This window comes from Clavelina lepadiformis, chromosome 3, assembly GCF_947623445.1.
Source record: "Clavelina lepadiformis chromosome 3, kaClaLepa1.1, whole genome shotgun sequence".
In the NCBI taxonomy this organism is placed as follows: Eukaryota; Metazoa; Chordata; class Ascidiacea; order Aplousobranchia; family Clavelinidae; genus Clavelina; species Clavelina lepadiformis.
The window spans coordinates 6,396,675-6,500,557 of record NC_135242.1 but is presented as its reverse complement, the minus strand read 5'-3'; the positions used below and the strand labels follow the sequence as shown (position 1 = coordinate 6,500,557).

The 103,883-nt window shown below is 36.1% G+C and overlaps 13 protein-coding genes across 17 annotated transcripts; 8 read left to right on the top strand and 5 right to left on the bottom strand.

The window, feature by feature from the left end:
* Positions 1-5,063: 5,063 nt before the first annotated feature.
* On the top strand, positions 5,064-9,652 carry LOC143449450 (uncharacterized). Its single transcript, XM_076949660.1, has 11 exons — positions 5,064-6,382; positions 6,582-6,789; positions 6,995-7,080; positions 7,266-7,321; positions 7,478-7,517; positions 7,594-7,795; positions 7,871-8,220; positions 8,775-8,900; positions 8,981-9,073; positions 9,143-9,196; positions 9,263-9,652. The coding sequence occupies exons 1-11, from the start codon at positions 6,197-6,199 to the stop codon at positions 9,359-9,361; spliced, it is 1,500 nt and encodes a 499-aa protein (XP_076805775.1). The 5' UTR covers positions 5,064-6,196; the 3' UTR covers positions 9,362-9,652.
* Positions 9,467-15,924, bottom strand: LOC143449451 (protein LTV1 homolog). The gene is made up of 11 exons (XM_076949661.1): positions 15,775-15,924; positions 14,224-14,288; positions 14,040-14,136; positions 13,822-13,963; positions 13,305-13,753; positions 12,852-12,979; positions 12,599-12,774; positions 9,974-10,026; positions 9,839-9,904; positions 9,646-9,762; positions 9,467-9,585 (listed from the first exon to the last, which is right to left on the bottom strand). Exons 1-11 carry the CDS (start codon positions 15,775-15,777, stop codon positions 9,472-9,474), a joined length of 1,410 nt encoding a protein of 469 aa, XP_076805776.1. The 5' UTR covers positions 15,778-15,924; the 3' UTR covers positions 9,467-9,471.
* Positions 15,925-17,818: 1,894 nt separating this feature from the next.
* On the bottom strand, positions 17,819-24,924 carry LOC143450548 (uncharacterized). Its single transcript, XM_076951148.1, has 20 exons — positions 24,637-24,924; positions 24,314-24,392; positions 23,579-23,707; positions 22,673-22,737; positions 22,436-22,586; positions 22,011-22,161; positions 21,700-21,778; positions 21,455-21,588; positions 21,113-21,362; positions 20,845-20,981; positions 20,618-20,748; positions 20,109-20,161; positions 19,910-20,018; positions 19,684-19,799; positions 19,465-19,578; positions 19,218-19,363; positions 19,048-19,133; positions 18,710-18,836; positions 18,356-18,557; positions 17,819-18,212 (listed from the first exon to the last, which is right to left on the bottom strand). The coding sequence occupies exons 1-20, from the start codon at positions 24,772-24,774 to the stop codon at positions 18,072-18,074; spliced, it is 2,538 nt and encodes an 845-aa protein (XP_076807263.1). The 5' UTR covers positions 24,775-24,924; the 3' UTR covers positions 17,819-18,071.
* Positions 24,925-29,553: 4,629 nt separating this feature from the next.
* On the top strand, positions 29,554-31,972 carry LOC143450423 (folylpolyglutamate synthase, mitochondrial-like). The gene has a single exon (XM_076950959.1). It carries the CDS (start codon positions 29,717-29,719, stop codon positions 31,292-31,294), a length of 1,578 nt encoding a protein of 525 aa, XP_076807074.1. The 5' UTR covers positions 29,554-29,716; the 3' UTR covers positions 31,295-31,972.
* Positions 31,973-33,675: 1,703 nt separating this feature from the next.
* Positions 33,676-43,092, bottom strand: LOC143450525 (solute carrier family 22 member 4-like). Of its 2 annotated transcripts, XM_076951101.1 has the most exons (14): positions 40,379-43,092; positions 39,574-40,118; positions 39,389-39,468; positions 37,514-37,681; positions 37,292-37,395; positions 37,031-37,185; positions 36,759-36,927; positions 36,341-36,485; positions 35,830-35,969; positions 35,454-35,586; positions 35,172-35,253; positions 34,634-34,816; positions 34,418-34,550; positions 33,676-34,310 (listed from the first exon to the last, which is right to left on the bottom strand). In XM_076951101.1, exons 2-14 carry the CDS (start codon positions 39,737-39,739, stop codon positions 34,238-34,240), a joined length of 1,731 nt encoding a protein of 576 aa, XP_076807216.1. In that variant the 5' UTR covers positions 39,740-40,118; positions 40,379-43,092; the 3' UTR covers positions 33,676-34,237. The 2 variants fall into 2 exon arrangements, with proteins under 2 accessions (XP_076807216.1, XP_076807215.1); XM_076951100.1 differs by having other exon boundaries at positions 39,574-43,092.
* A 4,331-nt stretch (positions 43,093-47,423) lies between these two features.
* On the top strand, positions 47,424-50,517 carry LOC143450517 (uncharacterized). The gene is made up of 4 exons (XM_076951094.1): positions 47,424-48,722; positions 48,807-48,951; positions 49,161-49,270; positions 49,387-50,517. Exons 1-4 carry the CDS (start codon positions 48,471-48,473, stop codon positions 49,690-49,692), a joined length of 813 nt encoding a protein of 270 aa, XP_076807209.1. The 5' UTR covers positions 47,424-48,470; the 3' UTR covers positions 49,693-50,517.
* Positions 50,518-52,326: 1,809 nt separating this feature from the next.
* On the top strand, positions 52,327-53,971 carry LOC143450516 (uncharacterized). Its single transcript, XM_076951093.1, has 4 exons — positions 52,327-52,635; positions 52,720-52,864; positions 53,069-53,178; positions 53,296-53,971. Exons 1-4 carry the CDS (start codon positions 52,384-52,386, stop codon positions 53,545-53,547), a joined length of 759 nt encoding a protein of 252 aa, XP_076807208.1. The 5' UTR covers positions 52,327-52,383; the 3' UTR covers positions 53,548-53,971.
* Positions 53,972-57,332: 3,361 nt separating this feature from the next.
* On the top strand, positions 57,333-59,696 carry LOC143450653 (uncharacterized). The gene is made up of 4 exons (XM_076951288.1): positions 57,333-57,662; positions 57,746-57,890; positions 58,099-58,208; positions 58,332-59,696. The coding sequence occupies exons 1-4, from the start codon at positions 57,411-57,413 to the stop codon at positions 58,635-58,637; spliced, it is 813 nt and encodes a 270-aa protein (XP_076807403.1). The 5' UTR covers positions 57,333-57,410; the 3' UTR covers positions 58,638-59,696.
* A 1,900-nt stretch (positions 59,697-61,596) lies between these two features.
* LOC143450106 (uncharacterized) lies at positions 61,597-62,767 on the top strand. Its single transcript, XM_076950517.1, has 3 exons — positions 61,597-61,895; positions 61,979-62,123; positions 62,441-62,767. Exons 1-3 carry the CDS (start codon positions 61,644-61,646, stop codon positions 62,719-62,721), a joined length of 678 nt encoding a protein of 225 aa, XP_076806632.1. The 5' UTR covers positions 61,597-61,643; the 3' UTR covers positions 62,722-62,767.
* A 3,284-nt stretch (positions 62,768-66,051) lies between these two features.
* Positions 66,052-69,774, top strand: LOC143449940 (eukaryotic translation initiation factor 3 subunit I-like). The gene is made up of 9 exons (XM_076950288.1): positions 66,052-66,203; positions 66,885-67,012; positions 67,246-67,364; positions 67,540-67,680; positions 67,782-67,918; positions 68,573-68,683; positions 68,851-68,940; positions 69,226-69,392; positions 69,527-69,774. The coding sequence occupies exons 1-9, from the start codon at positions 66,201-66,203 to the stop codon at positions 69,606-69,608; spliced, it is 978 nt and encodes a 325-aa protein (XP_076806403.1). The 5' UTR covers positions 66,052-66,200; the 3' UTR covers positions 69,609-69,774.
* A 194-nt stretch (positions 69,775-69,968) lies between these two features.
* On the bottom strand, positions 69,969-73,083 carry LOC143449939 (uncharacterized). The gene is made up of 8 exons (XM_076950287.1): positions 72,453-73,083; positions 72,213-72,384; positions 71,811-71,977; positions 71,521-71,689; positions 71,128-71,358; positions 70,854-70,946; positions 70,485-70,581; positions 69,969-70,404 (listed from the first exon to the last, which is right to left on the bottom strand). The coding sequence occupies exons 1-8, from the start codon at positions 72,557-72,559 to the stop codon at positions 70,121-70,123; spliced, it is 1,320 nt and encodes a 439-aa protein (XP_076806402.1). The 5' UTR covers positions 72,560-73,083; the 3' UTR covers positions 69,969-70,120.
* Positions 73,084-77,132: 4,049 nt separating this feature from the next.
* LOC143450669 (oxysterol-binding protein-related protein 1-like) lies at positions 77,133-97,697 on the top strand. Of its 3 annotated transcripts, XM_076951303.1 has the most exons (24): positions 77,175-77,191; positions 77,261-77,410; positions 80,594-80,754; positions 80,832-80,943; positions 81,106-81,191; positions 81,289-81,430; positions 81,631-81,743; positions 81,845-81,982; positions 82,413-82,514; positions 83,693-83,824; positions 85,359-85,461; positions 85,724-85,836; positions 89,829-90,013; positions 91,652-91,755; positions 91,980-92,251; positions 92,551-92,685; positions 93,464-93,561; positions 94,697-94,885; positions 95,374-95,481; positions 95,579-95,668; positions 96,479-96,728; positions 96,852-96,972; positions 97,069-97,159; positions 97,242-97,697. In XM_076951303.1, the coding sequence occupies exons 2-24, from the start codon at positions 77,290-77,292 to the stop codon at positions 97,342-97,344; spliced, it is 3,069 nt and encodes a 1,022-aa protein (XP_076807418.1). In that variant the 5' UTR covers positions 77,175-77,191; positions 77,261-77,289; the 3' UTR covers positions 97,345-97,697. The 3 variants fall into 3 exon arrangements, with proteins under 3 accessions (XP_076807420.1, XP_076807418.1, XP_076807419.1); XM_076951304.1 differs by lacking the exon at positions 77,175-77,191 and having other exon boundaries at positions 77,265-77,410; positions 80,599-80,754; XM_076951305.1 differs by lacking the exons at positions 96,479-96,728; positions 96,852-96,972; positions 97,069-97,159; positions 97,242-97,697 and adding an exon at positions 95,732-96,472 and having other exon boundaries at positions 77,133-77,410.
* Positions 97,698-98,734: 1,037 nt separating this feature from the next.
* Positions 98,735-103,484, bottom strand: LOC143450671 (transcription factor AP-2-alpha-like). 2 transcript variants are annotated; one of them, XM_076951310.1, is made up of 9 exons: positions 101,942-103,484; positions 101,444-101,599; positions 100,772-101,075; positions 100,468-100,560; positions 100,087-100,249; positions 99,843-99,961; positions 99,574-99,715; positions 99,260-99,431; positions 98,735-98,971 (listed from the first exon to the last, which is right to left on the bottom strand). In XM_076951310.1, the coding sequence occupies exons 1-9, from the start codon at positions 102,203-102,205 to the stop codon at positions 98,792-98,794; spliced, it is 1,593 nt and encodes a 530-aa protein (XP_076807425.1). In that variant the 5' UTR covers positions 102,206-103,484; the 3' UTR covers positions 98,735-98,791. The 2 variants fall into 2 exon arrangements, with proteins under 2 accessions (XP_076807425.1, XP_076807424.1); XM_076951309.1 differs by having other exon boundaries at positions 101,444-101,677; positions 101,942-103,477.
* Between the last annotated feature and the right edge of the window lie 399 nt (positions 103,485-103,883).

Below are 103,883 nucleotides of genomic sequence, written 5' to 3'. Positions count from 1 at the left end.
GTAATAAAATTTGATACATTTTCCCAGAACAGTATCGCTTATTTTTAACTGATAAACTTCAAATAATAAATGTAAGATAATTCTGCCAAGTGTGTCTGTGAAGATTAGACAGCGGCAAATGTTGCCATAAATCGATGTTAAAAAATAAGCTCGTAATCAAAATATTTTAACATGTCAATAAAAGTAATTTTATGGCACTATAGAGAGGCTTGCCCAACATTGACGTAAATGCATAACACAAGTAGTCAAAAAGCATATAGGGGTTAGTCCAATGGTTCTCAACCTTTCATTATTAGTGGCCCCCTGTTTATCAATAAAAAATGTAGGTTGTTGATGTTGATGCAAAACACATTTTACTTCACTACTGTGCGTCCAGTAGTCTTTGCGCCGCTATAATTTAGTACAACAAGCACAAAAAAATGAATGCGTGTTTATGCTAAAGATAAAATTTTTCCTATTTCTTCCGAGATTCGAAATACTTTGCGCAAACGAAATCTCTTGTTGTAAGAATTAAAATGAAGTTGTAGAAATGCTGTAAATTAAAACTTCAGCTATATGACTACGTCAAACGTTCTAATAACTTAAATCTATCATTGTTAGTTGACGATGCTGTCTACAATAGTTTGCATATTTGTATAAATATTCCAGTTAGCTGATGGTAATAACAAAAGAACCATATCAAGATTATACCTTCCAAACTCCCAACATCCTTGTAATCTATAGTCTAGACTCTAGACTCTAGAGCAAGGTTGTCCAAACATTTTTCACTGAGGGCCATGTGCTAAAAAGTCAACCTGTGTCCGGGCCACTCACTTTGTGTGAAGATCGCTGCTTTACCTACAGCGTAACAAATATCGAAAAGACCATGAAAAAGGCATTGAAAGAAAAATTTATTTTCTAATTGAAAATGTTAAATAGAAGGCTGAGAAAAATATCACCCAAAGCAATAAAAAGTGAAACAACTCGCTTGCCCTACAACTGTAACAGGTACCACAAAAGCAAAGTTTACGCCGCCCAGCGCTATATAAAATAAAAAACCATAGAAGAATTAATCTAATTATTTCATTGCAAAATGGACAAAGAAAGGATGGGAATATTTCAACGTTCTTCGTGGGAGCATTGATGCGATGATATTTTGGTTCTCAGAAAATTTTGATTAAGAATTATATAACCGTGAAGATTTTTGCTTTATTTACGTGCATTCGAAAAGTTCCTTTGGTTATGCCATCATTGGTGTAACACATAACAGCACTTAACAGTTAACTGCAGTGCACCGGCACTGCAGGGTCTCGTTATACAGGTGGGACCATAAGAAATTACAATACGGTATTTTAAAGTTCTTGGGATACTTAATTTTCAGATTTCTACGCAATATCTGCTCAATAACGTACTGTAACTTAGGTCACCTTACAATTATTAATGAATGAAAGTTAAGTTACGTGTGAGCTCGATGATGGACGCGGGCCAATAATAAACAGGTGCCGGGCAGTTACTTTGGATATCCGTGTCTAGAGGCTAGACACTAGATATCTTGCAGACTTATTTTGAACAACCCACCTTAAGATTAAGGCAGGTTTAGCTGCGATAGTTGCAAATTGAAGATACACGTAATGACGGAGGTCGGAGGCTATATCTGACTTCCTTGTGGTTGAAGGTTGCGAGTACATCTCGGCATTGCAAGTGCACTCAGCGGAACCACCGGATAAAACAATAAAAAAACATATTTGGCAGAGTAATGTGAACTCAATCAAAATGTAAAAAGTACCATATGGTTAAAAACGCAAACGATTATAAAGGAAGGTTATCAACGAAAAATTAAAAAAGATGAAAGTTTAAAGCAAAATTGTTTAATGAAGTGGCCTAGCTGCCACATCAGTCTTCCCCGTAGATGAAGCTTGGGAAGAAACAAAAATAAGCTGAAATAGAAAAAAAAAAACAGTTTAATCCGGCAAGTAGATAAAGGCTTGCCAACGAAGTCCGGAGAATACAAAGCGAGTCCATGTGGGACCGCGGCGATACCGGCAAAGCAGAAGGCAAGTCCATGTCGGACTGCAATTATACCGGCGAAGCAGGAAGCATTCCTTCATCCATGTCCAAACAGAAAACCGAGCTTTGTCGGGCCACCAATATGGCCGTCTGATGGCCAACAAATCAAAAACTTATAAAATTCAATTAGCAAAACTACTGTAAACAATGTAAACTCAATCGAACTGATGATAATAATCGAAATGCCATGTTGTTAAAAATGCAAGCGTTTATAAAGAAAAGTAATCAATGAAAGAATTTAAATTAAACAAAGAAAACGAAATTTTAAAGTAAAATTGTTCAATGAGGTTTCCAACAGCCGCCACACAGGCATTTGCTTGCGTGAATAAATCCAAAACAGGCTATCCTTGAAATTTAAACGCAAGACACAAAAGCGCTGTGCGGTCGATTGGTCGCGGCCTATTAAAGCTGTGTGCAGTTGGTATATACTATATAGCCTACGGCCCATAACCGGAACAACACCTTTTGCTATAGTTGCAAATATTTTTAATTCTTTATCAATTAACTATAATCAAAATCACCGGGTTAAACTACCAAATTGATAGTGGCCTACTTTTGCATTGCGCAAATTTCCTTACTTGCACGTTACAATCATTGGTCTCTATAAAAACAAAACGGGTTTATAGAGATAAGTGGTTAGGTTAAAGTCTTATGACATCACATGCCGTTCATGCGCGCCAAAAGACATTATTTATAAAGTAGGGTAAGTGCTTTAATGTAAGCGCTGCTGCCATTCCGGGTTTCCCACGCTCTTTATCGCCACCACTTTTGTTGCGGCGCAACCTGCGGACCAGTGCATGGGAGGATTATTAATTTAATCTAATTTTGGCTTCTATAGTTGGAACATTTTTGGGTGTCTTCTTTTCCTTTGTGAAGTGATAAAGTAAAGCTTAATATGTGTTATTGTAATATTTATTAGTCTTGCCGTCACTTCATTTATTCATCTTGACCTTTCGTTACTCGACTAAACACGATGCTCATCACCGTCAGCTGTTGTTGTGTCATAACTTCTTAATCCATCACTGTTTTGCGCTCACAAGCATCATAAGTTTTCAACTTTCCCACGTCTTTCTTAAATGATAAACTAGCAATTTTCCGTTCAAATTTTTTTATTCCAAAACTCTTCACTTTCTGGCATTGCATTACTCTTTACTATTGTCACCAAGAAGACCGATAATTCACTTACACAACAAAAGTATTGTCTCAAAAGCTGTTTAAATAAATAATAAATTAGTTTCTTCAAAAAAATACCAATCACCAAAACGTCTTGGCCCTTATAGGTACCGATTGTGGTTAGATTAAAATATAAACCTGTTATCGGTACTAAAATAGGTACCAATATAACTTTGCTTACTGTTGTTACCGGCACTCTTGTTGACAGTCATGCCAATGCACAGCAAATGTCTTTAATGACGATCTGATTCCATGACAGGTTCACTTCAATGACAATTTGGCACAAAAACACGCATGCTAGCAGTTAGTGAGTCAGATAAAGATTAAACCAGCAGATAGAAAAGCAAACACGAAACATGAAATAATCTGTACAAAATAAACCGTTTTACAAAATAAAAGAACAATCTTCCGTCATTAAGCATGACGTCCCAGTTACAGACTACAGCACGGTAGATGAGTCTGCTTTTATGGTTGTTTTAGTTACAGGCTATGTTCAGAGGTAAGCTTTCCCAATACGTTTTTAACTATGATGATGACCATATTATAATAACTTTTCCCGTTTTTAGCACATCTGACCACAACCACCTAGATTTCTACAACATGTAGCCTGTCCTAATCCTACCATGCACCAGTCCCCAGGTTACGCCGCAACAGAAGTGGTGGCGATAAAGAGCGTGGGAAACCCAGAATGGCTGCAACGCTTGCATTAAAGCACTTACCATAATATAGCTGTATAGCGGTTTGTATTGGAGAGTTGGTATGACCAAAGAGATTTAAACATGGTTGACATTTAAACACAAACTTTGGTATGACGCACCAGAGAAATCTAAAATAATGAGAAAGTTGACTTTTGCACCAACTTTTTGCCGTTGAACCATGGTTCATCTGCTGTTTTGTTTTTTATGCTAATGATATAGGCCTATTAAAATTTATAAGCCTGTAAGTGTTGCTTTCCATGCAGGCGGGGCTCAAATTTTGGCATAATATTTATTGGTGCATCAACACACTGAAAGCAAACTTTGCAATAGAAGTACACCTTGATTTAAGTTTTATATCCTCAGATTCATTTAGGGGTAAGATAGCCAGTGATCTAGGGCTAAGTTACTGTTGTGTATTGTGGTCACTGTAAAATGGAAAAACGTTTATCATTCATAACTTTGTTAAAATCTTAAGTCAAACTTAATGCTAAGTCTAAATCATTGTCACATTACTTGAATTGTCCTATTGTTGTCAGCTTTCGAATTTATTAACCTTATCCAATTATTGATCGCTTATGATGTGTAGCCTACATAATTGTGAAGTTTTTACAAAGAGTCGTTATGTTCGACGGTATCTTGTATAGTCTGTCATGGAAGGATGCATTCATTTTTAAAAGCTTATAAATGTGGGCGTGCCAATTTATGTCCCGTTTCATATCAGCATCCCATCCCATTATTGTTATGAATCTTTTGCTGAGTAAGCTCATATATAGCTCAGAGACTTTTGTCAGATAGATGAATGCAGTGGTGGGATTCAGCCGGTTCGTACGAACCGATTCTTGTAATTTTAATGACCTCCACGGACCAGTTGTTAACAAGCTTATGTATAGGCCTATATATATCCGCCCAGGGTCAACATGGCATGCTGCTTGTAAGAGGATGCTAGTCACTGGATGAATGCAATAAAGACTGGTTGGTTAAAACACTTTTTCCGTATCAAATGTAAGGTATAAATCATTGGGATAGTGGCAACCAAATTTTCATGGAATAAAACACCTGTTAGTCTTTAACCTATCAATCTATTTTTTTATTTCATTCCTAATAATGCCACACTGCAGAGTATGGTAGTTTTTGCCAATATCTCTGATGTCCAAGGAAGCAGTTGGTGTGCACTGCAACTCGTGGCCCAAGGCTACCCGGCGTTTGTGCAGGCAAGGTGCTACTCTATACAATAGAAATCGGGAAACAATTCCCATCATTTTTTAGAGGTATCGGTTTGTCCTGGTGTGGAATGCCATTTTAGAAAAAAATCTCGCGTGCTCTTGAAATACTCTGCATTCTAGTAATAATGTATATGATGACTTCATTTTCTTGGTGGTAGTGGAGCCAGAAGTTTTCTTTAGGTTTTCATTAATATCGTGAGCATTACCGTTATAATTATGCACTTGATCTTCAAAGCATAAGCCAATTTAGCCATTAGCACCATGTCTGTTAGTTTTCTGAATTCTAAGTGTTGCTTCCAGTGGTTTTAGTACTGTATGCAGATACAACAATTTGTTCAAAAGAGAAAATTTCTAAAACTGCACACTTGGCTTGTCATTAGGCTTTAGTAGCAAGTTTAAACTCAGATATTTCAGCTTGACATTGGTCAGAATTTTACCTACTTTTGCCAAATGAACTAGCCTAAGAGCTATATTGTAGCTGGCTTCACAACGAAAATTCCACACAGCTATAGATCCATATGATAGTAGTTTCTGAGACATTCCTGAAGTGCTTGTTTGTAGACTCTCTAAATTGCTCACATTAATTCCCGTGTGCCAGTTAACGACCCTTATAAAAGCTTAAAATACCTTAGAGGTGTGTTATTATACACGGATGCATTCCTTAAACCTGACCTTTCAAACAAAAATTGCCTGGAAAATACAAACCAACCGGACATAAAGCGAAGTTGGAAATATGTCAGTTTTTGGCAGGAAATTGTGCAAGCAGAGGCAAAAGTTTTGGCGTTACAATGTGACATTATGGGATTCTGCTTCAGATTTTTAAAACATTACAATGTTTTTAAATACTATGTTATATTTTAATGTTATTTTGATTATATAATTTTTTCTATATATATACTGTATTAACCAGTTTGGTATTAACTGTTTGTGAGTTCAGTCATTATGGCCAATTTATACGGTTTATTATACACTAAACCATAGTATATAAAATTTACTCATATTATTTTAAGTTGTCAATTTAACAATGGTTGTGGTCATGTTTTACTGATGATATAGATGGCTATGCAGTCGTTAGTACATCCAGTTAGAACGCTAGAGCAGTTAAATAGACAAAGGCAGGAAAAATTGTTTACTGATGTTACAATTATAGTGGCTGGTGAAAAGTTCTCGGCTCATCGAGCTTTGCTGGCTGCCCATAGCCCAGTGTTCAAATCAGTTTTGGAAGACTCATCTCTTAGTCTAGTAAGTATCACAAAAACTTTTTTTTTTAATTACCAATTTTTTTTCTAAAGTTTTGTTTTGTAGCAAATGTTTGGTTAGCAGGTTAAAATGTATCTTTATTTGATAGAAAAGTGTGTGTTCTGATAAAATAGATATATATGTGGTATATTTTAGATACTAGTTCAGAGATTCTTTTTAAAGGTTTCATAATTTTGTGCAGGAAGGTATCCCAAACATTAACCTCGATGGTGTTGAATCTTCATACTTTGCAGTCTTATTGGAATTCTTATACACATCCAAGCTCGATATTAATCTAGACAATGTTGACCAAGTTTGTGCAACGTCTGCATTTTTGCAAGTTGCTTGTGTGGTTGATCTTTGCAATCGATTCAAAGAAATGAATGCTAGTATAAATGGAAACCTACAAGGTGAAATTTTAGACCTTCAATAACATTTTAGGATAAAGGTTTGATTCACTTGAATGAAATTAGTTCGTAGATATGTCTTTCATTTTTAGAAAATCATTGGTATATGTATTTTTTGCTGATATTTTGCTACGATTTTCTTCAAAATTATACTTTTTCGTGGTGTGTATGGTCAGACACAGAATTTTACTTGTATTATGTTCTCCAGTTCCAAGTTCCGATGCAGATGACAGTTCCGGTAAAAGAAATTTACTCACGCCTTCTGGCAAAGGAGTTGTTGAAGATCAAGCTCAAGTAATTTAACTAAATTTTTGATTAATTTTTTTAAAAGGAATACCAAGCACTTGTTGTAGTAGGTTTGTGTACTGCAAATTGTAAATATATTTGCATTATGCAAAGCAATTAATAACTTATTGTCATCATTATGAAATGTGCTTGTACAGTTGTCCTTTTTCAGAAGTAAAAATTGATTGTTTTAGATAAAAATTGAAGTAACTGAAGAAGAATATCCTCCATCACTTAACGAAGAAGAAAGGTGTGTTCGCTACAATTATATTTGTGGTAATTCATATAATTGAACAAAAACTATACTACTAAAATAAACGTAAGGGATCTATTGTACTGTTTTGTAAATAGCAAAATCAAAAAATACCCATCACAACCTTTGAGCATGACATGTATATTCTAATAGGACAATGGCACTTTTGACCCAAATCCCTCCAAAGCCAAAGGTGAGTTTGCACTGATGAAGCTGCAATTTACACATAAAACAGAAACACGCATGAAACGATGAACTGCGATGCTTAGGAAGTTGACAGTGGTGGCAGTAGACGTGGTCGAAAAGCAGCAGTCCGAGTGTCTTGTCCCGTCTGCCAGAAAGTAATGACCCAAGTGCGACTCGAGGCACATATGCGAACCCATACTGGAGAGAAACCTGTTTCATGTGATATCTGTGGCAATTCATTTGCAAATGTTTACAATCTAAAAATACATGAAAGAAAACACACAGGTAGATTGTATACGTTATTTAGATTGTTAGAAATTATTGTTGACATTTTTTTCAAATAGTGTTTTATCTTTTCAGGTGAAAAACCATACAAGTGCAGTTTGTGTAATCGTGAGTATTCTGACCCCTCAAGCTTAAGCAAACATAAACTTTGGCATGCCGGTATAAAGAAAAAGGAATGCCTAGTTTGTGGTAGAATGTTTTCAACTAAATCACAAGTGACTGAACACATGAGAACTCATACTCGTGAAAGACCATTTGCCTGCCAGCAATGTGGAAAGTCTTTTTCGTATCGATGTGATCTAAAGCGCCATGTCCGGGAACATACTGGAGATTTATTCGGACCATGTAGGTTTTGTGGAAGATATTTTAATCATCGTGGAAACTACAATGTTCACCTTAAAAATCATCAAAAACATCTGGGCCAGGTAACTCGTGCAACAGAAATTCTATGTTTGTCGGACTGATTTTTAAATATGATGAAATTTGTTTCTATAAAGGCTTGATTTATAACGTCAATTCGCCTAATCACCCCTGTAAAGTCTCATTTCATTTGTTTTGGAATTTCTGTCATTTGTGTACATTTAAGTTTGCCTATAATGTCACCCTTGTGTTGTCTCCAGACGTACTTTGTTCGTTTATAACCCACTATAGGCCATGATGTCTGCCACAAACGGTCATTCTGTCTATTACGTTGCAAGCAGTAATGCACTAATTACATTTCCCACCAGATTATTGCAACAAAATTTTCTTTATGTACGGTATTTTCATGCTTGAGTTTCACCAATGCAAAGTTTTTTTTATTACACTGACAAGCCTGACTGGATAACACAATACACTTCTTTATTAAATCAAAAAACAGTTTGAAATGAGTTATGGTAAGTCATCTATGACGACAATATTTTGTAACCTCATAGAGATGAATTCTACAGTATATTCAATTTATAATTATAAATATTTCGTCATTGCAATTTGATTTAAGAATAAGAACAAAGCGAAGATTGAATCAAATATGAAGTTGTTCCTTGCTGACAGTGACCCTTCAGAAGATGATGCTGTTACGTTGTGTGCGCAACCTGTTGCAGATTCTGAAGAAACCATTTTGAAGGTGCAGTTAAAGTCTACCGTTTTTGATTGAAAATTTTACATTCCCCAAATAATTAAAAGTAAATTGTTGGACTTGAATAGGTAGATGAGCTGGCTCATCTTGTATCGCAAGGACATGAGATAGAGGTCGTTATAAACGATGGAAAACTAGTTGTTAATCAGACTCTGAAACAGGTACAAAACTTGGTATGCACTGTTTTCGAATCAGTTTTACTTGGTTTCAATAAGAGTTTTTGTATTTAGGGAAACTTAACACCAACAGATGTTGCCAGTGACATTGTAATATCACCACATGAGGTAAAAAAATGCAACTAACGTAACTGCTCTTATACAAAAACCACAAAAAATACATAAACATTACAGGAAGCAACGGCTGCTGCTCTCGCCCTGCAACAAACTATGGACCATGATTTAATCAACCTACACAATGATATCATTCCTGGTGATCACAAAGACTCTTAGTTATTGCTGACCAAATTATGGACAATGGCTAAAAACCAGCTTCCTGGGTTTTTCTGAAATGATGCTATTTGAAATATTTCTCACTTGATATGACAGACCCAGCTATATGATCAAGATATTTTTATTCCACTTAAATTCTTTTGAACATTTAATAATTGTTTATTTTGACGGGTCTTTTCTTGTGTGAAAGCTTTCTTAGTTGCCTTTTTCTCTTGTCGACGCTCCTGAAACAGTTTTTGCACATAAGATATTTGATGTGTCAAAAATATAATAAACGAACTTACCCTTCGAGTCGCTTTTATTGCTTGCTTTCTGAAAGCTTTTTCCTCCTTCGTCTCATCTTTTCTACGAGCAGGAAGTGTTTTTTGGGCTGGGGCATCTGCGCTGTCAAGCTGCTGTAGCTATTGTCAAGAAAATGGCAATTTTTATTGTGTAAGTTGTTTTCAGATGTTTTTGCAATCAGATATCGTGACTCACCTGCTTCTTGGTCAGTCGTGGTGCAGCGTTAAGGGGTATTCCAGTATATTCTGAGACCTTTACCTTCTGTACAAAAGTAGGTGGATTTATTAAACTGAGTCTTGCACAGTTAACAAAACAGACCAGAATTGGTACCTTTGGAGGGTCTTGTATTAGCTTCGGGTGATTGTATATATTGGAATATGTACCTGCAACGAAGTACACATAATTAATTTAATCAAATACAGATTTATCCTACAATTTTGGGTCATTAAAGCATACAGTTAAACGACTTCCATTACAATACCACATAGTGCAGCAATTGTAAGTATTATACTTATTAGGATGTTTCATTTTTTCACCATTTTGGAAATTAAAAAAGCTTGGGGTCTCCCTAGGCGGTATTTTGGGCACAATGAAAGAATCTGAACTTTTTTTTGATTTATGACGTCATTTTGAGGTTGCACCCCCTTGCTGAAGTTTCGGTGGGGGTGCATTTTTATGAATTGGCGATATCTTGGTAACCGATTGAGCTAGAGCTATGATCAAGGTGTCAAAAGATGCAGAATAGCTGGTTTCCTATAACTACTCAATACATTTTAACTGTATTTTTGCTCTAGAAAAAAAGTTATTTGAGAAAAATCAAAATTTTGACAAATTTTGTATGCAAATCACCATATAGTTCCCAATTGGACCTTTATTTTCCTTGGTGATGATTGTAAATTTTTACCTTGGCCTTCGTCATGAAAAGCAAAAGGTTTTATAGGTAAGCTATACAAAAATACATCTAAAATAAACTTAAAATTACCGCAGTTCGTGTAAAAAACTGTTATATCGGTATTTCGGGAAGGATTGAATAAACAATTGTGTTAACTACGACTTTGATTTTAACTTATGCGTTACTCTACTGTGTAAGAACAGTCCTGTAATCCAATTAACAAACGGTATTTATTATTCAAATTTATTCTTATTCTTTAAACTAACAACCGACACAAACAACAGTTCATGTTGACACAAAAAACCACTGTCCTAATTGTTATCCCTATTGCACAGGTATGCTTGCAAACGAAAATCAGTACGCCTGAGAGTAGATTTGTTTTGACGAATTTTGTCCGGCAGAATATATTTCAACTATCCAATTTTCCTTTCATTGTACCTATTATTGTTTTCAATGGCTTTCTAAAATTCTGGATCAACGTCATTTGAAGCAATGCAAGGTGCTTGTTTGCTGTTCAATGTGAAAAATTGCTTTAAACCAGCATTACATTCATACAAACAAGTTATGTACATCGATGGATAGCAGCATGAAAGTGGATAATTTAACAGCCTCGATTGGATATGGTGGCACCTCAGAATAAACACTTAAAGCCACATTTTCGTGGTTAGGCCATTGTACCGCATGATCCAAGTAATACTTCATTACCATATCAGCACCATCTGGCTGGATTTCTCTATAAGCAAGAAGAAGGTTGCGTGGAAAAAGAGTAAGAAAAGGACCATCACAAGCTTTTATATGCAAATGTATCATTACAAAGGAGGGTACATAGACTGAAACAATGTAAGAAAATGAGAAGCTAACCCTAACAAGCACAATTTGTCACTGCGGAAACTGTTGTCTACCACTTTTCCTTTTTTTTGTACTTCCCCTGTAACTGATGTTCCAGTAACTGAGGACATGATCATTTTCTTGTGGTTTGCTGATCTTTGAGGAAATCAATCTCTTCTGAAGGTATCTGGTCTTCAAAAACACAACTGCAAGCAAGATTTTTATTTTTCAGTGATGGATCTTCCTCAATACTACACTTGCACTTACAAATGTCAAATAAATTTGTTAACTAATCTTCTTTAAAAATATAACATTTTTTTATCTTTTTTGCTCTTTTTTCGTGTAAGATTAAACTTCTTAATCAGTTGTTTTAGCTTGGTAACAATCCTTATCAAGCTTACTGTTGAGAAGCTTGCTTTCATCCAAAGATCAGCAACATCTTGGACAATTTTCTTTTTAACATCATTGAAAGCTGGTGCTTTCCGGATGAACTTTCGATTTGTTTCACTTAAGCGCTTACTTTCAAAATAATAGTGATTCAAAACATCCATGTTGGTAGGCAAAACATTGCCAGCAAGCTTTTAATATTTAATAAAAGCATTGGATAAAGCTGATCTGGTGAGTGCCATCCTCAAACCAACTGTAAGACAAAAGCACTAACCACCAAGTTGACTAGTATGGCTACCACTTGAGCGTCCCAGTATACTAAGTATTATTAAACTTTTAAATTACTTTTAAAATAATCGCATTGTTTTTTTATACTAGTTAAAATTGTTGTTGCATCACAAATGTTTTTATTCTTTTATTTTGAAATATTTCCATCAGTAATTTACTTAAATAATTAATAGTTAATCTGACATGTTGACTTGTAGGCAAAATATGTCAAAATTTTGGTTTTTCTAAAATAACTTTTTTTCTAGAGAAAAAATACAGTGAAAATATATTGAGTAGTTATAGGAAACCAGCTGTTCTGCATCTTTTGAGACCTTGATCATAGCTCTAGCTCTATCGTTTACCAAGGTACCGCCAATTCAGAAAAATGCACCCCTATTGAAACTTCAACAACAGGGTTCAACCTCAAAATGACGTCATAAATTAAAAAAAAGTTCAGATTCTTTCATTGTGCCCAAAATACCGCCTAGATAGACCCCAAGCTTTTTTAAATTCCAAAATGGTGAAAAAATGAAACATCCTATAACTTACACCTTGTACATGAGACAAATCACAAGTCTTACTAAGAATTGATTCACAATCCCATTTTTCCTGATATACATCCTTTTGTATTGGAACCATGACCTCCTCATCGTCTGACATTTCACCACTGTCGCTGCTGATCACAGCATCTGCAAACAGCACTTCTTTCTTTTTCCTAATCGGTGTATCTGTAGGGGTGTCGTCCAGTTCAGCTTCACTAAACAGAAAAGATGTTCGTGAAACAATACCACTTGTCAAATATAGCAGATTTCTTGTAATGAAAAAATGAAAAACCTTTCTTCCTTGATGCCAAGCAACATTCTAAGACCTTTCATGTCATCAACGTTTTCCACAGGCATCACGCCTTCAATTTCTTCTTGACATAGATCTCCTATCTTTGTGTCATGGTATGTATCATAAAACTGTGGAGAAAAAAATAACTGTACAAAAAAGGCTAAGAGCCTTAAAAGGCTAGAGTTATAAAATGTAAAGTTGGGTGTATAGATGTACTGTAATCAATTGATCGAATCGAAGTCATACTTGTATGTATTCGGTATCTTATATATATTATATTTATATAGTGGAACTAAATCACAACGCTAAGCTATTATTCACACAGTTTTGAATTTGTTCCAGCATATGTCCTTGCTGGAATCAGTTCTAGGTACGTTAATTTGAGTTTAGCAAAATTCAATGTCACTACACGGTGTTGAGTTAACGAACTTACACTATGCCTATCATGATTACCTTTTCAAATTTGTCATCCAAAAGTGTTAATTGCTCGTTACGTCTTATAACAGACGAAGTCATGGAGTAAGATGTAAATCGCGAGCGTGTTTCTTCAAAATCATCTTCATCCGAAAAATAAGATCCATTCATATCTGAATCATAATCTTCATATCCATCACCATCTTCGTTGTCATTCTCATAATCTTCAGGTACACACGCTTGTGCCATAAAGTCATCCTCCAGCAAATTATCTGGATTATCGTAATCAAAATCTTCGTCCAGTCCTTCCACAATGTCAGGATCCCACGTTGGCTGTGGTCCAACGGGTGGTATAGCTCGATGAAGCATCCCAACTTCTTCTTCTACTTTTGATCCAAAAACCTCCGATGGTAACCGCAAAACAGGCTGATCCTCCATAATAACTTCAGCTATCCCACTTTCCTCATCAGCAGTTATCTCAATTTGAGCTGCAAAGTCAAAAAAATACGGTTGCACCATCATACGCTTTTGTAAAATGCAATAACGTTGAAACTACCTCTCATACTCTCTTTTGGTACCAAAATAGCTCGATCTCCTTTCGATGGCTGCTTGAGATGTTGCAGGTAGTCATAATCATCTTCATAGTGAATACCAAATGTTTTAAGCATGCTCACCCGCGATTCATTTTCTTCTGCAGTCTGTAAACAAAAACCCAAACTGCCATTAAACAACTGTCCAGATCCAAAAGAGACGGAAATATCAGCATAATACTACCTCCGAAATGTCATGTGAAACTCTATGTTTTTCATCCACTGGAAACAAAACTCTTTGTGGTGCATCTTCATCGGCAGCTAATGGATCTTTTTGACTCCTAAAACACCAATGTATGATGGGATAAAATGCAGCTTATCATGGATAACCTGTTGTGAAATCAGTTTATCTGTTGCCAGTTCTTTACCTGTGTACCAGTTGAAACGTGACTGATTTCTTTTTGTCTATGAACTGTCTTTTAGGGCGATGTGGCTATGAAAAAACATATTGACAAGTAACAGATTTGACAGTTGAATCATACCATTTCAGTTTGCATGTAAAAACTCAATAATATATATGAAATGAGTAGATTGGTTCTCTTTGAAGAGCACCCTTGCCAAATTTAAACCCATCCTAAATTGAAAAAAACTTATTTTGACCACAAATTATTCCCATGGGCAGGTTTTTTTTTAAGGTTTGGTTTGGGTGACCGCTAAGTAGTTTTAAGAGACCGCAAGTGTTTCATTTAAATACCACAAGTACCACAGTAGTTGCAAGTCCAAATTTTGGGAAACCGCTGGAGAAATTTGGGGGACTGTTTCGGTCGCCCAAAACACCTTTATTTATTATTATTATTATTTACAAATATATTATTTATAATATATTATATAATATATTATATAATATAATATATTTATTATATTATCTACAAATGGTTTCAAGTACTGAGGTTAAAGACCAGTGATCCCCAACTTTTTCTATGCTGTGGACCAGTTTCATGCACAGAAACTGTGGCACATACAAAGATGGTTCCAACATACAACAATGAGACAATCTACGCATTTTGGCACAATGACGTTTTATGCCAGGAGATATGCTCATATATGTTCATACTTTACTAGTTCATATATCTGTATAACTGATCACTTTTATTAAAGGAAAAGAAACTTGACAACGAAAGAACAATTTTTTGCTGTGTTTTAATTATTGCGACTAGAACATTGGGAGTGAGTTAGAACTAGACACATCTTTTTGGGGGGTTGTTAGCTGATAGCATGCAAGTCCAATGTCAAGGCCAACTCCATCTGTTCCAATTTCAATCTCTTCAGATACTTGGTTCAAACAGCGTCAAAAGCCTGGCAACATCTATTGCTTGTTTTTGTTTGTTTGTTGGTCGTTTTAAAGTGTTATAGAGAATGAAATTACGCTTCTAATCAAGTAATCATGCAGAAGTGTTTGTTGTGCGATCTGTAAAACTTTTTTCCTGCAAGTTTTGGTCGAAATTTTTTTCCGACTGGCTAGTCTACCCTATATAAATTTTTTTGCTATGATCTTTGCCAATTTATCAAATTTACTCATCAATATGATACAAACATATATTATGTCTATATTTTTATATTACACTCTACATTCTTTATAGTACATCTATGGATTTACACGGTTGCTGACATAAAAAAACTGTCTGTAAACTGTTGGAGACTTTAGTCGCATATGAGGTTTAGCCAGACCGCAAAAGGCAGAGATAGACGGTTGCATGTAAGTGCAAAGTTAAATGCATAAAAATATACCGGCGCAATGTTGAATAAATTTGCAACAAATCAGTGAAAAAAATTTTCATTTTGACCCATTCAAATGGTTTTTATTGGCGCTTGAAGACAAAGGGGTTCAAAATGATAAATGACCGCAAACCGACCGACGAACCGTATAGTCTACCCTAGGCCTACATGAATGCTAAATAAGAAAAAAAATCAAAACTTACCATCTTTAATGGCTAGATTTATGGTTGTCTTTCTTTATTTTAATCATTCATGAAACAGTTCAACTATAGCTGGCAGACTTGTCCGGTCTTATGTCAACGTGCCTTCAACAATCTTTGCTTTTAGTTATTCGTTTGCTCCCATAGATATCCTATAGAACACAAGTGTTTTATAGAATATCTATGTTTTCTCCCCGAGAGCATACAAATCATCATAGCAAGTCTGCCCATAGAAATCACAGAAGTTCCAGCAACTTTGTTTGAACTCGCAACTCGCAACCATGTTGTTTTCTGTTTAAGGCTAAGCCCAGTGTTGACTTGGAAGTCGTATGTAAATATAACCAAGTCGTTTTTTGAATGGAGTCAGTTGTACTTGTAACTTAAATCAAACCAAAACTTTTAAATTTAAAAAAATGCTGACGTTACACTACTTACTTCGTAAATTAACCAGTTACGGTTACGATGTCATGCCTTTCTCTATTAAGTCTGGCTAGTATCTTTCTTTCATAGAATTACAAATTTCTAGGAAAGGATTTGCAGCGTTCGGAAAGGTTATGACTCCGTGATGACGAGTGAAAAAGGTCGCGTCTGCCCGAACCACAAGTACGCAAATACAGTGGTATATTGGAGGGGGATCGCCCCTCCACTTTTTTGACGAGGAATGGCGATGGAGAGTTGAGCAAAACGAAGCCTGAAGTCGTTAAACCATGACGGTGAACAACCTTGAAGCAAGTCGATTGCATCTGATGCAGCAAAATCAAATTCCCCATTTGTATAGTGGACATTGTGGTGCTTCAGAGTTTGTGGTTACAGCGGCTTACTCGGACAAGTTTCTTTCATGTTTGATGGCGTCACGTCCCTTAGCCGTGTGGGGATGGCGATGCGGATTGCTTTGTGATGGCCTAAAGCCAAAGGTTTTAGTCTTTCTTTTAGAACTCCTAGGCTGTTTTGTCTTTGACTCCGTTGCGTATGCTATCTCTGCTTGTTTCTTTAAGTCAGCACAACATTCATATAGTCTAAATTGTTATATTGTCCCAAATATAGTCGTAGTCACATCAGAAACCATTTTACAGCTGAGTGGAAGGGGGGAAAGACTTTGACATGACTTTGGGACAAAGACGTAGCCTATGCCACCACTGTTGAAATCTTCGAGGAGTAATTTACTACTTATTTTAGTCGTGGGGACAAACGCCGGTACTTGGACTGGTAGCCTCTTTTTTGCAGTTGACGGCATGTTTACCAAATTTCTTGTGGTAATACCATAGTCTCCTTGCTGGTTTGGAGTAATTCAACGAAACAGCGTTGAACAGCCTACCCAGTCTGATTTTCCGCAAAAGTTTTAAGCATAGCCTATGCCGAGCATAATAGCAAGCCATGTTGATTCACAAGTGATAAGTATATCCAATTATGCAAAAAGGGTTTGCCAATTATTTTCGAATTCTCTTCGGTAATTAATCTTGTTGTATTCTTATATATTTTTATTTTCTTTGTTCATTTGATAATTTGGCAATGTTAGGTTAAGCATAGCTAGAGCCTCAAGCTCGCAAATCGTTGAGCAAAACCCGGCATCTACTTAACTTATAAATTTCATATGTAGGCTAAATACAAGAAAATTATGTCGATTTATGGAAAGCACCTAACTTAATTTCGGCTTTATTGTGTCAATTATACTTACAATTTCAGAACGCCGGTTCTTACAGGATTCGGAAGAAATGCGATCTGTGGATTCATATCTTTTGAAACTTGGGTTATTCCTAAACATTCGGTAACGTTTATAGTGTATATAAGTTGCTCAATTCAGCCCATTATGACAATAAAATATGCGATAAAAATCTCTACCGAGTATAGTCTACGGACTAATTTGTGACTGCGATTCATTTGGCGATATTTTTGAAAAATTAGTATCGGTTTAGTGTTCGCCTTTGTCAACTTTCTTTACAGTTGATCATTAGGCTATGAATAGCTATAATAATTGAACCTTCTGTTGGCTGTGTTTCTTCAAATCTATTCTTACCAATAGCTGCTTCTTATAGTTTACGCTAAGGACTACATAAGAAACGTTTTTGCCATTTAAACTAATCTCACGTCGTACTCATTCAAACGCAATTATCTTTAGGGCTTTCGTTAAACTCACACGAAGTTATTTCAAGCAATGTATACCTCAAACAGTTCTAGGTTTGCTTGCGTTACTTTCTACGACAAAGAAGTGTTGTAAGGTAAAAAGAGACAAACAAAAACTGAAGAAACGGTAAACTCTAAAAGTAATAAAATGTTTGTCATGTTTTGTAAACACGAAGTAATTATGCATTAAGCCAGTTCATCGCCGCTTGATGAACGCGATCTACAGCAGTACCGTCTATTTGGGACCTCAAAAATAAGGATATATTGTCCAGGGCTAAGTCAAGGCCATGTTGAACGTTTACCATCAAATCTGTGTTGTCCTGAAATGACAAACATAAATGCAGTTAGGCTTTACCGGTGCCAACAAACAAGCTTATACCATGCAAATTATAAACTGAATTTGAAATGTGGATTGCTGGGTAAGCTAAGCCATAAACTTAAGGATAAAGAAATTTAAACTTACATGCGATCGCACATGGAATTTTGTAAGGCCTGCTTTATTAAATTCCGCCCTATCGTGATAATACTGTTTCAGTGCATGATTTAGTTTTTCTTGAAGGGTCAAGAGTTGTTTGTGATCCTTGATGCTGATCTCCAGCTTCACTTTGGTATCATAAAGTGTCATCAATCGATTTTTTAAATCGATATGTTCGCTTTGAAGTTGCCTGTAAAGAAAGTTGCAATCTATGTATGTTAAAAAATGCAGGTTAGCAAGCAAACGCAAAATTTTCTAAAAAAAAGTAATGTTTAAAATTGAAGCGTATAATTCGATCAAAAGCAATATATTGACTGGGTTTGGTTTATAGATCAAGGTGACCTGTATTTCTGTGCAAGTTCATGGTTACTGGCATGTTCAGCTTTCATACTTTCTTCAAGTTGTTGTTTTACTGCTTCCCTTTCCTTCATCAGTTCTTTGTGTTGCTTTTCCCTTTCCGCCACGCGACCTAAAGCATAAATTCACCATCAATATTGTGAAGACGAAAAATGCTGATTGCATTCATTACTATAAAGTGTCCCCGGTCATACTGAAGAGTTAATGCTGGTCTAGGCAACAATGAGCAAATGCATTCATATACTTAATATATATACATACGACATATACAAATTTAGTATTTTAAGTGTGCATTATCTTTATTTTAGCAGAACAGTTCACACGTTTTGTTTCTTCGAGTTGACTTTCCAAATTAGCATTCGATTTTTCACCGCATGAAAGTTGGATCTGCAGTTCATCAAACTCTTCCCTGATACAATGAACAAAAAGAAATTCATAAGAACTAAAATTTTACATAGGCGTTGGAACTAGTTTCAGATTAGTTCAGTCTTACTTGAGTTTTGCAATACTGGTCTCGGTTGCATTCTTGCGCTTTTGCATTGCGGCTTGAGAAATTTTCATGTCTTTTAGTTTTTGCGTCATCTGTGATTCTTCAAACTCCATTTCCTTGATCTTTTCCTTTAAACTCATTTGTTCCTCCTGATAAAAAAACAACAGGCGAATGTTACTTCACCACAGCAATTGATGATAAAAAAATACCAGACGATGTTCAAGTTTTATGTCAGCTCTTCCACACTGACTTGAAGTTTGTGTTCCACGGGTTCAATTTCCTTTTTCTCAGCAGAAAGAACTTTTTCGGTCATTTCGTGTTCTCTATTCACTTCTGTTAGTTGACCTTCCAAACCATTGATCATCTAAACATGAAAGAAACAAACTCATAAAATAAAATTAGTGAGGTCTGTAGTAAAAATATGGAATTTTGCTTACAAAACGACTTTTTAATCAGATTTCATACATACCTCTACTGTTTTTTCATGTTCGCGTTGAAGTTTCTGAACTTCAGTGGCCACTTTGTTAACTGCTTGTTTTGAATTTTCCAAATTCTTTTCAATTTTCGCTTTCTTTTTGACGTTTTCTTTAAATATTAAGGCAACAACTAAGTCAAGTTAGGTAGTTCACAAACAACAGAAAAGTCTCCTAAAGTCTACTCCGTGAAGTTAAGGTGATGAGCATTAATACACTCACCAGTTTTTCCTTTCAGTAATGCTTTGGAGTTTTGTTGTCTTCTTACCTCCAAAGCAGTTCTCTGCCTCATTTCGTCATTAACTTGCTTTCGTAAATTTTCAGATGTCGACTGAAAAAACATAAATGTACTACTGTTCAGAACCTTACAGATTGGAAATGAAACGTAAATATTTTATTTTCTATAGATATCACACAATACCTTCAAAGCATCTTCAACTGATTGTGATTTAATTTCTTCTTTCTCTAACTGGTCTAAATAACAAAAATGCTAGTGTAGAATGTTGATTTAAGCTATATCATACCAAGGCCAGGGCAAATATACATACAACATCGACCGATCTAATCCCAGCCAAGACCTCCTAGCACAGTGGTTCTCAAACTGGGGTCCGCAAGACAATTTTCTGGGACCGCGAAGCACCTTCCAAAAAAAAGGCACTTCTTGCCATCAAGCCAAAAGCTCGAAACCGGTTGAATGTGATTCACGATATTAGGGTTGCGTTGTCCAAAACGGAACCAAACATTGCTGAACTGGTTGCAAAGAAGCAGGTACACCCGTCACATTGATACCATAAAAACCAACATGTTGTTTTGTGTTCATTTGTGTTGATTTTTTAAGGGGCCGTGAGGCATTTAAAAAATTGCTAGGAGACCGTTGCGTACTTTCTTTTAAAAAAGTTTGAGAACCACTGTCCTAGCATATTTTATTACTTTTCAGTTCCATGTTAATCATGGCAATATTGGTCACTTCCTCGTTGGCTAGTTTCAGTTGCTTTTCACATCTTTCCCGCTCTTTGCGATATCTATCAATTTCACGTTCAGATTTCATCATGGCCTTGTCACTGTGCAATATAAGTTTGGAAAGATCATCATAAATTAATGGTAGGACTTACACCTTGTATCTCTGGAATCAAGAATTAGTTATTTTCAAGCCATACCATGTTTTTATTTCTTCACTCATGTCTTCAATGTCATACTTCATGTCACGATTGACTTCTTGCAGTTCCCGCAAGGTCCTTAAGGCACCTTTGTACTCTACTTCAAGGTCATATATTTTTGATCTCTTATCTTTATGCTGAAATGTTTTAAGAATCGTGAATTAGTAATTTCTTAGGTAACTTGAAGGTAACCAAATACTATTTACACTACTATCCCAGCAATGTGTAAAAATTATGATGACAGCTATTGGAAAAAACACAACAGTACCAGTTTTTCGAGGCCATCTTCAAGAATTGTCTTTTGCTTTGTTATCTCCCCAGTCTCGAATTCAACTTGCTTTACAATGTCTCTTAATTCTTCGATGCGATATACTTCATTTTGTTCTGCTTCACGAACTTCTTCTGCTTTCTTTTCCAATTCACTGAGCTCTGTGCCCTGATTTTCAAGCTTTTCCCGACTTTGCTCTGCTTTCTTCACGTAGGCTTGATACATTGCCTTAGAGTGGGTTAGATCTTTTCTGTCATCATTAAAAAGTTAATGAAGCACACTAACTATATACTTTGTTGTCAATAGTGGCTGTCTTCCAGTCTTAACTACTTTTTGCTTTACTTGAGCAATGTCAGTTGTCCATGAACGGTGTCAAGATCTTCCTTGGTCGATTTTCTCTCTATCTCAGCTTTTTCCACAGCTTTCTGATAAGTGGCTTCTGCTTTATCTAGCACAATTTGAGCATCGGTAAGCTCCTATAAAAAAGGTCTTTGAGAGAATTGAGCAGTAACAAAAAACATGGCAGTCCATGAAAACATCATTACTGAAGTAAAGAAACCTATAGTTTATTTGAATAAATCACTTACGTCATCTGTGTTTTTTTGCATAGTTTTAATCTTTTTCATTGCTTCCTTCTCAATAGTCAGTTTTTCCTCAACTAATGGGCTGAAATATATTAAAATGACTTTAACTAAATCATAAAACAGAACTTCACATTTTATAATTGGATAAAAATATTACTTTTCATCATTACTTATGCTGAGATATATTGCTCCATCCAGCACAAAGTCATAAACAACAAAACTTTTCAATAAAATATTTCAGACGTAGAATAAAGTGACACAGCTACTGACCTTTTGAAATTAGAGATTTAAATCAAATCAACCTATCAACTTACCAGTGCTTCTTGACAAAATTAATATCTTCCTTTAGGGAGTCATTCAAGACCTGCGCAACTTCTACATTTTCTTTGCTGCGTTCCAGTTGTCGCTCAGTGTACGAAACGTGCCACTGTAGCTCACTGATGTCAAAAGCACAAGCGTCATGTTCTGAAACATAAATTTATTGTATCCAATTAGCACATTTACATAAAAGTATATTGCATACCATAAACATGAATTTATTTTCCCTGTAAAAAAATGTGTTTAGTGTGTAATTTGGAAATGATTTCAAAAAGCATCATGATGAAAAGCTGTAACAAATCATAAAAAGAAATTTGTGTTGATGTGAAAACGATACAATCTTTACAACAAAGTAAAATATCACATAGCATCAACTGCAGATATAAATTATGAAATAGAATATTTATAAATTGCTACAAACCTTTTTGCACCGCTTGGGGAAGCTGAATCATTCGCCGGCGAGTCACTGCATCAATCTTTGCAGATAAATTTTTAACTCTATTTCTTTCACGTGCAAGAGCTGCTTCAATGGATGATCGATCATTTTCAAGTCTCAGTATGAGTTCAGCAACCTGGATTTTAGTGGAAACAGTCGTCTGATTAGATTAAAAATGCTCAAGCTACATGACATACTTATAACCAAGAAAATTGTTAAAACCTGTGAGAAAACTTCTTTTGGAGTAAGCTGTATTCTTTTTAATAACCCTGCTATTTCATCTCCATCTGCATAAAAACAGAAATATTTACTATCTAGTAAGAGCATATACAAATGTCATGACAATGGTTTTTACATGATATTATATACAGTGGACATCGTATAGATTAGATAAGTCAAATACAATGATATTTATTCGTCAAATGTGAATAGGAATTTAGGCACATCATGCATGCTCAATAGGCAGCTTGTTTTTTTTTATCACACTGTACAGCTAATTTCAGGACATTTTCTAGTTAGACAAAAATGTACTTTATTGTTGTACTGTTTTCGAAAGCATTACGGTAAACATTATTATTGAAGCTGCTTTTTGGGAAATTGAGTATGGTTGTAACATCATTGTTTGATGTGGGAATACTTTTGTATAAAGCAACCAGTAGCATAATTGGATGAATGGATCAAAAAGCAAGAAACGCAAATAACAGATCACAATAAGATTTCACTCTGTGCAATAAGAATCATAGTTATCTTGTTTCTTTTTTCTGCACCTACTGAACATGCTAATAAAAAGAATGTAACATGTTGGTTATCCCTGCATAACACCATTACTGGTATTTGTTGAAGTGTGTTATAAGAAATAGTTCCAAAAAACAGGTGTACTTTTAACAACTATTATTTTGCGATGATGAGTCATCCATTATTATAGATCTATTTTGCACTGTAAATTACCAAAGGGACCATCTGGAACAAACTTTTTATTTCTTATATATTGTTTTTTATGTCATACACATCCATCCAATACATCATATCTGCAAAGTCTACTGCATGCCAGAAAATCCTAGATTATTAGTAATATAGTGTTGTAATAAAAATGCTGCTGGTAACTGGATCAATAAACAACAAGTATACCTAGCTGAACAAGTGCACCAATGCCTTGCACTGACATTTCCCCTTGGCTCAAGACTGAATCATTGTCACTTGATGGTGTGTCAGCGATTGCTGGTGTTAGAAAACGAAGCTGCTTTCTTATTGGTCTATCTTTAAAACAAAAGTTTTTCGTTCAAACTTTTTGTTGTAATATTAACTAAACTATGATAGCATTACGCTGCCATAGACATGAAATGTCAAACTTTTAAAGCTTTTCTCTGTTTTAAAAATACTTCTTCAGGTGCGCAAAACAACAAAACTTCTAAATTATGAAATGAAACATACATCAGCAAACAGATACTGGAACTGTATACAGTCGGAGAGCTCATGAGGCATTTTGATTGTGTGCTTGATGATAAATATTGTTAGGCTAAGATTGCGGCAATGCAGGCAGAAAATTTTACTTTTATTCAACAAATTTATTGATAAACTACAAAACTAATTAACTATTACAACGAGCGGTTCAATGGTGTATTGATTAGAGTACCAGATTTGCAATGAAGCAAACCCGTGTTCAATTACGTTGATGTTATTATTCTTATGTCAATGAGAAGGGCAACTTAAAAAACAAACAAAAACTCAGCAATCGGAAAAACAAACAAACAATCCTAGTAACTAGGGTTTACACAATGCAGAAACATCACTAAATTTAAGTCGCACAAATATTTTCCTCAATTGGAGGGAAAATATTCTGAAATCATCACCACAACCTATTACCATTTTCGGGGTTTTCAATGTGCTCATGATATGATACAATTTGCTCTGGTTCACCGCTTCCAGCATTTCTCATGAGTCCCTATAAGCAGAAGACAAATATGTTAAAAATGCCAACTAATGAAGTACCTCAGATCAGCATTGAAAATGTTCCTAGATTGAAACAAAACGGCAGCTCACCATGTTTATAATCATTCTGGCTGCTTACTTCATATCTCAGTTAAATTTTATCATTTTAGAACTTAAAATTAATTCGGTATGTACCACTTATCAATCAAATTCTTAAAAATTTTTTACTCTTTATTGCAGCATAAAAGTTATTTTACCTTCAATCTTTCCAAATGAAAAAGAGCCTTCTTTACACATGGTGAGGGTGTGTTGACCAGTTCACAACTTCTTCTTTTTAAAAGAGGTTGCGATTCATACTTCACAACATCAGTAACATGTCCTTGCCCATCAGGCATTTTTGGTAAATATTACTTCGGAATAGATGGAAACAAACCCTTTTGGAAAGACTTTCAAGAAAAATGACCATGAAAGGGACACATTTTGCTTGGCCTTTTAGTTACACCAGATAATTTTTCTACTGAGCTTTGTAAGTAGCTTGTAATCTCAAACCTGCAAGAATATTAATAATGATTTTTAAAACCTTCGGTTTTACATGGGCGTCATCCACGCCTGTTTCACTGGCAAAAATTGTGGGTTAAATAGCTGAGGTACAGACCTAAGGTGCAAGGTGTAGGCCAATACTTTACAGTGATGCAGCCACTAGAGTGAATGGTTACAGTGCCTAACTGTGTGATTATGAAGGAAATGACCCGTAACAACAAGTAACAGTATATGTAGGCTACTTTTTAGACTAGAGGGCTTAAAAGAAAAAGTTAAAAAAGCAATATCCCAAATCAAACCTTTTATCTGATGTTTAAATGTGATAGCTCATTTAAAATAAACTTATACAAAGCATATTTTCTATACCCATTGCTTAATACTTTGTTATGCTTTGATGCTGCGAATTAAATATAATATGAATTTTTTTATTTATGAGACCGACTGGAAAGTAGAGCCGTTTTTAAAGAGTAAAAAGACACAAATTTTAGCGTGATGGTTTGCACTGAAGCTTCAATTCTTTTTTTATTCATTATAAATCAGCGTATAGACAAAAAAGTTTGGTGTGCACTTGATGAACCTCGTGTGTGCAGGTGCCACACTTACCACTATGTTTATGAATGGTAAATTTGTCAAGTGCTATGTGTCATGATAAACTTGGGTATATGTGCGAGGTATGGGTCAGTCCAATACTTTTCAAGGTCTAACCTTTCTGTCCTTTCATGAATGCATGACCATGACCTTGAAAAAAGTATGGCAGTTTTGGATAAAGGAATTGCGCGGTCAGAGACAAGAACTTTGGCATGATGACATGCAGTTTTCCACATGCAAGCAAAATTAATTTTTTTTATGAATTGTCGTATAAACAACCAAGTTTTTCTTTCAAGTAAAATCAGTACATCGGCGTAGATGCGTTCATGAGTTTCGTGCATGCCAGCATGCGCACACCACAGCAATTCTACTGTGGAGCCTGAATAATTAGTAAACAACTAAAAGCCAACTTCATTAAACTGTAATCAGCCAATGAATTTATGTGGAAGTAAGTTAGTTTTTAATTCTCTAAGTCGAAATAAACTAGCCTACTTAAGACAGCAAAACTAAAATTTCCACATTTGCCTAAAAAAACAATCCAAAACAGCTAGAAACAGTTGTACAAACATAGCAACATCATTGTCTTTGATGCTCCAAGTGGCCAAATTTTTGCATGCTTTTAGAAGAAAGAAAAAGTTTTTCGTTTTTCTAACCAAATTGGCATACAACGAAAAAAATAATAATGCTGCAAGTAAACTTTTCTTTATCACTGATAAAAATACACACATGACCAAGTAAACTTTCACAAATAAAAACTATTGATGAGTTTCAACTGAACAAAAAGATGAAGTGTAGTGTACAACAAATGAAATAGAAATGTCAGCCAGAAAATTGTGGGATAAATTTGGAGGCGGGGTCCTAACCGAAAGAGCGGGTGCTGCAGCCTGCTGTTTTCCACTAGCGCCCTGCTATTGGTTGCTGCTCAATGATTGACAGGCTGCTGTTGGTGACGTAGCACCCAGGCTGCTGACCGTGACGTTATGGCGAAGGTTAAAGCTGGTGCGTTCGGTTGCTGACTCCTGACTCAGAAGGCTGCTGCTTCAGTTGTCTGTTAGCTTCGCTCATTTATTGAAAGAAAAGAACATGACCTTCTTAGTTCAACGCTTTAATCGAACTGCTGTCTTGTGCGCAAGCAGTGCAGAGAAGAATGGGATGGAAAAACGGACGCGCAGTGAGAAAATTAACACGTGCGGGGAGTATTCTGAGGGCGCCAGCCAGCGACAAACCAAGAAGAACCCAACGGCCGCTACAACGTAACCGACAGCAGCCCTCCCATTGTTCGAGTAGTAGTACTCTGCTACTCTTATTAGAAAAAATGTGCACAAAAGAATTTATTATATTCATTTAAGTACTCAAAGTGTAATTTATATTCACAAAGTAGCCTACGGATACTGCAGCACACTTTGATTGGCTGATAGTATCTTTATTTTGTAGTATTGTTTTTTTTGCTCCTTGACTGTAGGACATGTGCAGGTACGACGGTAGGCCCAACTTGAAAGTAGCCTATGACAGTTTTTGACTACAAATCGTGCGTGCATGGAAGCCTTTAATCTTTGTTTGTTTATTATAACTTGCACCAGCTTTTCTTTTTATTTATTGTAAATCGGGGTTCCCTTTGATGAACCTCGTGCTTGCGTATCTATTCTTAGAATGATTTGGAGTAAAATTCTTGAAGGTTTAGCATCAGCTGTGGAACATTTTATTTTTGCTACAAAAACCGGCAATATAACCGCTCACCCCGTCAGTGGCTGATAAACGCAGCACAATTAAATGGAAGTGATTCATTGGGCAAAAGTTTACAAGTTTCTGGATTGTTTACTGCTTTTGTCGAACTGTAATGTTTTGAAATGTACCAAGTTTGTTTGCAGTCTTCCAATGAAACAATTATTTGTCAATTATGCAATCTCATTTTAAAGCATTTTTCCGTTCGGTACAATATTGTGCTCTTGTTTTGCCTACTGTGTATCCTATTTACAATCACAAATGGTATTTAAGCAGTTTTTCCTCCGATGCATGTAAAATATTTGAACTTTGTTTTCTGTTTGCTTCGTTTATAAACTGTTTATCTTAGGTTTCTGTGGATGGCGTTTATTGAAAGTGATTGCGAAAAATAATACAATCAATGAAATGTGCATATATGAATCAACTTTTCCGTCAGAGATGCTGAAATGTAAATGTGGTCTTCAGACAGCAACCTTTCAGACAAATCTCATGGCACCACCTCCTACATTCTTCACAGGACACCTAAGAAAACAGTAGCCTACATAGGATTACTTTTTTGCAATCACATCTCTCAATGTATTTATCCTCAAAAACCTTGAAATGCAAGCACTTTAACCTTTGCAGTAATTAATGTTCATAGCAAAATTGATCGCTCTTACAATTTACATGACATGATTAATTAATTAATTGAATTTCACACTTTTATTAGCTTAGTGGATTATTATCACTGTCACATTACACAACTTGTTCAAAAAAGAATGCACCACTAGGTAATGTATTAAACAAACTCCTTTACTTTTTGTCCGTCATTGAGGGTATGACCCATCCATGTTGGTCATAATATATGTCAGGGAAAGATGTCTTAATTTTTTTATGTAATTTGCATTGAATGAATGAATGGATAATCGGCTAATAAACATAAAATTAACCATATCCATGCCACAGAACCAATACCTTAAAAGAAAGGATCACACCTATTGCACCCCACCATTACAAACCTAATTATAAACATGACTAATTTTTGCCATGTTTCTCAAAAAGTATTGTACTAAGTACTGTATTGTACTGTACTGTATTGTACTATGTACTAAGTATTGTAAGTACTAACTAAATGTGTCTCTGCACAGCTACATACCGGATAATCCGAAATTTGCAGCGTCAGCAGCAGCATAGCTGTATAGGCAGCTTCTAACAACTTCTTCATTTCAGCCTAGGCTTATATAAGAAACCATATTTTTCGCTCCCAACAGTCAACGGCGAAAAACAAACAATATAAAAAATAAAGGCTGCCGCACTCTTTCCTATTGGGCACAAACCAATAGCTGGGTATTATTTGAAAACGAATTGTTCTTTTCATTACGACCCTGCCTCTCTAAAGTCTAAACCAGTGGTTCCCAACCTTTTTTGGTGTCGGGGCCGAATTTCAAACTACATAGTAGGCTACGTATGGAGCCGCATGAAAACACTCAAGTAATTATAACGAAAATTTTAAAGCATGAAATCATGTACCAACGAATAGCAACACTAACAAGAAAAATAACACAAATCAATTTAATGTCCAACTTGGCATTGGCTTTGAGCTTTAACAACTTTGTCAAAGCGAGGCGCAATTGTGGTTTAGGATTCAGGAGGCGGTTTATGATTCACAATAAGTAGACAATGGACCATTCACAACAGTATAAAGTAGGCTACAAGGTGTAACTGTAAGATGTAAAATGAAAAATTTGTAAACAATTTTGACCAATTTTTGACTTTTTTTGACAAGTCAAAAAATAATCGCCCTAATTATTACAATTAGATTTTTTTTTTTTTTTGTGGGATTTTCAGGGGTCATTGAGAGCCGCAAGAAAGCTACCTTGGAGCCGCATGCGGCTCTAAGAGCCGCGGTTGGGAACCACTGGTCTAAACTATTAACCACCAACTTCCTGACGTCACCAACAGCAAGGTAGTATACCGATCGGCAACCACGTGACGTCACTGATAGCAGGGTGCTGATGAAAAACAGCAGGCTGCCATTCGTGACGTCACAAAGACATTCAGCATGTGCTCAGTTAGAACTCCTGTTGCAAATTTGAGTAAAATAGAAAAATAATTATTAATTCAACGTTAACGAGCTATTACTGTTGTCATGCATATAACAAACAAAATCCGTGTTTATTACAAACATTATTACAACTTTTGGTTACATTGTAAGAAATTTGATACTTCCACCGTTCCTTCGGAAGTGATGCGACGAATTAGTTTTACTGCAATAAAAACAATTTATTGACACCATGCGGGAAAAATGAGAAAAAGGGCATCAGGCTCGACATGGTTGTAGACATTTCCTTGATTTTAGAGTGCACACAGAGACCGTATAAACAAATGTGCTAGCGAGTCCAGACGTACTTAAACGAAAATTCGCGCGCACGGATGAATGATCCAAAATCAACATTTATTTTGTTCTATTATTACGTAGGACGGTGCCAACCTATTTAAACGAGAGAGATGGCTGTAAGGTTCTCAGTTCGTTGCATGGTTGGGCGATGTAAGTTGGGTTGGAGAAGCTTGCACAAGATGGCAGTTTATGACTACAAATATGAACAAGCGGTTAAGGAATTAAATCAGCTTCAATGCAATAAAATGTTGTCAAGACAAGAAAAACTAGACGGTTTGGGTCTAACGGTAATGAGACAGTTTTTACAACGAGTGGAAGTTTCTCAAACTGATCTTAAAAAATTGAATGTGATACATGTCAGTGGTACCAAAGGGAAGGGTTCGACATGTGCATTTGTTGAAAGTATTTTAAGGCATCATGGCATGCGCACTGGATTTTACAGTTCACCACATCTTCTTGAAGTAAGGGAGAGAATTCGAATAAACGGAAAACCAATATCAACTCAGCTATTCACAAAGTATTTCTGGGAGGTATATGAACATTTGGATAGAACCAAAGACTCCTACGAAGTAAAAATTCCATCCTATTTTTACTTCTTAACAGTTATGGCTTATTATGTATTCAAACATGAAAATATCACTGCCACTATTATGGAGGTTGGAATCGGTGGAGCGTTTGACTGCACCAATGTTATAGAAAATCCAGTTGTATGTGGTGTTTCCTCGCTTGGTATTGATCACACTACAATGTTAGGAAACACCCTTTCTTCAATTGCTTGGCAGAAGGCTGGAATTTTTAAGAAAGGTGTGCCAGCTTTTACAGTGCCACAGCCAAAAGAAGGCATGGATGTTCTAGTTCAAAGGGCCCAAGAATTAGGAACTAAGTTAAATGTTACTCCTGATTTTACTGACTACGTTTGTGCAGATATACCGAAACTTGGATTGTCTGGCGAACACCAAAAATTGAACGCATCGCTGGCATTACAACTTGCAAACGCATGGTTAAATTCATTTAAAAATGTAAGTTCAGGAATGTGTCAACCATTTTCCTTAAACACAGCCTTCATCCAAGGACTAGCCAGTTGTCAGTGGAACGGTAGGGCTCAAATTTTAAAATTTAATAATATTACATTTTACATGGATGGAGCACACACAATGAGAAGTCTAGGTTGTGCGGTGAAATGGTTCACAGAAGCTTCCACAAATGAGCAAATGGAATTAAACAAAACATGCGATAGAGTTCTCGCTTTTAATGTTACAAATGAAAGAGATGCCTACAATCTTCTTTCTGTATTGCTGCCATGTAACTTCAAGCATGCCATCTTCACATCCAACATAGCGACATTGATCTCTTCTGATTTTAATGATCAAACAAACTTCAAGAATCCTGTAGAAGATCGGCTTATTAGAGTTTTAGCTAACCGCGATGATTGGTTAGAGCTCTGTTCTGCACAGAATTACCCCATGGAAAGGTGTTGCACTAACACATTTCCAGCTATTGCTGATGCTGTCTGCTGGTTGGCAGAGAAACGTGATGATAAACTTTTCAGACGTTCTCTAGAAATGATGGTTGAATACCCAACGTCTTCGCTTGGGTGTGCTCAGACACATTTGCAAGTACTAGTCACTGGTAGTTTACATTTAATTGGAGGATACTTACGAATCCTTCAACCTGATATTAATAACTAAACAAAACGTTTGTGTAAATTCTAAACTTCTCATTTCTATGCAATTTGTTTTATTCACTATTTTTCCTAAATTGTACTCCAAATCAATGTAGAAAATTTTCTGATAGATTGGCTTACTTTCATACACTTGCGACTGGAGCATATTGGCTGTTATTTATGTTGTTATGTGGTATAGATTGTACATATTTGTTACATTTTGGCTATCATGAATGATATGTTTGATATTTACAAATTCTAGTAAACAACTTAGCTGAAAGAAATTGTCCAAGATATGGAATTTTTATGAAGACGCATTTTTAGTAGTCAGTGGAATTTAAACCACAATACCTAAGTATTTACTCTTGTTAATGTTACTAAGTTTTTTCTGCTGCATTTGGTGTCACTATCAGACATATCCATCCATCATCTTTTTAGAATAAATTCTGTTGATTAGTTTTATTTTTCCAACTTTTTAAGAACTGCACTAACTAACTGGCTCAGCCCAAAGTTGGACAATATTGCGCTGGGATTGATGATTTGAAATTAATTTAAGATTCATTGTTTGAGAAGTGTAGCGCAACTTAATAAGCTTAGATGTAGTTTGCATCGCTGTTCAGCTTTAACAACTGTATTTTGCCTTTCTTATTCATGTATTACATGCCACTTGTTATTGCGATCTAATATACCAACAACTGAATGACGTGGTTTCACGAAATTATCTTAAACAGTTCTGATATTGTGATCCAAATTACAGCTTAGTGACTCGATCGATCGGTAATCACAAATTTGGTATTGTTAGAGATCTGACATGTCAACAGCTAAAGCAACTGTAACAATGTGGAATTTTATTATTATGCTATCGCATTGCATACCCATAATGAAACAGAGCTTTACGTTGCAAAGTGCAAGAAAACAGATGGCAAATATTTGAGGGGCAAAATGTAACTTGGTGGCTCAGTTAAAATGACTTAAAGACCTAAAAGACTTGACTTGCAGTATTTGAAAAATTTGAGTTGGTCCTCAATTTGAGATGACTCAGAGATTTAAGAAAAGTTCAAACGAATTTTAAATGGGAATGGTAGTCCATAACTTGGATTACAAAGATCATGCACAAAGTAAAATAGATGCATTAAAAATGGGACAAGCGCTGTTATGATGAACTCTGCAGACCACAGCCCAATGGGCTTCTAACAAAGTTTCTCCACCGCTGGCTACACTATTAGTCAATTATTACCCACTAAATCAGTGCTTCTCAACCTTTTTTGGCGCGACCCAAATATTAAACGTAAATTAATAGCGATGCTGGCGCGACCCAATTTCTTTACCCAAAAATTGGGTATTTACAAATATTTAGCCTTGACTCGAACGTAGCTAATCTAAAGTCTCACAGCAAATTATAATCATCACCATGCTTCTTCACTTGTGTTTCCGCAGCAATGCATGATGACGTCAACAAACAGTCAATATGCAATGAATATAGTAAGGTTCTCAGTTACCGAACGGCTTTGTGGACTAGTTTAATTGGCGACGGCGACCCTGGGGTTGAGAAGCACTGCACTAAATCATCACAGTAGCGTTCGCTACAAAGCGGCAGGGCACCAAAGCTTATTTGCGAAAAAAGTCATTGCGTTTTTCTTTTAGCCTTAGCCCGGGAGGAGCTAACTTAAATACGTGGACATGCTAGTGTTTAATTTGAAACTTAATCCCGCCCACAATTTGGAAAAATAAGTTTATTTTTTTATTATAGGACACCGTGCTTTTATGACAGAACTAAAAGATTTATTATTTTGTAGATTAAAAGTTTGTAAATTATGCAAATAATTTACAATTGCTCCAAACTACAGGTACTTCTTTACAAACTTTTGTTTTAAACTAAACCAAAAAAGTTGGCGCTAAACGGCGTAGTGGCCATTGTGACGGTTACGTCACGAGTCAAGGGTTGTTTTGTAAATGCTGGAATTTTATTTTGGGATCTTGCAATTCGATTGTTGACCAAACTTAAATTCTCCTTAATGACGTTCAGATAAATAACCTCGCTTGAACTGGTGTGCCACATATAAATACTGCTGTAATGTTTGCAATTTTTCCTTTTTCACTTGTTGCGAAGCGTAATGTAACATTCAGTATCCTTTCCCCGAAGGTGAAAGCGTTTGTGTCTGATAAATAATAATTAATAAAAATGGGAATTTTATTATTTAATAATATCACTAATATGTATAGACAGAATCAAGCAACTAAACAGCATAGTCACGCCGTTTGAGAAATGAGAACTCATATCATCGAAGCAGAAGCAAAAGAAGTTATCAACCATCAATCGTCCTCACTCCTAATGTAACAACAGCCGGTCTTTATGACAGATATGTTTGTTGTGTAATACTTCACACAAGTAATACCCAAACGAAATAATATATCATACCATCTGTATTAACATGCATAGCGACTCGCTTGCTGCTATAACTTTGAAAATTAACACAAAAGCAAAGGCTACTCAGCTCACCAATATAGAACGAAAAGCTATTAAGACCTATAGCAACACTGCACCTTTAGGTAGTACTGTATTAGCAAGTGACGGGCAAGCCCAATCGCAACGACTGGATCTAAGCATTTAAAAATGTACAAGGGCGAAAGCTACCATAATTAACTACGGTAGCCAGGATAGGTTTTACAAAGCGGTAAGAGTGGCATTGCCATATGTCCCGCTTAAGTAATTTTTTTGCTTCATTTATCTGAGAAGCTTTTTTCATTTTATGGTACTTTTGCATCGCTTTTATATACGGCATATGATTAGTACAAATGCATAGGATTTATGTGACTTATAGCCGTATGTGTCAGTTACAGCTTCCACCTTTAGTAAAAGCCTTATTGATGAAACACATCTAAACTTCAAACAATAGATGTCAACACATTCATAATTTTGGCTAATAGATAGCCTATACCAAAAATAAGGTAGTTGGCAAGTCCATACTTATATCACAGCTGAAATTCGATCTTTCTTATTTGCTCGCAATTTTTTCACTTTCATCCATGATAGACGTGGCCTGCAAAATATGCATATTATATGAGTAAATAGTTAAAAAATCATGATTCATTCATGGCCGTGTAAGGTAAGTATGGTGCTAAAAAAGGCCTGGGTTTCTATGCTCACTTATATCTTTCGAGATCTTCGTAGGTTTCAGGTAGAGGTTTCTGTCCAGTTTCAGGCAAAAAGACTGTGAGCAACGCGCTTGTTACGCTGAGGATCAACATTATCGTGTATGGAAGCACAGCGTTGGTTTGCTCTGTTAGCGAAACGTTTTGAATAGTTAATTGCAATGAAGGCTTTACTATAGCGTTCATGTGACATATTCCATTTCTTTCTCACCCAAGTAAATAAGGTAAGGTGCAACTGCTGCCCCAATCCGAGCTGAAGTTGAACCAAAACCGACTGACGTGTTCCGAATAACTGTTGGAAAGAGTTCAGCACAGTAGATGTAGACAACATCAAAGCTTGCTGCAACGCCAAATTTACCCACCATCGCCATCGCTATGGATAGAGGAACGCTGACTGTAAATACAACAGTGAGGAATGCATTTACATAGACAACTTACCACAGTAGGCTATAGCCTACACTGAGCGCGTCCTAGCACTCAACCGTAGCCTTTTTGCCAATGGCCGTAAGCTGAAGTCAAAACCATGCTGACGTCTGAGGCAATCTATGTACTACAGTACTACACCAAGGTGTATAACAGCATGTAGTAGCCTATAAACCATTTTTACACAAACTGTTGCTGTTGTTACAACTATGTGTTGGTGATAGGATCGGTGCCAAAAGCGGGTCTGAGTAGTTCTATAGTATAGGCTACAGGCAAATTTGAGTCCGATTAAACCTGCTTTACGGAGCGTTCGAACATGGAGTTACCTTCACGTAAAAACGGCACCAACCCACAGGCCACACCGGAAACCAGAATGGTACCGATAACTAGTTGCTTTCTGCCAATTTTCTGCGTAAGAAATTATTTTTAAAGTCCAAGGTATAAGACTATGATAGATTTCATTATGTTAAACTTATATACTGTAGTTATGCAGTGCATAGGGCATAGGCTATAGTAGGCTCACAAGACATTTTGACAATGTTTTCGGCGGATATTGGCTTCATACTTTGAACGTCGATCTTCGGTAAACAGATGCGGAAGTAGCTTACCTTTAACGACAAAATTACAATGACATAAGCAGGGATTTCCACAGCAGCAGCAATGAAGCAATTAAAATAGGGGCTTCCTCCCAAGTTGGAAGTGTTGAGTGAAATGCCATAGTAGATCACAGCGTTGGAAAACCTGCGATGTTAAAGTTGGCATTTGTTAACGTTTAATCTTGCCATTAACATGTGTGGAAGAGTATAGGCTCAGTCAGGTAGGACTGCGTATACGATAAAAGAGAAGGTAGCTTGGTACACAGCAGTCTTACTGCCAGTTACAGAATCTAAGATAGGTAGAAGTGCTGTGCAATTATGTTATTGCATTATAGTCGTGTGATCTAGTCCTAGGTCAATCATTATAGATTTATTTATCAAAACTAACCAGGTAAAGCAAATATTGAAAAACCGAAAACGAGTTATTGAGTTCCTTATCATTTCACAGTAAGGGGGATGAGACTTTTCTTCTACAGGGTACCAGATATGTTTGTCTGTAGTAGGCTGCAAACCTTCATCTGCATCAGGCTGAAAATATTTGTTCATTTACTTAAATACTCATTGCTCTGTGTGAAGATTATTATGGCTTAGTCTTCTTTGCAGTTTATAGCCTACACAGCTAAAGATTATATCCTACATTAAGTTAGGTTCTCTCAACCAGCTTAATTGACTTTGTAGCTTACATATAATTTCAGTTTAGTAAATTAAACTCGAAATCACACCAGACAACGTTATCACCCAGTGCGTAAAACGGTAAGCCCCTAATATAAAAATGGGTCATATATTTTTAGCTTTCATTCAACATCATTCTGGATCCTGCACTTTTTGGAAACAGCATAAAAGTTTGGATAAACTGTGGAGTTATTTGAGCTCCAAACAGCAAATCTATTGCTAACTACCTGTCCTTCAAATTGACCATCCTGAAACAAATTTTTAACTTCCACTTTGCTGAGTCCGTTTGCATGTCCTATTTTTGCCATAAGTGACTTAAACTCGACATATCTTTCCTTCGTATAAAGCCATCGAGGAGATTCCGGAATTAACCTGAAAACAATGAATTGATTAAGTTTCGTTTGTTCGACCAGGCCAAAAAACTTTCAACCTGTCTATTTCCCCTAAGTAGGTCATGCAGTCCATTGTTAAAGATAGGCGGTTAGGTTAGGGAAATTGGTATGAAAAAGTCGATTTAAGCTACTCAGGGTTTGATTGAAATTAGAAATAGCTGAAACGTGAAAAATACCATGAAAAATAGCTTTGAACGTATGATTTTTCCGGTATACAGAACAGTAACAGCCAAAAACCTTCTGAAACAGTTACCAGAAATAAGGCAAGAAAGCAACTCCACTCAGTCCGGTGGCGATGTATATCATTTTCCAGTCAGTAATGAAATATGCTACCAATGGTATAAGCATGTAACCCACAGCAAATCCGCCCACTGTGATGGTGCCAATGGCTACTCTTTTCGTTGTGTCGACTATTTCTGATGCTACGAACACCAAGCAGTAAAAGTTACAAGTACGAATAAACAGTAAGCACAACACATTCTAGATTAGAGTAAACGCAGGTAAATTTATCTTCAACGGCCCCACCTAATACGAAAGCTGTAGCGTAGTTTATCAGGTTGCTGGCCCCTGAGAAGAACATCATAACAGAGAAAACTGTAGGAGATGGAGCAAGTCCACAGACTCCAAAAAAGATAAACATGAGTACTGTGCCAGCCAGGAACATTGGCCTTCGACCGACTCTAGGACGAGAAGATATAGCAAGCCATGAGGCTAAAAACGGGAATAAATCTGCCATTATTTACAGTATTATGCTGAGTGAGGCGAATGAGATGTTCATGAGCCTACTTGTCTGCAAGTATTCCACACAACGCGGATCCAACCATAACGCCGATCATAAAGATAGAGGTTATGATAGGTGGTATTGTTGAACGCGAACATACCAAATTCCACTGTTGAAAAAGGTTAAAAATTACTTATTTTTAAACTAACAAGATTGCCGAAAACCTAGCATTTATTTTGTCTATTTCTTTAATGTATACAAATTTAGGTTACAGGCTATGCATCTACTTCGGTCACAAACGTAGTCCTTCCGTTGTCGATGTCGTATTTCCAACCGTGCTGACATACAACTATTTGCGAGGAAGAATTCGTCACATTTGAAGATACAGTGCCATTGAACATGTGACACTTATTGTAATTACCATCATTGTCCCGCGGAATGAAAACATCCAACATCTGAAAAGAACATTTAGTGTAAAGCACAAATCTCGAAATGCCTTGAGCTATCTCTTTAGTCGTTGCTTTCAGAAAACGGGCCTTCTGGACTTTACATTTTGTCGGCTCTGTTTCGCAGAAGTTAGACTCGTAAAAAATGTGACCTAAGTTTGAGCGATGAGAAACCATCGCTAAGTTGCGTTGCGCTAACATTGCAAAACCTATCATCATTAGTTAACCAGCTAACACCAGTTGTGCCAACATGGTATTACCCTTGAGCAAAATATGAACAAAATTTGCTTCTGTTTAGTGAACCTGGGGAGCAGTCCCAAATTCGGGCAATATAACCAAAAAACTGAATAAAAAGTATGTATCCATCGGAACTTGCACAAAAGCAAAGCTTGGTATCTGAGGCTGGAACGGTGATGAATCACTTAAGTGGTGCATAAACTTTCCTGAGTCCCACAAGAAAAACTATGACTCGAGATCATCCACCCCTTCCGTTTTAAGCAACCTTTAGTTCATAGGATACAGTTGTCTATTGTTCACGATCACTGTATGTGAAAATCAGACTATTGCAAAACTAAATTCAAGAAAGTGTGTAAGCCTGTAAGGTGATTGTCTTGTTGCGATTGTTACAAATTAAGCCGTTTAATATGATCTGCAGTAGTTTTGCTTTGTGTAAGAGTATCGCATGCAGTAACATCCGTTTTCTTATATGCCATGAGTAGTGCAGTTTGAAGCGCATTTAATACATCTATTTTAAACGTACAGGTTACTCATATGGGCTATCGTTATTGTGTGTTTTTACTTCATAACATCCAGCTTCCTAAAGAAATTAGTATCAATGAGGTTCATCCCCACAATTACACAAGTTATGTGCTATTTACTAAACGACAATGCGTTTGGGTAATACGTCTGTTGGATGATTGTCCGACGGTCTCCCTTAAATTCAGTAGTGTGTGAACTTTGTTTTCGTTACCCCACAGACATTGCCGAAAAATTTATGATACGACAATATGAGTCCTCATCATCATTATCATATGTGACATATGAGTCACTATCTTAGACTTGCGAGGTCAACCTGGCGCAAAGTAACTGTTGCAGCAGGATTCCATGAGCTTGGTGCAGTGCTTAGTGTCTAGCATGCGTGTTAGTGTGCCACAGCAGTTTATATTCTTTCTCTTTTGCGCTGATTGCAATTGCTTGTACTGCACTGTATGTAAAAGTCAACGAGAGTTCTCTTTCATACCACATGTTGCGGTATGGTGCCCACAGAAGTAATTGGTTGCTGTGATACCTGTCAAGAAACAGCACTAACTTTTGTTTAAGGATGGAAGGGTTCGGCAAACGAGCCCAGGCTTTGCCTAGAAATTCAGTGAGTTTGAAAAGGTCGGAATCATAAAATGCCTTCAGCCTGTCAGTATAAATATTCAAACAAGCGTAAGGGTGTAGAGCTCAATGTAGCTTGTCGCCCAACGTCTACTGCACATCGTAAAGTGGGGGGTGATAGTGAAATTGCCAAATTGGGGAAACTTAGCAATATATCTGCATAGAAGTAAACCCACCGCACAAGAGAGATCAGACTAAAATAGAAACTTGACGATTCTGATTGGATGAGTATGAATCAGTTAGAAATACTATTGAAAAAAATTGCTGAATAATTTAGGTAGGGAACCAAAATTGTCTGCAAGTAGCAAGGTGGTAGGATACCTCTACACCTCTCACCTCATTGAGCGATTCTCTGTTGTATTTTTCGCTTGAATTTGAAGCAGTGTTAACGGTTGAATAATGAGAAGAATTTGTACCTGCGAAAACATAAAAATATTTTAAATTCAATTAGCTTTAAAATCGGTTGATTGAAAATCAACAACTCTTGTTTTCATTGAAAGCTAAAAAAACATAAACCATACCGTCCAATTCGGGCACGTAACAACGGTGCGGCGGAGTTAACCCAGCAAATACGATGGATAATACCAAATAGCCATTTGGAACACTGCTCAAAAAAAGATAAAAGCAAAGCCATTTCTGGTAACGACCAAAGCTGCCAACCTTTTTCAAAATCTTTTCATACGTCATATTGTAGTCAAGTTAAAAATTAACTTAAATCTATGAAGAAATTAATCGAAACTATAAGTTTGGATGATAAAACCGACCGCTGCTGCAAAACGGCTTTCTACCAATACAAAACAAGCTACTTGTTTGTTTTGTTGCAAGTTCTTCGGAATCATTGGCTTGATTCTTTATGCACTGATGCAAACGCGTGGTCATGTATAAACTAATATTAGACGAGGAGGAAGCAAAACCGATTAATGAAAAAAGAAAATGGTGGGATTGATTTCGATAAGTTCTGCTGGTAATCCCACAAAGTAAATATTTGGAAACAAAACCACTTCTTCTGCGATATTTCGAACCGTAGAAGCTCAGGTAGAATAAAACAAAGCGAGTTCCATATGACCTGTTTGTACAAAACATTAATTTTTTAAATATCTATAACTGCAGTCTAGCAAAATGTTAAATTCCCAGAAAAATGTCTGTTTTATCATTATTTTTACAACAGTAAATTTTTTTCGTCAACAGAATTTCTTCAATTGATAATAATTTAATCTCATTCTACGTTTCCGTAGAAAGGGCAAACGTAGTTTTTGAGTTTTCTCTGTTCGTTCATTTAATTCAGTTTCAAACGGTGAACAAACATTTTTCTTTCAAAAGCTTTACCTGCTAATTAAACAGTTAGGTTTTTCAGAAAGAATACAACTTGTACTCGGCCTCAGATATAACCGATGTCACAATACTTAGTAAAACACTCACAGCTCATCAAAAATGTTTTTAGTTACGTAGTGGCTATTTCAACGAATGTAGGTCACGCCGCCTGCTGTTAAAGATAGGTGACTAGGTTAATTAGCAGAATGCGTATAAAAAAAGTTGCTTTTAGCTATTTAAAGTTTTATTGGAGTTAAATTTAGATTAGACGGTAGATTTACGTAACTATGTTATAAAATTTAAGTTAGGTTAACAAAGAACTGTGAAAAAATAGCTTCGAACGCACGATTTTCTCGGTGAAATAGTGGTATAGTCTATTAGTTATTGTAAAAAACAGTAACTTATTAGTCGATGTTTACTAAAATCCACGACTCTGTATGGTAAAATTCATAAGTCACTATCTACTCTGCCTTTTGCTTAAGCTTATTGACTGGTGACCAACATCCCATGTTTATTAGCCTTATTTCCTAGAGCCGGTTCATGTTTCAGCTTCACTGATTGATAGCTAATCAGAGAAGTGAAGCGCCAACAGAAAAGGCTTTCTCTGAAAAGGAGGGTGCAACGATATTTGGAAATCTAACAAACTATATACTTGAATAAGCTTTAAAAGAAATCCTTTCGTTCAAACTCATTCAAAGCAGAAGTATCTGTAATGGAAAGTGGGTATATGTCACCTGCACTTGGGAAGTTGACCCACTTCACTACAATATGTACTTATTGAAATGTTTATTGCGGGTGATGATATATGAGTATCATGAGGTCGTCGACTGCTTTTCTCACCCTCAGATTTAATTGTTCACCTTGAAGGCTTATTGTCTGAAGACTAGCTTCAATTAGCAGTGATCAATACTATAATGAGTCTTAATGACTTGTTTTACACTGCTATAATACATGATCAAAGTCCTTGTTGGCTTGTAAAGATGACAATAAAGTTGTCTATCTTAAGACTGAACTTCTTCAAATTGAATTCAATAATGATTACACAGTAATCACAACTGTATATACTATATACTGATTATATTGAAATTTTCGTTTGAACAATTACATTTAGACAAATCATTGGCACAGCAACAGCAAAAAGACGTCAACGTTGCAGGGATGATTTTAGTAAACTCAATGCATTGAACAACTGTGAATAATAATACACCCAGGATAGGCAGGCATGACAATTATGTTACGATTTAAAACGGAAAACAGGAAGTCATCGGCACACAATGCCATACTTCAAAAAGCAGACGTCTCGAAACAAGAATTCTAAAATGTATTCGATCTGTATACTACAGTATCCCCTTATTATCAGTCACATATCCATTGTTGTGAAGTAATTCCCATGGCATCATTATGCTAACAGATCGCGGCAAAAATGAATGTGAGTCTGCCCTTGCTGCGAATGAATTAACTTAGACGGCACGCAGCATCACTTTACATTTATGTGTATGAGAGTACACTACAAACCTTGCCAGATTAAGCAACAGTGATGACCGAGCTAGACCACAAATACTCCTTTTAAAAGATTTGTATTTCTTTTTTTTAAATAAAAGACAAGATTCGTTTTGGAGGACATTCAAAGACGCCTATACAGTAGGCCTACCATATTTTCATCGCCAAAAAAGAAGGCAATTTTGCCAGCAAGTACAATGCAAATAAAGTTTTACGTTTAAAGAATCTATCACATGTTTTTGGATAATTATACGCATATGCCCAAGTAATGTATTCAGCTTCAAAATCATTAGGCTACGTCCTTTTCTGAAACAAGGATACTTCTGCCGCAGTTCATCAGAAAACACAGTATTCCTCTTTGGCATTATTGCTTAGCTTTATTTAGATTTTTTGTTTGTCTACATTAAAACAATGATAAGAAAAATGATTAGACCTCGTGCTCTCGCTGAAAAGTCATTTGACTTGACTTAGGCCTCAAGCCGAAAAGTCACATAAACATATAATTCTGTTGAAAATTTAAGCAAGAAAGCGCAAAATGCAAAAAAGAGGACATTTGGGCATTTTTCAGTGTCCTCGGAGGACAATTCATTTTTCTTTAGAAAAGAGGACAAATCCTCCTAAAAGAGGACATATGGTAGCCCTACTATACAGTCGTATTTGGATATAACTTGCGATTCGGCTCTGTGGTCGAGTGGTTTAGAAGAGAGCTGGGCTCGCAATAATGCGACCCTTATTTCATATTCAATATAATCAATGAGGCTACCGTTGTAATACCTTTGGGCAAAGCATTAACGACGCTTGCTCCTGTTCACCTGGGTTAGTTCAAGATCCGGCAATACGATATAAAAAGCCAAAATAAATAATGTTTGACTGTCGGAACTTGCACAATGCTTAGTTCGATAACCGGACCTCGAGCGATGGGGAATCATTACTGGGTTTTGTCTAGCAAAGACTTTCTTAAGTCCGAGGAAAAACCATTGTCATACAATACCAAAAACTGGCAAGTCTTACTGTCATTTATTTCCTTGAAAACAAACGATAGCGCGCATTCCCGAAAATTGATGCAGCAAGCGGTTAGCACCCAAGCGCGTCCTCGTGTGAACGATGAAAACATGGCAATTCTAATTAAATAGGCATTTTTGGTGTAACATGACACATTTTTTTCAACATGTCGAGTGTTATAGGAAAATATAAAGCGGTTAAGGTCATATACACGTTTTTTAAAGCTCTTATTACTAGCTCAAAGTTTATAGGTGTGCACTGGAATCAACTCTCATACATTTGCGGGATATTATTACAAATACATTAGGCCAACATATACCGCATTTTTACGTTATGCTAAAGGCCTATTATTGTTGCTGAGTACCTCAAAGCAGTTTTGAACACCTGGTGGGACGATCGAAGTCCATTAACATATTAACTTACAATAATGAAAATATATATAAACATGAAATTTACAACAAGCCTGTAGACCTATGCGGTATTACACCATAAAAAAATTACTAGAATAACGAAGCACCTCAAAGGTTAATTTTAATTTATTTCTATCAAGCTTTTGTTTATGTGTTATTATAACGACATATGCAGCTGTGGGGAACTTTCGCATCTCGTAATCGTATTTTTGTGTTAAAAGAGGTTATTGTTTTTTCATAGTTATTTACATTAAATGTTTTTTCAATTGATTTTTTTCTCGCACCCATACAGGAAGTTGTTCCGTAAACTTGGAGTACAACTAAGTTAGTAGTACAACTAAGTTAGTAGTACAACAAACAACTTTTTAAATGATTATTACAAATAAAATTCAAAACAGTGTCTTGATATATCTAAAGTATAACTTTTCAAAAACCTTTTCCCCCAAGCAATAATGGATAATTGTTTGCTGAATGCTTTGATTCCTCATATACTGTAGCTTCCTTTGAGTTAACTCACTTATTCTGTTACAATCCTAGGTCTGCAACGGTTACGTTAACTTAATTGTCAAACGTTTGCTGAGTAAAGAAACCACAATTTTGTAAGCTATAGACCAGTTTTTCTCAACCATTTTAGCCCACGGAATATTTTCCATTAGCATAAGTATTCGCGGACTCCGGTAATAGGAATAAAAAATAAGTTAGTTCAACACTTAAAGAGTACGATAAAAAAGCAGAAGCGGTTTTTTTATTGGGCACATTTGCAATGTAAATCTCAATGAGACCCTTGAAAATTACGACCTTTGCTCAACCTATCTCAGTGAGAACATTGTCCCTGAACTTGTTTCAAAAGTTTGTCGGAATCAGGAATTATGGTCGTCAACGCACATCTGATATCGTCTTCTGGTTAAAGTTGATTCCGGTACTTGATTTTAACCATAGCTACTGTTGAAAATCCAGCTTCAGACAAGTATATGTTACATTGTTTTACGCTTGATTTGCATTTGCATGCAGTCTTGTCTGCCTCCAGGCGGAAGCGCTTGTCGATTTCTCGAGAAATTATCCAAGCAGCAGAGAAAGAAGCGCGCACTGCTTTGTTGTGAGAGTAAACTAACCTTCCCCAAGCGGTTGGGTGATCAAAGCGACTTCTTTTTACCTGATATTCTTTTTCTTTAAACACATCAAGAGGTTTGTTGACGGATGTTTCATGGTTTGCTTCTAGGTGTCGACGAAGTTTTGCTTCAGCTGTGTGCTAAGACTTTTAAGCACAACACACACTGTGGCCTAACTTCACTATTTACCTCGACCGAAGTAAATCCAAGCGTCAATTAATCATCATTACATGCAAACACCTGTTTTCGTTTTGCCATGACTAGATATAACAATAAGTTTTTAAATATTTTATCTTTTCGCCACCAACAATGCCTAATCTGGCTTACTATGCACAGACATTTGCGAGCATAACCTGGTGTGCCGTGTGCAGGCGAAATCGCATTACGGGAGAAGGAAAGAAACAAAAAAGGCGCTGACACTTGGGAACTCTTTTTAAAAATGAGAAATAAGAGGGTGATTCGCGCGCCAGGAGTTGGAAGAAGGAGAAGAAAAGAAAAGAACAAAAGAATTAAGGAATTGGATTGCCACCAGCGTAACAAGAAAAATAAGCAAGGCTCTTTATCAGACTATTCTAAATCACCGACAAACGGATGTTGTAATTACCAAAATTATCCAACACACCAAGGTATCTCTTGCGACCCCTACTTTTTGAGGCAAAAAGCCGTCGCGAACATTATGACCTATGCCTAATTATGCTATATATGGTAAATCAATGGGCTTGCGGACTCACAAAAGTCTTACACGTAGTCAAATGAGTCCGTGGACTCGGGGTTGAGAAACACTGCAGTATAGACATTAATTTCGTAATCTCATGAAAAATATCATGTCATGTGTATCGCCTATATACTAAACTTAGTTTGACTTGCATTTGTTAAACTGCGTATTTGCAAAACTGTCTTTATTTGGATCTTAAAGTTGATCTTATATGAAAGAATACTACTCACTGAATTTTCTGGTAAAATGTTTTTGAATCTTTAAAAATCACTTGTTTTTTGTCAAACCAAACTTAGCTCGTGGGCGTGGTTTTCATCTGTAGAGCTTCGGTGAAGCAGGTTAAGCTACCTTGCTCCATATTCGATTTATAGAATTTACGCATATAAACGCTCTGTAGAATGCTGAGTAGCATTCGGAAATTTTAGCATACAAACTACCTTAGTTTATAAAAAGAACTTAGGTCGTCGAACAATATAATTTAAGGATTCTAATTAATGAAAAGTCAATAAATATTGCGTTTACAGGTAATTCCCCTAATGTAAAACCGTAGTTCAATTTCCTGAACTAATGATAGCCAATATAAATACTTTCTTTTTTAAACAACCAAATTTTTAAATATGATTTATAGAGAAGGAATGTGCTGATTGAATATTTAAGAAAAACAGAATTTTTATTACACGTTTGGAGAAATACTGAATGAACATTCTCTCCGCATTTTGTTTCATATTAAATGGGAAACACAAAATTCCGTACAGGTCCCTGGATATCTTTCAGCCTCAAGCCCACCACAGTATTAATACGGCTCTGTATGTATCAAGTATTAATAGATCAAACCAACATATTTCCGTTGCACATAACTCACATATAAAAGAGTGGCTTTTCTCAAACAAATGTTTGAACTTTGTGGTAGTATTGGTCGAAATACTCGCTCTTTTGTCTGTCTGTACCTTTAACAGTTTTATTTCTCGTGTACCTGCATCAGTGTTTCGTACCATCACGTTACACTTCAACTGACCAGAAGCGTTCCCTGCGTTTGAACAATGTCATTTTTGTAAAATCAACTGACATTGCTGCTGCAAATTACTATCCGCGACGGTCATTCAATACGGCTTGTACGACTTGCTTTAGGATGTTCTTATGACGGCGAGCAATTAATCAAAGACTATGAGGCATTAGGCTAACAAAGGTAGTGGAAAAAGTCGTCCCTAATCAGTCACCACAATGGTCGAGAGTGAAAGGGTAAAAAAAATAAATTTCTTTTGCATTTGGATATGTCTAACGAAGTAACTGAAAAATTTAAGTGAAGTTTCCATCTTTTTGGTTTCCCGAAAGTTCTCGGCACTTGCTTCAGTTCTGCAAAATCTTCATCCACTCATCGTAATGATACCAAAAGTGATCCAGAAGATAATAAACTTGATAACAAAGTTGTCGAAAAAACAGCACCAATAAACTGAGATCCATGCAGGCTCGAATAACTAGCCAATATCAATTGTCGTGGTACGGAAATCGTAAGGAAAAAAAGATAAGCAGGTTTTTGAAACCAACGCGATTTCCTCAAATAACGTAGATATTTCATTGTGTCTCAAATAGTTTGCTATTCAAAATACGTTTAGTTTTTCTTAGTTTAGTTGCTCTTTTCTCGTGTCGTGTTAACTTCCGCAGCCATAGTTTTGATATTATTACACTAGTTTTCATCTCCACAAGATTGTTTCACATAAATGTTCATTTTGACATCATAATTTATTCCAATTCCAATAATAAAACCTTGAACAACATCACCACACAGCAACTTGTACACCAGACTGTGCAGTAATTACTGAAAGCGCAATCATAAGCGCGCTCTTTTCTACGAGTTATCCACTCGTCACTCAGTTTTTTTTTTTGCACAAACAACGCCGCTAACGCCCGAAATGGATAAAAATGGTTTAATAAAAACAAATTTTTAACTTTTTGACTTCGTTTGGAACTGATTTTATTCGTTACGAAGATTTATTACACATTTTATTAGCGCTGGTCATTTTCTTCACGTTGCCACTATTTGTATAATTTAACCGATATATGTTTTGAAAGTGAAGAATATTAAATTAATCAGCGTCGGAATTTACAATTCTAGACGTTTCTACTGCGCTCGTCTACTAATTGAGTGATGAACTATACCAAGGGTATAAGCGACTCTTTTAATAAAGCGCTTTCTCAACTCTTGCCCATGTCAGTATAGGCTAAATTTTACAAATTGTAAACACGACACTGAAGCACCGGAAGTAAGTGATAGTTCAGAATTTCCTCTCTTGAAGAACCATATGTGTGTAAGGCAATCACTGAAGGATAATGTTCACGATTTTATAAAAGTCTTCAAAATTCAATTTTTCAAATATAACATATATTTTAAATGATACTTAATAATAATAATCAATATAATACTTACTGTCAAATAACATTCAGATCTTGTTTGAACAAGGTGACTTATTGCAAAGGTGTAGATTTAAGGAGCAGAAGTTAAAACTATAATTCTTTATAAGCAAGAGCTTAGAATTAGGCCATTAGTACAGCAAACGGTAGCGGTGTCTCTATGATAACGTAAGAAACTCATTGCTATGAAGGTAACGGACAAAGAAAAGTTTGAAGACCGTGATAAAATGGCAGAAATAGTATAGTACACGATACAATCGCAGAAATGTGTAATAACAACTATGGCAGTCGACTTTTCATCATGCACTTATCCGAAAATAGCTTTGTCAACTTTTCCTCTTCTACTTAGGCAACTAAATTAACCTTTTATTTAATTTACGTATTACAGGAAAAAACCTGACTCAGTACATCTAACTCTCTATATATCATAATAAATGTGTTTTAGAAGCTAGAGTGAAGGAATTAAACAAAAGTTGGATTTATCCAAGAAATAATCCGATTTTAGGTAATTTGTTCCCTAATTACGTGAAAATGAGGAATTAATCATTAACTTGGCATTAGAGGTATGAAGAAGGTTAAGTGATGCGTGTTCTGCACATGCAATATATCTGCGACAATTATCAGATTTTGCTGAAACTTATTTACGGTATAACTTTGTGTGAACACTTTTGTAAATCAGGTTGAGTTAACTTGCCAGAGACTGACAGGACATGTTTTAACTATAAAATACAAGATACTTATCTGTATGCTGTATAGTCACTGTCCGACAGCAAATAAAAATGTAACTATTAGCTAAAATGTAATTTGGTGGTACAACAAACTAACTGAATTGGTTATGTTTACTAAAACCTTGCCAAAATAGATTATCTCGCTAATCTAAATTATAGCAAATCTTACGTAGGATAAACTAAACCTGTATCTATATATTTGTTGGGTCAATACCACATGTACAGTGCTTTACCATGAAAGTAATATTGGCTGGATATTCAAAAACTGGCACCAAGTCTATTGCAGCTGCTTTGCGACAACTTGGTTACCAAGTTTATGATTTTATGGATCACTTTTGGTATCACTATGATGACTGGATAAAGATTATGCAGAAAGGAGCAAGTACCGAGGATTTTCAGAGGATGTATAAAGATGTGGATGCATTAACTGGCGCCCCAATTTACATTTTCTGGGAGGAAATTCACAAGGCATTTCCAGATGCAAAAGTGAATCATTGAAACAATTAAAATGAATTTTGTTTATTTCACTTTTAAATTGACTCAACAACTTATACTGTGCTTCTGTGTTAGATTATTTTGTCAGTTCGTGACGAGGATGAATGGTATCAAAGCTACACTGGACACGGAGACAAGCTCAGAGCTTACTACAAGTATCCGATGACACAAATCCTTACTCCAACTGGCAGAAAGTATTTCAAATTTTATCGGGGCTTGGGTGAGAAAACTACTTACACCCCAACTCTTCATGCTTCACCTAATATATTGGTCGATTCGGAAATATAACTAATTAGTTATCTTCAATTTTGAAACAAGTTAAACTTTCAGAATTCATTCGGATTCGGAAATTACTATGTTACATGTTTCGAGTGTTATGTTTCTGGCATCTCATGGATTTCCATTTTTACTTTACGTTTTATGTTTTAGTGAGATTAAACTTTGGAGCTGATATGTGCAGCCCGTTTGATTTTTCTCATCATAACAGTGAAAGTATGATCAGGATGAGGTATCGTCAAAACAATATGTATTGTGCTCAGGTAGACTTATATTAATCACAGTCATTAATATTGTAGTCTAATTATTGCTTAACACACATACTGTAGTATGAGAATATTTTCGCTTGTGATCGCAAAAGTTACATAAATATGTTTAGAGAGCTCCGAAGGACAAACTCTTGGTTTACAACGTGAAGGAAGGATGGGAACCGTTGTGTGCTTTCCTAGGCAAAGAGGTTCCAAGGGAGCCTTTTCCACATCGCAATATCGGAGCAGTTTTCATTGAAGATTTGAAGGATGTTCATCCAGCCATGAACAGAATAGAACTGGAATGGAAAATTGTTATTTCCATTTTGATTGGCGTGGGAATCTACACAAGTTATAAGACCTACAGAAGCGGTTGTCTATGGAACGCTGCCAATTTTTTCTCAAGTTCTTTCCAGGGTCGATTTAGTTTCGTTTGAAATTTAATTGCTAACGAAGAGCATATGACTAAAATGTAGGAGTGAACTTCCGGACAGCTTTGTTAAAGTATGATGTGGTACACGATTTGCATACCAATTTTTTGCTACTACTGAGGAACATGTGCAAGTATATAGCTTAAATGTTGTTATTTCTATTGTATATACTAGCTGGATTAGGTTTTAGCACAAACCTATTCAGTGAACATAAACCCACATGTGAATTGGTCGCTGTTAGATTGGAAAAAGCATTTTTTTTAATTGTTTCGATTACGTGATTCATATTTTTATTTTTATCGTTCAATGTAATGTGTCAAGTAATTTAAACAAATTCCCTGCAGCTAATAAAGCTCACTTGTTTTAAGTTACGTAACGCAAAAACACCGTTTCTATCAACAAGAAATGATTCAAATGTTTGAAAATTTGCTTCGTTTTGCAGCCACCAACGCCTTGCTTTATTTGCTATCCACTTTCGAACTTGATAGATTCTTAAATTTAAAACACTACTTCTAAACATAACGGAAGTGAACATTTGGTAATTGTATGTTTGTCATTCATCGATTACCGTCACGAGTGTGTTCTGTCTAGGGGTAAGGGACCCAACTTTTACGGGCTTTAAGCCTTTTTTTATTTGTACTGTATGCTTTTGTGTTTATCGCATTTCTTTGTTTGCCACTATACTTATCAGATATAACTTATTGGAAAACATGTGTAATAGGTATACGGCATTACAAAAACCGTTGTACACGTGGTGTTTCTAAAGTGCACACCATATCAATTGGCAGCTATATTGTACGTATAAGTATCAAAATATATATTCCATTTCAAGGGCTTCTAAGTTTTATAGCATTTTTTTCGAATGAAAACTCTATGTTTTTGCGTTATGCACATTTTGGGCTGGTGAAACAACACGAGAAATTTAAATCTAGCTTTTGAGATTCGCCTCAATGCAATCCTGAATACAACACTAATGATACCGTTACACAATTTCAACAGCATGGGAATGACTTTATCTGTTCTGCTCATCTATGATGACTAATCACAATCAATTTACATTTACAATCAATTGAACCAACTTTTTCGGATTGTAGAAAGAAAAACTACATGCAATGGGATACTGTCAGCACTATACCCTAGACCGTTTTGCAAAGGCATCATCGGCGAAACATTTTTTTTTATTAATTAAATTCAACTGCGACAATTCCCATGATAAACTCTACATCCTGAATAAAGAGAAGTTACATGTGTTAACATAGTTTTAATACTTTTTTGCTAGTGACGGAAGTTTGTTCCAGAAAAGTGATTTCGTGGTTTAGAATTTGTTAGTTAGATCTGATACGAAAATCATATATATTTAATGAAATCAAAAATATTCTTAACTACAAAAGATCTGGCAATATAGCACAGTTGGAATAAACTAATATAAAGTGACTTGGTTTTATCACTAATATTACAACTAATCCACACCGGTGGTGAGAAAGATCAACACATTAGTTACTGACCCGATCACATCGAATCAATTAATAATATTAGCTACGTATTTCTACATAGATCGTCGCCAAATCTATGGCAGTCATTATGTGATAAATTGCTTGGGTTCTTCGGGATGAGTTTTGATATGGGCATTGGGCGAGACCAAACTGCATGCCTAATTGTTCTTATAGTAAAGATATGGCTGTAGGTATTGCATCGATTGACTTTGCCATCGACTGAACATTTACAAGAGCTTGAGTATACCGTTAAGTGAACGAGGTTCGAGTGCTCTTCAAAGCTCTATTAAACAACGTGAATTGTTGCAAAACTTTAGGTACGAGGCCCAGAAAGTGGCATTTCAAACTATATTTTTTCAAATTATAACCAAAAGTGACGTTTTATAGGCAATAACTTTTGCCTATGTAGTACGTCCGTTGTTGTAGGAAACCGTAGTGATGTCTTTGCGGTGAACTAAGGAACACTGTGAAAAAATACATCGAACCACATAAGGGTTCAATATCTTGATGAAATTGCAGAAAATGATAATAAAAGCTTTGGCAGTGAAACTTATTTTTGCCTTGGCAATATTTTCAGAAAATAGCGTAGTCGGCTTTTCACCTTCTACTGGGGAAATTGTTTTTGATAAATTACATGAAACCAACAAAATATAAACTTTGGCAGTGTCGTTGTGCTTTGCAAATTACAGTAAAAAGGGTACTATAGAGTTACCACAGTTGTTATCCGACCAATCCTTAGTTTTAAAACTTGGTACAGTTGTGCTCAATTAATTATTAACTAAGCAAAAAGCGCGTTTGCCAGGCACAAAAGGTAAGGAGACGTTAAGTTCAGTGATGCGTGACCTGCATGTTTATGAAACCTGCAGTGTTTGTCATATTCTGTCTAAGTTACTGTGCTGCTTAATGTTATTTGACGTTTCCCATGATATGCTAAAGTATTTTGTTAGAGAGCGACAGGACATATTTTAGTTATACAGTACAATATATCATACTTATCGCAGTCTGTGTATTTTGTAGATAAAGTAAGACAGAAAAAATGTGTAAGCATTTCGATTACACACAAAACTATTTAAACGCTTTTACTTTATTGAAACCTTGCCAAAATAGAATATCTCGCTTTCTAATATTGCACGTATTATTCAGGATATAGGCTTAATCTATACGTACTCTTGTTGGTTCAGTGGCACATATAAAGTGCATAACCATGAAAGTAATATTGGCTGGACGTTCAAAAACTGGCACCAAGTCTATTGCAGCTGCTCTGCGACAACTTGGTTACCAAGTTTATGATTTTATGGATCACTTTTGGTATCACTACGATGACTGGATAAGGATTATGCAGAAAGGACCAAATGTGGAGGATTTTCAGAGGATGTATAAAGATGTGGATGCATTAACTGGCGCACCGATTTACATTTTCTGGGAGGAAATTCACAAGGCATTTCCAGATGCTAAAGTGAATCATTTAAATACTTCAAGTAAATTTCATTTATTTCACTTTTAAATTTACTCAACAATTTGTACTGTGCTTCTTTTTTAGATTATCTTGTCAGTTCGTGACGAGGATGAATGGCATCGGAGCGTACGCGGACACGGGGACAAGTTCAGGACTTACTACAAGTATCCGATGACACAAATCCTTACTCCAACTGGCAGAAAGTATTTCAAATTTTATCGGGGCTTGGGTGAGAAAACTATTTACACCTAACTTCACTTTACCCAACTCTTCATGCTTCACTTAATATATTGGTCGATTCGGAAATATAATTAATTAGTTATCTTCAATTTTGAAACAAGTTAAACTTTCAGAATTCATTCGGATTCGGAAATTACTATGTTACATGTTTGGAATGTTATGTTTCTGGCATCTCATGGATTTCAATTTTTAGTAAGATTAAACTTTGGAGCTGACATGTGCAGCCCGTTTGATTTTTCTCATCATAACAATGAAAGTATGATCAGGATGAGGTATCGTCAAAACAACATGTATTGTGCGCAGGTAGCATCATATTAATCACAGTCACTTAATATTGTAGTCTAATTATTGCTTAACACACATACTGTAGCATGAGAATATTTTCGCTTGTGATCGCAAAAGTTACATAAATATGTTTAGAGAGCTCCGAAGGACAAACTCTTGGTCTACAACGTGAAGGAAGGATGGGAACCGTTGTGTGCTTTCCTAGGCAAAGAGGTTCCAAGGGAGCCTTTTCCACATCGCAATATCGGAGCAGTTTTCATTGAAGATTTGAAGGATGTTCATCCAGCCATGAACAGAATAGAACTGGAATGGAAAATTGTTATTTCAATTTTGATTGGCGTGGGAATCTACACAAGTTATAAAACCTACAGAAGCGGATGTCTATGAAACGCTGCCAATTTTTTCACAAGTTCTTTCCGGGGTCGATTTAGTTTCGTTTGAAATTTAATTTCTAACGAAAAGTCAATGAATAAAATGTGGGAGTGAACTTCTGGACAATTATATTAAAGTATGATGTGGCACACGATTTGCATAGCAATTTTTTGCTACTACTGAGAAACATGTGCGAGTATATAGTTTAAATGTTGTTATTTCTATTGTATATACTAGCTGGATTATGTTTTAGCACAAACATATTCAGCGAACATAAACCCACATATATATTGCTATAGGAGTTTGGAAAAAGTGTTTTTAAAAATTGTTTCGATTACGTGATTCATATTTTTATTTTTACCGTTCAAAAGGGTAACAAGAAATGTATCAGGTAATTTAGACAAATTCCCTGCAGCTAATAAAGGTCACTTAGTTTTAAGTTTGCTCAATCCTGTGAATGTTGAGTATATTCAACTCTTCTTTGGCCGTCTGATATGGTTCACGACTACCAGAGTCATAACCAAATCATCAAACTCGAGTCGCAAATCAAGTCATTTATCGTTTAAGATTCAAGTCGAGTCTTTTGTAAGATGAGATTCGAGTCAAGTCAATTCGTTTTACTAATAAGATTCGAGTCAAGTCAAGTCCATTCAATCGTTATCTGAAGCTAAACCATATACGTAACGCAAAAACACCGTTTCTGTCAACAAGAAATGATTCAAATGAATTTGAAAATTTGCTTCGTTTTGCAGCCACCATCGTGTTTCTACACAAACGATCTTTAAATCAAGTTTCACTTTAATGGTTTATGAGAAAGAAAGAAAACACCGTTTTACTTAATACTGAAATCTAATAAATAAAGATAGATTTGAGTCTTTTCGAATATCTACTCGAGTCAAGTCAAGTCAAGTCAAGTCAAGTCAAGTCAAGTCAAGTCAAGTCAAGTCAAGTCAAGTCAAGTCAAGTCAAGTCAAGTCAAGTCAAGTCAAGTCAAGTCAAGTCAAGTCAAGTCAAGTCAAGTCAAGTCAAGTCAAGTCAAGTCAAGTCAAGTCAAGTCAAGTCAAGTCAAGTCAAGTGTTTTAAATTATTTTCTACAAAAAGAGAGAAAGTCAAGTTAATTTATTTGCAAAAAAGTGGTCGACTCGAGTCATTACGAATTTGATGTCTATGGGTCCACAGGCCTATAACGTATATCTTATTTTCAGTTTGATTAGTAAAACAGATTTTTAAAAAAACTAAAATATGATAAACAATTTTTGGCCTTCTTACCTGGATATGCCGCTAATAAAACCTGATATAGAATTAAATGTTAATACTTTTCAATTTGAAAGTGTGAAAAATATTCCTCAAAGGTATAGGCAACCAGCAATTATGAGTGATTAAATACAGTCAGTTAAGTAGTAAAGCAGGTTACAGCTTACCCATCGTAAAAAGTAAGCATTACGCATACTAACGTGTAAAATAAGGTGCGACAAAAAATGGAATCACGCATTGATGATAGATTTTTCATGATAGCCAAACACATATGTAATCTTTTGGCAAGTTTTAACTCGGTCTAGTTTGAATACTAATCCAAGCGTGAGCATCTCGTACTTGCAGATGAAGCAATGGTCACATTCAAACGTGATATTTCATCCGAACGACAAATGATTGGAATTACTGGATCAATCTATTTCAGATCGCTTTGCTTTATTTGCTATCCACTTTCGAACTTGATAGATTTTTAAATATAAAACGCTACTTCTACAAATAGCGGAAGTGAACATTTAGTTATTGTTTGTTTGTCATTCATCTATTACTGTCACCAGCGTATTCTGTTTAGGGGAGGGCGACCCAACTTTTACGGGCTTTAGGCCTTTTTACATCTATATACTCTTTCTGTTTATCACATTTCTTTGTTTGCCGCTATACATATTAGCTATAACCTATTGAAAAACATATTTAATAGGTATACGTCATTACAAAAACTGTTGCACACGCGGCGTTTCTAAAGTGTACACCATATCATTTGGCAGCTATATTGTGCGTAGAAATATGAAAATATACATTCCATTTCAAGGGCTTTTAAAGTATTTCTTTTTTGACTGAAAACCCAAAGTTTTTCCGTTTTGGACATTTTGGGCTGGTGAAAGAAAACAAGAATTCTAAATCTAGCTTCTGAAATTCGCCTCAATGCAATCCTATATAGGCCTACGACACGAATGAAACCGTTACATAATTTTAACAGCATGGGAATGACTTGATCTGTTCTGCTCATCTATGATAAATTGCCCATTTACATCCAATCGAACCAACTTGTAACCAATTCTGAGAAGAAAAACTACATGCAATGGAGAACTGCTAGTAGAGCCTATAGGTCCTAAGTCGCTCTGCAAAGACATTTTAGCCAAATTTTTTTCTAAATTTAGTTCAAAATCGCGAAAATTCCCATGATAAACTCCGTATCATGAATAAAGAGAAGTTACATGTGCTAACATAGTGTTAATACTTTTTTACTGGTTACGGAAGTTTGTTTCAGAAAAGTGATTCCGTGGTTTAGAATCTGTTAGTCAGGCCGGGTACGAAAATCATGTATAGTTAAAGAAATCAAAAATATTCTTAACTACAAAATATTTGGCAATATAGCACAGTCGGAATGAACTAAAATAAAGTGACTTGGTTTTCTCACTAATATTACATCTTATCCACACTGGTGGTGAAAAAGATTACCACATTTGTTACTGACCCGATCACGTCAAATTATAGATCGTCGCCAAATCTATGGCAGTCATTCTGTGATAAATTGCTTGTGTTGTTTGGGATGAGGTTTTCTATGGGCATTGGGCGAGACCAAACTGCATGTCTAATTGTTTTTATAGTAAAGATATGGCTGTAGGTATTGCATCGATTGACTTTGCCATCGACTGAACATTTGCAAGAGCTTGAGTATACTGTTCAGTCAACGAGGTTCGAGTGCTCTTCAAAGCTCTATTAAACAACGTGAATTGTTGCAAAACGTCAGATACGAAGCCGAAAAAGTGGCATTTCAAACTATATTTTTTCTCATTATAAGCAAAAGTGACGTTTTATAGGCAATAGATTTTGCCTGTATAGTATATCGTTGCTGTAGGAAATCGTATTGATGTCTTTGCGGTGAACTAAGGAACTCTGTGGAAAACGACATCGAACCACGTAAGTGTTGAATACCTTGATTAAATTACAGAAAATGATAACAAAAACTATTGCAGTGAATCTTATTTTTGCCTTTGCGTTATCAGAAAATAGCGTAGTCGGCTTTTTATCTTCTACTTTGGCAACAGTGTTTGGATAAATTACATGAAACCAACACAATATTAACTTTGGCAGTGTCATTGTGTCTCGCAAATTACAGTAAAAACGGTATTATAGAGTTACCACAGTTGTCATCCGACCAAAACTTTGCTTGGTACTTGGTACAGGTATGCTCAATTAATTATTAACTAAGCAAAAAGCGCGTTTGCCAGGCACAAAAGGTAAGGCGAAGTTAAGTTCAGTGATGCGTGACCTGCTTGTTATTGAAACCTGCAGTGTTTGTCATATTCTGTCTAAGTTACTGTGCTGCTTAATTTTGTTTGACGTTTCCCATGATATTCTAAAGTATTTTACTAAAGAGCGACTGGACATGTTTTAGTTATACATTATACTTATAGCAGACTGTGTTTTGTATCGATGAAGTTAGACAGAAAAAACAAAAGGGTAAGCATTTGGATTGCACACCAAACTATTTAAACGCTTTTAGTTTGTTGAAACCTTGCCAAAATAGAATATCTCGCTTTCTAATATTGCACATACTATGCAGGATATAGGCTAAATCTATACGTACTCTTGTTGGTTTAGTTGCAAATATACAGTGCATAACCATGAAAGTAATATTGGCTGGATATTCAAAAACTGGCACCAAGTCTATTGCAGCTGCTCTGCGACAACTTGGTTACCAAGTTTATGATTTTATGGATCACTTTTGGTATCACTACGATGACTGGATAAGGATTATGCAGAAAGGACCAAATGTGGAGGATTTTCAGAGGATGTATAAAGATGTGGATGCACTAACTGGGGCACCGATTTACATTTTCTGGGAGGAAATTCACAAGGCATTTCCAGATGCTAAAGTGAATCATTTTAATATTTAAAATTAACTATGTTTATTTAATTTAAAACTGACTCAACAAGTTATACTGTGCTTCTGTTTTAGATTATCTTGTCAGTTCGTGACGAGGATGAATGGCATCGGAGCTTACGCGGACACGGAGACAAGTTCAGGACTTACTACAAGTATCCGATGACACAAATCCTTACTCCAACTGGCAGAAAGTATTTCAACTTTTATCGGGCCACAGGTGAAAAAGCTGTTGACAAATTAAAACTTATCTGCTAATGCTTTTTCCCTGATGTTTTACCCATACTGGAAATTACATTTTGGCTCAACTTGAGCTTTGGAAATCAAATCAGATTTGTAAGTTATTTTGTTCAGCTTATAAGTGTTTTGGTTGTTAGGTTTCTAGCATCTCATGGATTTCAATTTTTATTTTATGTCTGATGTTTTAGTGAGAGTAAATTTGGGAATTGACATGCGCAGTCCGTTTGATTTTTCTTATCATAACAATGAAAGTATGGTCAGAATGAGATATCGTCAAAACAATATGTATTGTGTTCAGGTAACCTTACGACGGTCATTTAACACTATAATTATTGCTAAACGCACATAACTTGTACTGTAGCGTCAGATTGTCTTTGTTTGTTACCACAATAAATCAATATCTTACATAACATGTTTACAGAGAGCTCCGAAAGACAAACTCTTGGTCTACAACGTGAAGGAAGGATGGGAACCGTTGTGTGCTTTCCTAGGCAAAGAGGTTCCAAGGGAGCCTTTTCCACATCGCAATATCGGAGCAGTTTTCATTGAAGATTTGAAGGATGTTCATCCAGCCATGAACAGAATAGAACTGGAATGGAAAATTGTTATTTCAATTTTGATTGGCGTGGGAATCTACACAAGTTATAAGACGTACAGAAGCGGTTGTCTATGGAACGCTGCCAAGTTTTTCACAAGTTTTTTCCAGGGTCGATTTAGTTTCGTTTGAAATTTAATTGCTAACGAAGAGCATATGAGTAAAATGTAGGAGTGAACTTCTGGATAGCTTAGTTAAAGTATGATGTTGCACACGATTTGCATAGCAATTTTTTTGTTACTACTAAGGAACATGTGCAAGTATATAGTTTAAATGTTGTTATTTCTATTGCATATACTAGCTGGATTATGTTTTAGCACAAACCTATTCAGTGAACAAAAACCCACATATATTTTGCTATAGGAGTTCGGAAAAAGTATTTTTTTAGATTGTTTCGATTACGTGATTTGTCTTTTTGTTTTTACCGTTCAAATGGATAACAAAAAAATGCATCAGGTAATTTAGACAAATTTCCTGCAGCTAGTAAAGCTCACTTATTTTTAAGTTCGATCAATCTTTTGATAGTTCAGTATATTCAACTCTTCTTTGGCCGTTTGATATGGTTTACGACTACCAGAGTCATAACCAAATCATCAAACTCGAGTCGCAAATCAAGTCATTTTTCGCTTAAGATTTAACTAGACTCTTCTGTAAAATGAGACTCCAGTCAAGTCAAGTCGTTTTACTAATAAGATTCGAGTCAAGTCAAGTCAATTGTTGTCTCAAGCCAAACCACAAACGTAACGCAAAAACACTGTTTCTGTCAACAAGAAATGACTCAAATGTTTGAAAATTTACTTCGTTTTGCAGTCACCAACGCGTTTGTAGACAAACAAACTTTACTTCAAGTTCCACTTTAATGGTTTATGAAAAAGAAAGAAAACACCGTCTTACTTGATACTGAAATCTAATCAATAAGGATGTACTTGAACATTTTCGAATATTAACTCCATTCGAATCAAGTCAAGTGTTCAAAATTATTTTCTAGAACGAAAGACAAAGTCAAGTCAAGTTTTTGCAAAAAGGTGGCCGACTCGAGTCATTACGAAGCTGATGTCTATGGGCCTACAACGTATATCTTATTTTCAGTTTGATTAGTAAAACAGATTTAAAAAAAACTAAAATATGATAAATAATTTTTGGCTTTCTTATCTGGATATGCCGCTAATAAAACCTGATATAGAATTGCAACTTAATGCTTTTCAATTTGAAAGTGTGAAAAATATTCCTCAAAGGTATAGGCAACCAGCAATTATGAGTGATTAAATACAGTCAGTTAAGTAGTAGAGCAGGTTACAGCTTACCCATCGTAAAAAGTAAGCATTACGCATACTAACGTGTAAAATAAGGTGCGACAAAAAGTGCAATCACGCATTGATGATAGATTTTTCATGATAGCCAAATACATATGCAATCTCTTGGCAAGTTTCAACTCGGTCTAGTTTGAATACTAATCCATGCGTGAGCATCTCGTACTTGCAGATGAAGCAATTGTCACGTTCAACCGTGATATTTCATCCGAACGACAAATGATTGGAATTACTGGATCAATCTATTTCAGATCGCTTTGCTTTATTTGCTATCCACTTTCGAACTTGATAGATTTTTAAATTTAAAACGCTACTTCTACAAATAGCGGAAGAGAACATTTGGTAATTGTATGTTTGTCATTCATCTATTACTGTCACCAGCTTATTCTGTCTAGGAGAGGGCGACCCAACTTTTACGGGCTTTAGGCCTTTTTACATCTATATACTCTTTCTGTTTATCACATTTCTTTGTTTGCCGCTATACATATTAGCTATAACCTATTGAAAAACATATTTAATAGGTATACGGCATTACAAAAACTGTTGCACACGCGGTGTTTCTAAAGTGTACACCATATCAATTGGCAGCTGTATTGTGCGTAGAAGTATGAAAATATACATTCCATTTCAAGGGCTTTTAAAGTATTACTTTTTTGACTGAAAACCCAAAGTTTTTCCGTTTTGGGCATTTTGGGCTGGTGAAAGATCACGAGAATTTTAAATCTAGTTTCTAATATTCGCCTCAATGCAATCCTAAATACGACACGAATTATACCGTTACATTATTTCAACAGCATGGGAATGACTTTATCTGTTCTGCTCATGTATGATGACTTACCCATTTACAACCAATCGAACCAACTTTTTCCAATTCTAAAAAGAAAAACTACATGCAATGGGGTACTGCCAGTAGAGCCTATAGGTCCTTAGCCGCTCTGCAAAGACATTTCAGCCAAATTTTTTTTTTTCTAAATTTAGTTCAAAATCGCGTAAATTCCCATGATAAACTCTATATCATGAATAAAGAGAAGTTACATGTGTTAACATAGTGTTAATACTTTTTTACTGGTGACAGAGGTTTGTTTCCGAAAACTGATTCCGTGGTTTAGAATTTGTTAGTCAGGCCGGGTACGAAAATCATATATATTTAATGAAATCAAAAATATTCTTAACTACAAAATATTTGGCAATATAGCACAGTTGGAATGAACTAAAATAAAGTGACTTGGTTTCCTCACTAATATTACATCTTATCCACACTGGTGGTGAAAAAGATCACCACATTTGTTTCTGACCCGATCACGTCAAATTAATTAATAATATTAGCTACGTATTTGTCATCGACTGAACATTTACAAGAACTTGAGTATACAGTTAAGTGAACGAGGTTAGAGTGCTCTTCAAAGCTCTATGAAACAACGTGAATTGTTGCAAAACGTCAGATACGAAGCCGAAAAAGTGGCATTTCAAACTATATTTTTTCTTATTATAAGCAAAAGTTACGTTTTATAAGCAACAGCTTTTGCCGATATAATACGCCCGTTTCCCATGATATGCTAAAGTATTTTGTTAGAGAGCGACTGGACATGTTTTAGTCATACAGTACAACATGTCATACTAATCGCAGTCTGTGTCTTGTACTGTATAGATGAATTTAGACAGAAAAAACAAAAGGGTAAGCATTTCGATTGCACATCAAACTATTTAAACGCTTTTAGTTTGTTGAAACCTTGCCAAAATATAATATCTCGTTTTCTAATATTACACGATGTAGACTAAATCTATACGTACTATTCTTAGTTCAGTTCCACATATACAGTGCATAACCATGAAAGTAATATTGGCTGGATATTCAAAAACTGGCACCAAGTCTATTGCAGCTGCTCTGCGACAACTTGGTTACCAAGTTTATGATTTTATGGATCACTTTTGGTATCACTACGATGACTGGATAAGGATTATGCAGAAAGGACCAAATGTGGAGGATTTTCAGAGGATGTATAAAGATGTGGATGCATTAACTGGCGCACCGATTTACATTTTCTGGGAGGAAATTCACAAGGCATTTCCAGATGCAAAAGTGATTCAGTTAAATACTTCAAATGAACTTTGTTGAGTTAATTTAAAATTGATTCAACAATTTATACTGTGCTTCTGTTTTAGATTATTTTGTCAGTCCGTGACGAGAATGAATGGTATCAAAGCTACATTGGACACGGAGACAAGTTCAGGACTTACTACAATTATCCGATGACACAAATCCTTACTCCAACTGGCGGAAAGTATTTCAAATTTTATCGGGCCACAGGTGAAAAAACTGGTGATGAATAAAAATTCATCTGCTAATGCTTTTTCCCTGATGTTTTACCCGTACTGGAAATTACATTTTCGCTCAACTTGAGCTTTGGAAATCAAATCAAATGTGATAGTTACTATGTTCAGCTTATAAGTGTTTTGAGTGTTAGGTTTCTAGCATCTCATGGATTTCAATTTTTATTTTATGTTTCATGTTTAGTGAGAGTAAATTTGGGAATTGACATGCTCAGCCCGTTTGATTTTTCTTATCATTACAATGAAAGTATGGTCAGGATGAAGTATCATCAAAACAATATGTATTGTGCGCAGGTAACTTTACGACGGAAGGATGGGAACCGTTGTGTGCTTTCCTAGGCAAAGAAGTTCCAAGCGAGCCTTTTCCACATCGCAATATAGGAGCAGTTTTCATTGAAGATTTGAAGGATGTTCATCCAGCCATGAACAGAATAGAACTGGAATTGAAAATTGTTATTTCCATTTTGATTGGCGTGGGAATCTACACAAGTTATAAGACCTACAGAAGTGGTTGTCTATGGAACGCTGCCAAGTTTTTCACAAGTTTTTTCCAGGGTCGATTTAGTTTCGTTTGAAATTTAATTGCTAACGAAGAGCATATGAGTAAAATGTAGGAGTGAACTTCTGTACTGCTATAAGTCTAATCTCTAAAACATATGTGAGAGCTTAGCCTATAATCTTTTTGCTTTCACTATAGGTAAATACTGGATTGTGCTTCACAAGCATACAGAATTCGGAGAATACATAACGTACAGATATATTGCTATATGAGTTTGGAAAATTATTTTAAAGAAAGTTTTAAAAAAGTCTATTTTCAATCATTCAATCTGAGTAATCATTTTATTAATCTAAACAAATTTCCCGCAGCTATTAAGACCAGTTATTTTTAACTTTGATAATAAGTTACTCTATAATTGTTCAGTATGTTTAACTCTTGTTTTACCAGTTTGATATGGTGGTTTTATGACTATACAAGAACACAATGTATCTTATTTTCAGTTTGATAAGTATAACGGTTTCTAATTGAACTAGAAAATAATAAAAAGAATGCTTAGAATAAGACTTGGTAAACGCTGCTGACTCGACTTGACTTGGGAATGTAATTAAATTAATCAATTTCACTTGGAGCTGCGCAGTCAGGACTCAGGACCACTAGGACTTGTTTCCCTCACTGTCAATGCCTCCAGCGCCCTAGCCGTGAGTCAGGTTCCTGCTACTTTTCTGCTGGGTCTAAACCGTAATTGCATATGAATTGATGACGTCACAATGGGGGAGACAGGCTTTGGCACTACACCGGTAACTGCGGTAAAAACAAGAATGCTTTACGAGTTTATGCACTGTAGTCTGTGACACTTTTATGCTGAAAGTAATCATCAGCTACACCTACACTTATATATTTATACCTATTGAAACGTATCTCATTTCCATCTAAAACCCGTTAGCTAGCCTACCATACCTAACTCAAGTCCCAGTCATCAGGCATATTGCTTTAACCTTGTGACATCATAATCATCACCCCTCGTCATAATAGGAGGCGAATTTTACGATACAACTTTACCAATAACAGTTTATTGCATATTAGTGCGAATTGTTTCACCAATATGTTTACAGACAATTTACGCTTAGATTTAAGGTCAATTTTTTTTAGGATTTGGACTATTATCATCTAATATTCAAATATAGTGGTACGAATTTTACCAAGTGACTATTTCACCGTATGTCAGTCGCGCAGCCAGTTGTTAAACATTGGGGGTTAGGTTAGGAGAATGTGTATGCAAAAAGTTTATTTAAGCTATTTAGCATTTAATTGGAGTTAGATTTAGATTAGAAGGTAGATTTAGGTTACTATGTTATAAAATTTAAACAAGGTTAACAAGAAACTGTGCAAATGTGAAAACTGTGAAATTTATGGTAAACTTTTTTGTCATCCATGGAAATCCTGCTGTGGTTATTATCTTAACCTTACAACATTTTCTGTCCATAATAAACCTTGAGCTCTACTTTAACCTACTTTGATTATAAAACAAAATTTATAGCAATACATAAAAATAAACTCAGTAGTTTTGTCTACATTTCAAATCGCAGTTGTGATTTTCCAAATAGGCTAGCCAGGGGTGGGCAAACTACGGCCCGCGGTCCCATTTTATGCGGCCCCATTTTATGCGGCCCGCCGGCACTTGCAGAAACTCCTACTCATCACTTATTGTTTTAATTAAACAGGTTACATGACAAATTATTACACTTTACGAGTGTGTTTTTCTCTTCACTTTCAGTGCGTAAACACACACACGTCAGTCGCGCATGTATTGCAACATGCTTTCAGCAACTAGCCGTACACTTCTCACGCATTGTTTGATTCAATTGTTTGATCATAAAATACAAATACGGTAGCGGCTACCGTAGGCCTTTGGGATGAAGATTGCGTAGCTTTAAACGTAACTGAGTGTGAAATGCAAAAATTGTGTTTAATATGAATATGCGTTTATTTACACACCGGGTAAATTTTCCTACTTTGTAATGAGAGTGTGCGGCCCGCCGGCTGCAATATTTTTTCTAATGCGGCCGGCAGTACAAAAAGTTTGCCCATCCCTGGGCTAGCCGCTAGCGAGTATGGCAGTCCTTCGCCAGTTAATGGCTATAATGTCACACAGCAATTGGACAAAGAAAGTCGTTTTAATTCTTAGTCCTAACTAAAGAGTATAAAAGTCTTTCATAACAAATAAATAGGTTAGCAGAATAGAATTTTAATCGTTCGCTCCAGGCTCAGGCCCTCACCCTTCACGATACTTCCTCTTTCCTTCACGAGCCACAATCAAGCACCATGGGCGAAACTGCTTTTGGCTGAACGTATAAGCTAAGCTAAAGTAATCGGCATGCCAATTAGGTCATCCTTTTCAAATTTTAACTGACCCTATAAAACCAATAGTGTTTTCAACATTTGATAATAAAAATAACTGAAAACTGTTCGAGAAATGATTTTCCTAAAAATCATTATGGCTTTAACGCGGGGTCCGTAACAAATGCTACTTTTACTACATTGTAAATCCGGTGTCGTGAGAAATATCGACCTCCCTTAGTGACGTAATAAATTCATTGATTCAGTACACAATAAGCTCTATACACAAGTAGCATACTGAACTTACAAACAGAAATAGACCAAAGATTACTAAGTACGTGACTTAATAATCTTTGGTCAAACTCAGTTACAGTACAGTAGTTGGCGTTGTGTAAAAAGCGTAGCACACTTAATTCTGCCAGGTTGATATTTATAAAGCTAGCAGACATTGTCTGCCAGAAAGTCTCTGTTAGCCGGATGCAGGTCATCAGCACATGTTTTAACAAACAGATGCATTTGATATGGTACTACAGTAGTACCTTCTACTCTGATAAAGTGGTAGAACGGTAGGATAGAGTCAATTTCTGTTGTAATACGGTATAACTATATAAGAGACTAACCTAATTGTTGTTTACCGTATTTCTATTACGTATTTTTCTGCTTTGGTAAACAGCCGCCGGAAAAATACCGGTATCGTAAGTGTCTATTCTAGGCTACACTTCACCAGTTCACCGCCCACCGGTTATGGACTGAAACCTCAATTCTTTGTTTTATTTTTTATAAATTGACGTTCAAACCACTCGTTTTTCAATGTTTGCTTATAATGAATCGGCAAGAAGATGAAAAAATTTAGCGTGCTTGTTGATAAATCTCTTGCATGCGGCTGCCACACTTTCCACTGTGTGTAAGAATCATGTGCGTGCAACTCACTTGCCTTATTTTGTGACAAACTGAAAACTATTTGATTATAATTTGATTTGTATAAACCCCTTCTTGTTCGATTTGATGTCACAATACGTGGTCAGCGAAGCATGCGACCAAAAAGTGCGTAAGACTGTAAAAGTTTGTATGGCATTAACTGCATGTAACAGAAGCCTGTTTTTAGGCAGTTAGTTGGTAATTTATTTGTGACAAGAGCTAACATTTGTTGATGCATTGATGATATATACTTGAGCAGCTTCAAGAAAGGACACTGGTGCATTTATCAAATTATTTAACATGGTATGTCAGCCAGTTTTTCAATTTCATGCATTAAAATAGACTCCACTTATTGTGACCACCTTGGGATCGGATCATTGTGGTCACAATAACCGAAACTGTTATAGTACTTTAACCACATCAAAATGATCATATAAAACAGGTGGTTATAATATCCATGGTCATATCAATTGTTCTACTCCATTATCATTTTTGTTGTAAATAAAAATAATAGGTGAAACAGGATTGTGACATTTATGTACCGGTACTTATAATTTATGAATATGTTTAGCATAATGTATCATTTTGAATCAGTCTTTGAAAGTGTTATTTTAGATAAAATTGAACAGTTTGTAAAATTTTGCAAATTGTCCTAATGAGCTTGGTTGTTCTAATAGTAAAAGATGAGCTACATGTTACAGCTAAAACGGTACATAATGTGCAAAATGTTAAACTAAAGGCAATAGTCCAAATTCCTTATAATCGTGATATCAGATGTTTATCAGTATAATTAATCATTTGGTTATGAGTCATGAAATTTTTCTGCACTAACGCAGTTAAATATAAGCAATGATATGGATGAAATCATTGACATGATCCATGGGCATTGTATTGTATTTGAAGTTGCACGTGAATTTGCTTAAACATGCTTAATATATACCATTAACACAGTGTAAGATAACTTAATGTGCCTACATCTTTCAGAAACCGTTAATGTTACAAGGTCATGAAAGGTCAATCACTCAAATAAAATATAACCGAGAGGGAGACCTATTGTTTTCAGTTGCCAAAGATTCCACTCCTAATGTTTGGTATACAATAAATGGAGAAAGGTATACTATGTAATGTTTATGTTTAAATATTGAGCCCCCAAAAATTTTACCGGGTTATATATATATTTATTTCATGTTATTAAATATATGACATATTGTTATAATTTTTTTTAGTGGACCATGATGGAATGTGTTTATTTGCAAACTTTTTAAATTGGCCAACTTCGTTTGAAAGATAGGCTCCTTAGTCTTTCAATAATATCTTTTTTGCTTTTGTTGTCTTTAATGTTCAGGTTAGGCACATACGATGGGCACAGAGGAACAGTGTGGTCAGTCGATGTAAACTGGGATTCAACAAAGCTTTTAACAGGCGCAGCAGATTTAAGCTCAAGGCTTTGGGACTGTGAGACAGGTGAAGTTTGCGATCATTTTTTTTACATTATAATTCTTTCAAAAAATATTTGTCATCACACAGACACTTCCCAGAACTTGATGTTAAGCAATTATTTCCAGAAAATAACACTCGTTTTTCTAGATCAGATGTTTGCTTTTGGTTTTATTTACAATAGCCTAATGATTTTTCACAGGAGCTGTTATCAATGTGTACGAAACAAAATCTTCTGTGAGAAGTTGTAATTTCAGTTTTTGTGGCAATTTATTTAACTACACAACTGACAGACAGATGAAACACGAACCCAGAATTTGTGTTTTTGACATCAGAGAGCCAGGTACTTCAAAACCATATTGTTGTTGTTACAGGTTGGGAATTGATTTCTTCTATCTGTTGTCTTGAAATCTTTGTTTTTCTTAATCTTCTTTTCTTCTTTAGCTGATGCTGAACCAGCACTGAGTTTTGTTGTTGACACAAAGGAAATGTCGAAACCAATGTGTTCCTTGTGGGGTGCGCTTAACGAATACCTTATAACTGGCCATGATGATGGAACCATCAGTCACTGGGATTTAAAAGTAAGTTCCTTCTCTCTTAAGTAATCTTGCATGTGTTATAATCATATTTTTTGGCAAAAATTTCGTAACCCAAGAAATTATTTATTACATAAAATAAATATACTTAAAAAAATTACTGTCATTTTTTTTAACCGATATTGTGCTTTGCTTTCTATAAACGATTGTTTGTATAAGTCTTGCTCTTTATGTTAAAATTCCAATCTCTGTTTCCTAAGACGTGTTGTATGCTTTTACTGAGCCATGTAGAAGATGGTTTACCAGAAAATATCAATTAGGAAGATACTAAAATGAAACTGACTTGTTGACTATGGTTTTCCTTAGGCATTGTGGTGATCGACAATTCAGTATGATTTGATATCACAATGGCTCTAAACGAAGACCATTTGCAGTGCATAAAAAATCATTTTATAATGTGTCTATTTTGGTAAACTTTTTTTGGAAATTTTTTAGTTTCTTATATTTCGGTCCTGGTGTTTTCTGTTATTTTACAGTTTATTTTGTTATGATGATTTCCATTTTGGTATTTTAATTGTAACTGACATGTTCACCAGCTCTCACAAGACAGTATTGATTGTTTTGGCGAGTAATTTGTTATTTTTTTTAATAATATCCACTAACCAGCTACCACTTTTATTAATAACCAACATTTTACAGACTGGCCAGTTATTGCACAGTGTCAAGGAGCATACAATGTTAATAAAAGACATGCAGTTAAGCTCTGATCAAATGATGCTGGTAACAGCAAGCAAGGACAAAACAGCGAAGGTAACTATTAAGTTACATATCTTTCATTTAAAAAAGTTTTTCAGTGGCTACAATCTAACTTAATGCTTGAAGATAAAGCTAGTTTTGTTTTAAGATTTCTGTAAATGTCTATCTGATATATAAGTTTTGGAAATCTTATCACTATCAGTATATATTTTTTGCTTTAGCTGTATGATGCTCCAACCCTGGAACATTTGAAAACGTATAAAACTGATCGTCCTGTCAACTCGGCTGCTATATCTCCCATCCGCGATCATGTAAGCTTTGAAATGTTAGCTTAATGCTTCGGGTTTTCTCGTAAGAATTGTAAATGGTAGTAGTTGAATCAACTCAAGTTGTCTCATAAACAAATCTTTAGGTCAACGGAACTGCCTCTGGTTTTATATTGCCTAGTTTTTCACAAACAGTCATGTTTTGTTTGTTCTCATCCATCCCAGCAATTAGACGTTGTGTTATTAACTTATTATAGTTTCATAAACCATTTAGATGAATGAAGGAGGGTCACTTTCCCCGTTTATGTCAATTAAACGTTTTACATGCAGGTTGTCCTTGGCGGTGGACAAGAAGCCATGGAAGTAACTACAACCAGCACCAAAGTCGGAAAATTTGATGCAAAGTTTTTCCATCTGGTATTTGAAGAAGAATTTGGAAGAGTAAAGGGTCATTTTGGACCTATTAACAGCCTTGCGTTTCATCCAAATGGAAAAAGGTACTTGCCAATTATGTTTATTTTTACTCTTATTCCATCATATTTAGGCAACTGAAACACAGTCGCAGTTTCAACTATTTAATGGGGGAAGTAACATTTCAACAGTAAGTACAATAACGATTTTTTATACGCAGTTATTCAAGTGGTGGTGAAGACGGCTTCGTTCGAATGCATGAATTTGACCAATCATATCTTGATTTTGAATTTGAATGCTAATCGCTTCCATTCCACTTTTAGCATTTATAGTGCTAAAACTTGTGTGTCGCTGATTTCAAGGGAAAGAGTCTTGGTGTAAAAATTGTCCTACTTTGCTTCAGGTTTTGTGCGCGCACTGGCCGGTATAGTCGCCAAAGAAATTTTAAATAAAGCAACAGAAACAAAATAGTAGTTTTTAAAACGTACAGTGTAAAGTCGATTTCCATGGAAAATCAGTTCCAATGCTCGAACTCCTAAAGTTTTTGTCTTACTGAGACCTCTTTCGAACCTTCGTTGTCATCTTTGTGTTTCAAGCAAGCGGTGGTTCGGTTAAGCTACTAAATTAATTTTGTTATTCGATGGCTAGGCGCAGTCTGGTACCGGAGTATACCATGCTTTATTTACATATCAAACGTTTGGTCTGTACAACCTAATAAAATGCTCGAATATTTTGTTACAACTAAGTTATGCGTTGCGATGAAATGTCAAGTGTCCGTCAGTTTTCTAAAATCGGGGGTCCGATTCGTATCAGTTTAATTCTTCAACTCAACATCGGCGACGTTGATAGGTTTCTGGTAGCTGCGGTATTTGCAGAAGCATCCAACAGCTAACAAGATTACAAGCAGGATGATCAAAGCAAAGGCGGTATAGTACAACCCCTCACTCGTCCGCCATCTGTCAATCATGTTCATCATCTTGTCCTTATCATCTCGCTGCTGGCTGATTTCCGATGTGGACCTGGTTGTGCTAGTAGTAGATGTGCTGGTTAACGCTGTCGAGGACGAGGAAGGCGATGAGTTTGGTCTCGGGTCCTGAGCTGGAAAATACAGACAAGTTACAAAGTTTCGCGCAAAATCTTGTCCAGTGGAATGAGTCCGTTGTGCCCAGTACTCTTACCAATACAAGTTTTATCATCTCCGTCGAGTTTGAATCCTTCATCACACCAACATTTTATCTGGTCGTTCACAGTTTCGTGACATCCGTCGGAACATTCCTAGAGCAAAAAAACAATGGTTACCCATATTCAAATGGAAGTTTGTGCTTGGAAACAAGGGCCAAATTTAGTTATTCCGTTAAGAAATCCAGCATTTATTTAAAAATCAATGAAATTGGATAACTACCGGTGTATAACTTAATCTTTTTTTATAGTAGCCCAATACAAGCTGCTGATGTAATGAAAGCACAGCAACCTCACTGCATGTATTTATCCGCATGCCTTTTGTGTTTCCACTTTAGTCTAGGGCCTAGATTCCTAGAAAGACTTACCGGGCATTCAGCAATCGTAAACGAATCACTTATCTGTACCAGAGTTTTACCCGGCCCCTTGTTGGCGCTACGGCGCTTTCTTTTGCTGCAAATCTATAGTAAAATTAAAGCGTTGCTTGTTCACTACGTTTAAACATAGACATATTTTTCATTATTCTTCAACGATTTTTTACAACGTCATTCGTCATAGTGTTTGCTTCTGTTTCCAAAACATTGTCCTTAAGCTAAGGCAGGCTATAACCAAAGTTAGCATCAGGCATTCGCAAAGAAATACCTGTGCGGTACAATTTTGGAACACTGGGTCACAGATGTCGACTAAGCAGCGAAGCTCGTATTCTTGCATGCTGTTGGTGAGACTAGAGTTAAACGGAGAATTAAAAGCGAGTTGGACGACGTTTGGTTCTGAGTAAACCGTTACTACAGTTGATGCATCAGTCGGGCAACTGCTTTGAATGATATTGTAAGTAACTCCGTTAAACAGATTCCTTATAGAGCAAGTCAGTACCTGTTGAAACAAAGGAACAAACTTCGTTATACCTAGTCACTGCGTAACTACATATCGAAGACTGCGTAAACCTAATTGTTTAAAAAAGTTCACTGTAGATATCTTTTGCAATAACCATACCTTGAAACCTATGTTACACAAAACCTATTCACCATGGGTTACCTTTAATATGAAAGGTTCGTTGTTTTCTACAGAAATATTAGCACGAATCTGGTCACTAATTGAGTAGACCGTGGTGTTTGTTGTCGATACGAAATCGGTCTCCCCAGACAAACGCAAAGTGATATCAAAAGAAAAATTTGCCGAAGGCATCAGGTTAAATGTGAATTCTCTGCATAGACCAAACAGGCATTTAATGTTACGCCGTCAGTTTGACCACGTAAATTGTTTGTTAAAACTCGTTTTTCCAACAACTACTGTAAGGCGAATATCCGTATTGATAGATTACTTACGGTTTCCAAGGAATCACTGAATTAGCCGTTGAAACATTATACGACTTTTGATATAAACATCCGAAAGTGAATACTGTACAGGAGTCACGTGAGACTATCACTGATGGATTGATTCCGCTGGTGATAAGAATGGCACGATAAGAAAATTCCAGCATTTCGTTTTCTGTCTGCGTGTGCATATAAAAACTTCTTTAAATTTTTTGCACAGATTGCTTCAGTAAATCTTTCCTTTATGATAAGTTACAAAGAATATGTGGTGTAGTTTCAAAACGTGTTATATGATTTACTCAAAAGCGCTTCATTCCTAATCAAAAAGCACACATTACTGTCCTCCAAGGCTTTTACTTAGTCCTACTTGAGGTTATGGCTATGAAAACACATAGCTATTTCAGCATTGCTTACAGTGACATTCCGCGCAAAACAGCTGGTAAAACCAATAGCGATTTCGAAGTAATCCGTTTTGCTTTCCAGCATGCAATTAGGATCCATCACGTCGGGCTCATCGGAATCAATTAGAAACACCTGATCTACTTTCAGGTAGTCAAAAAGGGAATCCAGGTATGTCTTCGATACTCTGAAAAACGATTTTTTGAATTTTCTTTTCTTTTTTAGAAGAAAATTCTGGTAATGATAGAATCATACTTGATAGTGATGTTTCCAGGATTGCACTCAATCGTGGCATTTTCTTGCGCCTGTACGTGCAACACATACAAACCTGCGACCCAAAGGCAAACTAGACCTAACTTCATGTCCTATATTCTTGCTTGTATTACTTTTAAATACTTTAGGATACCAACACAAGCTTCAAAAAATGTTAAAACATTGAGTGGTATGGCAGTGGCCATCTGCTAAAGCTGTAAGCGTTTAGTCGCCCATAAGCTGATATCAAGCTTTACCTTGGGTGTGCTCGGTTATGAAGCACGAAACATAGTAGTAGGCCTAAACTATGGTAAGTTTATGTTATTAATTTATATATAATTAAGCTATTCTAGTTTATGTATACAAACAATATATTTCAGCAAAGGTTTTTTTCTTAAATTTATCAGACTGTTGTTTATAGAGAAATATATATTTTGCCTATAATAGCGGCACCTTCAGTTTCTGAAATTGCAAGCAATAAAACACAACAAAACAAAACGATTAAACCATAATAATATCTAGTAATTGAAATTAAGTTTATAGCCACATAACGCTGCATCTCGCAATTTTATTGCATTTAATCGTGTATATAAAGAACTCCATATCATATTCCTCATTTATAGCGATAACATTGTTTCAACGCACCCTAGCATCCAAACCTTAAATTATCATCTTACATCTCAGGATTTGCGGAAATTGATGACTCATAAACAATTCGAAGCAAGCAGCGTAATTGTTATTCAGATGACATTATTTCCGACTCCATTAAAATGCATTGTTTTGCTGGCCGCGAGAGAGCGTTCGGTGTTAGCACGCAAAATCCTTCACTGAGCAATCCTGTACTGTACACAACCTTAATTACGTACAGACTACAGTAACCGCTTTTACAAACGCCTTTTGTATACAAAATATCACCATCAAAATGTAGCTGGCCTGATCGAATAACAATTGGTGTTAGCGACCAGCAAATGCAAAAAACTCAAAAGTTAAGTTGTACATACATAGGAAAACTAGCAAAATCAAACACAAAGATTAATTTAGGGCTCCTATCTCACGAAGCAATAATTTAAGCCAACCAACAATTCACTAGTTACCGAATTCCGATCTTACAAGAACTAGATTTTTCTGCAGTCCTATGCTATACCATGGAAAGTTTTTAACTCGAAATTAAAAGGAACAATAAATTTATTTTGAGTCATGCAAAGTTAATAGAAGTAGCAGTAATTAAGAAATGTTAAAATGAGAGACGCATTTTGGAAATGAGCATTTCAGTTTTGACACGCTCTTGACACCGTTAGATCTTGTAAACTCCAGCCAAAACGATGCGCATCGGTACATGCGCTTCTCCATGTAAGCTCACACAAATGTCAATCATGTTCGGGGTCGTATAAAAGGTCCGCGGAATTTCTCTTGTTTTGTCGTGAAAATAGTAAACTACCAACGTCCAATATAACCTATGGTAAGGATTATAATAATGGTTTTTCATTTCCATAAATGGAAATTACTTTTCCTTATGACAAAGGTTTTGCATACAACGTATAATGATAAATATTACTTGCAATCTCCTCGCGTCCAGTTAGCGATAAATACAAAAAGAATAAAATCACAAGAGCAAAGTTTACGCAGCTTATTAGTGTTTATACTCAACTATTGATAAATAACTACCGACATGTGAGTCCGCCGCATCTCTATGGATATTAAGCGGTAGGCGAGCTCAATCGCTATACCATTTCTATACGGATCTTTCCATTTCTGTTCCTATTTTGATAACTTACTTTTAGTCGAACGCAATCAGCTATTTGTGCAGTTATGAGTTACGAATAACTGTGTTATATGCTCATAACGTTGTAAATATGGAATTGCGACCAAATATTCTAAGATCCTTAACGTTGGAGTCGATCATCATTTGGAATCATTAAACGTAGGCTATATACAGTCAAGCATAAGTCTTAATTGTTGACAATGCCACCAACGCAGAAGATTCGTGTGTTTGGAAACTTAAACCTATTTTCACTAGGTGTGGCTTCTCCTGCACACAGTCACAGCAAAACGTGGCGTACAGTTGCATTGTTTGCTGTAGAAACTTGAAATTTGGTGACTTTTCCTAAAAAATGTTCAGCTCTCTGTCCATGTTTGTTTTATAAAGTTGGATTTTGTAATTTTTGAGATATTGTGATATTTTCATAATTTTTCTCTCTCTCCGCCTTGAAGCGTATCGTTTTCGTTTACTCATTTACGCACCACTAACTCCACTAACTATTCTCTTGCGTTCTCTTCTCGCGGTCAGCTGGTTTTCCGCGCAGCGGGGGCGCGGCGTAACAAGAAAAATTTCTAGAAATGTATCACTTTTACAAATACTAAATTTACACTAAATTCACTTTCTTTAGTTTTACAATTATGATGTATACAGGAAGCCAGATGTTTTTGCTACTAACCTGTAAAAATCCGATCAGTTTACGACGTATAGTTTTCGAGTAATTACCGATTGAAAATGCGTGTGCAGTGACGGCCACACCTAGTTAAAATCGTAAAGTCGCGAGCCCAGTTTGGATAGGGTTAAAAAAACTCGCTGCTTTAAGTTGATCTACTTAATAGGCTACTGAAATTCTAACTGTGTTTTTGTAAATCTCTACAAAGCTTTTCTTCCTGTTTTATTTGTCGATTTATATTTTTCTGCCTTGAAATTGCGATAAAACTCGGCACTGGCCGAGACCGAGTGACCGTCTGGATAATAAGTTAATAACCGAAGTCCGGAATACAATTCATTAACCATCACATCACAACAAAAAACCGTAGAAACTGTTTACTTTTCGTAACCACGATTAGTGCGTTACTGCTCGCTAATTTACCAAATTTGGAAATACTTTGGTGGAAGCATTACCCAAACTCAAGGATTCCAAGGTGCCCCCCTCCCAGCTTATAGCCTATTCTTCTCCGTGAACCCGATCATTGAAAATTATAAGGATTTCAAATACAGTTTTATATTAAATTTGTTTTTTTCAGATTTAAACTCTATAGTAAAACAATTGTACTAAAATTGACTACCCACTGAAGTGTCTGAAAGATCATAGATTAGCAAAGTTGGCCGGTGACTTCACAGCATGGTGATCAATCGATGATGTCTATATATCGCCGCTAACATGAAAAATTTGGTCCCCCCATTGTGACGAAAAACGCATAGAGTGACTCAGCGGAATGCTTTCATGCCCAAGACAATTTTAGTCTGAACCATGCTGGCAGCAAAATTTGTTTTATCATTTAACTTTTTAACATTTGTGTAGTTCTTTCTTTGTCTTCATTTCTTCACGGGGTTTTCGTTTCTTTATATGAATGGGAAGTAGGCCTAATTCAAAAGAATTGATTACAGAGCAAAACTTAACATCACAGCAACTAGTAGGCTACCGGCTAATTGGTTTTAAATTTGGTACTTTATTAAATAAAAAAAATATCCTGCACGTACGCAGTAGGCTACGTAGACCTACGGTACCGTACGCAGTAAACTACGGAGGCCTATGGTAGTACGTAGAAGGCCAGGCTTACGTAGACCTATAGCAATGATTGGCAAACTGCGGCTCGCCGACATATTTTTTGTGGCTCTTCTAGCTGAATAGTAATATCCATTATTATTGTTCATTACCCACGCATTGTTTACCGTATTTGTATTGACACTACTGGTTTTGCGGTTCGCTACTGTTTGTAGTTTTCCGCAAGTGACTCTTTCATTTGTGATAAATATATCGATTAATGTAATATAAAATTGTGTACTACATAGAATTCTCATCTATGGAATCAGTGAATCATAACACTGCGTGACGTAATCAACTGCTTCTCCTGTGCGTGCATTTTGATTCATTCAGTCTTTTTGGTTTTTACGTTCAACGCCGCAACATGTCTTTATGCTGTTGCTGTCACAATGTTCTAGATGTATTCGTTCAAAGAAGCTTCAAATATAATCAGATTATACAGTAGTCATTCCTGTGTCATTATTGCTGAAGTCTATCAAAGTTCACTGTTAAGATATACACAAGTAAACAGACTTTGTAAGAAAGTGGGCAAACCTTACAGGTTAAGGTACCATATACCACTTTTCATTACACATTGAACAAGTTTGCCCAAAACTATAGGCCTAGGTCCTATAGTTTTAAATTAGGTTCACGTTAGATTAGCTTATAATTACTACAATCCTAACTAAGTGAGTTTAATCAATCAACGTCAATTACTTTAGCTAAAAAAAAACTTTAACTAAATGCATTAATCCCGCGCTCGTTCAGGTTAAAACTGTCTTCGACCCAAGAGCATTCGCCAAAAAAATTGTATAAAAGCATTCTGCTGAGTCACTCTGTGCGTTTTACAACACAATGAAGGGACCATATTTTACGGGGGGACCAAAATTTTCACAACACTGAAGCTTCACAGACAATGCACAGACCAAACGCATTTTCAGTGCATCAAAGCATTAAAAACGATTTCTACTATAAGCAGCGGTACTGTACATAACAAAACAACAAAAAACATTAAATGTAAAAAGTACATGATTAGTTATTGGAACGGCTGACTGGAAAGAGTAAGTTAATTTAAAGAAATTCATTTCCAAAAACATGTCAAATTGACAGTTTCGTCGTGTCTAAACATGAAACGTTGTGAATATAGTATCAGCTGATTACCATAAACAAGAAAAAGTCTTTCGATTCCGCCGGTTCAAAGTTTATGCAGACCTAACCTGCAGGAAATATTGCAGTATGGTTGGTCGGATCAATATGGTTGTTTAAATTATTTCTCATCAGTTGATGCTGACGATTTACAATTTGTAGCGTCTGCCGCTGCGAACAGAAATTTCACCATGGATGTCGACGATTTAGATTCTTTGGAAGAAAAACTCTTGTACATATCTCGTCATGGGCAACAGGAAAAACTGTGCAAACTGCTTCAGGAAAATGATAATATTGACATTAATTGCAAAGGTTTGTATGTTGTAGAATTTGGATACGTAGTAGGTTTTTAACACCGACATTCGTCATACTGAAGTAGGTGCGACAATGGTCCTTTTCTACAGTTCTAACAATGTTTTGGGGCTTGGTTTTTAGAAATGAAGTGCTGTAAAATCGACTGTCCAAGTGTCAGAGTGTGAACCTATTCAGTCTTTTTTAGTGCATATGCAGCACTTATATAGATTTATTGTCCACACTTCAGTATTGTAATGACTCGAATCAATGACTTGACTCGAGTCACGTTTTTAGATTACTTGACTTGACTCGAGTCAATGCTTGAAATGACTTGACTTGATTCGAGTTTTGGAAATTAACTTGACGTAAGTCATTAAATCTTAGTTGTTGATTTATTAACCAACTGAATTACAGACATTTAGTTTCCTTGCGAACGGTTAAAGCCATAGCCAATGACATGACTTGATTTGACTTGCATTGTATTTTAACTTGCCTTGATCCAACTAGTAATTTGACTAGACTTAACTTAAGTCAACTTTGCAAATGACTTGACTTGACTCGAGTCTTGAAAAAATGACTTGGTTATAGCAATGCCACACTTGTCATCTAGCAGCTATCAAAAACTTCTGTTTGCTTGTAATTCTTAAAGAAAATCAGACAGTCATTTTGGCTAACCAGTCTGTAGGCTACCCTGTTTTATTACAGCTGCACACCTTAGATGGAAATTTTGTATGATATGCCGGAGATGTATGTCGTGGCAAAGGAACAAAAATTGTTACGCCACTGGCGTAAGTGTCAGCTTCAGCCTTTCTGGCATAGCATCATAAAAACATGTGATACGAGAAACAAGCATACAAAAGTTTTAAATGCAAGCCAACAACTTTCCAATCGACTCCATTCCTTAAACTGAGAATTGAACCAGGCCTAGTTGTGGCGAAAAATAATTTGAATTTTAGTATCTGTATGGTGTAAAACATAAGCCCTAATTTTTTGGTGTAAATCTTCCTGTGCATTCCATACAGGCTGCACATCCGAGATAAATTTCAGGCAAACTTTTTGCAAACTTTATTTTTAAATTACCCTCTCATAGGACATTCATTCAAGTATTAAAAATGACTAAGCTACGACTTTGTGTTTGTGGAAGTACTTATTAAAACTAGATGCTACAATGCTTTGCTGAACGAAACACGAAGAAAAGACGTAATTAATTGCTTGTAATGCCTAAGGTTTATCTTGTTTGCACAGGAGATTTCCCACTCAGAAACAGCAAATTTTCCAATCTGGTTTAGACTCATTGAAGTGTGACGCATAATCACAGCTAGCTTACATCCATTTAACCATAATAATTGGCCAAATTTCAATGAGAATCAATGAAAACTTATCCGTCCCATAGGATTTTTGTTAGGTATTAGATAAATTTATAGTAACAAGTGTTAGCCTAGCTTTAAAATGGAGAAAGATTAAATAGGTGATCACTTGGTTAGCCGTTGCACACCTGCGTACCTCGACCATCATCCGTGATCTCAGTGAGTACTGCTATGAAATACAGACCGGATGGCAAAATGGATCTAGCTAACCTTCATTCATCACGCACTGATAAAAAAATTTTCTATTGCTCTTATCGTTGCTATGATTAAGTCCTTACTTCGTGTTTTGCGCAAAGCATTTTTGATGAAGAAAATCTTGCCCACAAGAATGGCTGATTAATTTGCCTGAATATTATCCATAGTGGAAACTGTGGCACCTGCTCGCATGAAATTCATTACTTATATGCCAAACTTTTTACAATCACGCTGATTTATGATAAATAAACAAAGATAAATTGTTTGTTTGAATGCCAGTTTATAATAATATAATTAAAGAAAGAACTGAGGCTTCAGTGTACGCCAAAATTTGTGTCTTTGCACACACCATTTCTCATTGAAAACTGCTGTACCAGTCAAGGATATAATCTCTTTTATGAGAGTGTAAATTTCTTTGTCTCCCAAATTAAAGCTTATATGAAGTTAAGTGTGCAAAAAGTTTATTTGAAATTTTTCTCAGATGTACAGTTGCCACTAAATGCTGACCAAACCATAGACCAATCGATATTGTGATATTGTGGTACTGACTTACCCTGCATCTTGCAAGCTGCATGCACGAGATTCATCAATTTGTCTGCTGAACTTCGTTATATTCCCGTCATTTTGTAATAAATAAATAAATAAGGAAAAATTGGTTGTTAGAACAACGATTTATTATAAATGAAAATTGGTTGTTAGAACAACGATTTATTATAAATGAAGCAAAAATTAAGGCTTCAGACTTCAGTGCATGCCATCATGCCTAATTGTGCTAGCGACTTTACTCTCTAATTTAGTAAGAAAAAAGAAAAGTGGAAAAAAGGTTTCATCAAGCTTGCTGGCCTACAGGTTTTAAATTACTTCAGCATAACCATTTTCTCTTTCTTTTTAAGAATGGTAAGCAAAAGGTTCTACTCCCAAGTTTGTGTCATTTGCATGCGTCATTAAAAACTGCCATATATACTTTTTAGACTGTAGGAAACATATTCTGGTTGCAAACTAATTTTGTCTGGGTAGTTTTATATGTTTCAAGATGCAATTTTTGCACAGAAAATTATTCTTTTTTATTGCAATATCTACTTTAAATAGTGATTCCCATTTGTGCAATGCAATTGTGCATTTGAAAAAATATCTTGGGTCAGACTGGGTTTCATGGCGAAGTTTCGGCTTGAACTTGGTTGACTGGATGAGACTCGTTTTGCTTGTTCATCATGCTTTGATAGTTTTGGACGTAACGTTTTAGATTTTTAGTATCATAGTTGAGTTACCACCTAAGTCTTTTGAGAAGCATTTTTGATAAAGAGAGGAAATCGTGGATGAAAGATATAAAAGCTTAGCTTCTGTAAACTGTACTTTATGTTTGGTTGCGAATGTCAAGGTTAGTCAGCTGCGTGAAACATTTTGGTCAACGTTTGTCTTAAGTGTGCAGTTGCAATGAAAGTCAGATCATAGTCTTGGTTTTGGATTAAATCTACTAACATTTAAGCAAAAAAAATGCTCTTTGAATGGAGATATGTGCTCCTGTTTGCATGTCATTACGACTATTTAATATAACTTTAGTTCAATAATTTTTTTAAAGAAAGTCTACTTAAAACTAACATTGATGTGCACAGCTTTGTAAATTTTACTGTTTTAAAAGGACAGTCGAAAAGCAACAGATCATGGACTCCACTTCACCTGGCAAGTTATTTTGGCCACAAAGGTGTTTTAGAGATTTTATTAGAACATGGTGCGAATCCTAATGTTGTAAACCAAACTGGGGATACAGCACTGCACAAAGCATCGCTAACAAGCAGAGAGGTGCTGAATAATTTGCTCTTTTGATATGTACAATATATTTTTATGCTAATGAGAAAAATATGACATTACTTCTGTAGGACCTTGTTATGTGCTTACTGAAGTATGATGCCAGTACTTCTATTGTTAATGATGAAGGAAAAAGAGCAAGTCAGATTGCTGAAGATTCTAGCATTAAACACACTATTGAAGGTAATGATTAGAATAAAATAGGTTTAAAAGTGTGTAATCTCCTCATGAACTCAACAAAATATATCATATTGATTAGCTTATGCATGATTGCATTGTTTCTCATTATTGTTTTATATATCAAAACCATTTTGTGTTGTACTGAAAAAAGTTTATTTCTTCCAGCTGCTGAACAAGTCCAGACTTTAAAAGCCATGAACACTTTCTTGCAAGCAGTAAAACAGGGCCAAGTTGATGCTGTGAAGGAAATGGTAAGCGTTTTGTCTGTAAAGTCCAAATTCTTACTAAAAGTCATAGGTTTTAATTTTGTTTTTTTTATTTTTTCTTTAATCCAAGAAATGTTTTAAGATTTCCTCAGACCTGGCTGTATTGGATACTTTTGATAACCATGGTAACACTGCCTTACACCATGCAGCCATGCGTGATCAGCGTTCTATGGCAGTTGTCCTTATGCAAAATGGTGCCAACCCCAATGCAGTGAATAAAGATGGTACGTTGTGTCTAATTGCACCAGAACATATTACAAAATTGATCTGGTCTGAATCATCTCTAACTGATTTCCCTAGAAAATGCTAGTTAGCAAAGTCTGGTATAGTATGACACCAATTAACTATTTTTGCTTTTGTATTAATAGTGAATTTTTTACATTTATTGTTAATTTGACGCACTTTTTATTCTGGCTGCTTCCAGATGAAAAGGCAGTAGATCTCTGTCATAGCAAGCAGATGAGAAAACTCCTAGAAGTGCGACCGTTTAGACAGAATTTTAAATTTGTTCAACGATTTGAAGGTCCTTTGATGAAGGTAAAATGCTACGTCAAGCACAAGTTACTTATTCTACCAATAGTTTTTTATATTTAAAATAAAGTAATCGATTTTTATTAAATCAAAACGTTGTTTAACAGCGTACGAGGATTTTAGGCCCAAAATGGTACTGGGTCGTTTTGGAAAAAGGGGTGATGTCATATTTTGCAAAACGAGCTGATGCTGCATTGGGAGCGAGGCGAAAAATGTTCAAATACTTAACTGAAGCTGCAGTTACTGTAAGATGCTTATTGTATATGATTTACTGTTTTTGCTTCTTTAGTTTTTCAACTTGGTCTAAAATGTTAATAGCAAATATAACTTACGTATGGTGTGAGATCAGTAGTATATTCACAATAATTTAATTGCAATGTGAAATATTAATTATATTCTTGTGTATATATTTTTTTACTTTGTTGTATAGTCTTGAGCATATCCTAACTAAATAATTAGTGTCCATGATATCAGTTATTTATGAAAATATTAAATGCTATTTTGTGTAATTAATTATTATTAGCTTCAGTAAGTTATTGGTTTTGCCTATTAAACAAAATTCGTTCCCTAGTGGAGCGTAGCTAGACAAAATGAGTTAAGTCAACTGAAATTTTGTTGACTTTACTGACTTCACAAAACTCTTTCTCTGTCCATCCTTTATTTGCATGCATACAGTTACGAGATGAGAATCAGTATGGCCTGATAGTCCGTTTCTTTGATGGTTCTTACCACAACCTCATGGTACACCAGAAGAATAATCCACTCATTCATCGCCAGGTAAAGCAGCTGACAAATATTGTAGTATTTGTGTCTGTACAATTAAGACAATTAATATTGTGAGTGACCCTAAACAAGGAACCTATAACAACCTGGAACAAGGCCCTGTTAGCCGACATGCTTTACGCTGAGGCTTTTAAAGGTAACCGTTAGCGTATGTGCGGCTTACAAATTTGCTATGTGCGACATTGCATTACTTATGCTGCAATTTAAGCAACAGTTACGTCAGACCTCACTTTTTCAGTAAAGCCTGTGCGCTGGAAGATCGTAAACTCGCGAGACCATTACTGTTAATGCCGTTAATGGTTACGGGTAAAGTTGGTTCTGTTATGACAATAAACCCATAAACATAACCAATATAAACGACGTCACGAAAGGAGTCATAAAGTTGTAGACGTCATAGGTAGTAAATACGTAATAGCAATAATTACGTAATTGCGCATGATTTAGTTTCTGATATATTGACGTAACGCTTCTGTTTTGTTTTGAATAATCGCTGTTAATGCTGGTCTAATAGAGTAGAACACAATCGTGTCAGCTACAGGAAGATCTTATTACGACCTGTCACTAAGCATAGGTAACCGCAAGCTAGAATAATTTAAAAATTTAAATTTTCGTAGCGTGCTCATATCATGAATTGATGTCTTGACTCGTTTGCAAAGGTTTTAAAAGCAATTAATACGCCAACAGCGAAAGGAAGTACTGTTTTAGACTGATACAGGCTGTTGCAAATATTCTCTAAGTCTAAAACTGAGGCCTACTGGAATATAATTGCAATATGTGCAGAAGGTTATAAAAAAGATACTGCTTGTCGCGTTTGTGCAAGATAGCAAGTTGGTGCGAGGAAGATTTGTACAGTGAAACGCGGCAGTTGTCTTATTATTACGATATTTTTTCGTGACGTCATTGGTAGAGTTTGTTGTTGAAACTTCCCAATGCGCTCTAACAACCATCTCTCTTTAATGGAAAGAAACAAACTTCTTAGTCGCAAAGCTTTGCAATTAAAGACCATTTATCAGGTTACAAATTAAACCTGTAATCAACATATTATTAGCATTGTTGGCTTTCCTGCCATTGATTACATCCCAAGTTAGTTTTACAGCAGATGTTTGTTGATTTATTATTTATGTATCTTAAAATTAAATAATAGTATTTCAAAGCGATCCATTTTCATCCAGCAATGGATTGAAGCTATCAGGGAACACGTTCGCTACAGCAACCACTTTGTCGTCGAAGATCACGTGATCGTAGAAAGCGATAACGACGATGACAACATCGGGTCCATGGTCGACGTTAAAAATGCGGTTCAGGTAAAGAAAGATTTGTCGCTGTCGTATTGTGTATTGCGTGCAAATACTGCAAGGTGTAGATAGCCTATGTTGCACGTAGCGTACATGATCAATAACAGTGTGTAGGAGTTAGGTATCGAGCTGATCGCCTACAAATCAATGGGCATTATCTACAAGACGAAAGGAAGCCCACTAATTTTTGTACAGATGAAGGGCTGCAAGTTGTGCTTAATTTGTAATAATCGGTCAAGAAATATTTTGTACAACTTATCCTTGTAAATAACTTAGTGTATTTCGCATATACCGCGTAAATTTGTAAGTCTTAGCCAGAACTCAATAGTCACGCCATGCAGAAACAGTTTATTTCTGTGGGAGGCCATTGCGGCCAAGACACCCCATCGATATAGAATACTTATCATCACACACGGCACGCAGGGAATCCAGCAATATAAATGCACACAATTATAGCTTTTGGCGGTTTGTTTTTTAACAAAAAAGCAATTTTCTTCATTTATAGGAATGCGATTTTACGCCGCAGCACAATGCTTCATGTGACATTGAATTGCAATGACATTTGATGCTTCTATGATATCTTACAACATTAACCTTAAACCAAAGCAAAGCTTCGGTAAATATTCCGGACAAAGAATTTTTTCAATAAAATTTACTGGTTAAAGCTTTTATCTCTAAAATGTGTCGCAAATTTGTTATTAATTATGACGTAATTAATGGCAGTGGTGACACACGATGTAAAATCCATGTGAGGGACAGCTGGTGAATTAAGCATCAGCACAGACAGTAGCCTATACTACTGGAAAGAAGTCTCTTATGACTGACGGCGCCAAAAAGCCGGTATAGTTTAAAGTTAAATGTTCTGAAAGACACAACAGGAAAATATTGCGTGGGTTTAAACCTAATCTAACTTACAGTTAATGTGTTTTTGCCAACGTAGGTAGATGCCATGCTGCTGCTCACTATGTTCAGTCGTGGCAGTCTGCATTATACTAATGCTGTACCCGTGCTTGCTGTAACGACACGATAGCGTAACTAGTGAGGGTAAATTTACTGTGACGTATTTCTTGTATTTTTAAATGCTGAAAATAAACGTCATCTGCTACTAATTATCTTCCTGTGAGGTCGTATTCTGCTCAAATGCCTTTATCAGCTCGCCTTAGCTCCATCCTACATGTTCAAACACTCCTGTCACGTTTGTTGATTGCATATTTTGAAGTCATAACCGCCGCCACCGTCGTCATCTTATGTGCGAAACTTGCAATACTTTTTTGGCAATAATTGTCTAGAGCTTTACTACTTAATTATTATTAAAAATTCTTTGTCTGATATACTTGTTCACTTACTGACTTACTTATGTATTGACAAATCTTTTTTGGGTTGAGATTAACTTGCTTCGACACTTAACCACCACTATAATTGTCAATGATATTTTTATACAACTATGTTTAATGGATACTTTTTGTAAAATTGAATCCCAATTATTAGATATAGTGTAGTCATGGATGAATTAAATCCATTGCATGATAAATTATGTTTGCAGAATGCGCAAGTTCATCATCAAGTGTTGAAATCACACATCGACGAATTGACCCAAATCGTTCAAAAATACGTCGCTAATGATTACGCTGCAACCAAAAACGAATGTAAGTGATCAATCTAAACTATACTGACCTATGGTTGTATTTTGGAGAGTTAACGGTACCGAAGCGTCATGTTCTAGCGCTAAAATTTAATTTAAACCGCACCGAAACATATGTCACCATGTACTCCTTTGCAAATATCATTATGATATCGTTTACCGGATATTATGTTGTATATTTTATGCTCTTTGTGCTGTTATGTTACATTTGTATATGACTTCCGAATTGTCATGAATATTTTTATTTATATCTATATTACGTCAAGGTCAACGAATGTCAGCTTTGGTGTTAGGGAAGGCTCATAAAGTTTTAACAACGTCCACTGAAATGTCCGAATCGTTTTCCAAATGCCTCGCCGTTCTGGAAAGGCAAGAGCAGGTATGTAGATTAAAGAGAATACAAAAAAATTAAAATTTTGTACGTAGGCAAGAAATTATCATGTTTTGTGAGATGTACTATGTGTCAATGGGTTTGCCTGCTTCCCAACGCTGTACGATCGCGTAGAGCGGTTAGGTTTGGCTCCATTGTACTTACATGGAGTTCTTGTTTAGTTTAAGGTTTGCGTTATAAGTTTCGTCTTCATAAAAGTAGTATTATGCTACTTTGCCGTTGATGCTATTTCGGCACCGTCCCATATGTCGCCTTTTCCTTGCTGACCGATCCTTGACCGGACATATTCGAAACTGCGCATGAAAGGTGACTTTACAGCGGAGTTAGTGAATATTACATACGCAACTAGCGTGTATTTGCATGCTTGCAGTTCCAATTGCGCAAGGAGTTTATGTATATGTGTGTTTGAACAAAAAGTATTCTGCATGTAGAGTTGAAGTGCGCATTGTGAATTCGAAACACTTTCATTTAATGTTGCATTGATATAATCGGGAATTTATTTTCTTCGTGTAGTTGCGTTCCTTAGTTGCCAGGTCGGTTGAAACATTGAGCAACGCAGTAAGGCTCCAAGCCTGCTGACTTATTGAACTTGTTGCAATGCAATATGTAATGATACTATGCTATGCTCGAAGACCAAGGCTGTTGACGTACGATAAAAGCTCGAGTGACCGCCTCAGATACGATTATACTTGACCACTGTTCAATTCCATCGTATGGGAATCCCATGTCCATGGGAATCCCATCCCGTGCAAAATAATGAGCAGATTATGTTGTGACTCACAACAATGTTAACTGTTTTTCCAACCCTATTTAGGTATTAGTTAACATGCGTCACTTGGCGTTATTTTTGCCTTTTTATGTTTATATGTAGCACTTTTGTTTGTTTGGACTTAATTGAAAGCGTGGTGAACCAAAGTTTTAGACCTATTCCACCACAGCTCGTGATGTAGAAAGGTCGTTATATTACTTTGCTACTTTTTCGTCTTTCGGTATAAACTTTCGTCGCCTATTTTTAGTATAACGTAAACAATCCAACGGTATAAAATTTCAACAGATCCGGCTGCACATGCAATGGTTTGTTGTCGTCCTTAATTGCAAAGTATGTTAATGCTCATATCGTTTTGATTTTCCGCTGTTTTAAAGGTAGTAACCATACACACCTCTTCATCTTCTTGAACACGCATTAAGTTTAATTAATTTATTCCTCAGCAAAATCCATGTATAATATACTTTTTCCGCTAAATGGCGTAGCGCGATTATCCTTTCGTCAATTCCGATGGACTGACGTTTTTCCTTCAGTTGTGCCATTTTAAGGATATCAGGTTACGTGCGTAAGCGGGGAACAGCATGTTAGCCACACTATAGGTTTCGCATAGGCTGTCAGAGATTTGAATAGAGAATGTCATTTAGGTTTATGCATTTCCTCGTTTGTTTAGCCAAATTGACAGTTAAACCTGTTTCCTTTCTTTGGTGGCGGAATACGTAAAGATCTTAGCAAAAAACCAGACGCAGATGTCAAAGTTGCTGTAGGCATGTTTCAATGCTAAGACTTCATCATATTTCTTTAACAGCAAGGCGCTTATAATTGCTGCAAGGTGTAAAACGATATAATAAACAGCATAAACAGATTTAAATTGGGAATGCTCTGCTGTAGGTTTTTCACTATGGACACCTTTTTCGTAATTTCGTCCGTTTTTAACGTTTAATCAAACTTTGTTTCTAGGTATTTGGATAATTATTATTAGTTTATTATTAATTTAAGATTGCTTCTTATTTAAGTGCGCTACAAAACCAGTTTATTTGATCTCTTCAAAATCCGTCGCATAGATCTAATTTTTGTGCTAACAACGTCAATAGCCAGAACAGTGCCAGTGTGCCTTGATGTGAGCAATTGCTAATCTACTGTGTTTGCCTGTTTGCATTTCATCTTAATAATAGAAAATAAACGACATGACTCGTTTTTTGGTCCGTCGCATCGTCTTGAAAGTAAACAAAGGTTCTCTTTAGGTGTTTCCGAACAGTGAAGATTAGGTTACGTTCTTCAGCTTTGCCTACATCCTGTTCGAAAAACGAGGCCCAAGGTTACTCGGGGTAGGCCAAGCCTGTGGCTTTATGCAGCATTTTACAACGTTCCGTTCAATTAAAGCGGCATATAGCGCGATTAGTTCTTATAAAAGGGGTTTTTCTTAATTTCAGTCGTTTATCGTTAGGTTAAGTTTGCACCCTGTAGTTGCTGATAAGAATGCAATACAATTAATTAATGGATGTGACTGTCTCATCGTAAGTAGGTCACGCGGCCCATTGTTAAAAATTGGCGGTTAGGGTTGAAGAACGGGTATGCAAAATGCTTTATTTAACCATCTAGGCTTTAACTGAAGTTAGATTTAGATTAGAAGGAAGATTTAAAAAAGGTTTCTGGTTCTATGTAATTACATTTAAATTAAGTTTACAAGAAGCCGTGAACAAAAGCTCCGAAGGTGCGATTTGTTTTCTGGTGAAATAGTTACAGTCTTAATTAATATAAAGGCGCACGACATCATGTAAACTCTTTAAAGTCTAAACGGTCACCGGGAAATTGAGAATATCAGTTAATAAGACGCGATGTACATATGTGGCTTAGTACGGTTTCCAGATGAATTTAATTTAATTCGTTAAATTGTAGCATTTAGATGCGAATAGCTGGCATTTTAACGTTGCAAAAATCACAAATAATTACATGTCACAGGCGGGATGGAATCATATGAAAACGTTAGCGTCATATGCGTGCGTTTATGTACGTGATTTATGGCTTCGTCACATGTTTTCCACGTCATAGCCTGCGTGATGTCGAATCTCGTTAGACGTTAGACACCATATTGACGATTCATGCTTGGCCTAGCATAGCTTATAGCTGTTATTATGTCACCTAGCTGCAGGCGGATACTTCTTGACAATGGTAAAGCAGCAGAACGTGAAAGATATTTTGTTCGCTAGAGCACACTTAATTTAGGAATGTAGTATCGTATGATATAATCTTTAGGGGTCACAAGGTCACCTCTACCTTACGCCTTTTGTTATTTTTATGTGTCCATGACGAAGTACGGAAGGTAGCTACATATCATTGGTAACCAAAGCCGCTTTTCAGCTAAGCGCTTAATTAGACAACACAGGTTGCTATGGCATATCTTAGAGGATTTATCCAGATTTCGGTTTGGTTTCATATTTTGATAGCTTTGCGATGCCCCGGGTGATAATTTGTGCTGTAACGGTTACATTTTTCATCACCAGCTGTGGTGTAATCCACAGCATTACTAAGCAGAAATTTTGATAACAGTTAGCTAGCTCAGGAGAATAAGTATTGACTACTTTGTAGGAAATAAGATAGAGGAAGTTGCTTTTTATAACTTGTAAAATTGGTAGCTGCTCACTGGCTTAAAGCCTTAAATGATTTGTTTTTGTCAGTACACACTACACAGGCTATGATTTTATAACAGTGCACAAGTAAAATGCAATGTTATGTGCATAACCATTCTCGTAGTTGTCTAGTGAGTAGTGACCAGTTGTAAAGGTTTTGTGTTTAAGCAGGTACCAGTATTTTTGTGCTGAGTTTTAAAATAAAATTTGTTTTTTAATTCAAAAACACTCACGTGCAGTTTACATAGAAATGAAACTTTCCACAATTGTATGATTTTTTTGTTGCATATATATTTATAATGGTGTTGATACTAAACACTATTCCGTATGACTTGTTTATGTGTGGGTGTTGGACTGTTTGTCTTGAAACAAGTCACACATTTACTATTGCAAAGTCAAAAGCTGTCTAGATATCAGAGGTGATAAGTTGTATGTTTGCATCCTGTACCTATACCTGTGAAAAAATGCACTGGTTTTTTATACTTTGCTTTTGAACTGTTTTTATTTATATTGTACAGATTGGTAAAGCATTTTAAGAGTTAGTTGTAGTTGACTAGTTTTTAACAAATCTGCAAAATCCATGTTAGGCTCGAGAATTGCAGCTTAGCGAAGAGCGTGAGAAAAATCGAGTTTTTGAGCAAGCTCTGCAGGCTTTAGCTACTGAACATCACAATCTGGAAAAAACGATTACCACTCAAGGTCAGGGGTCAACGGGTGAAGGGTCTCCACGAAAGGCGATGCCAGCTTCACCTGCTGATATGGATATGGGAAGGTTTGTCAGCTTTCTTCATTCACATTGTCAACAGACTCACAGCAAATATATCATCTCTTAGTACACCTGATGAAGCAAGCTTATGCTTGCGAAAGCTTGTGTAAAAGAATTAAAAAAAGAAGTTAACCCTAGATTGCCATCTTATTTTCTTTTTTTTTATTTTAGTATATATATTAGGGTTATGACTAGAAAATTTTTTTTTTGCCTGTAGCAGGAATCAATGAACATTTTGGTATAAATTTAGAAAATTATAATTATTTCGTTCAAATCGTAAAAAATATCCCGCACAAACTGACTTTAATTTTTGACATTGGTCCAAATGTAAAAAAAAATTTACAATTCAAAACTTCATTTTTGATACAAATTTAATGTTCAAATATTTATCCTTTTTGCACTTCTGGTAAAGTTCTTCCATCAATTTGACTCCCCTTTCTGCAATTATGTTAGTGCGTGGCCGTGGGTCATCTACAACGGACTTATCCAAATTCCAATGGGTTTTAAGGCACTTTAAGGCTCCAGGATATTCGAGCTCAAAGATAGCATCAAATAATCTTTGGTATATTCCATCTTTAAACCTTTTGTTAGAAAACGAGGCTTCCTGCCACACATTTGCAATGACTGAGCATGATATCTCGAGAGTTAATCTCCATCTAGGGATGAGGAAGTAGGCAATCATAGCATAAATGGCTCTTGAATTCCATCTAGCATTGTGTAGAGATGGAAATTTATGCCATTTGATTAGTGGAAATCTACCATTTTCTTTGAAGAAGCGGAATGCTCTGCACAACTCAAAGAGAAACTTAAAATCATCCCTCCATCCTGGGTTTTCAACCATTTCCATCTCAATTTCTGGCTTGTAGGATTGCTGCAAGTTTTCGTAGTGTTTCACCACATCATCTACAAATTTGTAGTTGAGAGTTGGTTTTGTTGAAGACGTTGGATTGAAGAACTATAATACATGCTTTAAGACTCTATCAAGAATATGATGTTGGCAACCAATATACTGTGGTTTATCAAAACCCTTGCTGATCCTTGCATTTTGCAGTTTCACAACAACGCCATTCAGCCGTCCAGTATTAACAGATGTTGTGTCACATATGATCATTTTCAAATTTTTCCATGCATCATATTCATCTAGTAGGTTTTCTAGGCTGCTGAAAATATCTTGAGCTGTTCCACTTTCGAATTTTAGAACACCCAGTTTGATTTATCTTGATGGACTTTTCTAGCATACTACCTGATATTCATGTTTGCCAATCTTTTTTCCATAAAAGCGTAAACAGAAATTATTCTCCTCTTTCATAATTGATTTTAATTTTAGCTTTGCATTGTTGTCATCTCTTATAACTGCTCACACAATTTACCAAAAAAAAAATTTCAAATCTTCACAATTAAAATTATGTCAGGCAAATTCAAATTAGTCGATATATATACATATACATTGCATTGAAAACTGGAAAAATTTGGTGCGGGAGACTTTTGTTTAAACAGTCTTAACTTTTGTGAGTTTTCAAATCAGGACATAAAAGTTCATCATTTGTAACTACAGGACACACAAAATTAAAAAATTTTTTTTTAAGTCATAACCCTAATATATATCTTTTCATTTATCGCTAGTATGTTGTTTTCTTGCTATAGTGACAGGCCACGTCATTATTCTGGTACATCGAAAAATTCCAGTGCTGGATTTTTAAGCGATGAAGATGAGTTTTATGATGCTGTTTCTGGCGACTCAGATACCAGTGAGTAAATTGATTTGTTGTGTAACTTCACTGAAACATTTTGTATATCTATTGCTGACAGATATGAGTACTTGAGCATACTAAAGCAAAATTGCTTTGGTCTGTTTATATATGATACAGTAATTATATTGGTTGTGAGATGTTTTTCAAACAATATCATATGCTAAGTTATCCATTTGTACACATCATATTTAATTTCGTTTAATATTGTGTTCTTCATGAAGATGAAGATTTGGATGGAAAATCTGTCGAAGAAGACTATGATGCTGTGAGTGAATCTGCACCCAATGATGCCCAAATTCTACGTCCTTCAACTTCAAGCAATGAATCTAGCAACCACTCATTAAATGATCCAATTCCAACAAACCCAGTTCAAGAATTAAATGGACAAATGAACAAAGCAGAAACAACAGCTTACAGGACTAGCTTGCCCGTACCTATGTTTTCGAGGGATGAGTTTAGTATTTGGCACATACTGAGACAATGTATTGGGAAGGTTAGTTTATGTTTAATACACTCTTCTGCTGCCACATAGTTTATATTTATCTGCCCAAATATTTGCCTCATCCCCAACGTAAGGTCGTATACCATGTGTTTGCATATCCAATTAATGCTTTATGCTTTAAGTTTCTGTTTTTATCCCAATTCACAAAGCATCTTAAGGCACCTTATATTAATAAGTTTTATGGACAACTTAAAGATGTTGATAATTGAAATGTCTAATTTGCTATCTCTAGCACTTAAACATATTTACTGTATTGCTTGATGTTTGATACTAACACAACTTTATTTAAGGAACTCTCAAAAATCACCATGCCGGTAATATTTAATGAACCACTTAGCTTCATACAGCGCTTGTGTGAATACATGGAGTATAGCTGTTTGCTTGAGGAAGCTTGTAAAGCTGAAGATTCTATAAAACGTATGGAAGTAAGTAATCTTTTGTTTTTGTGTAATATTGTAATGTGCTTGTGAGATAAAGCACAGCAACACTTATTGAAATTATTACTTAAAGCTTTCAGTTGTTCAGTTGGTTGATATGATTGTAAGACATGATACAAATTAACACAAAGTACACATACACATGTTGTTAATGCAGAACTTTGTATGGAATTAAAGCATTCTCAGTAATCATTGCCTTAATTGTATTTCAAACAGAATTTAATAATAAAACCAATTTACTTGCTGTAAAAGATTGTCAATAGGACATTAAGGCGGAAAGTTTTCAAAGCATTGGTATACAACAGACTGTGGCTGTAAACCTGTGATGGACAATGGTCGTTATTCTGACTGTGTTATGCCTGATGTGTAAATATGTTCTGGTGGGCTTGTCCAGAGTTGAAGCTTTTGAAAGCCATGTACCAGTAATTTTTCAAAGCACATAGTTTAACAGAATTTCTTTTCTTTATAATATGCTTTTTGTGACACATACACATTTGTGCAATCACTTCATGCTTGACTCCTGCATAACCCTGATAAAGATAATTTCTATTTTCTTTAGTTATATTTTTGGGTAACTTGGTACCTTAAGGTGTCCCCTTTTTTTGGTGTGCATATTTACATGGCACTGAACTAATTTTGTGATAAGTGTACAAGAAGGTTGCTGATAACTTAACTGCAAATTTTTTACTTTTTACAAGATCAATAAGATGATATTTTATTTTGTACATGACAAATATTTACCACTTTTGTTGCGTTTTATTGACAGTATGTGGCAGCATTTGCTGTATCTGCACTGGCTTCTCAACTTGAAAGAACAGGAAAGCCTTTCAACCCTTTGCTGGGTGAAACATATGAGAACCAAAGGTTTGTAAAACGTACTGAAAATTTGTTTTTGGATCTATGTAAGTTCTGTTTATAATATAGCATATAGGAAAAATTTTCATCAGTAATACCGGGATTTTGTTCATGAATTGTTCCAGTCTTGGTTATTTACAAACTTTATACACAGTAGAAGAGAAATATATTACATTTACTACATTGCTAGGAGCACTATATAGGTAGCAAAGCTGTTCATCGTGTCATGTCTTAACATATATTGCCATGATATGCTGAAAGCTGTATGTGTATACTCTATCACTAAACAAACATAACATAGGATCCAGTTGGGTTTCTTTGTATTTGTCAGGCATGTCGTTTAAGACGTTCACGAGTCATTAGTCTGTAAGTCATATTTGAAAGAACCTTAGCAGTTTAATTTATTTTTTTGTATGTGGTTTGGTGGCATCGATCCAATTTGATATCATCTCGTTAGGTCACAATTTCTAAATGTTAAATAAACTGCATTTTTGACAACCAGCCTTTAATGCGGTGCAGCAGTAATGCTCTTTGAGTAATTATTCAGGGTCGGTGGAAATATTCAGCTTTGTTCTATTCGTTGTTGTTTCAATTCTTACTGTTGATTATATACATCCAAGAGCTGATAGTTGTATTTATTAAGACGCCCGTATATGCTAATTAGTGGGCATAATTTATTTTGTTCAAAACAACTTCCTCTTGTGATGGTGCAAGTTTTTTTTTAAACATGTCGGTGCTTCAACTCAGTATGGCTACACTTGGGTCTGAAACTGAGGAACTGGGCATCGTGTAAATATCCTGTATCACCCTCCTAATGTTGTAATGCTTGCCTAAAAATTTTGTTTCTTTTCCTTCTCTAAGTAATAAATAAATGTTTGTAATCAGAGCAGGAAATTAAATAAAGTTGCATGACTCATTTTATCCTATGCAATGGCCCTAATAGTGTTTTGATTCACCGTCTTGTGTAGTTGTGTATATGGTGATTGCTCTGTAATATCATGTTACCTTAAGCATTTCTCAATTATCCAACTACTGCTTTCAGCCGCACACAAAACAAACTTTATTTTTAACCCAAGCTTTAACCATGAAGAAATGATGTTAAAAATAGCTATGTTCTGGCATTGATTTTGCATTATTTGTTTAGGCCTGACTTGGGCTTCAATTGGGTCTCAGAACAAGTCTCTCACCACCCGCCAGTATCTGCATTTCAGGCGAATGGAACAAACCCACAGTACCCATTTGTATTTCACGGGTCTGTGCACCCCAAGTTAAAGTTCTGGGGAAAAAGTGTTGAAGTTGAACCCAAGGGAACAATGGTTCTCAAACTTACTGCGTAAGTTGCCAACGAAACAATGGTCAAGCTGGTACATTAGCAGATATAGCCATAATATCATCTTTCATAGCCTGTTTATTTCTTCAACGTTATGTCCACTGATTTTCTCTCCGGTATATTATTGCTTTTTCTACTACCCACACATCACAATAACATATTTATTGGTTTTAACCAAACGTGTAATTAAAATGAGTCTACTGTTTTTTATATATGAGTCAAGCAGTTGCCTTTAATTTGTATAATCAGCTCAATGTTCCATTTGCTATACAACCTCACTTCTTACATTCATTTTTCTAGTAAAACTTGTTTTCTTCAACTTTATAGAAATAATATTCAACTTTTTTTCTACTTAAAAATCCACCTTTAAGTAAAAATGTCCCTAAAACAATATTTGAAACTTATAGCTTAGAACGAATTGAACCAACATTCAAAAAACACAAGTTAGTAACCATCAGTTGACTATTAACTGCTATCTCATCATGTCACAGACACGATGAAACCTACAGCTGGACCAACCCTAAATGTTCAGTTCATAATATCGTTGTTGGGAAGCTTTGGATGGAACAACATGGAATTGTGGAGATCTTAAATCACAAGTAAGCTTGACAAAACATCTTAAATTAATTGAAAAATGTCGTGTAAAGCAAACGTGCGCTCGAACAGTGGTTAAATGTCTTTTGCTTTGATTTGCAGAACAAACGAGAGGTGTGTGGTAACCTTTAAACCATACAGCTGGTTCCGAAATGACTTAAACAAGATTGAAGGTTTCATATTTACAGATAGGTTAGTTAGTCACATCGGTGCTTATCATTAAACTATTTAGTTATATAATTGCTATTTTGTTAGATTAGTGATCCCAACCCTGGATTCGTGGAAAGTTTTTAGAGGACTCTGAATGTCCAGAAAAAATTTAGGGCAAAACTTGATAAGAAAAGACTTTATTTCTTCTTGATTTGATTTTTTTTCAATCGTTGTGGCCTGTACTGCGCTTAGTCAATGTTAACAGTCATCATAACACCATGTCAGTACATCAGTATATGTCAACAATACGTATTATTATGTTGCACAGAATAATTTACATGCAAGGGCTGCATTCACGTGTTATATTGTCGCTTGTCCATTTTGTCAGCGATGTTGTCTAGAACATCGGAAATTATTTTTTATTAGGTCGGTAAAATTTCACTGCGGTTTATTACGCAATTAACAGCTTAAAAATCCAGTTGTCTACAGTCATGAATTCGTAATGGCGTATTCAGTGTTTGTTAAGTTGTTTTGACTAACCGAAACGGCCACTTTAAATTCTCCGTCAGTCCCTCAAAATGTGTACTTCTGCAACTACAGCAGTGTCTTAAAATTTCTCGCAGTCTCTTAGAGTTTCATAGCGGTCGCCAAATCCAAACCTCATAAAAAACCATAAGCATACATCCATTAATCCCACTTGGGGTTCGGCAACCTTGAAAAGGTTGGAAACCGTTGCGTAAGATATAATGTGTAAAATAAGTTGTAAGTGCTTTTTAATGACGTCATTTTATTTGTACTGCGGTAACTAGTTTTTTGTCGTCAAGCGTAAGACTCCTACAATTAAATCAACAGCAAAGAAAAAGTGCGAGTCTTGGAAGGCGACTGGACCAAGTACGTCTACTCCCTAGACATGGATACACACCAGAGGTACGTCGCCATGACTACGGGGGCTCCAGGATCGTCGCACAAAGGAAAGTCCCGAACCAAGTCACAGAGCACTTCCAGCGATGATGAGATCATGGATATTCTCACAACGTTAGGGGCTGAAGGTTATTGCAAGTCACTGTGGAGCGTACGGGCGAGACCCAAAATTTCTACCGAGGTAATGATATTGACCAGCTTTCTACGACTACATCGAACCGAAGTCTTTGCCGTTATGCGTGTATTTTACTGATTGTCATTGTTACGTTTTCTAAATTGTTACAGACTTTTTCGAATTTTTCAGATGTATAATATGACCGAGTTCGCGATGTCGTTAAATCAGGAAGAGGTCAAAAGTTATGATCTTGCACCGACTGACTGCAGGTTACGACCTGATATCAGAGCTCTCGAGAATGGAGAGATAGGTAAGAGATTGATGAGAGAGATTAAATGAGTTTGTCGATCCCTCATTGTCATTTAGCTCCCACGCTCAAGTTTCATTGTGATTTTTTGTCCGGCAGATGGTGCTAGTGAAGAAAAGCATCGCTTAGAAGAAAAGCAAAGGACGGCTCGGAAACTGCGTAACAAGAAGAAAAAGGAATGGACCCCAAGGTATGTTATTGCGTCATTGATGACGTAACGCTCATGCTACCCATGCCTGCGATAACAACCGTGTACTTATGTTTGCCAACAGATGGTTCCATAAAGTCCAAAGCCCTCACACGAAGAGTCAGGAATGGCTTTACAACGGCGGTTACCACACACGCGATTGGACGAAATGCCCAGATATATTCTGAAGCGAGTGACGTTTGTCGAAATCAAGGTCAAAGGTCGGCTGTGTTGCGCTCCACTGAGCTGTAGAAATCACAGGATGAAAATTCCCCGTTTGTATTTTGAACTCATTTTCCCCACTCTATCATCATGTAGTACTTTATTTATTGAAAGTTATACGTGACATTAATCAAGTTGACGTCATTTCTTCCAAAACTAACTTCAAAATTGCGACCTTGTTTGCGTTGTTGGCAACGTGGTTAACCGTTTTAAACTAACCTTTAGGGCTAACAACGTAATCGCCGCCATTATCGTGTTTATTATAAATGTTTTGAAGGTGCAATTTTAACGTCGAAATACATTATCAGTTTTTACAGAATTATTACAGTGGTTTTCTTATGAGAAAAGCTGATGCAACCTTTTGATGGCAACCCAGCTTCTAGATTGTGTCGGTGCCCATGGGCTAGGAAACCCTAAGCTACAGCATCCATGCTGTACGCATTCCTATAAACTGGAACTTTAATCTTCAAGTATAAGAAACATCTAAGCAAGCATTGGGAACCAAAGTGTCTGTACTGTTTTTTAGAATGTGTTTCGTGACGCTGGTGGCAATATAACACTGAAACTTTATTTTTCAGCAGTTTTGTAAACATGTCGAAACCTGGCTTTAAGATGTGTTAGTTTCCAAAAATAACTTGAGCAATTAGCCGACCAACTTTTCTATATTTATGTCCGACTTTTTGAAATATTTTTCTTCCTAAAATAGGATTTTCGTCGAAATTTCGGCACTGTGACGGGTTTTGCACTTTGACGTATTAAATATCAATCATTTCGTATGAAAAGGAGCGCATAAATAAGACGACGCCTGGCACGTGACCTTCTAGTTACTGATCTTTGATTAATTATTGTGGCAGATTAAGAAAATTTTTGACGAAATTGAAACCCATTTTGTAGCTTTCCAACAATTAATAACAAACCTCCATCACATTTTCTGATGAAGGTTTCCAAGTTAGGTTTTTTTCAACTGGAACCGTAATTTGATTTTAGACTTTTTGAAGCCTCAAAATGGCGCTTTAAAATTGCTTGCTCATTGTTAGCGCCACGTGTATAACCATATTATGGGCATATTCGTGAGATACAAAAGTAACAAATAAAATCATCCCACCATAAGAAGATTTTACGTAGCCATGATATTGTTTGGGTAGTCAGTCAATTCAATCGCTTGGATCCAGTTACAGACATTAAAGTTGGTGAGCTCCACAACTGAGCAAAATACCGCGGTATAGAATTAACTTGGACTGAATTACAACTGATGCATCATAAAAGCGGTTAAAGTTGAGCTTATACCGTTACAAGTTACTTCGATTCCAATCCAGTCGCTTTCACTTGAGTTCAATATTGCGCAACATACAAAGCTCGAACAATTGTTATATTTTCAATACGGTATTAATAGCGCGGTACAAATTTCACAGTTTACTTTTTATCGAGTTTGTCGCTAAGGCTATGAGTTGGCAACTGACTCTGGTGCATACTCATGCGTATCACGTCTGGCTGCGTTGGGTTTGACGTCACTGATGACGTGGAAAGAGTTGAAGAGACTCCATTTAGGAAAGGTTTTTTCTCCTGGTATCTCAACATCTCGGTAAGGTAATGCTGAAAAAGTTTTACTTCGATGATTTAACGCGAAATTTATAAGAGAAATGCCATGAAACTATTAAGTCGTAATATTAAAACAAGTTTACGGCTTTTGGCCGGCTGGTTATAACTTAAAATTTACTAACAAACCTTACACTGGTACTTTGTGACCAAGTTTTGCAACATTTTTCAAATAAAAAAAAAAAACGCTTAATATTCTCACACTAAGCTTATGGGTAGCTTTTTGAAAAAAATGTTTGATACCAATATTGCCAAACACACTTAAATAACCATGGATTTTCACACCTGCAAAGCGGTCATAGCGGCACAAATGGCAGGGGTGCCGAACCCGTGTGTGGTTGAACTAAAATGGGTGAGTGGACGCTGAACGGAACTGTCAAGTATGGGCTGGGGTCTTGTGTTGCCAATAGGTGATCTGTCTTGGGCCATTAGATCTTGGATCTCTTTGACGATTTGTCTATCATAGAATCAAATTTTATTAATCAAATTTAATTTTGTTTGTTACTGAAGGATAAAATCATTATTTGACCTCTACGACACTTGACAAGGTACAGGCCTACTGGAGCACCAGAATTGACTATGCAAAATGATTATCGTACTTGGTGGCAAGAATCATGTTTTTCCGGGTATGCAATATGTCAGGATCAGAATGTTGTTTGCAAATAAACTCTGCTAAAGGTTTAGCAGGAAATTCGGTTTCACAGACGTACCCGAAGTCTCTTGCCAAATGGACTGCTTCCCCTGAAATCAAAAGTAAAACCGCTTTAAACGTAAAATGTATACCGGCTTTTGATGGCTCATTGAAACTCTTCATAAACAGCAGAATCATTAACAAATAGCCAAGTTGTAAAAGAAACCGAAAGCATACCTTCCACGAGTGACGTGAGCAAGGTCACATTGGCCGCTTTCCTTCTCCCAGCAGGTAGGTTTAGTCCAATTTTATCCAATTTATCGCGAAGTCTTTTGCCGCCGTCTTTTGATTTAGCTCTGTGTGAAAAATATGCAAATTGAAAATTTAGCCTATACTGCCATAAAAAAAACGCCACCAGAATGTTTGTCACTATGACTTATCCCATCAAAAGCTTTTGTTTATGTAGACTTTCAACTCCTACCTTCTCAAGACTCCGCCTAACAGAGATGCATTGAGACATTCCGGCGGTGATAAACGTCTTTGAATTTCAGCGACTGTAACTTTGTACTTGGATGTGGAACTGAGCAAACTTAAACGTCCCGGAACTGAACAAAACACGTCACTAGGATTGGCACCGCCGGTCACTGTTAAAGAAATAACGCAAAACTCACACAACAATAAAGACTATGATCAATGTTTATAGCATTATTTTTCTTTGTACGTTAACTGGTTGGGTTCGGGAGAGAGGCGTACTATTTCAATAAATCTAAGTTGCATTTACTAAGACGCTCATAATTGCACCATCTTTTCACGCCGAGCAAGCGCGCTAAACTTAATTACAGGTTTGTGTCGGGAAAAGTACCTGGAATTAATCCGCCTGGATGACTTACGAAAGCGGTTTTGTTGACGTCACGGCTCTTGATAGATATTGTCGCACCTGACACGTGATTTCCAGCTACAAATGGAAAGAACCTCGTGATAAGTTTAATAATATTTAAAAGGAAGTTCTCTGCAGAACGCAAAAATCATTACCAAAGCTTGGAAACTTTTCAAACCTGAAAAATTTATGTTTCATTCTCACACCATACCAGTTATGACGACATTTGGCAACTTTCTTACAACTAGTCATAGACAACGTCAAGGTGACGTCATCAAGAATCACCAACCTTTTTTGGAACCCATATCGGTAGCGGTAATGTAGGTGGCGGTCGGGCCATCGGCCTGTTGGGAGTGAGGAATGTCATCCAGGGAGAGCCCGTTGGGATGAATGATGTGGATGGGAGAAAGCATGTCCACCGGCTCGTGGGCGATGGCCTCGTTAGCGGGTACCAGGTCGTTGCGAAACGTCTCTAAGTCGTTGTCTCTTTCCATGGCGGGAATGACGTGATGGGGAAGATTGCTGTGGAATATCCCCGGTCTTGATGTTTCGGATTGTATCCTTGGCTCGCTGGTGTAGGCTGCGTAAGGTTGCTGTTAAACCAAAGGCAAACATTAATCAAAAATTTACGACAACTTGCACAGGAGTTCGCTATGAACAACTTCTACAAAATGTGCACTGAGCAAGCTGTGTATCTCGTAATTGGTGCGTATAATTTTCAAAAAGTTAACAACAACTTTCTGGGCTGTGTTTTCTTGTATGAAAAAATGAAGAATTTTGCCCCAATTCTCCCAATGTTCTACATTGGATAATGTCCTAACAAAACCACATAAGTGTCCTGAAGCTCGGTTCATTAACGTGATAATCGGATTGCTAGATCGTCCGAGCTACATCAAAGTATCGGCCACATTCCATACGGACACAAACAGCCCAACATTAACGACGGCATTACGTCACATACCTGTCCGTATTGATCGTGATGGATGCTCTGGAAATCAATGTGAGATGTTGGCTGGGAATTGTAGTGAGAGGTGGAGGAAAAGTAAGTGGGCTGAAATTCGATGGTGTTCACGGGCTGATATCTGGTCACAACTGACGCTGGCGTTGGACTGTAATTCTGTGAAAGGGCATCCGAGGATACCGTGTCAAGCTGAGTCAGTCTGTTGTGGTCAGGATTGGCTGAATCCGGCCTCGTCTAATTACGATCAGAATTTTAACAAGAAAACGACCTGTTTGGTTCTGTTTGTTATTACTCATCGAATTAATAACAAACTGAGTTATGGCATAAATCCTTGATAAGTAGATATCAAAATGTAGGCAATAGAAACGTATAATGGGTCGATTTACAGAGTTTCACAACAAATTATCAAGTTTCATTCTCACGTTACTGAGCTCTAAAACCTCGAGGGCAAACTTTATAAGATTAAGGCTTTATTCTCTGTATAAGCTGTCGCCTTACCTCAAGCGTATGTTGCAAAAGACCGAAATTCGGGACTCCTTGCAATCCCTGATGTTGGGGAATGATTAATAAGGGCCCCTCCTCCAGACGGGGTCGTTTGGGAGCCGGAGATTCCATGCGGCTCTGGCTTGATTCGTCGTCGACCAAAATCGTTTGACCAGCGTCCGAACGGACCGTCTGTGCGGAGACAGAATGAGACTGGGGTGGTCTTTGCAGATGGGGCGATTCAGAACCCCGAACGGATAAAGCTCGCAGTTCACTCATTGTTTAACTCAGAATGATATTATTACCAGCGATTTAGAGAAGATATTCTATAAGGCACTGAATAATTTGTTGATATAATCGTTGCATAGTAAACAGATATGCCGATAAGAATCCTGCAAATTGAAATTGATTTCAAATCTAAATTGAAATACTTTCCAAAGCACAAGGTTGGAATTAAGTAAATTCCGAGTAAAAATATGTAACATTTCTGCGTAGCCGACCAAATCGTCTTAGTCGCATTGTTGGCGTTGCTGCGTTCGAGCGCATTACATCTAAAGAATGTTTATATGGTTTAAGTGGCTTACACGAAAAATTACATGCTAATTCAGCCTACAGTTAGTTGGAAGATGTTTTTGATAATCTAAATCTAAATTTAAATAAAAAGGCACGTTATTTTGTTATAAAAATATTTTAATTTATTTATTTGGACACCGTAACGATAACGCATGTCAACCACGTCATACGTCACAGGTTTCTTCAATCCCGCTCCTCTATACATTAGCGGGTACTTTTGTGCCCGAAGCGCGTCCGTGTGACGTAACGCTAGGTAGCGCGCTTTCATCACGTTTCTGAATGAAAATAAATAGAAATTTCATTTCATCAATACAGTATTAGTTAAGAAAGATTTAAATACTAAGATATGGAAAAATTGTTTTAACGTAAAATAATGACAGACTCCAAAATATTATTTTACATATAAGGAATAGTTGACATTGATAAACAAGATGGCGTTTATATTTAAAACTTTCTTTGCGAGAAGTTTTCCTGTGTACCCAGTAAAAACAGATTATGAGTAATATGATATCATCAAAGTTGATTTAGAATTATTTTACAAGTTAATTAGATTGTACGAAAACGACCATGGGATTTTTACACGGTGTTTTTTAATATCTTATAACAAAAAAACGTTCAAAATTATTCTTGTTTGCAGAAAACTTGAAAATATTAGGCATATTTTTAATGCAAATAAAAGCCTATTATTTTATTAGGCTCTCATAAGTCAACTAGAAATTTTCTAAAATGCTAAAAGGTCGAAAATCGGCGATTTTTTTACTAAATAAACGCGATACGATTTGTCTGTTTAATTGAGGTTGTAATCTCAGCTAAAACAACATGTTTTGAATAAACTGCCTCTAGCTTTCCTTTTTGAAAATTGCTTACAAAAATCCTCAGGCAACTAGCTGCCTCTGGCTCGGACCTAGGGCTACACTAACATTCACTTGATATACGAGAAACAGGTTTTTTTCTGCGCGACTTTCTTTGCTTCAACTTCGTTACCTTGCCCTCAGGCGGATGAACGATCATTTTTTAACCACTATCTTTGCTCTAAATCGCTCCGATTTAATGCGCAGCAACGAAAACAATTCAGAGAAATTTCGACATTCTCTTTGACACTCGTTGAAAAAATATGATCATCGTCGGTGATAAAACGACCTGTTGTTTTCTGCTTTATTGCTCCGCATACTGGCTAATTGTCCGAAATACCTGTCGCACTCTTCAACCTAATACTTAAGCATATCATCCAGATGGTATCCATCATACCCCAGACCCCGGAATATGTTTCAAATGCTCATATTACCGGAAAGTTACGGGCGCTCTTGCCTTAAAGCCATTCTGTAATTGTCAGGTGAAAGGTGCTGGAAAATGACTGCCCACGGCGTCGTGGCTTTTTATATAA

What these genes read in the sequence shown, in the direction of transcription:
- LOC143449450 (XM_076949660.1), top strand. Translation starts at nt 6,197, where the DNA reads ATGGCTATGCAGTCGTTAGTACATCCAGTTAGAACGCTAGAGCAGTTA. An exon ending in TTGTTGAAGATCAAGCTCAA is followed by an intron (nt 7,081 to 7,265) that starts GTAATTTAACTA and finishes TGATTGTTTTAG; the next exon opens with ATAAAAATTGAAGTAACTGA. An exon ending in TTGTAATATCACCACATGAG is followed by an intron (nt 9,197 to 9,262) that starts GTAAAAAAATGC and finishes TAAACATTACAG; the next exon opens with GAAGCAACGGCTGCTGCTCT.
- LOC143449451 (XM_076949661.1), bottom strand. An exon ending in GGATTGTGAATCAATTCTTA is followed by an intron (nt 10,027 to 12,598) that starts GTAAGACTTGTG and finishes ACTTCGTTGCAG; the next exon opens with GTACATATTCCAATATATAC. An exon ending in CAATAAAAGCGACTCGAAGG is followed by an intron (nt 9,586 to 9,645) that starts GTAAGTTCGTTT and finishes AAACTGTTTCAG; the next exon opens with GAGCGTCGACAAGAGAAAAA.
- LOC143450548 (XM_076951148.1), bottom strand. Translation starts at nt 24,774, where the DNA reads ATGCCTGATGGGCAAGGACATGTTACTGATGTTGTGAAGTATGAATCG. An exon ending in TTCATTTGGAAAGATTGAAG is followed by an intron (nt 24,393 to 24,636) that starts GTAAAATAACTT and finishes TTCTGCTTATAG; the next exon opens with GGACTCATGAGAAATGCTGG. An exon ending in AATTCCATGTGCGATCGCAT is followed by an intron (nt 18,213 to 18,355) that starts GTAAGTTTAAAT and finishes TTGTCATTTCAG; the next exon opens with GACAACACAGATTTGATGGT.
- LOC143450423 (XM_076950959.1), top strand. Translation starts at nt 29,717, where the DNA reads ATGGCTGTAAGGTTCTCAGTTCGTTGCATGGTTGGGCGATGTAAGTTG.
- LOC143450525 (XM_076951100.1), bottom strand. Translation starts at nt 39,739, where the DNA reads ATGACGTATGAAAAGATTTTGAAAAAGGTTGGCAGCTTTGGTCGTTAC. An exon ending in ACAGAGAATCGCTCAATGAG is followed by an intron (nt 37,682 to 39,388) that starts GTGAGAGGTGTA and finishes TGTTCTTTTCAG; the next exon opens with ATGTTGGATGTTTTCATTCC. An exon ending in GGTGCCGTTTTTACGTGAAG is followed by an intron (nt 34,817 to 35,171) that starts GTAACTCCATGT and finishes TTGTATTTACAG; the next exon opens with TCAGCGTTCCTCTATCCATA.
- LOC143450517 (XM_076951094.1), top strand. Translation starts at nt 48,471, where the DNA reads ATGAAAGTAATATTGGCTGGATATTCAAAAACTGGCACCAAGTCTATT. An exon ending in CAAATTTTATCGGGGCTTGG is followed by an intron (nt 48,952 to 49,160) that starts GTGAGAAAACTA and finishes TTTATGTTTTAG; the next exon opens with TGAGATTAAACTTTGGAGCT. An exon ending in ACAATATGTATTGTGCTCAG is followed by an intron (nt 49,271 to 49,386) that starts GTAGACTTATAT and finishes AAATATGTTTAG; the next exon opens with AGAGCTCCGAAGGACAAACT.
- LOC143450516 (XM_076951093.1), top strand. Translation starts at nt 52,384, where the DNA reads ATGAAAGTAATATTGGCTGGACGTTCAAAAACTGGCACCAAGTCTATT. An exon ending in AGGCATTTCCAGATGCTAAA is followed by an intron (nt 52,636 to 52,719) that starts GTGAATCATTTA and finishes CTTCTTTTTTAG; the next exon opens with ATTATCTTGTCAGTTCGTGA. An exon ending in ACAACATGTATTGTGCGCAG is followed by an intron (nt 53,179 to 53,295) that starts GTAGCATCATAT and finishes AAATATGTTTAG; the next exon opens with AGAGCTCCGAAGGACAAACT.
- LOC143450653 (XM_076951288.1), top strand. Translation starts at nt 57,411, where the DNA reads ATGAAAGTAATATTGGCTGGATATTCAAAAACTGGCACCAAGTCTATT. An exon ending in AGGCATTTCCAGATGCTAAA is followed by an intron (nt 57,663 to 57,745) that starts GTGAATCATTTT and finishes CTTCTGTTTTAG; the next exon opens with ATTATCTTGTCAGTTCGTGA. An exon ending in ACAATATGTATTGTGTTCAG is followed by an intron (nt 58,209 to 58,331) that starts GTAACCTTACGA and finishes ACATGTTTACAG; the next exon opens with AGAGCTCCGAAAGACAAACT.
- LOC143450106 (XM_076950517.1), top strand. Translation starts at nt 61,644, where the DNA reads ATGAAAGTAATATTGGCTGGATATTCAAAAACTGGCACCAAGTCTATT. An exon ending in AGGCATTTCCAGATGCAAAA is followed by an intron (nt 61,896 to 61,978) that starts GTGATTCAGTTA and finishes CTTCTGTTTTAG; the next exon opens with ATTATTTTGTCAGTCCGTGA. An exon ending in CAAATTTTATCGGGCCACAG is followed by an intron (nt 62,124 to 62,440) that starts GTGAAAAAACTG and finishes TATTGTGCGCAG; the next exon opens with GTAACTTTACGACGGAAGGA.
- LOC143449940 (XM_076950288.1), top strand. An exon ending in GCTTTGGGACTGTGAGACAG is followed by an intron (nt 67,365 to 67,539) that starts GTGAAGTTTGCG and finishes GATTTTTCACAG; the next exon opens with GAGCTGTTATCAATGTGTAC. An exon ending in TCAGTCACTGGGATTTAAAA is followed by an intron (nt 67,919 to 68,572) that starts GTAAGTTCCTTC and finishes AACATTTTACAG; the next exon opens with ACTGGCCAGTTATTGCACAG.
- LOC143449939 (XM_076950287.1), bottom strand. Translation starts at nt 72,559, where the DNA reads ATGAAGTTAGGTCTAGTTTGCCTTTGGGTCGCAGGTTTGTATGTGTTG. An exon ending in GTTTTGCGCGGAATGTCACT is followed by an intron (nt 71,978 to 72,212) that starts GTAAGCAATGCT and finishes ATGCACACGCAG; the next exon opens with ACAGAAAACGAAATGCTGGA. An exon ending in TCAGTGATTCCTTGGAAACC is followed by an intron (nt 71,690 to 71,810) that starts GTAAGTAATCTA and finishes TGGTCTATGCAG; the next exon opens with AGAATTCACATTTAACCTGA.
- LOC143450669 (XM_076951303.1), top strand. Translation starts at nt 77,290, where the DNA reads ATGGATGTCGACGATTTAGATTCTTTGGAAGAAAAACTCTTGTACATA. An exon ending in CATTAAACACACTATTGAAG is followed by an intron (nt 80,944 to 81,105) that starts GTAATGATTAGA and finishes TATTTCTTCCAG; the next exon opens with CTGCTGAACAAGTCCAGACT. An exon ending in GACCCAAAATTTCTACCGAG is followed by an intron (nt 96,729 to 96,851) that starts GTAATGATATTG and finishes CGAATTTTTCAG; the next exon opens with ATGTATAATATGACCGAGTT.
- LOC143450671 (XM_076951309.1), bottom strand. Translation starts at nt 102,205, where the DNA reads ATGAGTGAACTGCGAGCTTTATCCGTTCGGGGTTCTGAATCGCCCCAT. An exon ending in TTAGGCGGAGTCTTGAGAAG is followed by an intron (nt 99,962 to 100,086) that starts GTAGGAGTTGAA and finishes TTTTTCACACAG; the next exon opens with AGCTAAATCAAAAGACGGCG. An exon ending in CCGCTATGACCGCTTTGCAG is followed by an intron (nt 98,972 to 99,259) that starts GTGTGAAAATCC and finishes AAACTTTTTCAG; the next exon opens with CATTACCTTACCGAGATGTT.